This window comes from Ochlerotatus camptorhynchus, unplaced genomic scaffold (assembly GCF_037179485.1).
Source record: "Ochlerotatus camptorhynchus isolate MF236.1 unplaced genomic scaffold, CSIRO-AGI_Acam_v1.1 ptg000436l, whole genome shotgun sequence".
Lineage (NCBI taxonomy): Eukaryota > Metazoa > Arthropoda > Insecta > Diptera > Culicidae > Ochlerotatus > Ochlerotatus camptorhynchus.
Genome location: NW_027040922.1, coordinates 65,820 through 208,217, shown reverse-complemented (window position 1 = coordinate 208,217; position 142,398 = coordinate 65,820). Strand labels below are relative to the sequence as shown.

Genomic DNA, 142,398 nt, shown 5'->3' with positions numbered 1-142,398 from the left:
CCTCGCTGACCGTTGTTAACAGCAGAGGAATTTGTACCTGGTCGGAAACGTGGAGCGTTTCCTACCTGACGGTTAGAACGAGATTGTAGGATCGCTTTGCGAGTCTTACATTCCCAAAAATTGGATTTGTGGTTTTCACCACAATTTGAACATTTAAATTTCTTAGGATCTTCCTTCACAGGACAGTCGTCCTTTGCGTGAGAGGAATCACCACAATTCATGCATTTAGCTGGCATGTAGCAATTTTTAGTTCCGTGACCCCATCCCTGGCACTTACGGCACTGGGTGAGGTTTTGGAAATTTCCTCCAGTCTTCCTGAAGTGTTCCCACTTCACTCGGACATGGAGCATAAGGCTAGCTTTTTCTAAGGCCTTAAGGTTGTTTAGTTCACTAGACTTGAAGTGAACTAAATAAAAATCATTAGAAATCCCGTTGCGCGAATCGCCAGGACGGGATTTCATTTTCATTTTGATTACTTGGAGTGGCACAACTCCAAGTAATTTTGCCAGTTCATCTTTGATCTGATCCAGGGATTCACCACTGGGCAGTCCTTTCATGACAACCTTGAACACACGTTCAGTTTTGGTGTCGTAAGTAAAAAATTTGTGCTTCTTCTCAGTAAGATACTTGAGAAGACATTTAAATCCGTCCAAGGTTTCAGCCAATACACGGCATTCACCCCGACGTCCAATTTGTAGTGAAAACTTAACTTTCACGAAATTCAAAAGTTCCATGCGAAGAGCATGGAAATCGGTAGTGGTTATCACAATAGGGGGAATCTTTTCCTTCTTGGCATTAAGCCGGGAAAGTTTACTAGAATTTTTCTTGGATGATGGATCATTCTCATCATCCGTGAGCAAATCAAATTGATTACTCAAATTAATTTCATCAGAAGGGTGGTCAAGAGTTTGCCCCTTTCTTTTGCGTTTAGGCGCCATGGCGGCAGTAAATTTTTATCCAAATCGACTTCCAAGCAGATTACTATAAGAATCTGAAGGATCGAAGAGGAATTTTCCAAATCGATATCCAAGAAGGATTACCTCAGGTAGGGTCCAAACAAGGATCGAAGAGGAATAAGAGTTGAACAAGGTAGAAAATTTTTACAGGTTGAGCACTGAAAAGTGCTGTTTAAATTTGTTGTAGCTTTAGGTAGTAGTAACACTTCCTTCAGCAAAAAGCAAATAGATCCGCACGGCAAGAGAGCACGATGCGGACTGCATTTCATACGTTAAAACTGTCGTATGAACAGTTATCCAGTGATTTTTTTTATGAATCGATATATTATGTATCTTGACGAAATTATCTCTAACCGATTAGTTTGTATGGATAGCTGTCATAATGACTTTTTAATAATTATTGTAGCACTGCAAAAACTATTTTTGTTCGCCACGATGGTGATGATGGATTTTTTATTTTTTATTTAATAGTAGTAGATTCATTAAAAATAAGGTAGTCTACAAAGGTTTGAGCCTCGCGCGCGTGTTACGGATATAGAGGACTGAGTTTAAAATTTGATTTAAAAAAACGTTATTTGGAAGATACCTTGAGTTAGTAGTAAGTTTTCTGGTAAATGTCGGGGGTTCGTGAGCATTCCTTTTTTTCCTTTGATTTGTTTTCCGTCGATCTTGTTTTCCGTGCTGAGCAACAATGCTACCGACACCAGGGAGGCAGCTCCCACACCTGGACTCTACCTACAGACTCATCAACTCATGAACCGAGGACCATCGGCTTTACTAACCTTCCGAAGGAAGACGTGATCAGAGATGTTATGCCTCAGAACATCCCGGCGGCGCCGACTGGGATTGAACCCAGGCCTGCTGGGGTGAAAGGTAATCACGATTACCACTACACGTGAGCATTCCTGACATTGCTGAAAATTATGATAGCATCAGATTACGGGGTTGCTAGTGTAATAGGATGCTTAGTTGATTGTTCATTAACTCTTGATCGCTTGTAATACTTATGAATATTTTAGGTGGACAAAAAGGCGAACTAAGAGGTAGGCGCCTGAGTTTTTCCACATTTATATCGCTGTGAAGCAACTGTAAACTCTAGAGGGAATTTATATCTGTAACTGTAACCAGTTCATTTTTGTTTGCTAACCTGGCTAAAGTGTCATATTTAATTATCTTAAAGATAAATCGTTCAGCTCAAACTTTTGTAGGGGTAAGAGGTGGGACCATCATCATCACTCAAAACAAAACAAGCTATTGAACAATAACAACAAACACCCTTTCCAAAGTTTATTTATTAATTAATTTTTTTTTTGTACATTCAACAGGTTAAAACAACCCCAATGAACAACTTAAATTAAGTAACATGTAAAAATAACATCGACCAGATAGGGCACACACAAAATTAAAAAAAAAAAGTTAAAATCGAAACACTCGAAGCAATTCAAGCTGAATATTGCATTAGGTCTTAAGTTACATTGATCGATTCTCAGTATGGTTGTATCATAGATGTAACTCTAAGACTAGAAGGTTCCGAAATAACGTACTCAACTTTTTGGCTCAGCTCTGGTACTTCCTTCGATCCCAAGCTAATCGATTCACCACTCGAAACATAGGAAAATTCACTAACCACTCATTTTATCTGCCAAACTTTCATATCAAATCAAAACAAACATAGTGTAGTACTAGAATTTCGACTATAATGGGGTACGTTAATCGTTTGCTTGGGACCAATAGGCTAGTCAAGTCGAGCATAGCATTCTTCATTAATCCACTGGTCGTTCGCAAAAGCGTTTGAATGAGCTTTGCTTAGAGAGAAAGTGTAAAATCTCTCGCCGTCAAGCCACAGAAATGAATAATTCTAGAAAGAGCTGGAATTAGGGCGTAACAGCCTTTGTAAACAATGACTTCTCTCGTTGATTTCTCGGAATTCAAGACACGCCTAGACAAACCAACATATCCATCAGGTAGGAGAAGTCTTCCTCTACTCGATGATGATGTCGATTTGCCAGGGAGAGCCATGACTTCCCTTGACTTATTGTGAGCTAGTTCTTCTGGATCGGTCAGCAACGCAGCAAGGAAAAATGGGAACACGTTTTTGTACAAGATAACTAAGAAAATTATAGCTAACTTCGAAAATCTTGAAAATCTTCTGGAACGCCTTGACACAGATATTCCGAAACTATTTACACTAATTGAAGCTTTGAGTTTATTGTTGGACGAATCAATGAGTAAAGCTACTTACATAAGAATAAGGAGGGACACGAAGAAAAAGAACTTAAACATTTTCCCTAGCTATGATCAAGTATTGTTGAACTTCAAATTACTCAATGTTATAAATGTTTGAAAAAGCTGTGGAGTTCCTTTTTTATCGTTAAGGTCATGAAAACGAAGAATGAATGTCATCCTGATAACAACGAGATGAAAATCACTTCAACGAAAGCTTATACAACGATGAGTGCGCTTGCTAAGCATACGATTGAGCCAGCAGATGAAGGTAAACATAGGTTACTCTCATTTCAACAGTTGACCTTTATTTTTGTTTATAGCTATCATGATTTTTTCTTACGGGATGGACGGAACCACGGGACAAAGGAGAAATGGTAGACGAGAATTCCTTGTTTACCATAACCATGACTCCTTTGAAAATGGAAAGTAAATGTGGAATGGTCTTATGGGAAAACAATGCACCACAATCGGTGCGATCAGTAAGATTACTTATGCTGGAGTATGCGAACAAGCGGAAAAACGTACTAAGAAGAATCGCTAAAGATGTGAAAGAACAAATTGACAATCTGGATACGAACCAGCCCAGGGCTGAAAGTCTCCTTAATAAAAATATAAATATGAGTTCTCGAGTAACATTTGAAATGGGCCTATGTCCTAAACGTAAACAAACCAGAAAATGAATTTTAAACTTTTTAAGCCACTATTCAATTCATATTTAAGAAAATGACGTATTTAAGGAATTTATATTGTTCACAATAACAGTAGTAACTGTATCTCAGTATACAACATCCAAAATATACGAAAAGCTTTCAAAAATATATGAAAATCGATAACCTTTTTGTGAATCTTTCAATGGGGCCCTTTTAGTTAAGCCGTTGTGCTTGTCATCAGATATGGTACGCCCTTTGCTGAGCCTTTTCGCAACATCAAATAAATTCAAAACAAATCATCGGCCCTGCATCAAGCAGTAGGGCCTAGCTTTTGTTTGAAAATTTTCAATCATCGGCCCTTCTACGTCACTACACTGAGGAAACTGTCCCTTCAATTTTCATAAACTGCATCGTATGAACACATAAAAATACGAGCTCCATCCAATTTCATAGGTATCTTATGAATTCATACTCCATCTATAGCATATATAGTTTTATACAATAAACGGTGTTTGAAAAAAAAAATAATTTCATAAACCCATCGTATGGATTGCTTTTACGCAAAATATGTCAAAAATTCATAAGACGATCGTATGAAAAGTACTAGGTCAGTGTAAATTACAACAAAAACAACAAAGATGGCAGATCCAGTTATGCGACGTAGCACAAGGCTTCGTAAATCTGTAAGTAGTAATTTATTATAGAATCAAAGCAGTAATTTATGTTTTAACATCTTTAGTTTTACATTTCCAGATTAGCTTCTGCTGCTTCTGGTTTCACATTGTACATAACTGCACCGTTGCACCAGCTGACCTGGAAGACCCATTGCATGAAAATCGAACGCCAACGGAACTAGTTTTTCGATTCCATCGAACTTTGTTCAGTATTCTCAGCTGCTTCGTCTGATGTACACCAAAATATCAAAGCATCATGATCAAAATCTAAACCAGAAAACGTTTTTAAAAAATTGTAAGTAAATGTTATAAAATACTAATTCAAATACAAGTCAATATAAACTAAGAAATTAAAAAAAATCTCGTTTAACAAAACTAAATGACGAAAAGTAAACGTAGTGTTCCATGATATCCATAATTAATTTGGATTCAAATTTATAGTTGTACACGAGAAAATCATACGATAGCAGTATGAATCAATTTGACAGTTCTTCATAGTCCGATCGTATGAAATTCAACCTAAAATCTTGTCGCAAAAAATCATACGATATTACTATGGAATTTGATGGAATAACAATCTCAGTGTAGGCTTATCAATGAATTGAAATAAATTAATCGAAAAATTTCGTTGATCGGCCGTTTCGAAAATCGAGTTATTTTTAATGATTTTTCTCGATTATGTGGAACTTTCCTACACGATTAGTGGCTATCAAGCAGTGCTAAAGAATGGTATCAAAACCCGATTTGTTTACATTTTGGACATAGGCCCATTTCAAATGTTAATCGAGAGTTCTCTAATAACGATGAAAACATTAAAACGCTGTCCAGACTGGAGAGTTATAACATGTTATTACGGTTGTCAAATAATTGCCACACAGAAACCACCATCAAGATAGCGCTATAACATGTTATAACACTGTAGTCTGAACGTACTATAACCAACAATCAATACGAAACTAACGATTTTAAATTGGCTCACTACTTTAGTAGCCTATTGGTCCCAAGCAAACGATTAACGTACCCTATTCTAGTTGAAATTCTATTACTACACTATGTTTGTTTTGATTCGCTATGAAAGTTTGACAGATAACATAAGGGGTGTGTGGATTCATGCAGAACATGCAGGGGTGAGTGAAATAGCTTGGGACTGCTTGGGACCGTTGTTCTGGTACTGAGTGAGCCAAAAATAATAATGATTTTCTTCGGGACCCAGTGGTCTTAGAGTTACCTCTATGCTATAACCATAGAGGTAACTCTAAGACCACTGGGTCCCGAAGAAAATCATTATTATTTTTGGCTCACTCAGTACCAGAACAACGGTCCCAAGCAGTCCCAAGCTATTTCACTCACCCCTGCATGTTCTGCATGAATCCACACACCCCTGATGTTATCTGTCAAACTTTCATAGCGAATCAAAACAAACATAGTGTAGTAATAGAATTTCAACTAGAATAGGGTACGTTAATCGTTTGCTTGGGACCAATAGGCTACTAAAGTGGTGAGCCAATTTAAAATCGTTAGTTTCGTATTGATTGTTGCTATAACATTGAATGAAAATTTTACGAAACGATGATTAACAGAAAGATATTGAACATACTGACAGACTCGCTGACTGATACGAAATCATCTCAATCTTGTCCTATTTGCCATACAAAATCAAGCCAGTTCAATAGGAAAAATAGGCTAGATTTTCGTAGACGTACGACTAAGTTGAAATATATACACACAATAACTGTATGATATAACTGAAAAATGTAAATAAAATCACATATTTAAATGTATGCATTAAAGTTACAGTTTACTCTGGATTTTTATTCTTAATTGGAAAATTAAAGTTTATAATATCTAATATAGATTTTTTTTGTGAATTTGAGTATTTAAAAATATTTTATGTAATTATTTAGCCCTGTAGGTGTGCTTTTTCCCCTTGTTTAACCAATTTTATCTCTAGTTCCAATCATCTTTTTCTCATCAAGTGTACAAAAAGATACAAATAATATTCTATGGGTTTTGTGGGCAGAACCATGTACTTTCAGAATATGCGTAGAAGTTTTGCTCATATTTGCTCCTTTTGGAGGAAAGTGTCCTGGAAAAATTGACTTTTTTACACAAAAACAGGAATAACTTCCGTAAAACAACATCTAGCAATCCCCACCTCATTTAGCAGATAGCAACCAACTGATGGTGTATTGTATTAACAAATCCTAGTAGCCTTTCAATTCGAATGAATAAAAATTTTCTTCACTTCCACTGTAAAACTTAACAAACCCGGACCTGTTTTTATTACCTCTGCATATTTAATAGGTTATGGGCTCAGAACAGAAAGGAAGGAGTCAAGTTTTTCTTTTAATCTGAAGAAAGAAGCAGTCATCAAGATGTCGGAGGAGAAGCTCTGGTTGTTCGACGGAAGCAATTTCGGAAATTGGTAATTTCGGATCGAAGTCTTGATGGAAGATTGCAACATGCTTGGCTGCCTAACTAAGGCCATTGACGAGGAAGAGTATACGAGGGATCTCGCGGCGAATACTGCGGAAGTACGTGCTCAGAAGAAGAAGAAGCTCGAAGAACGGTGGGCCTTGGACAGAAATTGCAAGAATCTTCTGATTCATCGGATCTCGGAGGATCAGCTGGAATACGTTAATGACAAGAAGACAACCAAAGACGTCTGGGATGCTCTGAAGAATGATTTCGAGCGAATTGAGTTTGCAGGCAAATTAATACTCAAGAAGCAATTCCAAGAGCTAAGGTTGAATGAAGGCGGCGACGTGAAGGCTTTCTTGCAACGTTTTGAGAAGATTCTGCGAGAGCTGAGGGCAGCGGAAGTCAACATGCAGGAATAAGACGTTGTGCTGGTGCTTCTCAAATCTTATGGAGCGCTCATTACGGCCATGGAGACGATACAGCCACTACAGCTGACATTGGAATACGTAAAGAAGCGGTTTCTGGATGAGCAGGTGAAGCGAGTAAATACAGATCTGCAAGCGATGCAGAACATTCGGAAGATTCGGCATTTGCTGGTAAGAAGACTGGCATTAAATGCTTTGGCTGCAGAAAGTTCGGACACAAGCGAGCTGAGTATCCGGAAAATCGTCTCACGTGCGTATTGCGGTGGCTAAATCTGGTCAAGCACTCGTCGCAGAGTATGCAGGATACGTGAAGGTGAACATGCTGTTCGACGGAAGAAAAGTACCAGCAGTAGTGAAGGATGTCCTTTATGTACCACAGTTGGAATGCAACTTGTTCTCGGTGCGATGCGTTGAAGACAACGGAATGGGAGTAAGAAAATAGAACGGAACTGTGAAAATTTTGAAGGACGATCATGTAGTTGCAACCGGTAGAAGGGCTCGTCAACTGTACAAGTTGGACATTAAACTACATGAAGTGTCTAACTCGGTTCGTTCGAAGCAGGTGCAATGGCTTCAAAGTAGGAGGTTTTCAGTTTGTGGCATCGACGATTCGGCCACTTGGGAATGGCGAGTATGAAGGCTCTCTAATTGGCCTGAACAATGTGTTTTCGAAGTGTGTCTGCAAAGGAAGCAAACAAGACAACCGTTTGACGACGTTAAAGAGCAACGTGCATCTCGTCCGTTGGAAATCATTCATTCGGACGTGTGTGGCCCGTTCACGCCGAGAACGTGGGCAAACGAGGTCGTCTCGAGTTCGATTCCAGGTTCCGGTGCAGGTTCCGGTGCAGGGTAAATTATTTGGTGGTGTGCTTATAACTAATTTCGATTAATTTGATTCACACAGCAAAATAAACTCATCAATTCTTCCAACAAAAAAAGCGTAAATAATATTTAACCCGGCTTCAAGAGAAAGCTGTGTAGTGATTATTGGACAACCGGGATAAGGTTGAATAAGCACCTTTCAAGTTCGCACATCTAAACAGCAGGATAACAGCTGTATAGAAGCGTGAATGGAAATGGAATAAGAGCTTGTTCCAACCGTCCCAACATCCATAAGTAGCTGACTAAGTTCGCCAGATTTGCTTGTGTAGAGGTTGAGTATAAACAACAATCAATACGAAACTAACGATTTTAAATTGGCTCACCACTTTAGTAGCCTATTGGTCCCAAGCAAACGATTAACGTACCCTATTCTAGTCGAAATTCTAGTACTACACAATGTTTGTTTTGATTCGCTATGAAAGTTTGACAGTTAAAATGAGGGGTTATTGGTTTTTCCTATGTTTCGAGGGGTGATTCGACAAGCTTGGGACCGAAGATAGTACCAGAGGTGAGCCAAAAAGTTGAGCACGTTTCTTCGGGACCTACTTGTCTTAGAGTTACCTCTATGGTATAAAGGTTGCCTCATATCGTATAACGTTTGAATACAGCTTGAGGCTGTATAAATGAAATTAGTAAAGCGTTTATTTGTAAAAATTGTTAGTTGGGCAGTTTGTGAGTCTAAGAGTCAACTGGATATTTTGACATTTGACTAGCGTAATATCAGAAATAAAGAATATTCTATGCAGTTCCACCACAAACGAAGTGACAGACGGAGCGGCTCGAAAACTTTGGTGACTAACCTGCTATTTAAATTTTTCAGTGTATTACATGGCAACACCACTACTACTGGATTGTACCACATGGCAACACAACTACTGGATTGTACTAGCATTTTCACCAAATGTGTCAGAATGTTTTGGTTCTATCTCTTTCACTCTACTCAAAACTGAAATGCATAAAAAAAATGACAAAATGATACACTCTTTGCACACTGTCGAAGAATCATTGTACACAAAATCCACTTTGTTCAAATCAAAACAAAAAAACTAACCCATCTGGTGGATGATGGCACAAGCTTCCAAGAAAATTCTATACCAGTGAACCACATTATTTTAATGGATTTCTTCGCCAGTAAGTCGTCTGTCACTTCGTTTGTGGTTCCACTAAACATCCAAATAAAAGTTACGATTGCAAATAGAGAAATACAGAAATACATCCCAAAGTTTTTCACAAAAAATACTGAGTACACTTAGGTATATAGGTTCGAGCCTCGGTTCGAGGAACAGCTAGCGAATTCAATATCCTTTTAATCTGCCAAATGATAAGATAAACCTGAAATTTGGTTTAATTAGAAGAATTTAAGAAATTGAAACATCGAGCATAACATTTTACAACTAATACTTTATATAATTTTCATTTTCTAAAATTATTTAATAAAAAAGACAAATGACCTCTGACAATGATTTTCGTAATCCCTGATATAAAAAATTCAAGTTTTACGAAAATGTGATTGTTTTTTTTTACATTTTTTTTAGGTTTATCTCAAGGGGCTGTCAACTTGAGTATTTTCGATTCATGTACCCGACTTAAAAAGGTGTATTTTGTATTTTTTTCGTATTTATGTATTTTTAAGTTTTGTGTATTTTTGTATTAAAGTGTATTTAATTCATTATGAAATGTATTTTTCGTAATCAAAGTATTTTTGAGGTATTTTTGAGTACATTTATTAGGGTTTTTTAGTTTCAGCGTGTACGCATTTACGTATTTTTTGTGTATTTACAATTCAGCTGATTTATGATCCCCCTCGGTTTATCTCTCATTACTACACTGATAAAATTTCAAAGATTTTTTTTATCTGAGTACTGCGGACTCACTCAAGGTGCTTGTCACTTGTAAGCCAGTGTGAACTGTCAAGAGGGAGCCAAACATTCACAAGCAGCAAATGCAGTTACTGTTCTTATCTTTCGTCAAGCATTGTAATCTCATAAAAATGATCTATACTTTTTCACAACACATTGTTAATTTTAACCTCAAAGATAAAAACCAACAGGCTCAGTGATGAATGTATAAAAACCAGCATATACTCAAAAAAATTATCACATATCTAATGGATGAAATCCATGTGAATTTCACATAGCTTTCCTGTGATCACATAGCTGCAAATCCCACCACAAAATCACAAGAATATTATGAGGAAGATGAAATTCATATGAAAAATCATATAAAATTAATTTGATTGCATAAATGTTATGTGAAATTCAGATGAATTCCATTAATTTTGATTATGGATAAAAATCATGTGCGTTTCCAATGGAAGCTACATGAAAACTATTTTCGGTTTAGTTTTTATGAGGCAGCTGAGTTTTCAATTACAGTAAAACATACTTTGGCGAAACATGTATGTAAACAAACTTTGATAGAGTCATGGGGGCTCGAGAACTCCTGGCTCAGAGCTTTTGGCGGGAATCAACCGAGAAAGAGCAAACCAAACTAAACTTGAGAAAATTTTCAAGCAGTTTTCCATTGGCTTGCAAAATAAAATTGGTCGACTCAACAGTACCCAGGTTTTTATGTGTCCCACACATGATTTTTTGCAATGTGATTAACAAATGATATCTATGTGTCGGACACATACTTAATATGTGTACACATAAAAGCCATGTGTAACCACACATACTATTCATTTGACTCATAAATTTCATGTGTGCTTCTGGGTGGATTCTGTTTATGTGTGGTCACATGAAAATCATATGGAATTTCACATGGAAATTCGTCAATAAAAATGTGTGGAATTTTATTAGTGTAGGACTTGATTTTTGTATTTTTAGACTATTAGAAAAAATAAAAATCACTCCAAAAACATCAAGATTCAGGATTTCGGGGTCTTTTAAATACATTATTCTTTAGAAAGAAAACTTAAGTCATTCTTCAAGGTTCTAAGCTATGAACAAACTATTTCTGAACATCAAATGAACTTGAAGTTTATTTACGACGATTCACAATAATATCATGCTTTAGAATTTATACAGATTTTTGTCAGCCAGAAACAGATTAAAAAGATTTTTAACGGTGAAAATACAGATTGAAAATGGGAATAATGTGGCATCACTGCGTCGTCTTTGTATTGGTGCGATGCGTGCTGTTCCCCTCATACGTCGTGTCCGACGCTTATCCGTCTGACCGTCCGTTGCTCGATAGCAAATGACGAAGAAAACTATTTGGCAAACGTTTTTATTATCGCTACTTTTTTCCTCCTTCCCTTACATTGGTGAAAAGGTGAGCAATCAACCGAACATTGAGCTCGCTCATGTGAGCATACGCAATGTGTCGTTTGTTCGATTTGCGCTCTATCATTGAGCCCGTGTTTGGGATTTTTCCGAGGCTTTTTCGTTACATGTCTAAATTTTGATAATTTTTTTAATGTGACCCCCAGTCGAGGGGGACAACTCTATCTACGATGCAAAAAAAGAGTGGGTTTTGCTGTGGCTAGCTGCGCGCACGCTGAGTAAATAGAAAGAAGATTGATGACGATTCTGAAGATTTCCTGCAAAAAGATGATGCGCGATGTAAGTAGATGCGATAAATGAAAGAAGATTTTTCGAAGATTGATTCGCTAGTGTTAGATTTGTTGAGCATCTAGACTTAAGGTTTAGATGTGACGCCCCCCTCGCCCCCAGTATAGAAATTAAAGACGTAGACCTACATCAAGGATATAGGTGCCCTGTCTATAGATTCCCATTTATTGTTATCCATTTTATTTTGTTGTGGGATAAACGCATTCAAATGCTAAAATAATTTTATAATATGTTTGTTTATTTTTAACATGAAAAGCATGTGTAAAATAAACATTTATTTTTGTGAAGAGCTTTTGAGTGTGTTTATTACTTTCTTTTAATTCCGTTATAATTGGTTATCGCTTGACAGATACGCGTATTTCGTCTAATACTTGCAGACTTCATCAGTGCCAAGTACTCAACACCAATACTTGGCATCAGGCTTGATGGAGCCTCGCTCACGAGTTTGAAATGAGCGCTCGGCAGCATTTTTCTGAGGAGTAGAATAGAGTTCTCTACCACCGTTAGTATTAGTGAGCAGTTTCACTAATCCAAGCGTTTTACTGGTTGAAAATAAAAAACAAACCGCTGTCAAGTCGTACATTTTGACAGCTGATTTCGTGGTGGAAAATAATAAACAAATCGATTTTACACGGCTACACTAGCAACGTTGTATTAGTGAAATCTTGCGGCAAGAAGTCAATGCCTACTGCCAAATCATTCCACTAAGCTTCAGAGCTTGTGAGCGAAGGAGGATAAAATGAGAGTGAGATTTTCTGCCATTCACGTTTCTGTTTTCTATCACACGCTCTTACTTTCACTTTAGGTGAACTCTGAGCGTCTTGCGTCGAACAAAAAAGTCAATCGGAGACTCGAAAAGCGCACCTCACGTCAAATCATCCTCTCGCTGAAGTTCACTCTCCCTCTCTCTCGAGGAGTTTTTGTTTACTTCACGCGGTAACCGCAAAATACCCAATAATAGGTCGTATGAATAAAAGCGTTTACTTTACTTTTCCCGTAAGAAAAGCACGGGAAAGTAAAGTAAACTCTTTTTATTCATACTACAAAGTAAGCATTTTCGAGGGAGACTGGAACTACTCATTAAAGCCTAGTATACAGATCGAAGCGAAACGAAAATTGAAGCACGCGAAAAATCATGAAATTTCGCTAGCGAAAAAGGTTGTGAAAAAATGTTTGTGGAACATTTTCCAGTTTCCTTTTTTCGCAGTTTACAGTTCATGTGAAACGAAATCGATCAGTTTACACCTCCGGTGAAGTGAAAATCTGACAGATACGCTCTCCCTAGCGCTCTCCCGAAACGTCAACTTTTCGCTTAGCTGCTGCTCTTTTCGCGAGCGCTGCATGCGCGAAAAAAAAATAAACGTAAGCGAAAAAGATGCGATCCACAAAATTAGATTTCGCTGGATCACATCTGTTTACAGTTCAAAGCGAAGCGAAATATTTGCCAATTGCGTTTTTCACGCAGGTGAAAAATGTAGTATTTTGTATGAGATTTTCGCTTCGCTTCGATCTCTATACAGGCCTTAAATGAGTAAAAATATTACCCATTTATGAGTATTTGTTATTCAAAAATGAATACTTACTACTTGTTTTTTTAGTTGTAATTACTCATAAATGGGTAAAATTTTACTCATTTAATGGGTAGTCTCAGTTTCCCTCGAAAATGCTTACTTTGTAGTCATTATTGGGTATTTTGCGGTAACCGTGTTCTTCAATATTCCAGCCGCCATAAGGCATTTTACGAGACGTTTCGAGTCAGCTGTTTTTTTTTTCTGTTTACCTATTTTGACGTTTACCAGCGGGCCGATTTGTTGACATACCACGACCAAAATCAAAACAAAAACATCAGACGTAAACAATAACAATGCCTCGAGCGCGTTCGTGTGGCCCACCAGGAACTGTCATCAAGACGTCACGTAAAATAGCTTATTCGCTCGAGGTGAGGGCTGGCTAAACTCGCAGGACAAGAGTGTTTTAAAACCTCCAGTGAGTTTGAGGAGTTTCAGCAAGCCTGCTTGGCACTGATGAAGTCTGCAAGTAGTAGACGACAAACGCGTATCAGTCAAAAGATACGTAATTATAACGGAACTAAAAGGAAATAATCAACACACTCAAAAGCTCTTCTTAAAGCGATTCCGTTAAGAGGTTCGACAAAATTTAATGATTAATCACTGTAACTGGCAAGCAAGCCCATTAGGTCGTATGAATAAAAGCGTTTACTTTACTTTCCCCGTAAGAAAAGCACGGGAAAGTAAAGTAAACTCTTTTTATTCATACGGCCCATTAATGGGTGAAAAAGTACCCTTTGCGAATTAAAGTATGTAAACTCATAAAATAGGTAAAACGTCTTTACCCAATAATGGGTAAAGAGATTGTACGTCAAATCATCGGGTACTTTTCACCCATTTTCAGAAATGAAAAGATTTAGAAAATGGGTAAAAAGTATACATTTTCAATAATTGAGCTATTTAGAGATCAATATTAATTTCATTTTTCGCATATTTCATTGAAATGGTGGAAAAATTACCATTAATAACTTGTTTTTTATTTATTTCGATAATAATGGGACCATATCGAGTGCTGACAAATAAATAAAGAGGTAACAATACATAATTATTGCCGCTTCCCGGGAGGTTCAACCATCAGCCACTTACATCCGCAGAGTCTTCTTGTGCTCCTAGAAGGATCATACCGCTTACCTACTTGGCATACACTGTCCCTGCTGTGCATTGTGTTTCTTTTGCTTCGGAAGTATCTTCTTGTCATCCCTTCCTGGAACACTTTGTTTACGGCCACTTCCTTGTGGATCTGAAATTAAGCAAATGAAAATCATTAAATTTCATCTGAATTTCATAATGTACACCACCTAGATATATTTCAAATAAATACTTACATTTCAATACTCATTTTATTAGGCATAGATGGCATAAAAAATCCATTTTTAAGGCCTCGTATTCACTATTGATAAAGATAATTTTCACCCAATAATGGGTAAAATAATACTCATTTTTCTTCCCCGAAGAGGTCAAAAAAATGAGTACAAAAGAACCCATTTTGAAAAATATTCAATTACTCATTATTTGACAGCTTCATATACTTACTAATAATGGGTACTTTTATACCCATTAATGGGTACTTGCAAGTTACAGTGAAATCAATTTTATTTTTGTTCACATACACGGAAAGAAAATTGTTTGCATTGAACCAAAAAAAAACTAGTTGTATTTATTTAAACAAACAATTCCGGTTGAAATTATATTGCATTTTGTTGTTTCAATAATACTTATTCATATAAATTCAAAATAGGATTCTTTTGACGTAGGACTACGTCTTTGATTTCTATATGGGGGTACACTTTGTGAAAACTGAAAATGGAACATGTAACAAATTAAGAAAGATTTTGAACGTTAATAATTCAACTGCCCCTAGTCCAATTTCAATAGTTTTATCACCAATCGATCAGAAATATGGCTACGCATCGATAATAATGCTTCCGAATGTTGATTTTCAATAAGAAACTATTGAAAAACTGGTAAATGTTCAGCATTGTCCAAAAGCGTCGAATTAACTAACAAATCCACCAATTACCTACATGCATATGCTGCTTCCCCAGCACAGTCGTCAGAGAGTAGTAAGTAGACGAAACAAGTCGAAGTGACATTCGCCTCCGATCCTCGGGCGCGTGCGAATAGGAAGGATGGAATTGCGTAATATTTTGCACACTCATCGCCATACTCAGAACCACACGCTCCCAACGACCACACAAAATGCTCTCCAGAGTTGTAATCTTGTAACCAAACTTGGAAACAGGGGATACACTCAAAAAATATATCACATAGGGATTAAAAATTTGCATATTCTGCATAAAAAATACATAAAAATTCCCTCCCTTTTAACATATTCTGCAAGAAAATACTATTTAACAAAATTTTTTAGGAAAAACTGAACGATCAATGAGAAAAAATAGCCTTGACTTAATGGTGAAAACTATTTTTGTAGCTCTTTAAAAATTCTACTCTAACTCTTTTCTTAAATGCACTTGGTGGCCCCGAAAAGGGCCGTTTTGTTACTTGGTTGTTGGTGATAATCCATGGCCATGACTGTCTGCGCTTGGCGTGTTCAGTGACGGCATCCGGCAACGGCAAGACGGTTCGATTGGAACATTTAAAATGTTGGCTTCAGTCTTCGCGTCTCTTATTAAACATCCGTCTCTGGCTCGACCCATGTACCGTACCGTGTATGGTGAGCAGTGCCAGTCCGCGATGATTTGCTAGCCCGACCAGCCTGTATGTTTGTTTTCAAAATCTCGAAATCAACCCCGCGTCAGAAAGCGAACGCATGAACGTACATTTTTGAGAGCATGTTTTTTAACTCGTACACAGAATAGTTTTGCTCCGTTACTGATTGCATAGAATCCACAGAACAAACTTAGCCGATCTAAATCTGAATTTTAAAAGTACTCAAATAACTCTCTTATGGAATCTTTGTAGTGGCCCTGAAAAGGGCCGGTTTTGTAGATTTTCGACGGGGGAATTAAGCGCGTTCACCACGGATACGATGTTTGTGACACGCTTGGCGTGGATGACACACAGGTTGGTATCTTCGAACAGACCGACCAGATAAGCCTCGCTAGCTTCTTGTAGAGCCATAACAGCTTAGCTCTGGAAGCGCAGATCGGTCTTGAAGTCATGGGCAATTTCACGCACCAGACGCTAGAAAGGCAACTTGCGGATCAGCAGTTCGGTCGATTTCTGATAACGACGGATCTCACGCAGGGCGCGATGCCTGGCCGGTAGCGATGAGGCTTCTTTTTACTCCTCCGGTGGCTGGAGCGCTTTCGTTGCCTATGAGACTGGAGCGCCTTCGTTGCCTACTGCTTGCGAAGAGCCTTTCCTCCAGTGGACTTGCGGCGGTCTGCTGTGTGCGAACCATTTTCCATGTGTACGATGTGAAGTCGATGAAAGCAAACTGTAGAATAAAAAATAAAAACGACTTCCATTCTGTTTTATAACATGCGTTTGCTGTTTTCAACCAATCAGAAACGATGAAAGAACAAGAACACAACAACTAACAATAAGAATTTAACCCTCGAGTAGGTTTAAAAAAGCCGAAATTTGAAATTTTGGTTCACTTTCGTTTCAACCTTCACCGACGACACATCTACCATCACCATCATATACAATGACTGGACGCGGCAAGGGAGGAAAAGGACTCGGCAAAGGAGGAGCCAAGCGTCATCGAAAAGTGCTGCGTGATAACATTCAAGGCATCACTAAACCTGCAATCCGCCGTCTGGCTCGTCGTGGTGGAGTCAAGCGAATTTCCGGGCTTATCTACGAGGAAACCAGAGGCGTGTTGAAGGTGTTTTTGGAGAACGTTATTCGAGACGCTGTTACTTACACAGAACACGCTAAGAGGAAGACCGTCACCGCAATGGATGTCGTTTACGCTCTGAAGCGACAGGGACGCACTCTGTACGGTTTCGGAGGATAAATTAGCATCATCGGCTCAGACAAAAAAACGGCCCTTTTCAGGGCAACCAAATGAATTATAAAGGTGTTTTTGATTAACTTTCTTGTCGGGATTTGAAAGGTGGTAGGGATGTGATCGAATGATGATTTTTTCAGTTTAAGGTTGTTAGATTTAACCTACACAGAGAAAAAAAGTACCCTAAATTACAGTTCTTTTTACTTAATTTTGGGTAATTTTGAGTTTTGCATCCTACTCTCACTTTTTGTTCACGAAATTAAAAAAAAAAGCGAAAAGAGGTCAGGTTTCGACCAATAGTAGATAGATTTTAATTCTAAACAAGCCAAACGATTGGAAATTTATCTACCAATCTGCTAAAATGAACACTTAGTTAATTTTCAATAGGTCACTATTGAAAAATACCAAATGTCCAACTGTTGCAATGGTGATCAAAATTATCACCGAATGACTGAAAACAGTGCAGACTTAAAAATCGAATTCGATGCGGTCCCACTGAACGGTGCTCATTCAATCACCGTAAGTGGTGGTGTCCAGTCCAGCAGCAGCAGCAGCAGGAGTGCTTTCAACAACAACAACAACGAAAGGTTGCCTGCAAGCAGCGAGCTGCAGAGCTCCAATCATAGAGAAGGAGGAAGAAGTCCCACACCTAGGCTAGGATCGGAATCAGTAGCTCGTCGTGCTCAGCTCAGCAATACTCAACCATCACTACAAAACGGTCCTTTTCAGGACCACCATAAATTTGTTAAGAATATTTTTTGGACATTTGTCAAGGTCATCAGTTCCCGCAAGCAGCTAGCTATCAAGGCTCAACCTGGTATCTATAGAAGGTGTGGAATTATAGGCCCGAATGTATTGGTGAGATTAATCATCGTCCGACCATTTTCCAGAGCACGCTGGTAGGAAGTGTTAAAAATCCATATAGAATTTGAGAGAAGTGGGAATTATTCGCTTTGGGTGTATATTCAGTCCCCAGAAAGCCAATTAAATCAAATTTGTGAGAAAATTAGCACTCACGAGTTCAATCTCTCGAAGTCCCTCCTTTTTTACATATTCTGCACAAACGATACTTTCCGGGGCGGGGCGCCCTATTCATATATTTCGGAAGGAAATCCTGTAAGGGGTGAATTGAATACACTTTAATTCAAAATGCACAAAACTGAAAAACTCATAAATAAAAAAAAAAATACACCTTTTAAAGTCGGGTAGATGAATCGAAAATACTCAATTTGACAGTTTTTTGGATTCTCTTCATCAACTTTCTCTTTGAAATAAATACTACAAATTTGATACGCTTACAAATAAAAAACGGTGATTGATGATGATTGATCAATTAAAAAAACTAAATGTTCACATTTGTTCCGTCCACTAGCGGTCCTACGTCAAGCTTCCGTTCGTGCCCCTAGGCACAGACCCTTCTACTTTTTGTTTTAATAAGCCATTTTTCAACTGCAACTACTGTAAAAATAACAATATTCTATGATTAAGTCAACAATAGTTAATTTTAATTTATCATTTATTTGCTGTGTCCATTCCCCGGGCCATGAATGCAAAAATAACTACTAACCATTCCCGCTCTTTTCCACTTTCCACGTAAGTATTGTTTTTAATTGTGAATTTCGGGAAATAAGTGCAAGATTTCCGAAAATCTTGAGACTTAAGGTAAGTAAGTATGCTGCAGTATGCTGCCTCAGAAATTCAATTGCAATTCTGTTTGTTGCAAAAAGAAAACAAAACATAAAAAAAAATCGCCATATTATTTTTGAATCAATAAAAATATTTTTATTTCTACTGAATTGTCAGACTTCATAAAATGAATATGATTGAATCAACAAGAAATCCAGGGGGAACGACACTTCAGGATTATCCCATTTTTACCCAAACCTCTCATAACATTTTCAACGTGCACAAAATTTCAATCCATCCTATCTATTCTTTCTAATCCCAACTTATCCCTTCTGCATGCACACAAATTGTCAAGCAAGCCGTGCAGTTTTTCGAAGTTTTCTCGCGTCACTTTTCAAATAGACCAATGTAACATATCCACCATTTTGAGAAAATCGAAGTTGAAGTTCGACAGATTATTATTTTAACTGTTTAAAAACAATACATTTTGCAATACTATTTTTAGTGTAGCCAGTGTATAATAAAGTTGAAAATTCAGAAGAAACGGTAAAATCACAATTTTACTTTGAATTTCATGCTACAACATAGAAAAAACCACATAGGACGTTTTGACAAGTAGAGTTGTACATCGGACATGTTACATTGGACGATTTTTCTCAATGACATAATCAATGAGTGTTACATTGGACGTTTTGTCTACATGATACTAGATTCCCTTTCACAGATTTCAGAGTATAGTACCTAACTTTAGATTGCCCCCGCCTTTGGAAAATGAGCACCAATCATGTTAGGCAGTCCGAATGACCGAAGTAACAATCATATACCCATCATTTCAAACTGTACATTGGACAATTTTTTACCTATGATTATCTTAAATAAATGAAAGTGAATTTGGATGGATGTTTTTGTATGACATACAATGATAGAAGAGCAACAGTTTGTATCGCTTAACTCGGTTTGTTTACATTTGTTACATTGGTCGATTTGAAAAGTGACGCGAGTTTTCAGGAAGACCGCGAAGCACTCTGCCAGTTACTGTCAGTTTTCAACAATCTCCACAACAAACACCACGTATGTCAGTTGGCCATAATCGGTCGCGGGGGTAAACACATCAAGTGCATCACGGAAAAGACGGCAATGCACATCCATTTCTCGGACTCAAACCGATCGAATTCGATGGATAAGAGCCCAGGTGTCTCTTTGTTGTAGCATGGAAGTTGCCGAACAGGCACAAAACAACTGTTGATTTCGTTCGAACAGTTGATTCTAGGCCCGGGAAAAGCATCACCAATAAAACCCCCTGCGACAAACAGGTGGAAAAGGAACTCAGGTCATTTTTTCCACTCGGCCCGCTGCTGTTGGTTCGGAGAAGAAAGAGCTAATGGCGAAGGAAAACACTCACCGGCTAATGGAGTTTCTGTTCGAGAATATTGCGAATTAAAATCCGTCAGCTGGGAGTATTAACCGGATCCTAGTGATCCATCGCCGCCACCCGTTCCTCCTACAGTACGGTTTCGACCTATTCGGTACGGAAACGTTTTCTGCACTTGAGCTGTGAGCTTTGGTTAATATTGTTGGGCGGTGACCATTGATTGCGTAACGATAAAAATAAATATGTTCGACCCCCCCTCTTGGATCAAAATGTAACACTGAAAATGATCCCCCTCTATTTATTCCGTGACGCTCTAAAAGCCACCATTTATTTTTTTGATTTCGTTATGCCTTTTTTTATTTCTAGGTAATTGTATTATTAATTTTCAAAATAAAAACAAAATATCAGCGTAGTTTAAGAATAGCAAAAATCTCAAGATATAAAAATAAAAACATATGCATCTTGCAAGCAAGATTTAGTGATGAAATTTTTTTACCTGTATTTTCAAACTTTACAATAATTACTCCTCCTCCCCTATGTAATTATTCGTAACGATATAGGTGACCCCCTCTACCCCTATAAGCGTTACGTAATTTATGGACGCTGCCTTCCAGCTAAGTTTTATCTTCTTTTTACACCTATCCTCTTCGCGTTCAGACTCGTATCCCTCTGAAACATTTTAACACCCCTCACATCACATCCATTCCCAGATCTATTCCCATCTATTTTTTTCTATCCCTGCTCTATTTTCGTCAACATGACACACTCAAAAACATCCCATCAATTATGTTTTTCCCCGGAAATCCCAAGTAATTACTAGACTGAAAAAATACATCCAATTGAGTGTCGTTCCCCCTGAAGAAATCTATTTTAAAAACAAACATAATTTTGTTGTTGACCCAGCTGCCAAATTTGACAGCTTACGTCAAAACCATGAAAGCTCTTTTGAATTCGAAAAGATTTTCTTTTTGATTTAACAATCCATGGGTTTTGAGGAACAAAAAAACTGGATTTTTGAAACAATAATGATTTCTTTTTGCAGCGTTTTTACGTTTAAAATATTATTTTCTGCGTGTATAGTTGCCAAATCAAACAAAAATATTCACGTTTATTTTCAACACAAATATTTTTAAAATAAACGTAATTTTTTTTTTTTGCTTTTCTTTTACAGCGACGTCAATGACTTCTAACATGGAATATGTTTGAAATCAACTTAGTTTATGTTTGTGGCCAGAACAAACTGAGTTTACGTTTAAATTTACCTCAAATATGTCTGATTCGACGATATTTTTTTCTGCGTGTGTTTTGCAAGGGGGGAGGTGGCTGTCAAATACGAACAATCGTCGCCTACCTCGCATAACTGGTGGCAAACATAAACAACCCATAAGAAACCTACAGGGTTTGTTTACGTTTGGAACCAGTTTCATTCAAGTATGATCAGTAGGCTGATTTGACAGCACGTCTCCTCCCCCCCCCCCCCAGGTTTTTTGTTAATGGTACAGGATGAATTTTTATTTAATCGTGTGTTACTTGCCGTTGAGATGAGTACATTCGACTCAATTTTGAGTTGACCAGAATAAGCGTGTAGTAAAAAGCTGTCAATTGACGTCATAACTTTTTTCTTCGGGATGTCTTGATGTAGAACGAAAACAAAACTCTGTTGAACGAAACGTGATAGATTTATTCAAAAAGTTTTATTAAATCCTGTGTCAAGGTAACCTATACTGCCCGTAGTGACCATTCATGAAAATGCTAAGTAGACATTATATTTTATAGGATGTTCCTGAAGAAAATTCTGCAAATCGGCCGTATACCGGTGGTTAATTATGTAACAAAGAACCAAATTCAAACAAGCACCGCTTGCTTCGAAATCCGGAAGCTGGCCCGGCTCCGTGTGGTAGACAACAGTGAAATCGGTAAACGGGCCATGGCTGAAGGAAAGCCTCCCAAGTGCATTCATGTATACAACAAACAGATGGTAGCCAAAGTCGGAGATAAGGTGCTGGTGGCAATCAAAGGACAGAAGAAAAAGGCCATCCTCGTTGGATGCCGACAGAAACAACAACCCAAGATTCCTAAGTTCGACAGCAATAACATAGTGCTGATTGATGACAATGGTACACCTCTAGGAACAAGGATTCACGTTCCTATTCCGACAATTCTGAGAACCATCCTAAAGGAGAAAACGCAAGCAAAAGGAGCGGACTATACAAAACTGCTCGGAATTGCCAGTAGATTTGTTTAGAAGTGGATGAAATGAACATAAATAAGTTAGAGTGATAAGAAACGCTTTTTATTTCAAACACGCCGTTGTTTTCCATAATCGATCCCTTCGACCATTAAAGGATTGTTAGATTTGTCGTCTGATTTTCGCTTCTTCGGTACGAAACTCTTCTTTCGTCGGGTTGTGATGCCTGTCACGTGCTTCAACGAATCTGGAACGATGTATTCCGGTACATCGCCGAGATGTTCCTGTATTTTCACCGTATGAAGTGTGCGATCGTGTCGCAAGGCCTGTAAATCGCGGGGGTTTTCCTCAAAAAAGCTCTGCAAGACAATTTTACAATGCGATTAGGTAGGTTCAAAAACGAAAACCACTAGGTTAATCGATTTACCTTAAGCTTCTCCGAGTTGAACATTTCCGTTTTTATTTCCTTTATTCTGGCTTCACGAATCGAAAATTTAGTGACAGCTCTCCAAGCATCTCTAGCTCTGTAGCGGAAGGGTTCAACTTCGTCCATTTTAAATTGGTAGCTCCTAGAATGAAAACATTGTTAACTATTTGTTACATTCAACGGATGGAATCTAACAGTACTTTAGAACTTTATCACCCTCCTGGTGGCCTGGATTCAAATGATCCTCCACGGCGTCCATTATTTCCTTTTCTTCGACAGAAACCAAAGACAAAACGCTTCCGGTGTTATTACCACGAGCAGTTCTTCCCGCCCTGTGTATATAAACATTGACATCCTTCGGGAAGTCAAAGTTGATCACGTTGGACACAAACTGAAAGTCGATTCCCCGAGACACGCCGGCCTCTGACTCAACTTGTTTGGCTATTTGCTTCATCATTTTCTTCTTGTCTCCCTTTTTCTCGTTAACCGATGGATCCAGCACGTGCAGTTCATCCGACGCGATGATAATGTCGTAAAGACCCTGAGGTAAAAAAAAAACAAATTGGGCTGATTCAAATATTTGATAAAGTGAAAGTTCACAAACCTGATTGAACTGATTCACAGTGTGACATCTTATTTTTGCTGGCAGCTCTGAATTCAATATGCAAGACCTTATGCTGAACTGCTCCAGGAAAAGTTTCAGCCTAAAAATAAGAAATAGTGTTTTAGAATGACGGCAATATAATGCTTAGCTTTCAAATGGATTCAAACAAACGTCAGAGAGAAGATTAGTCTGTTATCCTGCTCCAGCCAAGGAATGTCCAAGGACATTCAATGCCGTATCAAAGATTGTTGGTTATTTTTCATCCTTCGATATTGGATCTAATGGTCGTAATAAATTCTAGCGAACTCACCTGTAACATCGATCAATAGAGTTGACGAAGATTATGCTCTTTCCTTTGACGAGCTGCAGCTTGAATAGTGTATACAGAACTGCCGCTTTTTCAACCTCTTCAGCCAATATGTGATAATGAGCAAGCTGCGATGCGGGAGCCATCTCAGGTTCCTCAAGCTTCAAAATCACCGGATTGTGCAGGATAATTTTCTTCAGCTCAAGTACGTCCTTTTCTAGCGTTGCTGAGGCCAAGATTGATTGATGCACGCTAGGAAAGAAATCCAGTACTGCTTTTAAATCGTTTTCAAACCCAAAAGAAAACATCAGATCCGCTTCGTCCACCACCAGAGTCTGTAAGCTATCTTTTACGGTAATATTTCCTTCCTGAAGTTGAGCAACCAGTTTCGCCGGAGTTGATACCACTATATCTGGACGTTCCGCAAGCATGTGCTTCAAGGCCACCTTATCGACTTTGGTTGACAAATCTACGCATCGCACTAAACGGCCGCACTTAATCGTAAGGTCTTCAATGACCTTTGCTATCTGATGACAGAGATCTTTACTAGGGGCCAAAATAACCACCGACGTCTGCTGTTCCTTCGCATCTTGTTTATGTTTGAGGATTTTCTGTATGATTGGTATTGAGAATGCGGCCGTTTTACCTGAGCCCGTACGGGCACGCACCATAACGTCTTTCCCTTCCAATAGCAACGGAATAGCTTTCTCCTGGATCAATGTTGGACAGAGCCAGCCCAGCTTTGCGATTCCCTAAAACAGCACAGGTAAACAATCTGTTGAGGTTAGGTTGAACATCGAATGCGTAGTATTTTTTCATCGTTCCTTCTACCTACCTTCAGTATTCTGTCATCGAGTTCCATATGATGGAAATTCAAGGACTTTTTTTCATCGGAATCAGTCATTTTGGTGAATTAGTGTTTTTTTTTTTTGAAAATCGCAACTCAAAATTTTATTATTTTATTCACATGCTACCGATGGTACGCATGAGAGAAACGAAACTCGAATGAAACAAAAAAGAACGAGCAACCGCAGGAGTCAAAAATATTTTATGTTGACACGTACACTCAAAAATTGAACAAACGAAATGTTTCACCAATTCATATGTCAACTCGCTGAACGGTAAACGCAGCTGAATATGACCACCGACAAACCGACATGAAACTTTGAAATGTTCCGTAAAAATCTGCACTCAAAAAATATTACTAATCGAAAATAGAATAAAATTTAATCTTTATTTTATTTAGCTTTGTTTATTCATAGCTTTGATTAAAAAGTAATCCATTCCAGGTTTTGTTTTTATGCATGAGTATGAATAACATGTCATGGTTCATGATTATGCATAACAATTCGTTTCTCTGTTTAACTCTTGTCATGAATCGACATAAACCGCCTCAAAAAAGTATTTTTATCTGAACTTCAGTAAGTGTTTATAAATCATTATTTAAATGTAACACCATTATTTTAGATGCTGATGTTTGAACTGTGGTCTATTCCGTTCGGTGATCGAGTATTCTGAGGTTCTTCCTATATGTAGTCAAAACTTCTGGTCATTTCAACGCCAGATCAACATAAACAACACTCGGTCGTTGGGCTACTTCCGGTTCTGAGTTGATCTATACGGATGGAAAGTGCCTTGGCAAATCAATAAGATGACAACGTGATCGAAAAATTGTACATCATTTAAAACAAGGTGCTTCCATGCGAGAAGAAGGTGTACTGTATCTGGGAGAGATTGGTTCGTCGTACAACAACCTGAACCGGATCCGAGGGGCAATTCACTGCTCTCGAAAATGAATCGAAAATACGTCAATGAAAAAATACATAAAAATTCATCATAATTCGTCATTACTCAAAAAAAAAATGCAAAAAATACAAAATTCGGAGAAAAAAATACACAAACATTCGACGAATAAAAAAAAATACACGATAATTCGTCATTTGCACGAAAAATTCGAAATATGTACAATCAAAATGCTGAATTCGGTCAAATCGCGTAAATTTATTATTTTATATTTTAATCCGAGCTAGAATCACAAAGCAGTGTATTAATGAGTAGGATTTCACCAATTTTCAAGAAAAGTGCCTTAAATCGTTTATTAAATAAAAAAACATTAATGAGTAGTTGTGACCCAAAAATAATTAACGAATGCGTAACAGCCTTGGTAACAGATGCTTATTAATGTGTAATGAGCGGGGTAAGGGGCTGTTCATGAACAACGGGGGGGCGATTTGGCAATTATCCACGGCCCATACACATTTTTAAAAATTTTGTATGGAAAATTGTCTAAGTAGGGGGGGGGCGGTAGCTCAAGAATCCCAAAAATCTGTCTACGTAGGTAATGAACAGCCCCTAATGAGTTTATGAGTAATGCCTCTTTACTTTAAATTCGGTGAAATTCTACTCATCAGTGGGTGTTTTAAAGTTAGCGTGTGCTGTGCATTTGTCAAACAAAACGTCAACATTGTGAGTTTGATCCGTTTGATTCTCGGTTCGAGTGGTAAACATAAACACTGAAATTACAGAATACACTTATATTGCTGATTGCATCTGAAACTGGACCGTCCCAAAAATGCAAAAAGTGTGATAAAAGTGCACGTTTCCGTCAAATCGTTTTGATGTCTTGGGAGCACTTATTGCTTGCATCATAAGGAATAAGTGCACGGAAGACACCAAGACGATTAGACGTAAACTTGCAGTTTTATCACACTTTTTAATAAGTAAAAACGCGCTTATTAGTCCAATTTGGTGTGAAACGCGCAATAACTGATTTTCAATACATTAATGCATAAAAATACACTTTTATTTTTCTAATAGACAGAAAATAACATATATTCAAAAAGTGCAAAATAATACATTATTACGCAAAATACACGTTTATTCGATAAAAAAAATACTTCAATACGTTCATCAATACGTTGGCCTGAATTGAAAATACACAAATGAATCGCCTCGCTTTCACGGTCCCTTTCATCCAATGAATACCCCCCGTATGCAAGGTAATTTTGTGGTTTTGCTGCCCCCTCGGTAGAGATGAAATTTTGCGCTCTTTTTTTATCAAAAGAATCACAACAAAATCAGAGAAGTCGGATTTTTTAAATTATTCGTTTAACATCTAATCGATTATATCAAGAGCAAACTTTCATTACGTCGAATGTAACAAAGGTAAACAAAGTCGAGCTATCAGTGTCAATCGATTCTCCTGCTATTACACTATGTATATACCACAGACAAACAGACATAACACATTGAATATTTGTCACTGTGAAACATCGTCGCAAAAACATTACCGCCATCTGTTGAGTACACTGTGGTGGGTAGTACGCTGAACAGATGGCGGTAGTGTGTAAACGTCAAACGCAAGGGAATTGACTATGCGTGCCACAGGTGGCGGTACTACCAACTACGATACTTTTAAATTGACCATTAAATGCTTGTTCGATGAACAACTTGCGAGTGTTATGTCTGTTTGTCTGTGTATATACTATCCGAATATAGGATCAAATCCCATTTTTAGATTTATTTGCCAGTCAAATTGCTTTTTGACGTAATCACCTTCCGATCAAAATAGTTTTCGATGTTACTTAAGTCACCCAATTTCTATGGAGATGCCGTTTGACTTAAGTAACAGCGCGGAGAAACCCGTGAAAAGTGTACGTTCGTCGTTTCGCTTTCTCATTATTAAAGTGAATAAATCGAACTGTTTGTTGCTAAGATGATTTCGGTAGTCCTAAAATGATGAATGGGCTGCACGTAAGGAGACGTAATTGATAATTCTCCCGAATATCCTGGTAAATATACACTTTGAATTAAGTAACAATAGGGACCACCAAACGACGTATAATAACTTTTGACTCAAAAACCAGTATTTTTTAGCATGAAAGCTAGCGATTTGCATTTGTATGATTAAAACCCTGCTAAATATGTTAAACATTGCTATAATTATGAGATTATATGTGTTTACTTGGAAATAGGAATAACTTTTCGGTCATCAAAACAAAACTTTATTTTTCTCGCACCAAATGTTACTTACGACATAATGAAAATTTGCTCTTGATATATAGTTTTATTTTGGATTATATAGTAGTGTTGCCATGTAGTACAATCTAGTAGTAGTGGTGTTGCCATCCCTAATAAAAATAACCATAAAAGAGAGCTTAACGACGTGTTCGGGGTATCATCCAAACCATTTGTGGGATAGTTTACCCATCCGGGATACAGTTCGTTTAAGGTATTTGTTTATAGGGATGTGGTACACTGAAAGATTGCAATAGCAGGTTAGTCACCAAAGTTTTCGAGCCGCTCCGTCTGTCACTTCGTTTGTGGTATATGTGTTGTGTTCGATTACTTTCTCTTGAAATCTACGCGGATTTTCTTGTGCAGTTTTTTTACTCTCCCACAGGTTATGGGCCCAGTATGCGTTTTCGGAAAGTGCGAAGGAAATTTTTGAGAAATTTTATTCTGTCGATCCTTTTTGGCTAGGTTATTCGGCGGTCGAATCGAGTGAGCGGATTTGAAGAGCCTCACGTTCGAGAAGTTGAACAATCGAAATTGGAGCACATGGAAATTTCGCATAGAAATGTTACTCACACGCGAAGAGGTTTGGCATGTAATTGCTGAGCCGAAGCCAGAACCAGTAACCGACCAGTGGAAAAAGGCTGATCACAAAGCTAGAGCGACGGTTGGGCTTTGTATAGCCTAGTGAAAAGTCACAGACAAACAGACATTAGAAGAAAATTTTGCATGCGCACTAGCACCATAGAGGTAACTCTAAGACCACTGGGTCCCGAAGAAAATCATTATTATTTTTGGCTCACTCAGTACCAGAACAACGGTCCCAAGCAGTCCCAAGCTATTTCACTCACTCCTGCATGTTCTGCATGAATCCACACACCCCTGATGTTATCTGTCAAACTTTCATAGCGAATCAAAACAAACATAGTGTAGTAATAGAATTTCAACTAGAATAGGGTACGTTAATCGTTTGCTTGGGACCAATAGGCTACTAAAGTGGTGAGCCAATTTAAAATCGTTAGTTTCGTATTGATTGTTGCTAGCACCATCTATCATCCACATTCCCAAGCAGGGTTGCTTCCACTCACTTGCTATAAAAAAATATTTTTCGGAATTATGCAATCATTAGATGTTATAATGATATGTTGTACATGTAAGTAACAAGAAGAGGCTGTAAAGTATGTGTTTGATTTATAAATCCTGTCAATTTCGCTTTCAGAGCGTCACAATCAGCGATCTTATGATTCGTGAGCGTTCACTCAGAGTGAGCGCTCATGAGTCGTAAAATCGCTGATTGTGACGCACTGAAAGCAATATTGACAGATTTTATGTGTCAAACATATACTGCATGACCACTTCTTGTAACTTACATGTACAACATATAATTATAACATCTAATGATTACATAATTCGGAAAAACATTTTTTATAGCAAATGAGTGCAAGTAACCCTGTTCCCAAGCATTGATGTGCAACTAGAGCATTTCTCGTTCATGCCATTTTTTCACCAGTTGCTTATCCCTTGTTCTGTCAACGCGTCAGCTGTGTTGAATAAAAACAAACAGATGGAAGTCAGTGATGTCGGTTCTACTAAATTTTCCGTAGATCTATAGAATTGATTGAATTCTGCAGAAATAAGGATCCGTAGGAAAAATTCACAGAAGCTAAGACTTTTTTCTAGGGATTTGTTTTGTTTGTTTAGTGTGCTTATTCTTTTGGTGGAAACAAGTTTTTAAACGAGGTAATGCATCACTGATTAGTGCCCTTTCTACCACTGCTCATCATTTTAAAGTGTGTACAGCAAAATAAATATAATATGCAGGGTTGCTTCCACTCACTTGCTATAAAAACATATATTTCGGAATTATGCAATCATTAGATGATATAATGATATGCTGTTCTTGTAAGTAACGAGAAGAGGGTTTAAAGTATGTGTTTGACTCATAAAAGCTGCCAATGTTGCTTTCAGAGCGTCACAATAAACGATCTTATGATTCGTGAGCGTTCACTCAGAGTGAGCACTCACGAGTCGTAAAATTGCTGATTGTGACGCACTGAAAGCAATATTGACAGATTTTATTAATCAAACACATACTTCACGTCCTCATCTTGTAACTGTAACTCATGATTTCATAATTCTGAAAAACATTTTTTTATAGCAAGTGAGTGGAAGTGACCCTGATAATATGTATCAATCAATGAAATTCATGGTGAAGTATTGAAATTCAATTACTGGTAAAAAGGGTAAAAGTTGATAGAATATTACAGTCATCAACATGATTTGTTCTCGAATTCTGTGTTAATCGTACAGCGTAATATAAGGAACGGAATGACTAATGTGCAGCACTTTTGATGTAATATTCAACAACTCTCCAGTGGGATGCTCGGTGGGATGCCTGGACTACTTATCATTTTCAAGAGCTGACATCTACTAACTAGACGTGAAAAAGAACTGGCATCACTGATAAGTTCGAAATTTGGTGGCTTGCTCAATGTTTCAGTGGCGCCACCATGACAAATGCAAGCACATTCCCAACTATAACATTATTTGCGATGAATGTGATTGTGAGTGTTATGTCTGTTTGTCTGTGGAAAACTCGGCTACGATTACCTTAAATTATCGGTAAAAAGTTATCGGTATTTTTTACCGTTTAAAATTGTTACATTTTATTTATATAAGCTATTTTTTACTATAAATTAGGTAATTTTCAACGTTAATTATTGGTAATCCATGATTACCGATAATATAGGTATGGGCACTTTCTTCGATTATCGGTCATTTCTACCGATATTTAGGTATTCTTTACCGACTTTAATAAGGTATGTGCATTTTATAAGATGCGCTATAGCGTGAAGAATGTAGAATAAGGCTGTCCACGAGACAGTTGCGATCAGCTGACTTTTTTGTTTACCAAGAACTTTTGACAGATCACAGTAGAACTGGCAGTTTTCCGGGGGGAGGGGGGGAGGTGGCTGTCAAATACGAACAATCGTCGCCTACCTCGTATGACTGGTTCCAAATGTAAACACCGATTTATCGGTAGTCCTACCGATTTCGGGATACCTACACTAATAAAATTCCACACATTTTTATTGACGAATTTCTACACGGATAGAAATCTCCTTATACATTTTGGCAAATTTCCATTGCTGATTATTCATAAATTGTATAAGTCGACTAATAAGCAGACGCCTTGCAAAAAGTTAATAAAGATCATGTGTCAAATGAAATGTATAAGCGGTCACACATACCTTTTAAGCATTCTAATAGGACCTATCAAGAGCAAATTTTCATTATGTCGTAAGTAACATTCGCACCGATCCAAGACAAATAAAGTTTTGTTTTGATGACCGAAAAGTTATTCCTATTTCCAATTAAACACATATAATCTCATAGTGATAGCAGTGTTTAACATATTCAGCCGGGTTTCAATCATACAAAGGCAAATCGCTAGCTTTCATGCTAAGAAATACTGGTTTTTGAGTCAAAAGTTATTATACGTCGTTTGGTGGCCCCTATTGTTACTTAAGTCAAAGTGTATTTACCAGGATATTCGGGAGAATTATCAATTACGTCTCCTTACGTGCAGCCCATTCATCATTTTAGGACCACCGAAATCATCTTAGCAACAAACAGTTCGATTTATTCACTTTAATAATGAGAAAGCGAAACGACGAACGTACACTTTTCACGGGTTTCTCAGCGCTGTTACTTAAGTCAAACGGCATATCCATAGAAATTGGGTGACTTAAGTAACATCGAAAACTATTTTGATCGGAAGGTGATTACGTCAAAAAGCAATTTGTTTGATAAATAAATTTAAAAATGGGATTTGATCCTATATTCGGGCAGTATATAGTGTAATAGCAGGAGAATCGATTGACACTGATAGCTCGACTTTGTTTACCTTTGTTACATTCGACGTAATGAAAATTTGCTCTTGCTATGTGGTTTGTCTTATGGAATGTATAAGCACAAACGAAGTGACAGACGACTTACTGGCGAAGAAATCCATTTAAATAATGTGGTTCACTGTAATAGAATTTTCTTGGAAGCTTGTGCCATCATCCACCAGATGGGTTAGTTTTTTTGTTTGGATTTGAACATAGTTGATTTTGTGTACAATGATTCTTTGACAGTGTGCAAAGAGTGCGTATCATTTTGTCATTTTTTTATGCATTTCAGTTTTGAGTAGAGTGAAAGAGATAGAACCAAAATATTCTAGTACATTTGGTGAAAATGCTAGTTCAATCCAATAGTAGTGTTGCCATGTGGTACAATCCAGTAGTAGTGGTGTTGCCATGTGGTACACTGAAAAATTGCAATAGCAGGTTAGTCACCAAAGTTTTCGAGCCGCTCCGTCTGTCACTTCGTTTGTGGTATAAGGCTGATGCTTTGGCAAAAATGTATAAGTGAAACACATGAATTAAATAATTGATTTTCGTTTCGTGTATGTGAAATTCCACACACTGATAAAATTTCAAAGATTGTTTTTATGTGTCCCACACATGAATTTTTGCAATGTGATCAACAAATGATATCTATGTGTCGAACACATACTGAATATGTGTACACATAAAAGCCATGTGTAACCACACATACTATTCATTTGACTCATAAATTTCATGTGTGCTTCTAGGTGGATTCTGTTTATGTGTGGCCACATGAAAATCATGTGAAATTTCACATGGAAATTCGTCAATAAAAATGTGTGGAATTCTATTAGTGCATGAATTTCTTGTGATCACACATAAACAGAATCCATCCAGAAGCACACATGAAATTTATGAGTCAAATGAATAGTACACAGCCAAAAAAGTTGTTGAATATTACATCGAAACTGCTGCAACCAGGTCAATCCATCGGTTGTGTAATATCACATTGTACGATGTACATCGATTTTGCGAACAAAATTACATCCATTGATGTAATATTGTATCTGCTTTTTGCTATTACATCATTATTTCATACATCAGCTTGAATTACATTGATCGATATTACATTTTTTTTGCTGTGTGGCTTTTATGTGTACACATATTAAGTATGTGTCCGACACATAGATATCATTTGTTGATCACATTGCAAAAATTTATGTGTTGGTCACATACAAATAATCTTTGAAATTTTATCAGTGTACCGATTCACAGACAAAAGGTTGAAAACTACCGATTTTTCACTTTTATTTTTAGTAATCTTGAAAAGTGTTCAATACCTATGTTTTGTTTTCCGTGCAGTTAGAATTATAAAATATATAGATTTCGACACGTTTAAAGTTAAGAGAAGAGAAGACAATACGGTGTATAGACAATAAGCTATTTTACGTGACGTCTTGATGACAGTTCCTGGCGGGCCACTCGAACGCGCTCGAGGCATTGTTATTGTTTACGTCTGATGTTTTTGTTTTGATTTTGGTCGTGGTATGTCAACAAATCGACCCGCTGGTAAACGTCAAAATAGGTAAACAGAAAAAAAACAGCTGACTCGAAACGTCTCGTAAAATGCCTTATAGGATTATTGACAATAAAAGCAATCGTGAAGGGTCCACGTTAGGTTTAAAGCAGAAGAACTGAAGGGTATTGTTCTGAAACAGAGCTCCCCCGCTCACAAAGGTTTCAAGTTTTGGGAAAGCCTTCTTAAGGCGGCCTACTGATAACTACCGATTAAAGTTTTGAGAAGCTACCGATAATGAAAAATATAATCTGGCCACCCTGACCAGAAAGATGAACCAAAGTTTGTATCGTGCTCGCTATCATGAAAGAACCCATTATGTACTTGTGATTGATGAATTGATTAAAAAAATTCCCAGCTTAAGCCTGGTACGCAGCTGAAAAGTAATGACGTTTTTATGTGCTACCGGATAGGACACGGAATGCAAAAGAAATTACTTTTCCTCAGCATTTCTTGACCCAGTACGCAGTTCAAAAGAAATCGGTAAAGGAAAGATCGATTACATTAGTATCGTGATCGACATGAAGGTGGCGCATTCTGAATGCAATTTCACTTTCCTTGCGGAATAATGGTCTGATCCTAGGTCTGATCAATTATTCCGTTAGGTAATGTTGGCGTTTATTGCAAAACTGATGTTTTGGATGCATTTAAACAACATAAACACTAATAAGTGTTGATTTTACAATTTGACGACATCTCCCTGTAACGGATTGATACGCATTGCATCATGACCGGGTAAGTAGTAGAGTGGGATTAGTGTTCAGTACCGGGTATGAATTAGGAAACGTGATAGCACGATGTATGAGTGAACCTATGAGCGAGTGGGATAGCGAGATAGCGATACTGGTTGGTGTTGAGTGAGTAGCAACAGGCGAGTCAGTCAGTGTTCGACAGTGCCATCAAACAGACGTGGATACGAGTGCGGGTCAGTGTACAGTACGAATCGGCGTGTTACAATGGCGGCGAGGATTAAAATTGGTAAGTTTCAGTTTTGGAACAAGAAAACAAAAAAAAATATGAACAAATGTTTCATGCGTACATTTCGAGGTACATTTACGTACCAACAGTACTGGCAATTTAGTGAAAAAACAATAATTCGGGAGATAGAGTGAATCTGATTTTTTTTTCTCAAGACTAACGTGAACGCTGGAAAAAAAAATATATGGCGGCTTATTGGAAAAATTTGCAGCTGCTTAGGCCAGAATGCACAGAAGATGAGAAAACATGGCGGCGGTGTTGAACTTACTTTTATATGAAATACTCGATGTTTGTGGTTATGATACTGTTTCATGATGTTGGGGTTGTACAAAAATGTGCTATGCAAGTAAAAGAAGGCTCCGTTGAAAACAGAGAAAATACAAAATGCCTCCGCGCTGTGGAAAAAATGCTCCCAGGAAAAGTGGTCCGTGTTGCTAAATTTGAGGTTAAATTTGCTTCGTGATGCGAAATTATGCTTCGTGCTAAAAATGCTTCGCGATAGAGATTGCTTTGTGCATGGGTATTATGCTTGGTGCTGAGGAATTTTCTACGTGAACGGGGATTATGCTACGTGCTGAGGAGTTTTGCTTCGTGAAAAAGATTGCTTTGTACATGGGTGTTGATGAGTTTTGCTTTTCGTTGAGAACTTATACTTCGTGCTGAAGATAGGGCTCTGGGAGAATTAGTGAACCGATTGTTTTTGTGCATGGTAATAATGCACAAGAGAAATTGAGAAATGTTACTTCGTGTTATGGATTTATGCTTCGTGCTGCAATTAAACCGATTGCTTGTGTGTAGGAATTATGCTTTGTGGATGTAAAATGAAGCGGTTGCTTTGAGTAGAGAAAAAAATAACATTGGACAACAAAGTTGTGCCAACAATTCCAGGAGGTTAAGTTGGTATAAAATAATGAACACGATGCAAGCTCAGATGCAAGCAGAGAATGTTTCAAGGAATGAAACAGTTTAGCGTCATTGGATGTTATCGACATACGTATTAAGGTATACAATGTGTCTCTGTTTTTTATAGATGCAGCTGCAATGCCACCTTTCAAGGTGGGCACAGATCCAAGGAACGATTGGATCAAGTGGAAGCGAGCTTTGGATCGGTTTTTGCAGGCAAACAAAATAGAAGAGGATGAAGAAAAATGCAATTTATTGCTAGTTTTGGGTGGTATAGATCTTCAATCATACTACGACAAAGTCGCTAAATGGGAAGTTCATAAAACTGTGGACGATAACGAGGAAATAGTTGTCCTCAAGTACGAATCGGCTATTCTATCTCTTGATGAATATTTCGCCCCGCAATTAAGGAAACGATTCGAACGTCATTCTCTACGGTCGATGAGGCAGAATAACCAAGAGCCTTTTGAGGAGTATGTATTTCGGTTACGTGAGCAAGCAAATCGATGCTGTTTTATCGATGTCGACGATATGATCGTCGATCAAATTATCGAAGGATGCCGGTCGGCTGACTTAAGGAAGAAGCTATTGACAGAGGAGTTGACACTTTCTGAAGTAGTTAATCTGGGAAAAACGCTAGAAGAAGTCCAGAAACAAACGAGGGAATACGAGAAACCCTCAACGTCGTTTGACGATGGCTCATTGGTTCAAAAAGTTGTTGCGAGGACCTCATCTAGTACCAGATCTTGGGAAGGTTCAAGGAAATGCTATAATTGCAACAGACCGGGACATTTGGCCAAAGAAATAGACAAATGCCCGGCGAAGAATGTGGAATGCTATGGATGTCGAACGAAAGGTCATTTTAAAGTTTGCTGCCGGAAAAGGAAACACAATGAACCGGGAAACAGAAACTCAGCTGGAGCCAAACGAATTCATGCAATCATCAGTGACGAGACGGAGACAGATAAGGGTATTTTTTTCGTCAAGGCCTCGGAGGAACTGAATGAGATACTTGAGTTGAATATTGGTGGAGTGATTACGAAGATGGTCATCGACTCCGGATCGCCAGCTAACATTATCGATAGCAAGACATTCAAGAGGTTGAAAAATCAAGGAGCACAGATCCTGAATAAAAGGAAGCCTGAAAGCGACGAAATCAAATTCAAGGCGTTTGCATCTGATCAGGACATATTCTTCAGTACAGCATTCGAAACGGAGGTGAAAATTCCTGGTGAAGAGACTGGAATCTGGTCCCATATCTTGGTCGCTCCGGAAGGTCAAGTTAGCTTGTTGAGCAAGGGAACTGCATTTGCGTTGGGAATATTGAAAATCGGATATCATGTGAACCAGATTTCGGCGGAAGAGCGTACAAAGGACGCAAACGAAGGACGGGAAGCGTTTCCTAAGATACCGGATGTTCGTTTGTCAATCCAAGTTGATGAAACAATAACACCAGTCGTCCAAGCAGCTCGGAGGTTTCCCATGTCCATGGAAGCGGACGTGGAACAAACGATTCAAGAGCTGTTGGAGAAACAAATCATCGAACGGGCGGAAGCTTCCATAACATGGGTGTCACCACTCGTCCCAGTGAGGAAATCCGATGGAAGAATCAGATTGTGCGTAGATATGCGAGCTGCTAACAAGGCAGTTAAGCGGGAGAACTATCCAATGCCGAATATCGATGATGCAATGTCAAGAATAAAGAAGGTACGTAAATAAACTTTGATATTTGTTTGAGAACTATGTTAGAGTTTTTTTTATTATATGTGTTGATAGGTTGCGAAATTATCCAAAATTGACCTTGAAGCCGCTTATTACCACTTCGAGCTCAATAAGGATAGCAGGAACATCACTACATTCGTTGCAAGAAGCGGGGTTTACCGTTTCTGTCGGTTGATGTTCGGGATAAAGTCCGCTCCCGAGCTTTTCCAACGAGAAATGGAAAATTTATTTCGAGGGATTAAAGGTCTGATAGTTTACATGGATGACCTTCTTATCCATGGGGAAACTGTGGAAGAACATGATCAGTCCTTGCGAGAAGTTCTTGATCGGATTAAGAAAATGAACATGAAGATTAACATGCAAAAGTCAGTTTTCGGGGTAGTATCTGTGACGTTCTTAGGACACATTGTGGCCATCGAAGGCATTCGGCCTACGGATGACAAAATCAAAGCTATTCTTGGGCTGCAGGCACCCTCATCTGTTACTGAACTAAGATCACTTTTAGGGCTTATCAATTTTGTTGGAAAGTTCGTCCCAAATCTGTCGACAATGACTGTTAATATGAGAACTTTGCTGAATAAGGAATGCAAATTCGTTTGGACAGAAACACATTCCCGGGAACTAGAAGCTCTAAAAGGAATACTGGGTAGAGTAGAATATCTAGGATTTTTCGATCCAAAAGATGAGACTTTACTAGTTACTGACGCCAGCCCTTATGGCTTGGGCGCTATTTTGATCCAAATTAAAAACAATGTCCCGCGAACCATATCCTGCATATCGAAAAGCTTAGCTGACTTCGAGAAGAAATACTGTCAAACGGAAAAAGAATGTTACGCAATTATCTGGGCCATGGAAAAACTGTACGTGTATCTCTATGGGATGCATTTCACGCTTATAACAGATTGCAAGCCACTGGAATATCTTTTCAACAGGGTCAAGTCAAAACCATCAGCTCGGATAGAAAGATGGATTCTGCGCTTGCAAAGTTTTGATTTTACGGTTAGATATGAACCGGGAGATGGAAATCTCGCTGATTCACTCTCTCGTCTTTCTCAAGGGATAAAAGACTGTAGTACAGGTTCAGACGTTATCAGTTGGCTAGCAGATGAAATAAAACCTACTGTGTTGTCTATTGACGAGCTTGAAAAGGAAACATTGCGTGATGATGATTTACAAAAAGTCAAGGAAGCGATATATACAGGGATCTGGGACGAAATACCGAGTGAATTTAAGACAGCTACGATTAAAGATGACTTAACGCTCTATGGAGAATTGATACTGCGAGGTGACAGAATCGTTATTCCTAAATTGTTGAGAGAAAAAGTTATTCATTTGGCTCATTTGGGACATCAAGGTGGAACATCCATGAAAGCGATGCTTAGGGCCAAAGTATGGTTCCCTTTCATGGATAGACAGGTGGATACAATTCTCCGGAATTGCAAACCGTGTAAGATGACGGCGCTGCCCGATAAGCACAATCCAATGATCCGTCGACTTCCGACAATGCCCTGGCAAGATTTAGCGATCGATTTTAAGGAAGGTCTTCCCGGGGACGTGTCATTACTAGTTGTCGTATGCTACACAACAAGGTTTGTACAGATAGAACCAATGAAGCCGGCAACAACACAAAAAGTAATCGGTGCACTATTGCGAATGTTTAGTTCGTTCGGCATACCACGATCGATTACTTCAGATAATGGACCGCAATTCAAGGCGATTGAATTTCGGAATTTCTGTATAAGTTACGGGATCCATCTGAACCTCTCTACACCGTATTGGCCGGAACAAAATGGAGCTGTGGAGAGGCAGATGCGTAATATTGGAAAACGAATCAAAATTAGTTGTATTCAGGAAACAGATTGGAAGGCTGATCTCTACGAGTACTTGACGTTATACCATTCGACTCCACAAGAAACGACTGGTGTTTCCCCGGGACAGATGATGTTTGGCCGGGAGATACGGAATCGTATACCATCTATTCATCAACCACCGAGTTTGAAATGGGAATCATGCAGAGATCACGACATGGAAAAGAAGGAACAACACAAAACAAGGGCTGACGGAGCGCGGCAGGCGAAAAATCACAAATTGGAGAAGGGAGACGTGGTGTTGATGCGGAACATCAGAAACGGATCATATCAGCCAAATTTCGGATCTGAAGAATTTGAGGTTACAGACATCATGGGAGGGGAGATCACTGTAAGGTCAATGGGAACTGGCAAGACGTATAAGCGGAACAGTTCACATCTGAAGAAGTTAAGAGACGCTGTAACACCTTTGACGGAGATCGACACTACAGATTCGGAAACTGAAGTTGCCGAAGATGCGAGCGGAGATGTGATCCAAGGCGGTACCACGACCTCTACAGAAGATCCTCTGAAACCAGGTACGAAGCGGGTTTGCAGACGACCGACTAAATTTGATGATTTTGTAGTGTAAAATTCAAATAATAAACTCAAGATGGTAGATTAAATACGAAACATAACGTACAATAAAAGTTAGAAACAATAGCTAAATAAACATCACTAAAAAAAGAATACGCTTAGTAAACAACTAAAAATTAGGAAGGATGTAACGGATTGATACGCATTGCATCATGACCGGGTAAGTAGTAGAGTGGGATTAGTGTTCAGTACCGGGTATGAATTAGGAAACGTGATAGCACGATGTATGAGTGAACCTATGAGCGAGTGGGATAGCGAGATAGCGATACTGGTTGGTGTTGAGTGAGTAGCAACAGGCGAGTCAGTCAGTGTTCGACAGTGCCATCAAACAGACGTGGATACGAGTGCGGGTCAGTGTACAGTACGAATCGGCGTGTTACACTCCCTATAATCTCAAAATTTAGCAGACTATAGCTGTCAAATTTTCTTTTGGGAAAGAAGCTTAAAGCCTGGTACGCAGCTGAAAAGAAAACGGAAAAGTAATTTTTGAGTAATATTCCCAAAAGTAAATTTGACAGCTATAGGGAGGTGTCTTTTGCTAAATTTTGAGATCATAGGTAGGTGTCGTCTATTTTTAAAATCAACAATTATCAATTTTTATGTTGTTAAAACGCATCCAAAACATCATTTTTACAACAAACGTTAAAATTACCTAACGGAATAATTGGTCAGACCAATAATTCCGCAAGGAAAATGAAATTGCATTCAGAATGCGCCACCTTCATATCGATCACGATACTAATGTAATCGATCTTTCCTTTACCGATTTCTTTTGAACTGCGTACTGGGTCAAGAGATGCTAATTAAAAGAAATTTCTTTAGCATTCCGTGTCCTATCCCGTGGCACGTAAAAACGTCATTACTTTTCAGCTGCGTACCAGGCTTTATAAGGTGATCCAAGAGACGTTTTTCAGTGGAACTGACAGCTAGAAATCTAGAGTGTGTGAGTGATCTGGTGTTAATGGTGCTGAATGTAAACATAAACAAAGCAGACATTCATATGAGAATAAAATGCCTAGGGGGGGGGGGGGGACGTGCTGTCAAATCAGCCTACTGATCATTTTTGTATGGAACTGGTTCCAAACGTAAACAAACGCTGTAGGTTTCTTATGGCTTGTTTACGTTTGGAACCAGTCATGCGAGGTAGGCGACGATTGTTCGTATTTGACAGCCACCTCCCCCCTCCCCTCGGAAAACTGCCAGTTCTACCATAGAGGTAACTCTAAGACCACTGGGTCCCGAAGAAAATCATTATTATTTTTGGCTCACTCAGTACCAGAACAACGGTCCCAAGCAGTCCCAAGCTATTTCACTCACCCCTGCATGTTCTGCATGAATCCACACACCCCTGATGTTATCTGTCAAACTTTCATAGCGAATCAAAACAAACATAGTGTAGTAATAGAATTTCAACTAGAATAGGGTACGTTAATCGTTTGCTTGGGACCAATAGGCTACTAAAGTGGTGAGCCAATTTAAAATCGTTAGTTTCGTATTGATTGTTGGTTCTACTGTGATCTGTCAAAAGTTCTTGGTAAACAAAAAAGTCAGCTGATCGCAACTGTCTCGTGGACAGCCTTATTCTACATTCTTCACGCTATAGCGCATCTTATAAGATGCACATACCTTATTAAAGTCGGTAGAGAATACCTAAATATCGGTAGAAATTACCGATAATCGAAGAAAGTGCCCATACCCTAGGCATTTTATTCTCATATGAATTTCTGCTTTGTTTATGTTTACATTCAGCACCATTAACACCAGATCACTCACACACTCTAGATTTCTAGCTGTCAGTTCCACTGAAAAACGTCTCTTGGATCACCTTATAAAGCCTGGTACGCAGCTGAAAAGTAATGACGTTTTTACGTGCTACGGGATAGGACACGGAATGCTAAAGAAATTTCTTTTAATTAGCATCTCTTGACCTAGAGTCGGTGTATAATGAGTCACGCCAAGAGAAAAACAGTTGAACTCGCATCACGGTTTTCGAAAGATTTCCATTCTTTTCACTTGGCAACAGAGGACTTCTACAACAACTTCAAATGACTTCTAGCGAGAGAAAAAAAATGCGGCTGAAGTAAATCATTATATCAGTGATTTTGTCAAATTATCTTAACAAATAATAGTAGAAATTATCATTACTGATCGTTACCGAACGTATCCCATGACAATTTAATGCTCACTGCGTGTTTATGCTCATTTCTTCGATTATATTTTATATTTTATTGCAATACCTTTCGTGGACCTTTCATAGCATCGTAATGTTTGTTTACTTTGCCCGATAGGTAGCCGGTTTGACGGTTCAATAGGTAGACTTGGCTTCACTCTTGGCGTGACTCATTATACACCGACTCTATCTTGACCCAGTACGCAGTTCAAAAGAAATCGGTAAAGGAAAGATCGATTACATTAGTATCGTGATCGATATGAAGGTGGCGCATTTTGAATGCAATTTCATTTTCCTTGCGGAATAATGGTCTGACCAATTATTCCGTTAGGTAATTTTAACGTTTGTTGTAAAAATGATGTTTTGGATGCGTTTTAACAACATAAAAATTGATAATTGTTGATTTTAAAAATAGACGACCTATGATCTCAAAATTTAGCAAAAGACACCTCCCTATAGCTGTCAAATTTACTTTTGGGAATATTACTCAAAAATTACTTTTCCGTTTTCTTTTCAGCTGCGTACCAGGCTTTAAGCTTCTTTCCCAAAAGAAAATTTGACAGCTATAGTCTGCTAAATTTTGAGATTATAGCGAGATGTCGTCAAATTGTAAAATCAACACTTATTAGTGTTTATGTTGTTTAAATGCATCCAAAACATCAGTTTTGCAATAAACGCCAACATTACCTAACGGAATAATTGATCAGACCATTATTCCACAAGGAAAGTGAAATTGCATTCAGAATGCGCCACCTTCATGTCGATCACGATACTAATGTAATCGATCTTTCCTTTACCGATTTCTTTTGAACTGCGTACTGGGTCAAGAAATGCTGAGGAAAAGTAATTTCTTTTGCATTCCGTGTCCTATCCGGTAGCACATAAAAACGTCATTACTTTTCAGCTGCGTACCAGGCTTAAAGCCTGGTACGCAGCTGAAAAGAAAACGGAAAAGTAATTTTTGAGGAATATTCCCAAAAGTAAATTTGACAGCTATAGGGAGGCGTCTTTTGCTAAATTTTGAGTTCATAGGTAGGTGTCGTCTAATTTTAAAATCAACAATTATCAATTTTTATGTTGTTAAAATGCATCCAAAACATCATTTTTACAACAAACGTTAAAATTACCTAACGGAATAATTGGTCAGACCATTATTCCGCAAGGAAAATGAAATTGCATTCAGAATGCGCCACCTTCATATCGATCACGATACTAATGTAATCGATCTTTCCTTTACCGATTTCTTTTGAACTGCGTACTGGGTCAAGAAATGCTAAGGAAAAGAAATTTCTTTAGCATTCCGTGTCCTATCCCGTAGCACGTAAAAACGTCATTACTTTTCAGCTGCGTACCAGGCTTAAGCTGGGAATTTTTTTAATCAATTCATCAATCACAAGTACATAATGGGTTCTTTCATGATAGCGAGCACGATACAAACTTTGGTTCATCTTTCTGGTCAGGGTGGCCAGATTATATTTTTCATTATCGGTAGCTTCTCAAAACTTTAATCGGTAGTTATCAGTAGGCCGCCTTAAGAAGGCTTTCCCAAAACTTGAAACCTTTGTGAGCGGGGGGGCTCTATTTCAGAACAATACCCTTCAGTTCTTCTGCTTTAAACCTAAAGTGGACCCTACACGATTGCTTTTATTGTCAATAATCCTATAAGGCATTTTACGAGACGTTTCGAGTCAGCTGTTTTTTTTTTCTGTTTACCTATTTTGACGTTTACCAGCGGGTCGATTTGTTGACATACCACGACCAAAATCAAAACAAAAACATCAGACGTAAACAATAACAATGCCTCGAGCGCGTTCGAGTGGCCCGCCAGGAACTGTCATCAAGACGTCACGTAAAATAGCTTATTGTCTATACACCGTATTGTCTTCTCTTCTCTTAACTTTAAACGTGTCGAAATCTATATATTTTACAATTCTAACTGCACGGAAAACAAAACATAGGTATTGAACACTTTTCAAGATTACTAAAAATAAAAGTGAAAAATTGGTAGTTTTCAACCTTTCGTCTGTGAATCGGTACACTGATAAAATTTCAAAGATTATTTGTATGTGACCAACACATAAATTTTTGCAATGTGATCAACAAATGATATCTATGTGTCGGACACATACTTAATATGTGTACACATAAAAGCCACACAGCAAAAAAAATGTAATATCGATCAATGTAATTCAAGCTGATGTATGAAATAATGATGTAATAGCTAAAAGCAGATACAATATTACATCAATGGATGTAATTTTGTTCACAAAATCGATGTACATCGTACAATGTGATATTACACAACCGATGGATTGACCTGGTTGCAGCAGTTTCGATGTAATATTCAACAACTTTTTTTTGCTGTGTACTATTCATTTGACTCATAAATTTCATGTGTGCTTCTGGATGGATTCTGTTTATGTGTGATCACAAGAAATTCATACACTAATAGAATTCCACACATTTTTATTGACGAATTTCCATGTGAAATTTCACATGATTTTCATGTGGCCACACATAAACAGAATCCACCTAGAAGCACACATGAAATTTATGAGTCAAATGAATAGTATGCACACCAAATTTCTTAAATCTTGTTCGGTACTTTTTTTGCTGGATTCGTTCTGTAAAATATAAATTTTACCGAAAACTTTGTAAAAGTATTGATTTACCAATTTTCCGCAATCAAAACTGCTGAATTTCCGTAATTTATAGAAATCTACCGAAAACTGTAAATCAAAATTACTGATCTAAATCGTAAATTGCTACAATTCCGCAATACTGTAAACATTGTCACGAATGTGCTGTAAATATAATCTTTTACAAAAACAAACAGCAGTAATGTACCAGACTTTTGTAAAAAATACAGAACAGATTTGCAAACTTCACACTGTAAATGTTACCGCGAGGCAATTAATTTAAAACCAAAACCATAAGATAACCACATAGTTGCATCCCGTTTGCATAGCCCTAGCTGACGTTGATACCAAGGCCAAGAATATGAAATGAAAAGTAGGGCAAAAGGAGCGAGAGCTCGTTTTACATAATCTAACTGCAGTATTTACTTAGGAACGTTTCTGCGTTCAAGTAGGATAAACACGCCCACGCATGGCATGCTTGCGCATCTAGGTTACGTTTAGCTTTCCCTCTCTGTTTATCCTTAACGAAGGATATAATTATAATGTTTAAACGTTACAAATGTCTCATTCTTATTTGTAGAGCCATATCAGATCTGAGTTACAAAAAGAAATAAACTTACAAGATAACCCGAGAAATCCCAGATCTGAGAGGGCATAGTATATAAGATCCAAATAACACAAATTTACCCTTTCAAGGGCGATCGAAATCCTAGCTAATAGAATAGGCAAAATTAGGTCAAAAGTCCGGTATTGAAAGGGATATGTAAAACCCTGGACGAACCAAGTAAAAGTTTTACATAATTATAAGTTGCTAATGCAACACGTAGCTGTAAGATCACTTTGTACAATTTTGTTGAATAAAATTAAGTTTCGTAGGTTACTCCAGATTCTTCTCTTTTTTTGAATCCGAAAGAACTTTCGGCCTAGAAGTGAAAACTTCTCTCCTTAACCGGGGAAAAAAGTAGCTCCTAGAATCGAGAAACAGTGTCTGATCTGAAAGCGAAAGACTCTCCCTAACCGGAGAAGAAAGTAGCTTTTGGCGGCGACATTTCATGGTGGCTCCAGAGAGGAATCTTGGAGGACGTTTTCCGACGTTTTGAGCCCGCGAACTTCCAGTCAGTCGAAATCTGACTGCAAAGAACCGCAAAGTTGGCAGTTTAAGTGGGCCGTTGAGCCAAAGTGTCAATCTGACAAAGTGTGGCGTTAAGCCAAATAGCAGTCAGTCGAAATCTGACTGCAAAGGACCGCAAAGTTGGCGGTTTAAGTGGGCCGTTGAGCCAAAGTGTCAATCTGACAAAGTGTGGCGTTAAGCCAAATAGCAGTCAGTCGAAATCTGACTGCAAAGAACCGCAAAGTTGGCGGTTTAAGTGGGCCGTTGAGCCAAAGTGTCAATCTGACAAAGTGTGGCGTTAAGCCAAATAGCAGTCAGTCGAAATCTGACTGCAAAGGACCGCAAAGTTGGCGGTTTAAGTGGGCCGTTGAGCCAAAGTGTCAATCTGACAAAGTGTGGCGTTAAGCCAAATAGCAGTCAGTCGAAATCTGACTGCAAAGAACCGCAAAGTTGGCGGTTTAAGTGGGCCGTTGAGCCAAAGTGTCAATCTGACAAAGTGTGGCGTTAAGCCAAATAGCAGTCAGTCGAAATCTGACTGCAAAGAACCGCAAAGTTGGCGGTTTAAGTGGGCCGTTGAGCCAAAGTGTCAATCTGACAAAGTGTGGCGTTAAGCCAAATAGCAGTCAGTCGAAATCTGACTGCAAAGAACCGCAAAGTTGGCGGTTTAAGTGGGCCGTTGAGCCAAAGTGTCAATCTGACAAAGTGTGGCGTTAAGCCAAATAGCAGTCAGTCGAAATCTGACTGTAAAAGAACCGCAAGTTGGCAGTTCCAGTGGGCCTTTGTGCCAAATAGTGTGGCGTTAAGCCAAATAGCAGTCAGTCGAAATCTGACTGTAAAGAACCGCAAGTTGGCAGTTCCAGTGGGCCTTTGTGCCAAATAGTGTGGCGTTAAGCCAAATAGCAGTCAGTCGAAATCTGACTGTAAAGAACCGCAAGTTGGCAGTTCCAGTGGGCCTTTGTGCCAAATAGTGTGGCGTTAAGCCAAATAGCAGTCAGTCGAAATCTGACTGTAAAGAACCGCAAGTTGGCAGTTCCAGTGGGCCTTTGTGCCAAATAGTGTGGCGTTAAGCCAAATAGCAGTCAGTCGAAATCTGACTGTAAAGAACCGCAAGTTGGCAGTTCCAGTGGGCCTTTGTGCCAAATAGTGTGGCGTTAAGCCAAATAGCAGTCAGTCGAAATCTGACTGCAAAGAACCGCAAAGTTGGCGTTTTAAGTGGGCCGTTGAGCCAAAGTGCAAATCTGACAAAGGTCAGATAGTGCGAACATTTGGGCTCGTCAAAGCCAAGTAGGCTTATAGCCAAGTGATCTGAAAAGTTTCAGAAAATCCGGACATCGGTGGAAGTGGACATGAACGATTTGCAAAAAGAAATTGATGAATTGGTCGAGTATTTCAACGAAATCGACATTCAGGTTGCAAAATTAAAAAAAGTAAAGAAATATAAAAAGTGGCTAAATGAACCCTTTCCAAAGGGAGTGTATTGTGTAAGCAAGGCGTTTCCAGTGACCTTGTGGCGCGGTACCGATAAAGAAAAAGTGTTCCGGCAACATATTAGCAAATTCACTTTACACCACGCCACAAAGAAGTAGCTCAAGCCAGAGTAATAAAACGCCGCACTTTCCCACGGCTGAAGGCCAGAAGCAGACCACAAGCAACAAGGCTACAAGTTCATCAAATCCGGACTCCCACGGCTGAAGGCCGAAAATATCACAAAAGCTATAGGCCAACCGAAATCCTAGAAGGACGTCCAGTGGCAAGGAGCAGACCAATGGCGAGCTGTTAGGCCATTAATATCAACAAAGTTCAAATTAAAGTGTGAGTAAAATCAGAGTTGACGCTATTATATTATCAGGTAGAAATTTATAAATTAAAAAAAAAAAACAAGATGAGTGAAAAATTTGTTGTTAATAAAAACGGACACTGTCGTCTTTGTTTTGAGAAAGACGACAGTGATAACATGGTGGCCTGCGACGATTGCGATCGCTGGTTCCACCTGACCTGTGTAGGATTAGATCACATACCGAAGAAAAAAGAGCCTTGGACATGTACAAAATGTACTAAGATTAGAGTCCATTTGGCTACACAGGAAGAGCAAATACAAACTCTTCAAAACAGGAAAGAATACAAGACTAATGCAGATAGCCAAGTAGAAGCTTTCGAAGCGATCATTAAAAAAATTAATGGTATCAATGCTAGCGGACAAAACACAACGGAAAAATACATTTTAAGACAGTCATTACTGGAGTTGCCATATTTTGATGGAAACTTCAAAGCTTGGCCAAGATTTAAAAAAACATACCTCGAAACCACACAGCGGGGAAATTTTTCGGACCTTGAAAATTTACACCGTATACAGAAAAGTCTAAAAGGAGATGCATTGCGCGCGGTTAGCGCACTTCTTCTCGACTCCGATAATGTGGATTTGATAATACGAAAATTAGAGGACCAATTTGGAAGTGTAGAATTGGTTTATTCTGGATTATTGCAAGAGGTTCTTGCAACTAGAAATCCTCGTTTTGAAACCCCAAAAACAATGGTGGATTTCATCTCTGCAATTGGGAATTTGGTAATTAATATGACGTGTCTTGATCATAAGGAATATCTAAATGATCAAAGATTAATTAGAGATCTGGCGGGAAAATTACCCAATGGGCTGCATCAACAATGGTTGATGCATGTAAATGAAAATAAGACATTGTCAACTATATTAAATCCATTTATCGCTCCAACACTATGTGATTTCTATGAATGGTTAAAGCCCCAAGAAAAACTGGCTACAATGTTGATAGCTGATAAGGGGATTAAAAATGAAAAGTTTTCCAGATTGGAAAGACCCGATAGAGTGAACTACCACAGTACAGGGTATCCTAAGTGCCTTAAGTGTGGACAAAATCACCGATTAACAGGATGCAATGAATTTAGAGGATTGTCTTCCGAAGAAAGAAGACAGTTTATAATGAAGAAGAAACTTTGTTTTTCATGTTGCAATCCAAATCATATATTAAAGGATTGTAGAGTAGCACGACCATGCAATATTGACGGATGTACCAGTAAACATAATCGATTGCTACATCCAAGAACTGATAAAAAAGAAAAATTAAGGAAAAGTTCTGAAACCACTATTGCGTCTGACAAAGTAAACTGTCACGTACAAAAACACAACATGGTGTATTATCAAATTTTGCCTGTTACTTTGAACAACGGAAAAGACAGTTTAAAAACTCACGTATTTTTCGATTCAGGTTCATCGGTAAGCTTAATTCATAATAGCGTAGTTGAACGATTGAATATTTCAGGATTTAATAAGCCTATGACTATAGCTTGGACAAACGGAGAGGTCCAAGAAGAAACTAAGAGTATGACCGTTCAAGTCCATATCAAAGGTGAAAACGAGAAATCGTTTTTGCTTAAGGATTTACGTACAATTAATGAACTGGCTTTACCCATGCAATCTATTGATTCAAAACAAATACAAGAACAGTTCCCATATCTAAAGGGAATAGAACTGCAATCTTACGATAAGGCAGTCCCAACGATATTATTAGGATTACCACATGCATATCTCTTTAAGGGTATTGAAGAAAGATCGCGTGGATTTTCTGAACCTATTGCCAAGAAAACAAAGTTGGGATGGGTTATATTCGGTACCAGCCGAAATAACACCGAAAACAAAAATCATGTGTTTGTAATGAATGAGGTGAATGAAGAAGAAAAAACAATGAAGGAGATAATGGCAGATTACTTCTCTACAGAAGCCTTTGGCGTAAAGGTACCTCAGAGCGAATTAATATCAAAATTAGACGAACGCGCTCTAAAAATTATGCAAGAAACATGGAAACCAACTGATAAGGGTTACGAAATTGGCCTCTTGTGGAAAAATGATAAGGTCGAATTTCCAAATAGTTTTTCTACGGCTCTGAATCGCTTTCTGTTATTAGAAAAGAAATTAGAGAAGGATTCTTCTTTAAAATAATGGTATAGTACACAAATTGATGAGTATGTAAGGAAAGGATATCTTAAAAAGTTAAGTCCAGATGAGTATATGATTGATACTGCGAGAACCTTTTACATACCTCATTTTATAACTATCAACCAAAGTAAACAACCGCCTAAACCAAGAATGGTATTTGATGCGGCAACTAAGATTGATGGAGTTTCTTTAAATTCACAATTATTAGCAGGACCTGACATGACAGAGTCAGCTCTTGATATAAAGATGAGATTTAGAGAAGGTCCAATAGCAATAACCGGGGATATTCAGGAGGCCTTCCATCAGGTGAAAATCAGAAAAGAAGATCGAGAATCACAAAGAATGGTATCTCGAAAGCAACCTAATACAAGATTGGACATCTATGAAATGCAAGTAATGACCTTTGGAGCTACTTGCTCACCAGCTTGTATGCAATTTGTCAAGAATGAAAATGCTAAACAATTCATAAATGAAAGACCTAAAGCAGTTGAGGCTATAATTAAAAATCACTATGTAGATGATTATTTAGACAGCTTCAACGAAGTAAAAGAAGCTGTAAAAACTGTATCAGACATCATTCAGATACATGATAAAGCTAACTTCCGAATAAGGAATTTTATATCAAATTCGAAGTCCTGCTTGAAGCAATTACCAAATGATAGAATCTCTCCAATAAAGGAAGTGAAACTGGATGATAACGAAAATGTATATGAAAAGGTCCTGGGTATGTATTGGGACACGCAAAACGATAAACTTACATTTAAAATCAACATTCCCAATTTAGTAATGTTGGAACCGACAAAAAGACAAGTGTTGCCTTTTATTATGAGTGTGTATGATCCTCTTGGGTTAATCGCACATATAACAATCGAATCTAAAATAATAATGCAAGATTTATGGCGACGTGGTATAGACTGGGATGATAAAATTCCCGATGACATAAATAAGACTTGGCAAACCTGGATTAATAGATTGTCTTCCCTATCTAAGATAAAAATCCCAAGATGTTACTCTTATTTTAAAGGCGTGATACGTCGAGAACTTCATGTTTTTTGCGACGCCTCACTGAACGCTTTCGCTACTGTTATATATATGAGAACAGTAAGCAAAGACGGCATTGATGTAACGATTGTTGCTGCCAAATCAAAGGTTGCTCCCACGAAAATAATGTCAATACCTCGTTTAGAACTACAAGCTGCTGTATTAGGGACAAGATTATCTAATACAGTACAGAGAGCATTAAGACTACAAATAGACCAGGCTATATACTGGTCCGATTCAAAAACAGTCATAAGTTGGATCAAATCTGAATTAAGAAAGTTCAAACAATTCGTTCAATACCGTGTTAGTGAAATCCTCGAAAGCACCGTTGAATCACAATGGAAATATATTAGTTCAGCAGCAAACCCGGCTGATGAAGGAACTAAAGTAAGGCAATCGAAATCGTCTTGGATTGAAGGACCCGCGTTTTTGAAGCTGGACGAGAAACATTGGCCATCCGTGAATGGGGACAATCATAGTTCAGACTTAAGTCATGAAGAATTACGTCCCGTACATTCGATAAAGAGCATAAGCAAACCAAATTTAGATTGGCTGAACGTTAAATGGTGTTCGGATTGGGACCGTTTAAAGAGGTCTGTATGCATTACAATAAAATATATAGAGTGGCTTAGGTCTAAAACAAACAAAGAATTGAGATTCGATAAGACCATCAGTGCTGTTGATATGGAAAGGGCAGAAATTTTGCTGATTCTGAAAACTCAATGGGATGCATTTCCAGATGAGTTAACGGAACTCAATGTTAAACAGACGGTTGACAAATCTAGCAAAATACGAACGCTAACACCATTCCTAGATCAAAATGGTACAATAAAATCAGAAACACGATATAAGGATGCAGAGTGCGTTCCTTATGCGGCTCGATATCCTTACATACTTCCAGCAAAGCATCATGTAGTTGATTTAATATTGAAAAATCAACATGAACAGTTTAAACATAAAAAAATGAAGGCTACGATAGCAGCAGTGCAACAAAAATATCATGTTATCCAAATAGATGCTGGAATGAAGAGGAAAATAAAAAAATGTCAACATTGTAAAAATGAAAATGCGAAGATAAATACCCCTAAAATGGCACCTCTACCTGAGTTTCGATTGCAACCGTTCGTGAAACCATTCACCCATACCGGAGTAGATTACTTTGGGCCGTACAATGTGTCCATCGGACGGAGAACAGAAAAACGATGGGGAGCATTGTTTACATGTATGACAACAAGGGCAGTATATCTTGAAATAGCCCATGATCTGTCTGCAGATGCATTTTTATTATGCTTGAACTCAGTGCAGAACAGACGAGGCAGAATAAAATTCCTTTATAGCGACAACGGTACTAATTTTGTAGGAGCTGACAATGAACTAAAAAAGATTCAGCACAGACTTGCGTCAAGAGGAATTGAATGGCATTTCAACCCTCCATCATCTCCACACTTTGGTGGAGCATGGGAAAGGTTGGTTCAAGAAGTTAAAAGTCTTTTACCAAATCAAACTATGCCAGAACACACATTCCGTGCGTTATTAACAGAAATCGAAAATATAATAAATAGTAGACCTTTGACGAAAATATCTTTAGATGCCACGGATGACGAACCACTCACTCCAAACCACTTCCTAATTGGTTGTGCCGGCGGTGCCGAACCATCATTGAATGATGTGTCGAAGGCAGAGGCCACTAGACAACAATGGAAGAAAGTGCAGTCTATGGCTAAAACTTACTGGGATAGGTGGTTACACGAATACCTTCCTTCATTAGCCAAAAGATCAAAATGGTCGGAAGCTGTGAAAAATGTAAAGGAAGGAGACATCGTTATGATTGCTGAAGATGATCAAAAGGCAAAGTGGAAAAAGGGAGTTGTTTTGAAAACACATGTAGGCAAGGATGGTCAGGTAAGATCGGCTGTTGTGAAAACAGCCTCTGGAGAATACACTCGACCAGTAGTCAAATTGGCTATTATGGATGTTGAGCCGCCAGGCGAAGCTTCTTCAAATGAAGACAATAAAAAAGAACAAGTAGCATCAAAACGGGTGTTGAAACACCAAGATGTTGAAACTGCCATTAAGAAAGATTGCTTTGTGGGAATGATACGCAAAGTAAATGACGAAACCTCGCAGGGATACGAATGTGGAAAACGAAGGCGTGTCGATATTGACAAAGTAAAGCAAATAGCTGCGGAAATTGCAACACCAAAACCCAAACCAAAGAAAATCATAAGGCCTGTCACATGGGCAAATTTTATGGTGGTTTTGTACTTAGCATTTGCAATTTTCGGAAGTGTATTATCCTTTGAAGGATCCGGATTAATTGCATATGACTGCGGCAACCCAGAAGTTAATTTAACAAGTTATTCGTTATTGGATGTAGCTTCATGCATTCCACCATCGAATAACTTATCAACTGTGGAGGTACAAATACAAGTATTACAAAGAAATGTTAAAAGTGAAATAAGAGTGTTCCAATGCAAGGTTATAATTAAACGAAGCATAAAACATTGTGGAATGCATTCTCATACTTCTGATTATGAGAGAGGTTACGAATACATTGTAAAGGAGTTTTCATCTGAAGAATGTCAACTCTCACATCAATTAGGAATTGTCAGACTAACGCATGACTATCGATTACGTGAATTAAAGCGGAACGCAACTACACGTGGAGAAGTCCTCATAACAGGATCTGTGTGGGGAAGTAATTGCAAAGGCGGGACGTACAGAACGCCTGTCTATACCTGGGTCGATGCCTTGGTATATTATGAGTATGAAATAACGCTACGTGATTATGTTGCTACCGTAGATTACGAAAACGACGCTATTTACTTAAAAAATAGTTTGGCCTGCACATACTCTCAAGGAAAATGTTTAGATTCAGAGGATGGCTACATCACATGGGACATAGCACTCAACAAGAAATGTGAAGAAACCGAATTTGAAATAATTTATGAGGGCCTGGTGAACAAAACCGAAAACAAAAACACTCGAAACCAGGGCAGTAATTCTAATGTTGTTTATAGCACCGTCTCTAAAACACATCTGTTTTCAATACGAGCTAGAGAACACACAAAGGTCTGTGGCCACTTGGGTTTTATGACCGATCACCCACGAATTATCATCGTTGAGGTTTTAGGTTTTAAGTCTCCTTTCAGCAAAAAATCAGGGACAGGAAAGAATTTTGATTTGTTTACTTATTTCAATTCCAAGATAACATTGGTTGAAAATTATATTGGACAAAGCATGGTTGAACTATATAACACAGTTATGACTGAAATATGCAAAATTGATAAAACACTAATGGAGACTAAATTAACTCTAGCACGCCTTAACCCAACAGAGTTTGTAAACAGTATCATCAAAAGATCTGGCTATACTGCAGTTGTAGCTGGTGAAGTTTTACATATTCTTGAATGCAAACCCGTATATGTAACACCCAGATCTGATGACAATTGTTATCAAGAAATACCCGTAGCTTATAATAATCAAACGATGTTCATCGCCCCAGTAACACGAACATTACAAAACAGAGGCACTCAAATAGATTGTACACCCCTGTTACCAGCTAAGTTTCAAATAGGTGGAAGATGGTATACGACCGACAGTCGCATCAGGGAAACCACTGCTCCTTTAAAACTTACTACGGATATACTAAATACTTGGTCGTACACACAACTCCCAAATTTAATGCAAAGCGGAGTATACGACGCAGAAAGCGTAATAAAGATGAGAAACTTGATATATGAACAAGGAGATAGACGAGTTGCGTCTAACGTATTACACAAAATCTTGATCGGTGAGCACCCAGAGTATCAAGGATTTCGTTTTGAGGCGCTCGTCTCAGACAAGTTTGTCGAAAATATAATTGGAAAATTTTGGGAGAAGTTGATGTCATGGTCTAATATGCTTGGTAACATAACATCCACGTTTATAGGAATATACATGATCAGTCGGATAATTAAATTCGTCATTGATACAATAATGCATGGGCGCATATTGTACGATATTTACGGTTTAGGTTGGCAATTGCTAGCTTCATTTTGGGACTCCCTAACAAGCTTCCTTTCTCATCGAAATGCAATGAAGAGAACGTCCCAACGAGAAAACAATATAGAATTCATTAATCAGGATGAAGCAACCGCACATGTAGACATGGGTGAGGCTAGTGCACCAACAATATACCCAATCTTACACTCGCGGAATAACGATCATATATAAGTAAACCTAGAAGGATTTACGGGCTCCGGAATGTTACCGCGAGGCAATTAATTTAAAACCAAAACCATAAGATAACCACATAGTTGCATCCCGTTTGCATAGCCCTAGCTGACGTTGATACCAAGGCCAAGAATATGAAATGAAAAGTAGGGCAAAAGGAGCGAGAGCTCGTTTTACATAATCTAACTGCAGTATTTACTTAGGAACGTTTCTGCGTTCAAGTAGGATAAACACGCCCACGCATGGCATGCTTGCGCATCTAGGTTACGTTTAGCTTTCCCTCTCTGTTTATCCTTAACGAAGGATATAATTATAATGTTTAAACGTTACAAATGTCTCATTCTTATTTGTAGAGCCATATCAGATCTGAGTTACAAAAAGAAATAAACTTACAAGATAACCCGAGAAATCCCAGATCTGAGAGGGCATAGTATATAAGATCCAAATAACACAAATTTACCCTTTCAAGGGCGATCGAAATCCTAGCTAATAGAATAGGCAAAATTAGGTCAAAAGTCCGGTATTGAAAGGGATATGTAAAACCCTGGACGAACCAAGTAAAAGTTTTACATAATTATAAGTTGCTAATGCAACACGTAGCTGTAAGATCACTTTGTACAATTTTGTTGAATAAAATTAAGTTTCGTAGGTTACTCCAGATTCTTCTCTTTTTTTGAATCCGAAAGAACTTTCGGCCTAGAAGTGAAAACTTCTCTCCTTAACCGGGGAAAAAAGTAGCTCCTAGAATCGAGAAACAGTGTCTGATCTGAAAGCGAAAGACTCTCCCTAACCGGAGAAGAAAGTAGCTTTTGGCGGCGACAGTAAAGCTTTGCTGTCATTTTGAAGTTGAGTGTTCTTTAGCTATCCTTAGTGAATAGTAAGACGTTACTTTTTTCCTATAATCCGTCCAATTTACATCGAAAGTATAAATTATATAATGCTTCTTCATTTCTTGGACAATTGCTTTCAGACGACATGGACATTAAATGGCCAAATCTCACACACAAACCTCGTCCCCAATAGCAAAAAGCGAATTTGTGCACGGTTCGCTACTGGGTCGCTAACCACGGTCAGGTTCTTACTTTATATACGGACGGACGATGAAAATGTATGTTTATAGATAATAAATAGATGATTAGTCAAATAAATGATTAATTAATCAATAAAAATCATGTTATTAATGATTAATTCAGGCAAATTAAGTACAGCCATTCGGTAAAAATTATACCGAACGCTATATTGCAAACTTCACCGATCATTCAGCAAAATTTACAGTCCTGGTCCGTACATTTTGACAGCTCCCAAAGTGAACAAAATTTACCGAACGGATTGTAAATTAAAAAAAATACCGAATAGATTACCGAATGTTCAGCTGTTCCATATTCGGTAAAAAATTACGGTATACTGTAAAAAATCTTAGTGTGTGTGTGGTTACACATGGCTTTTATGTGTACACATATTCAGTATGTGTTCGACACATAGATATCATTTGTTGATCACATTGCAAAAATCCATGTGTGGGACACATAAAAACAATCTTTGAAATTTTATCAGTGTGTGGAATTTCACATAGAAATTGGTCAATAAAAATGTGTGGAATGTTATTAGTGTAGGTATCCCGAAATCGGTAGGACTACCGATAAATCGGTAGGTCTAGTCACCCTGTTTCTGGTGTCCCGCTTACTAATCTTAATGTACACACAGCTGAACTCCCTGTGACTGAAAATTGCAACTTTGTAAGCATTTCTAATGTCAAACATTTTCATTTTTCAGCCACCTTTCTGAAGCTGTGCAAAAGTGATAGCAGACTAACGGGAAGACGCGTGTGGTTCCGTATTTTTCATTAAATTTCACCAGTTTGAATACGCTTATTCCTGTTAATTGTGCTGCATCGCATCGGCGGTCAAAATCCGCAAAGCAATGTCGAAAAGACGTATCGAAGTGATGGATCCCTTCATCAAAAAGCGGAGGTAAGATTGATGTCCATTGATCCTCGAGTTCATAGTATAGTTTATGCCAATATGGCGGCGCAAGCAACATTATTTATGCTGGCAATGCTTCAATACCCGATTTTTTCATTGTTTTGCAGGGAGGAAAAGGGAATGTACGATTCCGGAGCGTCTACGAGTGGCAACAGCAACTTGTTGTCATCTGGTGCCGCAGCTTCCAACGGGAAAGTGAATCAACTGAATGGAGTACCTTACACGCAGAATTACTTCAACTTATACAAAAAGCGCATCACACTGCCGGTATTTGAATATCGGACAGATTTCATGCGTCTATTATCCGAGCACCAGTGCATCGTGTTGGTCGGTGAAACTGGTTCCGGAAAGACAACGCAGATCCCGCAATGGTGTGTGGACTATGCCAGGGCAAGCGGATGCAAAGGGGTCGCTTGTACACAGCCCCGTCGAGTAGCGGCTATGTCGGTCGCTCAGCGAGTTTCTGAGGAAATGGACGTCATTCTGGGACAGGAAGTTGGCTACAGCATTCGTTTTGAGGACTGTTCCTCGGCGAAAACCATTTTGAAGTGAGTAATGTGGTTTTGTTTTGGTATTACTATTTCATTTCTCACTGTGGTTCAATTTCTAGATACATGACCGACGGTATGTTGCTGCGTGAAGGAATGAGTGATCCTATGCTGGAAACATACCAGGTGATTCTTCTTGACGAAGCCCATGAACGTACACTGGCAACGGATTTGCTCATGGGTGTCCTCAAGGAAGTGATTCGTCAGCGGAACGATTTGAAGTTGGTTATTATGTCTGCTACATTGGACGCGGGTAAATTTCAACAATATTTCGACAATGCACCGCTGATGAACGTTCCGGGACGAACACACCCGGTGGAAATTTTCTATACTCCGGAACCAGAAAGGGACTACCTAGAAGCTGCTATTCGTACGGTCATACAGATTCACATGTGTGAGGACGTCGAAGGTGACATTCTAATGTTCCTCACCGGTCAGGAGGAAATTGAAGAAGCTTGCAAACGAGTTAAGCGAGAAATCGATAATCTCGGACCGGAAGTCGGTGAACTGAAGTGCATTCCTTTGTATTCTTCGTTGCCTCCCAATATGCAGCAAAAGATTTTCGAAGCGGCACCACCCAAAAAGCCCAGTGGTGCAATTGGCAGAAAAGTGGTCATTTCCACAAACATTGCTGAAACATCACTCACTATTGATGGAGTTGTTTTCGTAATTGATCCGGGTTTCTCCAAGCAAAAGGTATACAACCCTCGTATCCGTGTGGAGAGTTTGCTGGTTTCACCGATTAGTAAAGCTTCAGCTCAGCAGCGCGCCGGTCGTGCTGGTCGTACAAGGCCAGGTAAATGTTTCCGGCTGTACACCGAAAAGGCATACAAAACAGAGATGCAGGATAACACTTATCCTGAAATTTTGAGATCAAACTTAGGTAACGAAGAAACTTGTCCCAGTGTTTTTGTAGCTTTCTAATTATTCCTTTCGTAAAATCAGGAACCGTTGTTTTACAGTTGAAAAAGCTTGGTATCGACGATTTGGTTCACTTCGATTTTATGGATCCACCGGCGCCGGAGACTCTGATGCGAGCGTTGGAACTTCTCAACTACTTGGCCGCCCTGGATGATGATGGTAACCTTACGGACTTAGGAGCAGTTATGGCAGAGTTCCCGCTGGATCCACAACTGGCAAAGATGCTAATCGCGAGCTGTCAACACAATTGTTCGAACGAGATCCTTTCAATCACAGCTATGCTGTCGGGTGAGATATACCACAAATCAATAATAGAGATCCCATTCACCCGATCCCTAGATTCCCACAGTCCCCCATGACCTTGTCCAAAGAATTATGAGTTAAGTACCTACGAATTGGAGAAGGGAGTTGCTACCATTATTTTGATGGAGCAGGATTGTTTTATTCTTGTTTGTTATTTGTTGGTTTTTCGGTATGCGACTTGAATCCTTTTACCATTGGATAATTGCTTTTGATGATAGGAAAGCTTGACATTTTGTAAATCCTGATATAGTTTGTCCAAACCTCCGCAAAATTGAATTTTGGATTGATTCAAGTCATATACGAAACCAACTAAACGATTGAAGTCTTAGGTTAAACCCAATGAACATGAATATGCCCAATGCAACTATATTTGATGGGACGCGCGCGGTTTTTCTTGCGGTGTGCCTCCCAAACCCTACTTGTGTTTAGTCCCGCAGTGTTTCGTACGCCCTAACGAGTTGAAAAAGGCCGCCGACGATGCCAAGAAGCGCTTTGCCCATTTGGATGGTGATCATCTCACGCTATTAAACGTATACCACGCTTTTAAACAGAGTGAGTCCTTCTGACAAGAACCCCCCGCAATCGATACATTACTTATCTTTCGCCTTAAATTTCCCACAGACAATGAAGACCCAAGCTGGTGTTACGATAACTTTATCAACTACCGTTCGCTTAAATCAGCCGATAATGTACGCCAGCAGTTGGCTCGGATAATGGATCGGTTTAATTTGAAACGTACAAGCACGGACTTCAACACCACCAACTACTATTTCAACATTCGAAAAGCTTTGGTGGAAGGTTTCTTCATGCAAGTAAGTTAGAATTCTTTTATTGGTAGTAGTTATTTGGATGGCGCTGGCAAACACAGTGTCGGTTATACCAAAGATTAGCCTGCCGTTTATTTTACATACTTTTCTCAATCATACATCTCTCGGGACTTTTCAGCTTTACGTCATTTAGTAACGGTTTTGATGCAACCGCAATTTCTCAAGAACTCCATGCTCGACTAGGTCTACACGCTTACTCGCAACGAATCAAAATTAAGTCGAACGTACTCGTTTCAGCGGCAAGTATGGCTACTCAAAATTGGGTAAACGCATCTTTACTCACTTTTGAGTAAACGGCGTTCCTACGCAAACTGAGCAAATCCTACTCAGCGTTATTTTGATGCCGGGAGGATGTGTGATTATTATTATGATTATTATTGGCAATATTTGCAATTTGCTGCTCCGGATGCATTCTTCTGGAGCTTGGAACCATCTAAAGACGTTTCCGGAAGCAATTCATACTTCTTACCTGTGTGCATTTCCGCCGGTTTTTCGCAAAAAAAAAATACCTTTATTTGAGCATTTTCTATGGCACGGCAGGCATGTTTTTTTAAAGTCCCGGCTGTTGCTGATTGAGTGGCTTTTACTCACTTTGACGTTTCTCGTTTACTCAATTTTTGACAATTCCATACATCGGATAACAGTGAGTAGGATCGACTCACCCAGTGAGTCGCTTAAAAATAGCGTGTATGCACCGCTCTTTAGCTCAGTTAGCCGGCGTTGCTAGTTCTCTACACTTTCTCTGCAGCTCCGACGGTATTTGAGCGACTGCTCTGTATGTGTGTGTGTTTTTATGGTAATGTTTAGAAAGCTTCGACCCTGTAGGGTAGTGGGCACGGTGGTCGTTATTTTACCCAGCAAGGTCTACACTAATCACTGTAAAAAAAATGGCTGCTACTTTTTGCTATTGACTAATTGACATTTTTATGCATCACTTTTTTGAGACATTTATGTTAATAACTTTATAATAAAGCATGCTACATAAAATAATGGGTATTTATTGGATGAGTCAAACCATTTTGATAATAATCATAGTATAAAACTTATACATTTGACGTATATAGGTGAAAAAAAGAAAAAAACGCAATTTTAGAGGTTAGTTTTCCTAATTGCCCGATATCTCGCTTAATGTGAGTCATAGAGTTTCGATGTCTTCGCCAACATTTCTCAACACTTCAAATTACACAACTGCCGTAAAAACCATTCGGCTAGAATGCTCCGTTCAAAAGATAGACTCGAGCGCCACCTATGTGGCGTGAACTAATATGAAACTTTCAAAAGATGGCGCTTTCAATATTGAGCAACTTTGTAGAACATTATATCGCTGTAGAAAGCAAACCAACGGCGCTAGAGGTTTTGGCCACCCGAATGGCTTCGCTGCCCCACTGTGCGCCTGTAGCACTTGCTGTTCTCCGCAAGGGTGATGCCAATAGGGATCATTTCGGTGATAACGCATACTGCTTCCGACGAAATGGTTCTGTACGCACTCACGACTCGCATGGCCATGAGCCGGACCGTTCTACTCAGTTTTTCTTCGTTACCAGCACTGCAACCTAGGCTGGATCTCAGTATCGACGACGACACACTGGCCAGAAAACGTCTCTTGCTACTGCTGTTCTCGTCCTCCGTACTGCCACAATATTCCGTTGGCCGATGTCATATTACATCGGCTTATGGTCGCTATGGATATATCCTTTTTGCCACCAGCGACGGACTGCAGAAAGTGACGTCTATAATGGATTAACGGCCATCTCTGCGAAAAGTGCTGCTGGTGCCTTAATTGGACAGCGTAACTTTCAGCTTTGCCAGAGTTTCCAGTAGACTGTGCTCCAGTAGACTTGTGTTGGAACATCTGCTTCGCCACTCCACTGTTCAAGCATTGAAGTCTTCTCCGATGACTACCGGTCTTCGTCTGATCAGCTCTTCGGTAAGTCCATCCAGCATCTCGCAATGATGGAGGTTTATATCGGTTACCTCCATTACTGTTGGCCTGCCATCGCTTTTTTGTATGCTACGCATTTGCAGCCTCCCGTCGCTGTTGAAGTCCTGTTCTCCGCTGATGAATCGTCGCTGTTGTAGTCAGATTCCTCGACTTCCACGTTGTTAACCTTTCACCTTGGGTACCCGGGCTGATGGAAAGTTGCGTCTATCCGGTGGTTCAACTTGACCAGTTGTTGGAGGTCTTTCACGTCGACGATGGATAGCTTCGAGCGATAGTGCTGTCTCGTGTTGTCCCAGATCAATTCGAACTTCCTAAGATGGGCTCTTCGGATTCAACCCTACGACATCGAACTCGAGTACCGAAAAGGGAAGAACAACATCACCCCAGATTGCCTGTCCAGATCGATCGAGATGATCAGATTCGTCCAGCCAGATCCGTAGTACGAGGAATTAGCACCGAAGTGTTCCAGCCGACAGAACGACCAACCGGTGAACACTCGTGTTTATTTCAGTTACCATGTGGACGTCATTTGTGATTAGCTCCGGTCCCTTCCAAATTGTATCATTATTTATGTACGGTCCTTATATTTGAAATGACGTTTCACATTCATCTAGTGATGGTCGATTTTCATTCAAATAATCGATTGATCGATTAACGAATCGAAAAGTAAAATATTTGTAATCGGTCATATCATGCCGATATAAGCATTAACTTCTCCAGAGGAACATCACCGATCGTTCCAAACATGTGCTGCACTCTCATTGGTAATTAAAAAAATGGGACATCTCTAGTTTTGGTGTGATTGTTTTGATAAAAAAGTGCGCAAAATTTAATTTACTACCGAGGGGGTAGCAAAACCACAAAATTATTCATTGAATGAAGGGGACCGTGAAAGAGGACTTTAAAATAGAAAGTTTTTCTTCTGACAGTTTCATCTTAGTATTCTTCTTTGGAACGACCCTCGTTTCTCGTGGAAGCAATTTCCAATGCAATCGGAAAGAACCTCGACAAAGCCCACTTCGGTTTTGAGAAGACCCTAGCATACAATAACCGCTAGTGAGGCCGCTGTTCATTCAACCGTTACCCTTTTTTGATCCGCGCAAGCGCCGGTAACGCCAAACAGCTTGTTTTTGACGTAGACTACGTCTTACGGGAAGGTACTGGGGGTAAATCGAAAATCTAAAATTGCGACCGTCACGAAAAGGTGTAATTTTTTTAACGCTATAAGCTTTGTCATTTAAAGATGAAATTAAAATCCGAATACACCAATCGATAGGAAATACCTTTCGTAAGCTGTTGCAATAAACTTTTTTTTTCAATTTTTTCATAAAAAACTGTTTTAAAAATGGACAAATAAAAAGTGATAATTTTATCACTGTTTTCATGAAATAAACGTTCTCCCCAAACCCAGTCCTCATAATCAAGTACAATTTGGTTGCACATCGTGCAGCTTGAATCAGAAAAGTTATAAAACAGCGCTGCAAATGTGCCTCAACTCATTTTCGCTTCGGACGGCGGGTAAGTAGGTAGCAGCAGCAACAGCAGAAGCAGTATAGGAAGGCGGTTCCTGTCAAGCGCGCAGTGTTCGAGTTTTGCACCGCGTACTTTGCGCGTCGTTCCCGTCAAGATCATTGGCTGCTGGTAGCGGCGTCGCCTCGATGGCGCAAGCGCTCCTTGCTTGAATGATAACTACATATCTCGATTACTTTTCGGAAGGACATATCAGCTTTTGTAAACAACGCATTTTATCGTCGGTTTGGCATAACTAATAGCTCGCCCCACATACTAACACCGCTAACAAGTTGGGAAAATTTTCCCCTATATGATTGTACTACTACTTTCTTACCTGACTTATAACGAATATTTATACGTTGTATCCGCGGGAGCACCAAATCGAAAAAAAAAATGAAAATGAGGTGTTTTACCTCGCATAGTTCATACCCCTGAATAGTACGTATATATTTACTCTCGAATAGAACGTATATACGTTTTATTCAAAGTGACCATTTTGGAGTGTGATTTTCTTTTCAGGTTAATGCAAATTGAAAAATGTATTTTTTTTAAAATGTTGCTTTATTGGACGATCAAACTGAAAAATAACCTTAAAAATCGGTAATGATTTAGAACTTAACAAATCGGTAATGGTTAAAACTTGACAAAAAAGTTGAACGATAACATAGTAAAAACCATTTGACGGTTTCATGGATTTTACTCCTCAACAAACGCCATGAAGTGTTTTCCTGATTTGATTATGGAAAACGATTCCATTGGGTTACTTTCAGGCTCATATAGTGTTCTCTCTACTATAAATCCTTCCAAGCTACACTCAATCAACATTATCTTCACGCTGAGAAGCTCAGCAGTTGCAGCAATTTCGGCCCCAGATTTAATTTTTCCACTTAGCAACTCAGATTTGTCTGACTTGTCCGTGACCAGAAATAGCCATTGGTTTTGAACATAATCACAAACCTTGGGGATAAAATCTTTGCTCCATTGATCAAATGATCTATGTTCCTTTGTAAGCTTATGTACGCATTCGTAAAATCCGGTTTCAACCTTGAGAGGGAAAAAGTTAGGAATACAATCTGGTTCCTCACCCGACTGGTGCATCAGTTTGGAATAGCGATCAAGCCAATCATTTTGATCGAACTCATCAGACATCAATGCTTTCAACGGTGGATGCAAAACCTGTTTGTCAAGCTTACCTGAATAAATTCCACAGACTTCTTAATCAAATCTTTGTGATCCTGTTTCGCCCAGTTCCAAACCCATTTAGTGGCCATCAAATGCGATGAAACCTTGATATTGCCACGGTTCGTGCGAACTTGGTAGGATCCGAAAGAGCGGTTTTAATGTACGATTCAGAATAGGTTGTTTGAAAACTTTTGTTGATGGACACATCCAGTGGCTGAAGGAGCGGAGTCATCCCTGGTGGAACAATAACGATAAAAACGTTCTTGCGTTCGTATTTGGCTTTCATCTCCTGCGCGACGTTGATATGAGGTCCATAGCTGTCCACAATCAGCAGTGTAGGCTGTCTCAAAAGTGTGGTTTGGTGACGTTTCAGTACAATCTTCTCCATGTACTCTTTGAAAATTTGTACCGACCACAGACCAGTTTGATTCTCGGCAACCATAAAATGCTCATCGTGAAGCGGAAGCTTCTTCAGATCAGGAAACAGGCAATGTTGTGTTAGCATCTCTCCAGCAGCGTTTACAGTGAACGTAGCCGTGAACGTGAACTTCTTGTGAGTTGAAGCAGCTTTACGAAGTAGTACACTTGTGCTCCCTTTAGTTGTAATGGTGGAACTTTGCTCTGATTGGTAGTACCGGGGAACCTGTTCCATGTTCAGAATATTCTGAGGCATGACTCCCTTATCGTTGATGATGGCACAGATCTCGTCGAAAAACTTGTTCGTTTTTTCCAGGGCGTTCTCCGGAAGAACTCTTGTAGTTGTTTCACAGCGACTTACTAAATTTTGCCGCCGCTTGAATCTGTCAAGCCAGCCGTGACTAATATTAAATCCTTGAACGTTGAGATCTGTGGCCAAGTTTGATGCTAGCGCCTGTAAAATATAAATGGACAAAAATATTCATCAGAACTATTGAAATGTTGTTAACAACAAAAGTACAGAAACTTACCAAAATAAAGCGGTCTGTAACATGAATACCACTTTTGTTACACTGTTTGATCCAGGTTATTTAGGCGATCCTCGAGTACAGGGAACAAAGGTTTTTGTCCTCCACCGGGTAGACGACGGCGTCTTTTTGACGATCGCGATCTGTCGTTCACTACAGCCTCCATCTGATTTTTCCGTTTGATCCATCCTTGAAGCGTTGATGCCGAAATATCGTATTTCAGAGCGAGAGATTTAATACCCTTGCCATTGACGCCCCTCTCGTATTCTGAAAGTAGTTGCAGCTTCTTCTGAATTGTAAAACACTTTCGTTTCTTTTGGGCTTCTATTCCGATGGCCAGCTCATCCGAATGAAATCCGCAATCTGCATCCGGTTCGGCAAAATTCTCAACTTCCCCAGCATAGAGAGGGTCCAGAAATAGCTCCTCCTCCTCGTCCTCCATCTCATCGAGGTAATCTTCTACCATTTCGAAGCTGCTATCTGCTTCCGACTGTGGCTGTTCAGTCGCTTCAACGGACTCGAAAACAATTTCCGCCTCAAACATGGTGCCGCAATGGAGAATGCTTTAAAATTAAAGTATTTTCAGTAGTATTCACAATTTTTTCATGACATTCATTATGTTACCTGTATTACCACAAATATTTTTGTTTAAGTTGAATTTTTGAAGCTGCTAAGGACCGATCGTGAACTTTTTACTTCATCTCACTTCGAAGATTTCGCGGTTTTTTTTTTGTAATTCTTCGCAAAAAATTGCAGCTGTCAAATACCCGACTAAAAATTCACTTCAGCTGGTTTTTCTTCGAATAAACCGAATATACGTAGTAAACGAATAAAGAGGTATAGTATACGTTCTATAACATTAATACGTATCATCATTATGAGTCAGGTAAGACAGTAGCATGCGTGGGCGAGCTACCAGTTACGCCAAATCGACGATCAAATGCGTTGTTTGCAAAAGCTGATACGTTCCTTCGAAAAAGTAATCGAGAAATACTTCTTGGGCTGTGTACCAATTAATCATTTTGTCAAGCTTCTGCATTCATGTTCCATCAGATGTCACTGCTGTTGTTTCCGGTGACATCTATCGGAAACTACACACAATCTGTTTTCCTATAATTGTTCACAGAGGACACTGCAGTGCAAAACATGTCTGGTACCTCTATATATCCATTTAGATTAATATTCGATGTCCCTCCTTTTTTACACATTCTGCACACAAAATAGCTCACCCCTCACAGAATTTCTCGCCGATTTTTATGTATGGGGCGGGACATAAAGTATCTTTTGCGAATAATATGTAAAAAATGAGGGACTTCAAATGTTAAAGTAAATGCGTATATAGAGATACCAGACATGTTTTGTGGTGTCAGGTACTCTATTTTGTAATCTGTGAAAGGGAAATGACAAATCAAGTGTCATCAAAATACATGGCATGTTGAGAGATTGAGGTCGTGAGAGCAAATTTTCTCTCTCAAATTTGAATTTGTTGGCTCTCTGGGGACTGGTAGTAATGCAGGTAAAACTGTATTCGGAAAAATCGTTTTTTTTTTAGTTGTAGCTTGTTTAACAATATTTCCGGGAAAAAAGTGAACGACAAAGTCCCTGACTAATTTCTTTAGATTGTCGTTCACTTTTTTTTGAACTTACTGAATATGCACCGAAAGCGAATTATTCCCACTCCTCTCAATTTCTATATGGGGATTTTCATCACTTCCTACCAGCGGAACAGCGCCATCTCTGTGGAAAGTGGTCGGACGAAATGATTAATTCAAGTTGAACATTGCATTAGGTCCTAAGTAACACTGACAAGATTCTCTTCGTCGACTTTCTCCTTGAATCCACTCGGCCCAGGTATTTTCAGCACACGTATCGATAAAAGAAGTTTTTATCTAGCATCTAATACGACAAACACAACAAGAAACGATTCTGTGCTCAAGTTATTAAGGCTGTGTTCCATTTGATGAATTTTGACTTAAATTTGACAGATGGAAAATTTACAAATAAACCTGCTATTCCAGCAGACTTATTTCTGACAGACATGGAATCAATTTGACAGACGCTCGAAAATCGGCCGATGTACAACAGAGGGATTTTCGACCATCTTAATTTATTTTCGAATTGTCAAATCTAAGTGAAAATTTTACAAATGGAACACAGCCTTAGTTTTTTTTTATTTATTTAATCGGTAGATAAAATATGTACCGAGAACTTATTCGAGGGATTCATGGTTAATTGATATCATCTCGATCAACTATGAAATGTTGCAAATCCGCTTTTGTGTGTGCATTTATTTTTAGCGTTTTGAAGTTGAATCGCTGAGGATCAATCTCATTACCATAGAAAAATTTCAAGAGTAAAGATATCAGCTCTCACAAAACTTATAACAAAGAAACTGGAACTTCACGTTTGTTGCAGTCCAGTACACAAGGAGTTTCAATTTCATGAGTGATGTCACAACCGTCCAAGATTTGTGTCCTAGAAATCTTGAAGTGATAGGGAATATCAGCCATCATGACGGTCATTTTTGGACGCTTCAATGAATCACTTGAAGAAAGCCTTACTCATATCTGATTGTAATTTAGGAACCAAATGAAATAGAATATGTATTCGCATTTTTATGAGGTCCTGAAATTAACCAAGTTTTACTAAGTAGAAAATCTAAAATATGTACATAGGACTGAAATCATAGGTTCCTTCTACTGTATTTTAAATCAATATCTAGAAAAAATGCACGAGAATTTCACTACACAGCTTAACGTAGTCTACGCCAACCCTGCGGTCGTGTCTTGTACACAACCCCACCAATTTTTTTTTTAATTGATAAAACATGTTTGAAGTTTTCGGGAGCCTTGATTGACAGTGATGATTGATACATATTAAAAGAAGAAGCAAAAATATTTTATTTACGATTCGTTGAACCTTAATGGTTTAGGAAGCATCCGTAGCAATTACGTTGCTTATTTTTGATCAATTTTAAACCAATGTAGAGAAGAGAGTCGTAGCATGCATGCTATACCAAATACATGACCGGTTACAACTTCTGAAGCGGTTTCCGGTTGTATAAAAAATGGGAAATACTGTCAAATTCCCTTCATATAGGTATTTTCGGAATCGGGATGACCTGTATAGACCGGAAATCGATGTTCGACACCATCTTGAAATCCAATATGGCAGCTTTTGGTTATTTAAAATCTGGGAAATAGTGTCAAATACCCTTGAATATTCGGAATCGGGATGACGTATAGAGCCCGGAAATCGATGTCTGACGCCATCTTGTTTCCGGTTGCAGAAAACTGGAAAATACTGTTAAATACCCTTCAATATGGTTGTTTTCGGAATCGGGATGACGTATAGAGACTGGAAATCGATCCATGATGGTGGCTTCCGGATATAGCAAAACTGGGAAATACTTTCAAGTACCCTTCAATATGGGTTTTTTTTAAATCGTGGTGACGCATGGAGATCGTCACTCCGATTCCGAAAGTACCCATATTGAAGGGTATTTGACAGTATTTCCCAATTTTCTGCAACCGGAAGCCATCATCTTGGATTTCAATATGGCCCAATTCCGAAAATACCCATATTGAAGGGTATATGACAGTATTTACCAGTTTTTATATAATAAGAAGCCGCCATCTTGGATTTGGCGTCAAATAGCGATTTCCGGTCTCCATACGGATCGCAGTAGGCCGCGCTTGAAAGCTGACGTCTTTTTCTATTGCTGCGTATTTTTCGTAAGCGAATTAAACAATGTTGGCTTTTAATTTGTTAATTTGTGTGCTAAAATTTAGTTGCAAGTGTTATGTTAAGTTATCATTTAGTGATATATCGTGTTTTGCCTGTGTTTGCTGGTACAATTTGGATCTTTTAAACGGAAAAGGGACAAATGGTACAAAAAGTTTTGTAGATCTAATAATGACAATCATTGGACTCAATTAAACAATCGCGCGTAATAAGTATTCACAATCGATAAAGAAAACTCGTTGTGAATATGTTCAAAGGAAGATTGATCTGCATCAAAACAACAGCAAAGAGTTATGGAAAATTTTGAAATCTTTATTAAAACCTAGTAATTGCAAACCGCGGTCCATAACTTTTAATGGCACATTAGAACAGTCAGAACAAGTAATTGCATCTAAGTTTAATGATTATTTCGTAGACAGTGTTTCATTGATTAATCAATCTATTGAATTGGTCGATGAACCTGACGAAATAAAACAGCCAGTTAATAGTAGTTGCAGATTTGAAGTTTTTCACCCAATTACATTAGATGAACTTAGAGTTATTTGTTTTTCATTAGGAAAATCGGCTGGAGTAGATAATGTTAATGCTAGAGTTATTCAAGATTGCTTTCATGTCATTGGCCACATCTTTCTGGACCTTATTAATGAATCATTGCAGAATGGACATGTGCCACAAATTTGGAAGGAATCCTTAGTGATTCCTATTCAAAAAGTTGGTGGAACGATTAAAGCCGAAGAGTTTCGTCCCATCAACATGTTGCACACATTAGAGAAAATCTTAGAACTTGTTGTTAAAGGCCAGCTGTTGGAGTATTTGAATAGCAACTCTTTGTTGATACCAGAACAATCGGGATATCGGGAAGGTCATTCTTGTGAAACTGCATTGAATTTGGTGTTAGCAAAGTGGAAAGACAACTTGGAGCGTAAAGATACGATTGTTGCTGTTTTTTTGGATCTGAAACGCGCTTTTGAAACAATTTCTAGGCCCTTACTGTTAAGTACAATCAAGCGCTTTGGAATTACGAGTACTGCATATAAATGGTTTGAAAGCTATTTGTCTGACAGAACTCAACGGACTGTTTTTAATGATTCTGTTTCCAGTCCCGTGGGGAACAACCTTGGAGTGCCCCAGGGAAGTGTATTAGGGACCCTTTTATTTATTATGTATATTAATGACTTGCGACGTGTTTTACGGTTTTGCGACATTAACCTTTTTGCAGATGATACTGTGTTATTCATTGCAGCTAAGGATTTAGAAGTTGCCGTCTCACACTTGAATGAAGATTTGCAGTATCTAAGTAGATGGTTGAAGTGTAAGCAGTTAAAATTGAATACAAGTAAAACTAAATTTATGGTAATTTCACGGAATCGATTAAATGAGAACGTCTCTGTTGTAATTGATGATGAGAATATTGATCGCGTTCAGGAGATTAAATATCTTGGCGTGATTATTGATGACAAACTTAAGTTCAACTCTCACATTGACAATGTCATCAAGAAAATTGCCAAGAAGTATGGAATTCTATGTCGATTGAAAAACGATTTAACTATTGCCAGTAAAATACAGCTATACAAATCAATCATCTCTCCTCATGTAGACTTTTGCCCATCCATTTTATTTCTGTCGAATGCAACACAAATATCGAGATTACAGCGCTTGCAGAATAAAATAATGCGTTTGATTTTGAGATGTAATAGATTCACTTCCTCAACTTTGATGTTAGACGCCTTACAATGGTTGTCGGTGAAGCAAAGAATTGTATATTTGACTATGGTGTTCAATTTTTAAGTTGTTAACGGTTTGCTGCCTCGATATTTGTGTGATCGAATTGAAAGAGGAAGTGACTATCATAGATATAATATTAGAAACGCGGATGAAATAAGAACACCACATTTCTTGACTTGTGCTTCACAGAATTCATTATTTTTTAAAGGAATAAATGTTTTCAATTCGATGCCTAGACACATTAAACGTTCAACAACATTAGCAGAATTTAAGAGACATTGCATTTCACACGTTAAAACTGTCTTTTGAACAGTTATCCAGTGATTTTTTTTATGAATTGACAAATTATGTATCTTGACGAAGTTATTTTTAACGGATTACTTTGTATGGATAGCTGTTATAACGACTTTTTAATAATTATTGTAGCACTGCAAAAACTATTTTGTTCGCCACGATGGTGATGATGGATTTTTGATATATGATTTAATAGTAGTAGTAAAAAAAAATAGTAGTCTACAAAGGTTTGAGCCTCGCGCGCGTATTACGGATATAGAGGACTGAATTTAACATTTGATAAAAAAAAAATGCAATTTTGAAGCTTATTTGGAAGATACCTTGAGTTAGTAGTAAGTTTTCTGGCAAATGTTGGGGGTTCGTGAGCATTCCTGACATTGCTGAAAATTATGATAGCATCAGATTGCGGGGTTACTAGTGTAATAGGATGCTTTGTTGATTGTTCATTAACTCTTGATTGCTTGTAATACTTATGAATATTTTAGGTGGACAAAAAGGCGAACTAAGAGGTGGACGCCTGAGCTTTCAACATTTATATCGCTGTGAAGCAACTGTAAACTCTAGAGGGAATTTATATCTGTAACTGAAACCAGTTCGATTTTGTTTGCCAACCTGGTTAAAATGTCATATTTAATTATCTTAAAGATAAATCGTCCAGCTCAAACCTTTGTAGGGGTAAGAGGTGGGACCATCATCATCATCATCATCATCATCAAGTGGCTCGGTTGACCTTGAATCTAACCTCCAAAATATACAATGCAGCTTCAGTTCCATTGTTCGGTGTCGATTTTTATTGCCTTCCGGGAACCCCGTTCTCCGAGTTGGGATGCTACACTTTCGGTCCAAGATCGGCCCACTTGGTGAATTAGCCCAGAAACGTGTTGATAATGTGTCCGTCGCGAGTTTTGGTGGTGATTCGGTGGCCGACGTTGCCGTGAATCAGCAAGATTTCCGCTTGCAAAAGGGCTCGGTTGCTGGTCTCTCGCTGGTGTCGGAGATTGCGAGCAATATGAAAGACTGGACGGGTGGCAGTTAGTGGCCGCGAACTGTTCCTGGGGAAAGCACTAGACACAAACCTCCTTCCAGATGACCATGACAATGCAAGAAAATTTGTGTTCGTTAAAGGAAGTATTACCATAGAGGTAACTCTAAGACCAGAAGGTCCCGAAGAAACGAGCTCAACTTTTTGGCTCAGCTCTGGTACTCTCTTCGGTCCCAAGCTAATCGATTCACCCCTCGAAACATAGGAAAAACTAATAACCCCTCATGTTATCTGTCAAACTTTCATAGCGTATCAAAACAAACATTGCGTAGTACTAGAATTTCGACTAGAATGGGGAACGTTAATCGTTTGCTTGGGACCAATAGGCTAGTCAAGTAGTGAGCCAATTTAAAATCGTTAGTTTCGTATTGATTGTTGGTATTACGACAAAGGTGCATCACGAAATTAGATGCAAAGCTTAGAGAAAATCAAAATTACGGAACTCATGGATTGGAGGATCAAATTAAAATGGTGAGCCCAGTCCAAATACATTTTACAATAAAAAAAAAAACGTAAGCTAAATACGAGCCAGGTTTGAAAAGAATATTTTCGATCCTGGAAGCGTGTATGTAATACCAATATTCATTTGATAACGGTGATGCATACATGCGGGGCTTATTGTAAGTGAAAGTAACCTCGGAATGGGCGTGACTCTCCAGACATTCTGAAATGGGTGGCTGGATCTACAATAGAGCTATGACTTTCTAACTCATGGACTAAAGCTGTCTACAATGACCATAAATGCGACATTGTAGAGAGAGTTCTTCCATAATAACACTGCCGGCCAGTGGGGGTTAGATGGAATACAAACACACACACACACACACACACACACACACACACACACACACACACACACACACACACACACACACACACACACACACACACACACACACACACACACACACACACACACACACACACACACACTAACATCGATTTCCGGCCTCCATACGTCATCCCGATTCCAAAAAATATTGAAAAGTATTTGACAGTATTTCCCAGTTTTTAAATAACTGGAAACCGGCATATTAGATTTCAAGATGGTATCGGTCATCGATTTCCGTACTCTAGGCTTCATCCCAAATTCAAAAATACCCATATTGACGGGTATTTGTCAGACTCAAAATTAATTCCCGTTCCTTAGCTACCAATATTGTCAATGAAAATATGTGACAAATATGTGCACACGGTTCAGATCTAGTGAATCAAAGAAAAAATCTAGCTCACCCCGGCTATCGGTTTTCAAGCTGCGGTTCTATACATCAACTCGAAAACCGGCGGTCGGTTTTGATTTTGAACACCGCATACACGAAAACTCAACCAAACCAGGTAACACTCTTGCATAAACACAGGAGTATTTATCAAACCAGGTTTAGATGCCCATCACTGAATGAAAGACGACTGTGTTCATACGGAAATTGTCATGCGGTGAACATGATGCGAACAAAAAGTTCACTTTCCCATAGTACTTCAATATAAACTTCCAAGAGCTAGTGCAGTATGAGTTTGCATCCAAGTGAGTTCAAAATTTGGGAGGATTATCAGCACCTGATTTGAAATCGATTTAGCTTGGTGGAGGAAAACCGATATTTTGAACCACAGTCCTACTATCAAGGAAGTCACCGTTGATCTTCTTACTCTACATCAAAGACGTGAATTTGGTCATCGAAGGCCCACGAGATGATCTTCAAATCTACTTTCGTATCCGCTCGATTGATGACTATCACTTCCTACAACGTCAGCTGTAGCTTTTGCCAGCTGGTTTAATTTGAACCGAATTGTGGTTAATCCTACGAAGTGTTCAGTGACCAGCAACACATCTCGTACATTGTCGACAAGGCGTGTTCTGTGGTTTGGAACTCAAACTACAACAATGGTGCTGAGGGAGTTGAGTGTGTTTTCTTCCTTTTGCTCTACAGAAACTGCCTTGGAAAGACCCGTTTCATCTGCCCCGAGATACGTCGAAGGCTCTGTTCATTGCGGACACCTTACAGGGCAGAATAGAATGTTCTGCAATTTTGAGTAGGTGCCTATCTATCACTATTGTGATTTGAATCGGCATACAAATTGATCATATTGAGGGAGACCAGGAAGACCCTTGAGTTGGATGAGGATTAATGAGCTTAATTTGAAGCGGTGCTTTTACCTCTTCGATGCTTATTATGTCGGGTACCCATCATGGTTTCGTTCGATACAATATTCTTGCATAGAAAGCCATCACCATCTAAACCTATTCTTTCCGCTCTACATTTCAGGTAGCATATTTGGAGCAAACAAAGCACTATGTAACGATTAAGGATAATCAGATAGTGCAATTGCATCCATCAACTTGCCTAGGTCACAGGCCGAATTGGGTCATGTACAACGAATTTGTGCTGACCACTAAGAATTACATTCGAACCGTCACTGATGTAAAACGTAAGTATTCCCTACTGATTTGATTTAAACTGTGAGTGCAGCGCTTACAACTTTCCTTTCTTTTTTACTTTTCAGCGGAATGGTTACTGACAATTGCACCACAATATTACGACCTGAATAATTTCCCAGAGTGCGAGGCTAAACGTCAACTGGAGTTCATAAACACAAAACTTGAATCAAAGCAGTATCAACAAGGATTTTAGATAATAGTTTTCTGAATTACATCTGATGTACCTTTGCACTTTTTTTTTATCCGGTTCATTTGTTTAGATTCCCCACTTTCCAATAGTTGTGATTCTACAATAAAGTGAAGAGTCCGAAATAAAATTAAAAATGTCAAACCAGCGATATGGACAAAGCTAATCAGCTACGTAAGAATATGTGCTGTAAATCCACTGAATTACTACTGAAAATAAACGTACCACCTTCTATGACAAGCTGTGCTTGAAAAGGGAATTCTCTAACCAGAAAATATCACATTCTGCTTTAAAGTTTTGTTTAAATCAATTAATATTTTTATTTTTCGCCTTCTCAAGTGATCAAATCTTGTAGTTCGGCTCTAGAAAACAGATAGACGCAACTTGTTATTACATTGGAATCCTCTTTTAGTTGTACATTTATACATTATCCGAAAACAAATCCGTTGCCGATTTATCCCTTCGAGACACCTACCAGTGCCGGCCGTATACAACGCTCATGTAATTTGTATCCAATCTTGCTCACTACAACGACCGTGTTCGGCTCTACGTTTTGAACTTCCTGAAATAAACTGTTCGTTAGCCAAATCGAAGAATAGCGACATGTAAATGTACCGAACCTGCTGGAACAATGCTTCATGAAGATTAGGGTTGAATTTTTCATTCAAAGGATTGACCGTTTCCAATCCGTGACGCTTAAAAACTTGGTTAAGCTGGGCCTTAGTCATAGTGAGTCCTTCGTAAAGGTTTTTCAAGTGAGGGTTCTTATCGGTGATCTGAGTAAAATAAAAAGAAAATGTAGAATACGGATCATCTTCACAACGTTCCTATTAGTTTTGCAAAATACCTCTTCTTTGGGAACTGCTTCAGTTGCATGGCCCAATATATCGGCAACATCGAGAAGATCCTTGCAGAAACCCTGGATTCCAAATAACTTTGCATCTTCGATTTGCTTTGTTAGGCGCCGTCGTAGATTTTCCCCATCTGCCAGTGCTCGTTTATATTTATCCTAACAATATCCCACGTTAAACAATTCATTGCAGTGAATTATTAATTATTATTTTTACTTACATCAAGTTCTTTAACCTTTTCAGTGAGCGATTCCGTCTCCTTCTTTAGACTGTCGACTTCGGTTGTTAGTTTCTTCTCATTTTCCGAAAGTTCATCATCCTTTTTCGGAGCTTCTTCGTTAGCAAATCGCCGAACTTTAATCATTCCGTAGGCTGGAGTAGCGCGAATTTGCTCCATCGGCCTATCAAAGAAAATATTTTAGTTAGGTAAATTTGGAATTAAGTTCAGCAACAATTGAGGAGGTTCAATACGCGTATACATTTTAAGGTTAATAATTACATCATCTATTCAGAACAGTCCTCCGGTAGGTACTCTAGAATAGTCAACTTACCGCATAAATTTTTTCGTTATAATCGGTGTCAATTTAGAAATCTTCGAAAACACTGACATGTTTAGTGATGTCATTGTGTTATTGGCTAAATAGTCTCACAAAATGCAATTTTTGTAAAAAAAATCGAATTTTTATGATTTTAATGTTGCACTATATACAACACGCGAGTACTGTAACACACGAACAGATAAATTTGACAGCTCTCCGTAATCAAAATTCATGCGATGAAAGAGCCACAGCCAAATGAATTTATGGGAAGAAAACACTCAGAATTTTTTTCACTTAGATGTTACATGAAAACATATATAAGCTATTTTATGTGACGTCTTGATGACAGTTCCTGGTGGGCCACACGAACGCGCTCGAGGCATTGTTATTGTTTACGTCTGATGTTTTTGTTTTGATTTTGGTCGTGGTATGTCAACAAATCGGCTCGCTGGTAAACGTCAAAATAGGTAAACAGAAAAAAAACAGCTGACTCGAAACGTCTCGTAAAATGCCTTATAGATTTTTTCCATCTAGTTTTTCACGTAAATTTTACGTTTTTCATATGTGGATTGGTTTGAAAGTTCTAATTTTAAACTTCTAGTTTCGAGGGGTGCATCGATTAGCTTGGGACCGAAGAGAATACCAGAGCTGAGCCAACAAGTTGTGCACGTTTCTTCGGGACCTTCTAGTTCACAATAGATACGTTTTCAGGTTTTTTTGACAGATAATGCATGGGCTAGCTGTCAAAAAACCCGAAAACGTATCTATTGTGCGCCGGCCTTTAGAGTTACCTCTATGCTGGGGACACGCCTCACCATCCCTCTCCAAAGGGGGAGGGGATCGATGTACATCATACAACGTAATATTACACAACCGATGGATTGACCTGGTTGCAGCAGTTTGGACAACCGGTGAACACTCGTGTTTATTTCAGTTACCGTGGGGACGTAATTTGTGATTAGCCCCGGTCCCTTTCAAATTATTTATGTACGGTCCTTATATTTGAAATGACGTTTCACACGAGGTTTCACATTCATCTATAGTGATGGCCGATTTTCATTCAAATAATCGATTAATCGATTAACAAAACGAAGAGTAAAATATTTGTAATCGGTTATATCGTGCCGATATAAGCATTAACATCCGAGGTCCTCTTCTAGGAAGCAGCATATTTATTTTTGTTCACATAGCTGTCAAACCAAACAAAAACAAATACGTTTATTTTCAACCCGAATATTTTTAAAATAAACGTAATATTATTTTTATTTTAAACATTGATTTCACATGACTTCAAGCATGGAATACGTTTGGAATCAACCTAATTTATTTTTGTGGCCAGTGTGGAAATGCAATGCACATGGGTGAACCCCCCGTACAATCTCTACATATATGTTGTGTAGCTTGGCAAGGGCAACCCGTAAAAAAAAAGAACCGTAGAGGTACAATGAAATGTATTGTAACCATACAATAGAGTTTATGGTATTTACAATAAATCGTATTCTCGACAACGATTAAATAACAATAGAATGTATTGTTTCTGCAATAGAATCTATGGTAAATGGGGGAATATACAATAGATTAAGGGGGTCGTTATGTATCTTAACCATACGAAAAATCACTTTTTCCCGAACAAACTTGAACCATTTACCATTAATTGTATTGTTGTTCTATTGTTGAAAACTCTTACTATATGGGACCTATTGTACATCTATACGCCTTTTTAATGCACCACCAACGTAGAGGCGCCACGCGAGTTCGAGAAGAAACATCAACCAAACCGTTTGTTTACATCAGAATAAGTATTTTCCCCAACGCAAATAACAGCATTTTTCATTCAAAATCTTGCCAATTTCCATCGGTAATTGTCTTATTGTACGATTTTCCACAAATCTGAACTGATTTGCACCTTAACTATTCACACACAAGAAATCCGGAAGATCATAACCACTAAGGCACTTTTCTAATTTTTCATTTTTCTCAACAAAAATATTCCTAAACACCAGCAGGATCTTTTCGAAAACGTTACAGAATTGAATTTTTCAACTGTAGATTAAGTTTTGCAGCATCTCAGATGAATCAATTTATCAGGAAAAGTAAAAAAAGTGTTCCGCTTCCTATGTCTCAAAGCAAAAATTTATGCTCACAACACTCTTTTTGACGTTCTCCTATTCACCACCAGTGGTTGAATCGATCGTTTAGTTTCTATTAAAAAGGCCTATTGTAATAACAATATGTTAAAACTTCGTGTACTATATACACACAATAAGATCGATTGTTGACAATAGATTTACGTGTAACTGTATTTTATTTTATGGTAATTGTATGGTTATTTTTTTCGGGAAGGGTGTAGAGAATATTATAACCACTCTGTTCATTACCGCACTCAGATGCGTGCATTTTGTATTCTTTTATTTTACAAGTGAAATAAAACGTGTTCTTTCTTCTTTTGTACTCGGTAAATTGTGCCGCGTGTTTTAATCCTGCTTGTGCCGAATTTCCTGTTGTACGCTTGATCTGCTGCTCCCTACACTGATAAATTGAACTATTCCCATTTTGCTTGAAATTTAATCAATTTGACATTAAGCTCAGTTTAATCATATCGACTGATTAAAAATTAATCCTCTTTTTCTAAAAAATAAGCATCTGATATTATCCCAGTTTAATCATGGTTGATTAGATTGTAGATTATCTTTTTTTGAATACATTTTAATCATTTTTGATTCTATTTTAATAATTTTTGATTGAATTTTAATCTTTTTTGATTATATAACAGTATTGAAAAAGAATAAAATTTAATACTGAAAAAATTATTTCGATTTTAATCATGCATGACTACTGCCGAAGTAATCATGGCTCGGACTCAATAAGGTGAAGCGGGAATCTGCATACTTTTTAAGCTTTTTTGATTTAATTTATCTTTGAGTGTACGCCTCCGTCAGCCAGAACACAGCGAAAAAAAAAATTAATATCGATCAATGTAATTCAAGCTGATGTATGAAATAATGATGTAATAGCAGAAAGAAGATACAATATTACCAAGAATATTATCAACAATCAATACGAAACTAACGATTTTAAATTGGCTCACCACTTTAGTAGCCTATTGGTCCCAAGCAAACGATTAACGTACCCTATTCTAGTTGAAATTCTATTACTACACTATGTTTGTTTTGATTCGCTATGAAAGTTTGACAGATAACATCAGGGGTGTGTGGATTCATGCGGAACATGCAGGGGTGAGTGAAATAGCTTGGGACTGCTTGGGACCGTTGTTCTGGTACTGAGTGAGCCAAAAATAATAATGATTTTCCACGGGACCCAGTGGTCTTAGAGTTACCTCTATGATATTACATCAATGGATGTAGTTTTGTTCGCAAAATCGATGCACATCGTACAACGTTATATTACACAGCCGATTGATTGACCTGGTTGCAGCAGTTTGGATGTAATATTCAACAACTTTTTTTTTTGTGTACAATATTACATCAATGGATGTAATTTTGTTCGGAAAATCGATGTACATCGTACAACCACAAACGAAGTGACAGACGGAGCGGCTCAAAATTTGATTTGACGCACTTACGTTTGAAATTTTCGAGTGTACCTCACGGCAACACTATCTACTCATATGTACTAGCTTAAAGTATATAGTTGATGCTATTGGCCTTGACGGCGAATCTATAGCTCTTTACTCCTATGGTAAAATCAGTAAGCAAACGTCAGACTGTGCGTGAAATTTACTTTCAAAAACAAAGAGGTTCGCAAGTGGTGCTGGTGCTGAAGAGTATGAACTGCTGTTGGATGATCAGATTGATTTCGTCCAGGCACTCCGACTGGATGGAACTAAAGAAAAGGACCGGAAAGCACCGGTATCTGAGGCGGAAAGGAAGAAGATGGACATTGAGGAAACGAAGAAATCACTTCCAGTTTTTCCATTCAAGGAGGATCTCATAGCCGCTATAAAAGAACACCAGATTCTTATTATCGAAGGAAAAACGGGTTCGGGAAAAACGACACAGGTTCCACAGTATCTCTATGAAGCTGGGTTTACAAAGGACGGCAAGAAGATTGGATGTACTCAGCCTCGTCGCGTGGCAGCGATGTCCGTGGCGGCACGTGTTGCACAGGAAATGGGCGTCAAGTTGGGCAACGAAGTTGGTTATAGTATTCGTTTCGAGGATTGCACATCCGAGCGGACTGTCATTAAATACATGACAGATGGTACGTTGCACAGGGAGTTTCTTTCGGAACCGGACCTAGCTTCGTATAGTGTGATGATTATCGATGAAGCTCACGAGCGTACGTTGCACACGGACATTCTGTTTGGATTGGTGAAGGACATTGCGCGGTTTCGGTTGGATTTGAAACTACTGATTTCCAGTGCCACGTTGGATGCGGAAAAGTTTTCGGATTTCTTCGATGATGCGAACATATTCCGTATTCCTGGCCGTCGTTTTCCGGTACGTAGTTAGATTTGACTTACTTTGTGTTTTGCTGTAAAATCTAACTTTTTCTCTTCTAGGTTGATGTCTTCTACACCAAAGCACCGGAAGCAGATTATATCGATGCATGTGTGGTGTCGGTTCTACACAGCAAAAAAAGTTGTTGAATATTACATCGAAACTGCTGCAACCAGGTCAATCAATCGGTTGTGTAATATCACATTGTACGATGTACATCGATTTTGCGAACAAAATTACATCCATTGATGTAATATTGTATCTGCTTTTTGCTATTACATCATTATTTCATACATCAGCTTGAATTACGTTGATTGATATTACATTTTTTTTTGCTGTGTACAGATTCATGCCACTCAGCCTCTTGGAGACATTCTTGTATTTTTAACTGGTAAGTGGGTCTATTTCTATGCGATGTTAAAAAATTACATTTTTTTTTCGTTCCAGGACAAGAGGAAATCGAAGCCTGCCAGGAGATGCTCCAGGATCGCGTCAAGCGGTTGGGTTCCAAACTCAAGGAACTAATCATCCTTCCCATTTATGCCAATCTGCCGTCGGACATGCAGGCGAAAATTTTCGATCCAACACCACCGAACGCCCGGAAAGTCGTACCAACAATCAATACGAAACTAACGATTTTAAATTGGCTCACCACTTTAGTAGCCTATTGGTCCCAAGCAAACGATTAACGTACCCTATTTTAGTTGAAATTCTATTACTACACTATGTTTGTTTTGATTCGCTATGAAAGTTTGACAGATAACATCAGGGGTGTGTGGATTCATGCAGAACATGCAGGGGTGAGTGAAATAGCTTGGGACTGCTTGGGACCGTTGTTCTGGTACTGAGTGAGCCAAAAATAATAATGATTTTCTTCGGGACCCAGTGGTCTTAGAGTTACCTCTATGGTCGTACTGGCCACCAACATCGCCGAGACATCACTAACCATCGATAACATAATGTACGTGATCGATCCGGGCTTTGCAAAGCAAAATAATTTTAACTCCAGAACCGGAATGGAGACCCTGATGGTCGTGCCCATTTCGAAAGCGTCTGCCAATCAACGTGCAGGTCGAGCAGGGCGCGTTGCCCCTGGCAAGTGCTTTCGTCTGTACACAGCCTGGGCATACAAACACGAGCTGGAAGACAACACCGTCCCGGAAATTCAGCGCATAAACCTGGGCAATGCCGTGCTAATGCTCAAAGCTCTTGGAATCAACGATTTGCTTCATTTCGATTTCCTCGATCCTCCACCACATGAAACGTTGGTTTTGGCATTGGAGCAACTTTACGCCCTAGGGGCATTGAATCACCACGGTGAACTGACCAAACTTGGACGACGGATGGCGGAATTTCCGGTCGATCCCATGATGGCAAAAATGCTGCTTGCTAGTGAAAAGTACAAATGTTCCGAGGAGGTGGTGGCCATCGCTGCAATGCTATCGGTGAATGGAGCCATCTTCTACCGACCGAAAGATAAAATCATCCACGCAGATACGGCCCGGAAGAACTTCAACCACATGCACGGGGACCACTTGAGTTTGCTGCAGGTCTACAACCAATGGGCCGAATCGGACTACAGCACTCAGTGGTGTTACGAAAATTTCATTCAGTTCCGTTCGATGAAACGAGCTCGCGATGTCCGGGAGCAGCTGGTTGGGGGTTAATGCAGCGAGTCGAAATCGAAATGGTTTCCAGTCTGCCGGAAACGACCAACATCCGGAAGGCTATTACAGCCGGGTACTTTTATCACGTCGCTCGGCTCTCCAAGGGGGGGTCACTACAAAACGGCCAAGCACAATCAGACGGTGATGATCCATCCGAATTCGGCACTGTTCGAAGAACTGCCTCGTTGGGTGCTGTACCACGAGCTGGTGTTTACGACGAAGGAGTACATGCGGTCGGTGATTGAAATCGAAAGCAAGTGGCTGCTGGAGGCGGCACCGCATTACTACAAACCGAAGGAGCTCGAGGATTCCACCAATAAAAAGATGCCGAAAACGATCGGTCGGGCCACGCTGACCGAGGCGTAGGTTGTGATGAGACGGTTTGGGGTAATTCAAGAGCATTTTTCGCACTATGTATTCAACGGGAATTGTTGTTATTTGCGATGACATTATCCTACCTAGGGTGTCGGGTGTAAATTAGTGATCTTTAGGGACAAATAGGTGAAATATAAGGTTGCTGCAACCATGCTATATTGTATGTCAGTAGAGAGCTTCATAAGGCTAGCCCGTCTAATCCCAGTCGCGCTCCTTTCCGTTTCTTCAGGTCCGGTTAGGTGGATTAGGTATTCTCTGGCACGCCGAAGCCAACTGCAGGGCTGTTACAAGTGTCGCAAATTTTGTGCGGTTTTATAGCTTTTGAAGTGCGGATTTTGCGGAAAGCTTATCGACATTGAACACATTTTTTTAAATGATATTTTAGCTTGCCCAACCAACTATTAATAACTTTACTGCTTTACTTCTTTATTAAATAATAGAAGGTCTTTCTAAACGTAGATTTTCCTGGAGTCTTCAAATAATTAGAATCGAAACTTAGTTGAATTAACCCTAAGTGGAACTAATCCGCGCCAAAGCAAATCTGAGATGGCAGTCCACGAATACCTCAGATTTGCGAATTTAGCGTAGTCGTAACAACGCCGTCCTTGACGGGAACTAACAAAGTTTATACTATTTCAAACAATCGCTGATAGGAAGTTTTTTCGCCAAGTGAATGATGAAATACTCACAATGATTTCACTGTCTAAGATTTATTGCTGTCTCTAATAGCATATGTAGCAAAGCTATACATTATTTTTCTCTCGTCTCAATACCTACTTACTACCAAAAGTGGATGTGTTAATAACACAATCAATGAGTAACAATTAAAAAAAAAACCCTCACTGAATTCAACCATACACAGCAGAACATACAAAATCAAATCTCTCTTTAAAATATGCCCCGACCCGTCCGCTCTAATGCTGCGACCACTGGATCGACTTGATGTCGATACCTTCCTGGACCATCTCCCACAGCGGGGACATCTCTCGGAGTCGAGTCACGTGCTTGATGCACTTTTCAGCTATGTAGTCGATTTCCTCGATGGTGGTAAACCGTCCGATGCCAAAGCGAATCGAGCTGTGAGCCAGATCTTCGTCGGCACCAATCGCACACAGCACATACGACGGTTCCAGCGAAGCCGAAGTGCAAGCCGACCCACTCGAGAGGGCAACGTCTTTCAGCGCCATCAACAGCGATTCACCCTCAACGTATGCAAACGACAGATTGATACATCCGGGATAAGAATGAACTGGATCGCCATTGCGGATGACTTTCGGTAGCGATGCGAAGATTTGGTCCATCAGGCGTTTCGAGAGGAACTCCATCCATTTGTGATCGTACTCCATTTCACGGCTAGCGATTTCACAGGCTTCCCCCAATCCAACGACCAGTGGAGTCGGAACGGTTCCACTTCGAATGCAACGCTCCTGGCCACCTCCGCTCTGAATGGCTTCCACACGAACTCGAGGACGAATGCGAGTTGAATGCGAGAGGCTCCCAAACATACAAACTTTGCTCTTTCATTATCACGACGTTCTTATGCATAATCTAGTGTGACGTAACGTTGGATCATGCGTAAGAACACCGTGAGAACGAAGGAGTCGACTACATTCTTTCTGCCGCACCTATAGTACCGCACACGGTTCCCGCGCTGACTGTTCCTTACTTTCTCACTCTAATCAAAATTTCCTTCGATGAGTGAGAAAACAGCACCCCGTCAACGCGAGTGAGAACGCGAGTCGCCAGATCATTGCACACAAAACCAACTTGAATTAATTCAAATCAAAAATACTAGCGAACCTGGCGGTGAGCGGCGGAAAGTGGTCTAAAATTCTATTACAGAGAACCACGTTATTTTAATTAATTTCTTCGGAGAAAGTCGTCTGTAACTTCGTTTGTGGTACAACGTTATATCACAAACGAAGTGACAGACGGAGCGGCTCGAAAACTTTGGTGACTAACCTGCTATTGCAATTTTTCAGTGTACCACATGGCAACACCACTACTACTGGATTGTACCACATGGCAACACTACTATACGTTATAAACTGAAATGCATAAAAAAATGACAAAATGATACGCACTCTTTGCACACTGTCAAAGAATCATTGTACACAAAATCAACTTTGTTCAAATCCAAACAAAAAAACTAACCCATCTGGTGGATGATGGCACAAGCTTCCAAGAAAATTCTATTACAGTGAACCACATTATTTAAATGGATTTCTTCGCCAGTAAGTCGTCTGTCACTTCGTTTGTGGTTATATTACACAACCGATGGATTGACCTGGTTGCAGCAGTTTGGATGTAATATTCAACAACTTTTTGTTTCTGTGAACAAACTGAATTTACGTTTAAATTTACTTTACAAAAATTATTTTTGTTTCGGCGATAGTTTTTTCTGCGTGAACAAAAAGATTTTTTTTTCTCACTTTTTAAGATTATTCGGACTTGGCCGGGGATGAAATTTGAACTCGTTACCTTTATTAAGAGTGGCATGGATGTCAACCTCTACGCCAAGTCCGTGCCTGGTCCAAAAGAAAACAGACTTTTTGAAAAAGCAACAATCACGCATCCTACTTCATTCATTTACTGGCCTCAGTTGGACCTACTAAAAAATCATCTTTGATCTACCTATTTCAATGCTACCGAAGGATGTTTGAAGTTGTGGAAAACTCATGTACGCAAGACAATTTCGGCCTTGTATAGGTTCCGGACGTTCGAATTTACCGGCAACGACAAACTGAAGTTGTGGTACCATCACCGACGAAGTACCATCACGAGTTCTGCGTGCTAGCTGTTAGCTTGCAAAATCTACCGAGTATCGTCCGATGTGCGGTATAAGAGGTGAGGAGAAAGGAAACTAGTGGACTCTTTCGTTCTCGCGTCTTCTTACGCAGCAACAGACGTGACGTCACGTCTGCTGTTGCATAAGAACACCGTCAGAATGAAAGAGTCCACTAGTTTCCTTTCTCCTCACCTCTTATACCGCACATCGAGTATGGTCGGGTCCTGGCGTCCAACAACGATGTCTCCTCGGTCGTCGATGACTATGGCTTTGGTTAGAAGCACGGACTGATGAAATCTGTAGCAACAATTGCTGACGACAAGCGTGAGTCATTGATAGCTCAACATCTTTTACTTGTAAGTAAACGTTAACCTGAAGTGTTCACTCCTAAAAGAAATGCAGATAACAACGAAAACGCATAATGACATGCAGTTTGATAACAGGCTCTCCCTTTCAATTTTCGTTAGAGAAAAAGAGATAACAGGCGGTACCCCAATAGCATCAACTAGAGTCGGTGTATAATGAGTCACGCCAAGAGTGAAGCCAAGTCTACCTATTGAACTGTCAAACCGATTACCTATCGTGCAAAGTAAACAAACATTACGATGCTATGAAAGGTCTACACGAAACAAAAATCAATTATTTTATTCATGTGTTTCACTTATACATTTTTGCCAAAGCATCAGCCTTATATATTCCATAAGACAAACCACATAGGTCCTACAAGAATGTATAAAAGGTATGTGTGACCACTTATACATTTCATTTGACACATGAGCTTCATTAACTTTTTGCAAGGCGTCTGCTTATTAGTTGACTTATACATTTTATGAATAATCAGCAATAGAAATTTGCCAAAAGGTATAAGGAGATTTCTATCCGTGTACGAAAGGTATTGCAATAAAATATAAAATATAATTGAATAAATGATCATAAACACGCAGTGAGCATTAAATTGTCATGGAATACGTTTGTTAACAATCAGTAATGAGAATTGCTACTATTTTTTGTGAAGATTATTGGACAAAATCACTGATAATAATGATTTACAACAGCCGCTATTTTTTTCACGCTAGAAGTCATTTGAAGTTGATGTAGCAGTCCTCTGTTGCCAAGTGAAAAGAAAGAGAATCTTTCGAAAACCGTGATGCGAGTTAAACTGTTTTTCTCTTGGCGTGACTCATTATACACCGACTCTAGCATCAACTACTTTAAGCTAGAGTCGGTGTATAATGAGTCACGCCAAGAGTGAAGTCTACCTATTGAACTGTCAAACTGGCTACCTATCGTGCAAAGTTAACAAACATTACGATGCTATGAAAGGTCCATGAAAGGTATTGCAATAAAATATAAAATAAAATCGATGAAATAATCATAAACACGCAGTGAGCATTATATTACGTTTGGTAATGATCAGTAATGAGAATTTCCACTATTTTTTGTTAAGATAATTTGAGAAAATCATTGCAATTTTTCAGTGTACCACATGGCAACACCACTATTACTGGATTGTACCACATGGCAACACTACTATCATAGAGGTAACTCTAAGACCACTGGGTCCCGTGGAAAATCATTATTATTTTTGGCCAGAACAACGGTCCCAAGCAGTCCCAAGCTATTTCACTGACCCCTGCATGTTCCGCATGAATCCACACACCCCTGATGTTATCTGTCAAACTTTCATAGCGAATCAAAACAAACATAGTGTAGTAATAGAATTTCAACTAGAATAGGGTACGTTAATCGTTTGCTTGGGACCAATAGGCTACTAAAGTGGTGAGCCAATTTAAAATCGTTAGTTTCGTATTGATTGTTGCTACTATTGGATTGAACTAGCATTTTCAACAAATGTACTAGAATATTTTGGTTCTATCTCTTTCACTCTACTCTAAACTGAAATGCATAAAAAAATTACAAAATGATACACTCTTTGCACACTGTCAAAGATCATATTGCACACAAAATCAACTATGTTCAAATCAAAACAAAAATACTAGCCCATCTGGTGGCTGATGGCACAAGCTTCTAAGAAAATTCTATTACAGCGAACCACATTATTTTAATTGATTTCTTCGCCAGTTAGTCGTCTGTCACTTCGTTTGTGGTTCAACCATAGAGGTAACTCTAAGACTAGTAGGTTACGAAGAAACGTGCTCAACTTTTTGGCTCAGCTCTGGTACTATCTTCGGTCCCAAGCTAATCGATTCACCCCTCGAAACATAGGAAAATCCAATAACCCCTCATTCTATCTGTCAAACTTTCATAGCGAATCAAAACAAACATTGTGTAGTACTAGAATAAGGTACGTCAATCGATTTGCTTGGTACCAATAGGCTAGTCAAGTAGTGAGCCAGTTTAAAATCGTTAGTTTCGTATTGATTGTTGGTTCAACTGTTTTTCTCTTGGCGTGACTCATTATACACCGACTCTACTTTAAGCTAGTACACATCTAAGAGAAGAGGTGACAATACGGGGCCAAAATGAACCACTTTTCTGTCAAACGCGAGGTCAAACGTGAACCAGCTCGTGATTGGCTGATTTTGATGTGCGTAAGATAGAGATAGACATAGATAGATAGAGATAGAGATAAAAATTAAAGAGTAAGAAGCCAATTGTCACCTCTTCCTCTTAGGTACATATGAGTAGATAGTGTTGCCGTGAGGTACACTCGAAAATTTCAAATGTAAGTGCGTCAAATCAAATTTCGAGCTGCTCCGTCTGTCACTTCGTTTGTGGTATAATTTTGACGAAAATTTTAATCGAATGTATAAATTTTAAAAACCATAAAATGCGTAAAATTTCATCTTTATTCGTTTTATAATATGTTTGAGTGTGGGGACTTGAGATTTATACCACAAACGAAGTGACAGACGGAGCGGCTTGAAAACTTTGGTGACTAACCTGCTATTGCAATTTTTCAGTGTACCACATGGCAACACCACTAATACTGGATTGTACCACATGGCAACACTACCCTAATAAAAATAACCATAAACGAACGATAACCCAAATCATTGAACTATTCCACAAATGGTTTGGATGATACCCAGAACACGTCGTTAAGCAAATTAACCATACAATTTTTATTAGGGTACTACTGGATTGAACTAGCATTTTCACCAAATTTACTAGAATGTTTTGGTTCTATCTCTTTCACTCCACACAAAACTGAAATGCATAAACAAATGACAAAATGGTACACTCTTTGCACACTGTCAAAGAATCCTTGTACACAAAATCAACTTTGTTCAAATCAAAACAAAAAAAACTAACCCATCTGGTGGATGATGGCACAAGCTTCCAAGAAAATTCTACACGGATAGAAATTTCCTTATACCTTTTGGCAAATTTCTATTGCTGATTATTCATAAAATGTATAAGTCAACTAATAAGCAGACGCCTTGCAAAAAGTTAATGAAGATCATGTGTCAAATGAAATGTATAAGCGGTCACACATACCTTTTACGCATTCTTATAGGACCTATGTTGTTTGCGTATTGAATGTATAAGCACAAACGAAGTGACAGACGGAGTGGCTCGAAAACTTTGGTGACTAACCTGCTATTGCAATTTTTCAGTGTACCACATGGCAACACCACTACTACTGGATTGTACCACATGGCAACACTACTATTGGATTGAACTAGCATTTTCACCAAATGTACTAGAATATTTTGGTTCTATCTCTTTCACTCTACTCAAAACTGAAATGCATAAAAAAATGACAAAATGATACGCACTCTTTGCACACTGTCAAAGAATCATTGTACACAAAATCAACTTTGTTCAAATCCAAACAAAAAAACTAACCCATCTGGTGGATGATGGCACAAGCTTCCAAGAAAATTCTATTACAGTGAACCACATTATTTAAATGGATTTCTTCGCCAGTAAGTCGTCTGTCACTTCGTTTGTGGTATAAGGCTGATGGTTTGGCAAAAATGTATAAGTGAAACACATGAATAGAGTAATTGATTTTCGTTTCGTGTATTACAGTGAACCACATTATTTAAATAAATTTCTTCGCCAGTTAGTCGTCTGTCACTTCGTTTGTGGTTTATACTCTGGACAGACTATGGCTGTCTTGCAATGAGCACTCATACATTAGATTTCCAGTGAAAACTAGATGTATGAGTGCTCATTGCAAGACAGCCTATATTCCATGATATAAGCCATAGTCTGTACGGGGTATTAGCGTAACTTTTATACTATTTAGATATCAATATTTTTTGAGTGTAGGTTTAGTTTTGACTGATCTGGGTGTATTCTACCCAAATTTGTAAAGGTTTGAAATAGCGTGTGCTGTGACCTGGTGGTAAACCATGTTTTGAGTAGTTTTATTTTTCGATGCAAGCTCACGTTCATGAATGAACGGAATGAATTAATAACTGACATACATACTTCGCGTGTGAATTTTGCAGTCGTGCCCCGTGGTGTTTGCGTAGCATGGCAGTAACTTTTCGTTTTTTGTGGCATTTTAGTTAATTTTCACTGGTGAAGTTACGAAAACTGTATCCCTTGTAGGACAGAAGCCATGGATAGATATTAGTTGGCGGTAACAGTGATTAACTGATCTATTTTCGGAAAAAGAGCGAAACTTTCTTTGTTTCCGGAGTACGGAGGATTTTTGTTTTTTCTCTTTTGAATGAACTATCGAGCCGAGTGTGTTCTTCGTGTTGTTTTTGTTCATTCGACGTACACAAACTATCGGATCGGTGTTTTTTAAGGGCAGTAGAGGCTCTGAACCTCCTCTTTTCTACTAGTTTGTTAATCATTCGTGGCTGAGCTGTTCAAGTGCATAAACCTACGCAAAGCAGTGTACGCGATACTTTTGGTGTCGGAATAACATTCGATTTCGCTGAGGGGTTGTGTTAGGAAAAGCCGGATGAGTTTCAGTAGCATTAGCTTGCCGGGTCTGGGCGAGATGGAGCAGATCATCTGCAGCCTGGAACGTGGCACGTTGATCCAAAAGTTCTACCCGCGGCGGAAACCGGAAAAGAAAACGTTGATGCTCCGTAGAGAAACACGGCAGGTGAGACTAGTTGTAGTCAGCTTGCGATTGGGGGAGAAAGACGGAACATGTAATAAATTCTACGCTTCCGCTAATTTATTCATTCTCTGTCGTGAAGCGTTCGTTGGTTTCACTGATTTGTGTAAATGTTGTATTTATTTCTTCTTTTTCGTCGGTAGGTAACGTGGTCTTCGCCTTCGCAGAATAACCGGGCAAATTTCGAAGGGGCCTTGGAACTACGAGAAGTGAAGGAAGTTCGTCTTGGAAAAAGCTCAAAAGATTTCGAGAAATGGCCCGAAGAAACGAAGAAGATTGAACTCCGCAAATGTTTTGTAGTGTTTTACGGCAGCGAGTTTAAACTGCGTTCACTTTCCGTTGTCGGTATGTTTTTCTTTCTTTCTTTTTAGCCGTAATGGGTGTAAGAAGCGGATAACTTTCATATGGTTCCCCTTTATCTGTTTGATTTCAGCTCTCTCCGAAAAAGAATGTGACATGTGGATGAAAGGTCTTAAGTACATGGTCACTGACACAATCAGTGCCCCGTACTGGCTTCAGGTCGAAAGGTGGCTTCGGAAAGAGTTCTATGCTATGGAAAATCCACGAGAAACAGTGGCTCTGAAGGAAGTCAAATCATTCCTGCCAAAAGTCAACTGTAAGATAACGACAGCCAAACTAAACGAGATCTTCCATGAAGTAGACTTCAGACGACGGAACGAGCTTGGGTTTGATGATTTTACCAGGCTCTACCAGAAACTCATGACATCTTCCAACACCATACAAGACTATTTTGATGGTTCAATGCCCTACTCCAAAAACGGGCAAACTGTGACTTTGCAAGAGTTTCAAAAGTTTCTCATCGATGTTCAAAACGATCCACTCGGACACGACGATAAGACGGCTTCAAATTTCATTCGGGAATACGTACAGGATCCGATTCGAGACGTACAAGAACCTTATCTGAAGATTCAAGAGGTGGGTACAAAAAAAAACATTTTTTTTATCTTTGTTGAAAATCGATATCGTTATCAGTTAGCTGTAATACAACAGTGATAAGTTTACCATCATGCCAATTGATAGAATGTAACATCTTGAACAATATGTGATGATTTGATTAGCCGTAAATAGCGATTCAACCCGTGAACTGTGTGTTATCTCTAGTATACATATCCATATTACCACAAGGGCGTAGCCAGGTTTCGAGCTAGGGAGGGGCGAAAAAAAATTTACTATGGAAAATTTGATCGAATGTCATTTCATCGAAAGCCTTTGTGTTGCTGAGTTTAGGGGGTCAGTTGCCTCCGCCCCCTGCCCCCTCTGGCTACGCCTTTGTATTACCTTGTTACGCATAAATGGATCTGTAAAACAAGGCACATCAAGCAAAAGGGCTCTGGCTAGCTTGTTCTAAAAAAGAAGATCAACGTGCGTATCAACGTGCACACTATTAATGTGCCTCGCATGAAATCAAGCAGTGCTTCGTTAGTCGACTGCGCTTTGCTGTTGTATTGATTTACACAGCCACCTACAGTAACGTACCGGGGGTATTGGTGGATGGCGCTCGTAAAAGCTATTGCATCGGAAATGACCCAAAATATATCAAGTCACATGATAATTTAAGATTAAAATCAATTTGGTTCGAGACTAGGGTGTATTTGCTTCTGTAACAATGACTTCAATGCAGATCCAAACATCTTGCAAACAAACTATAATTACTGATAGAACAATCATTCCCCTACCTGATTGTGCTGTTAGTTTGCAAGAATGATCGTGAGAAATCGGTGGATGATGGGTAATTGGACGCCGAAATTATAATAGTTTGTTTGATCTTCAAAGTATACTCTTATCGTTCCAGTTTATGAAAAAAATGAACAGTAAAAAAAGGTAACATTCAAGGTTGCAAATACTCATTTCAATGTTTTACTTGAAAGTTACAAGAAAAGGTTACAAAGTATGTATTTGACACATATAACCTGTCAATTTTGCTTGCTACCCCAAAAGGCCTGGGTTCAATCCCACTCGGCGCCGCCGGGATTTTAGAGTTCAGTTTCGAACCTCTTCGGATACGGTTGTTGTTGTAAGTTTGCTCTCTGTTTTGTGCGTGCGTTCGCTTTCATAGTTTTTGGGTGCTTTTGCCTGGCACGCTGTCTCCCGGACGGTTATACGTATGTGATTGATGGTTTTCTCTCTTTCTGGGAAGTTTTAGAATCAAAAAACAAAACGTGAATCATCATGTTTGCAAACATCTGAAGAGATGTCGCATTCTGCGTTGTTTTTTTTTCTCTGCATGTACTCCCGGCTGGTCCAGAAATGTGTGGCATCGCGGTGAAATTTTTATGATTCCTCTACTAGAAGTGTTGAGTACCTATATCGTAAAATGTGAAAAATCAGTGTAATTCAATCGAGAAAAAAATGTGTGGTGGAAATGATGACCATTTGACTTTGGTTCCTATAAACTACTCATAATCGTATAACAGTCCCATATGGACAGAAAATCAAGCAACGATGGGGCTGATATGCGATTATGGGCAGTAAACTCACGCAAACATATATTTAAATGCATGTAGACGAGCAGTGCCTGAGATTGAAAGATTGTGATGTTTTTCCTTCTTTTTATTATATCCGTAAATTTGCTCTCGAGAGAATATGGGCGCGTACGTTTCAGTTTCGACCAGCTTTTGGCCGGTTTTTGTTGTGGTGTGCTGGTGCATTGCTTCCCAAACGATTTTTGCTTCTTTTTGTCGATGATTTTTGTTCTTGTTGTTTTTAGGAAAGTTTGAACATACTGAGAGGTAAGCACATATCATCGGTAAGAGACGTGTGTGTGAGAAAATTTGCGAAAAAATCTAAGGGCACCGGTGGGATACGAACCCACAATTCCCATTCAGTACACGGGTGCATTGCCAATTATACAACGGTGGACCTATGGTCTACGGATGTATTTGGCTAATGACATTTGAGTTTCGAATCCGTTCCCCACCCTAGTCTTTTTGCGCAAGCGTTCTCTGATACACAACAATCGTCTATTATCGACGATATGTGCTTGTACCGCAACCACTCAGTATCAGTCGATGTGAACAAAAGTTGTTTTATTCCATGCTTTCGCTTAATTTCATATCAATTTTGTGAAAAAATCAGATCCGCGGTATGGAGGACATCAAGTGAGCGTTTCATTGCAGTAGTGTAGAAGAGAAAAAGCGAGAGAGTGAACACCATCCGAAATGTTTTGTGTTGGCGGTAATGTCCATGCGGACAACATCGAAGCAATGAAAACTATATTTGTGGTAATGCAAATTATGATTTTGATGACGCATGGCTTCAAACATTTTATGTATCCAACTAAAACATATTACATACTAAATACGCACAGGGCATCATCTACTGATCATTGCCGCGGGTATATCGTGGGAGTCCCAGGTACTCGGTTCAAGCTTTAATTGTTGGCGGTGGTGGCTCTTGTTGACCTTCTACCCCCTGAGTAGTAAGTGTGAATAAGGGCGTGTATGTGATGTTTTGCTGGTACTGTTGTGGATATCTAGTGCATCCCTCGGTGCATCCTGTTCCCTTAACTTGTTTTCGGAAGATTACCCATCAGTTATATTCGTGTACGAAAGATAGGGCGGATGACTGTTCCCTGGATGAAGGACTGATCCCTGCTTACGGATGTGATTGCATCCGAATCATGTGATGGTGATAATACAAATAAAAGCGCACGATTAGTAATTTAACCTAATCGTGTGCTTTTATTTGTTTTACCGCGCATTCGAAAATAATGTATGATAATAAATAGAAAAACATGCTAAACATAAAATACGTTTAAAATAAACTTGAAAATCATACTTTGACTATATGTTTTTAGTATTACTTCTACGTGAAGTCAACGATTTACATAGTTGAAGATGCTAATTTCAAATAACAGACTGTAGTGGCCAGTTGGCCACAGCTGAAAATCCAAGAAAATCCTGCTCCTTAATGTGATGTTGCGTCTCATCGGAAGTTGCATAAGTTGTTCTGGGAACGTTTACCTGTTAAGGCAAATTATGCGTTATTTGAATTTTGATCAAATACATACACATTATACTAACTCGGAATATTTTTTATAGTTCATTGACAATTAAAAAAATATTAAAATCACGATACGAGACTGTGCAATCCTCACAAATGAAAATTTACTTCAATCTATTTTTTAGTGACAAATGGGACTGTTCTGCGGGTACTTTCAATATGGGACTATTTAGCAAGGGTATGCTGCCACCAATTAATACCAGTAGAATTATTATTCATCATTTGTTATAATGTACAAGTTGATAGAAAATATATAAAAATAATTATGCAGCGACTATGTGAGCGGTATATGGCGGCCTTACGGTATTTGCACAATCTTGATTTTATGTACTTTGACTATATGTTTAGTATTACTTCTGCGTGAAGTCAACGATTTACATAGTTGAAGATGCTAATTTCAAATAACAGACTAAAGCGGTAATTTTTATACGATAGATGGAGGAGATGAAAGTCTAGAGTTGATAGTTCCGTTAGAGTATGGCAGTGTGAAAATTGCATATAGAAAGTAGATAGCGAGCTAGGACAACTTTTAAGGAAGATACAAATCGGCTTTTTCATCTCTCTTTACCAAACTCCCCCTTTGGAGAGGGATGGTGAGGGGTGTCCCCCGACCAACTGGATGGAGAGATGAAAAAACCGATTTGTACCTTCCTTAAGGCGATCGTGCTAATCTCGGTGAAATCGTACGATGATTCCGTTTGATTGCGGGTTATATAGTTGTGTGGATATGGTGTACGCCAAGCAAACACATGAGTTCCTTGAAAACATCCGGCTCAAACTGCTGCCCTTGGTAGGATGTGATTGTCTTTGGAGTCACAAAACTAGCTATCCAACCCGCATATTACCGACGCTAAGTTAAATCGCTTCAGCCCACCGTGAAAAACAATCAATGCTCGTTACGAGGGGAGCGACTCTATCTACGATGCAGGAAAAATTGTATTTTGCTGTGGTTAGCTGCGCGCACGCTGAGTAGATAGAAAGAAGATTGATGACGATTCTAAAGATTTCCTACGAAAAGATGATGCGCAATGCAAGTAGATGCGAGAAATGAAAGAAGATTTTACGAAGATTGATTCGCTATTTGTTGAGCATCTAAAATTGAGATTTAGATGTGTCGCCCCCCTCGGCTCGTTAGCAAGTACCGATTTCCACGAGAAGGTTTAAGTGGTCCAACGAGGTATATGTGGATTTTCCGAAAGTGTGCCTTAGATATTTCGTTGCTTGATAATGGTAATACCACATGCCTTGTTATCTTTGAACGTTGACACTGCTGACATGTCTTTGACCGTTAATCTTGGGAACACGTCGGGAAGGATAAATGCCCATTTCGCTCATCGTTTGGAACTCGTCTCTTGCTGCTTGAAGTGTCTCCGGATGTATACGACGTAGCTTCGAAGCCACCAATGGTCCTCGTGTAACGATATGTTGTGTAACGTCATGCTTTACTTCCTGTTGAAAAGATGAATGAGTGTACAACGAAAGGCCGGAATCACAAAAGGCTGAATTGGCAAAAAGCTTAGAAGCACCAAAAGGCTGAAAAGTATAAAAAACTGGAATGTATTAAAAGGGTGCAATTCTGTTTTCAAACAGCAGCAATTTGGTTCAAGAGTATAACATTATTAACATTCAACAATACGTATATTAGATGCAGAGCAAATAAAATGGCTGCATGGAGATATCACTTCTTCAATTCATACCAAAAATTTCGAGGTCAGTAATTCAAACAAGGAGAAAAAAATATGAGCGTAGCGACGGGCAAGCTTCTAATAGAAAAAAGGCCTTTGCTACGTTCCTATAAAAACACGGAGAGGGCAGTCATTCTGAGTTATATGCGCAATAAATGAGCATTTTCAGAAGCTTCTTTAAAAGCTTGCCCGTCACTACGCTCCGCTAACTAAAAAAAAGGCCAGGACAGTAAATCTGAGCAGATAGACAATAATTGAGCGTTTTCAGAGGCTTTCCCGTCGCTACGCATTTTGAATTAAAAATAACACGGACAGTACAGTAAATGCAAAGAAGAATGCAAAGATGAAACAGTCGTAGAAAAATCTTTTTTTTTGTTGTCCCTGTGTTTAGTCTCCGTTATTCATGCACCCCTATGTCTGGTGTTTATAGATTTATAATTTATAATGATTCACTCCTACAGCTTTCACCCTGGTTTTGTCTGTAGATTTGATTTGTTTGAATTGGTTTTCAGCCCTTTGGTGTTGGCAGTTGCGGGCGGTCATGATCATGCTCTAAGTTTATTTTCAGCTTTTCGATGATGGAATGTCTTCAGATTTATATTATAATGATCCACCATTTTGTTTAGGCTTCAGGCAAATCCAAGTAGGGTAGATAGGGGCAATATGGTCCCCCTAAGAAAAACACATCATAACCAGGGTTACCAAAACTACAGATAAATCTGTTTTTCTACAGATTTTTCAGAGTTTTTAAAATCAAGATTCTGTAGTCACAGATAACAGATTTCTAGGATTTTAACAGATTACAAAGATTTTTAAAATATGATCTAACATTTAATAAATTAAATGAGATGTTGAATAGAAAAGCATTATTTTCACTTTAGTGTAATTTTATCATCACAAACTTTTATATCTATGCATGCTTTTTACTGTCAGAGGTATTCTTTTTTGCCAATTTATGATACATATATTTTTATCTATTTTTTGTCTCTGTCAGAAAAATTGCATAATCACTTTTCAAATGACATATTTTAAAGATTCAATTAATAAATTATGAACACAGATATCAGCAGAGATTTTCTGGACAAAACTAAGATGAAAAGATTTTTTTGAACAAAAACACAGATTTCCATTTGGCAACCCTGATCATAACACATGAAAAACATTCATAAATGTATGATAGCTGTGATCACTCCCATGCTTTGGAATAAGTTTGATAATATATGATGTTCAAAATATGGATAAAATATGATAGACTCAATAAATTATTATGTTTGAAAATTTTCACTTTTTGCTTCCATCAACAACCATACGGGGCAATATGAGCACCCTGGTAAAAGTTAGTGTTTTGACAGGTTTTCACTAGAAAATAACATTCAGGAATCATTTGAATTAGAAACATAAGTTCTTTTAGCAACAGAGTCGGGGATTCTTGGTCACTATACAATACATCTTAAAACTATAGTCAAAAGGTACAACACAATAAACACTTTATCTTCCGCTATCCAAAAAGCCTCCTCCATCAGAACTGGAGCCGCTTCCAGTAGTTTCATTGTATGGTAAATTGTTGTACGCCAACGAGGGTCAGAGCGCGTCCATTGCAACAATGGACGCAAAATGTGGTCAGCACTCACACACTCATCACGAAACGGTTGCTTTCCAAAGTCGACAACGCATCGACCGAAATAACTGCTGATGAAGAACAATGAGGAGGACCACACAATGGTTGCTGCCGAGGAAGCAGACGGATCGCGTAGCACACATCGAGAGTGGCCTGCTTTTGTCGACAGCCGAGTGAACACTCTGCTTGTTTTCTTGACTGCATATCTTATAATTTTCTAGAGATTTTGAGCTAATGTAACATTTCCATTATTATCTTAGACATGTAATTGAATTTTGATACGGTTTTGATGGAGATGCATATAAGAAGCATTTTCAACAAGTTTGTAAAAAAATTAGATTGAGTTAATAGGTATTATGCCCAAGGTTGCAAATACTCATTTCAGCTAAAACAATGTTTTTTTTTAAATTATGAAATAATTAGCTATGATCATATTTTGAATTGGTAAGATACAAGAAGAAGTTGCAAAGAATGTGTTTGACATATTAAACCTGTTTATTTCACTTCGTGAGAGTCACAATCAGCGATTTTTCACACACTCACTCACTCACTCACTCACTCGCTCAGCGATCAGCAAATCGCTGATTGTGACCTCTAGAAAGCAACATTTACAGGTTTTATGTTTCAAACGCATACTTTGTAACCTATTCTTGTAAGTTACAAGTTAAACATGTCATCATACCATCTTTTGGTTTTATTATTCCGAAAAACATTATTTTAGCTGAAATGAGTATTTGCAACCTTGATTATGCCCAAACGAACAGGGGGCCCATCTCGCCCCGTATGGTCTTCTTGCCCCCATCCTCCCTATAATGCATGATAATACTGATTCATTTAAAACCATGGTCGCATCACTTATCAAGGTGAATCCTGATCCAACGAACCCAACTTACTAACAAAATCTCCATTCCTGTCTTTTGTTGGGGTTCAGAGGTAAACACGGCTCACAAACAACAAAGGTCACTTTAATATTCCTTCCCTACTCCCACCTGATTGCAAGGGCGTGGCCGGAGCCGTTATTGATCTACAAAATATGGAGTCACTGAAACTTGTACAATGAGAATAGACGGTCACTCCCAGTCCCATTCAGTTGATTCATTGTACAATTTCATTGATTCTGATCAATCTAGAAGTAGCAACCATTGATATGTGCAGTCAGTCTAAGCTAAGCTAAACTAATCAAAACACCGAAATTCATTGATGTCCAATTTGTTCATTACTCGATTAATAACTAATCGATTATTTTGAACATGTTTTAAACGATGGATGATGATCATATTATCAGTCAACTTCTGCAAACTTCCATCACTTATGCTCAGAACTACTCGGACGGTTGGCGGCATCCTTTGAAGGAACAGCACCTTGATTAATGCATCGTCGACGTACAATCCCATGGAGCTCTCCTACATCTTGGCTGGTAGATGCGTGGGTCGAAGGTCACTCAATTAACAGGAATCAAATAATTGTTCAATCAATCGTTTGTTTACTGCTTCATATCTATTTTCGGCCGGACATATCACGGATTGATCAATTTTGGCAATGATGTGCCAACATTTTGTTTTATCTATCGTCACTTGTTTCACATGGAATTGGCATTTATTAATTAATCAATAAAATCAAACTTTACTTATTCTGTTTACACTTTAGGGTGACTAATAAACTAGCGCCACCACATATTTATTTATCTGTTCATTTATACTCAACACTGAAAAAAACTTGTCGCTGTGCCGTCCAATAGATATGCAGGTATCTACATATTTTTTTTTTAAATTTTTAACCCCTTGCTTCCCAGAAGGTTTTACGTTGCTTTGAGAAACAAAAGTGCTAAAACAAACGATGTTCCATACAGTCTGTCAAATCTACCAAACAAAGTTTTTGCTTAAAATAAATAGTATTTTAATTGTTTTTCAATAGCTACTCTGTTAAATTCTCAAGAATACATATGGAAGATAATATTTAGCACACGGCGCAGCTTAAATAAGTACTGACTAATGGATGATTGACAAACACGGGACCGAAAGGTATTGGATCACCTGTGCTCAAGCGAATGAAAAAAATTACAAGCGATCAACGAGCCAAATGATAACGCTATGTCAGCAATGGAAAGCAATAACACTGTGCAACATTTTCAAGGTCATCAAATGTAAACAAAATTTGGTCTTCAGATCTTGTAAGTACTCACCCAAACTAGCAAAACCCTATTTGGGTTATGAGAATTTAGTTCGAAATTTTGATTTATGTCATCATCAATAGTGTTGCTCACGCTTTGGTTTTGCACGGCTATATCTCGTGAACTATTTGATATTTCTCAATGCAGTTTTCTGACAAAATATTCTTCACAGCAAAATACCAAACTTTTGCGAACATGTCAAGGTCAGCATTTTACTTTTCGGGGTGTTTTTAGTGCAGAAAGATAAAAACATACATTTTTCTCACGTTTCTGACCATAACTCACAAGTCATGCATATTTATGCATGATTATCTAAAATAAACACGAGTAACTTTGTTTACATATTATGTGTTGCACTGTGTAATGATATAACATTGTTTCCTTTTTTCATGACAAACTGTCTTTGCAATATAACTCGCTCGGGCCTACCGAAGGAAATGACCAAATTGTTGGCAAGCTGCATCACGAAGTAACACCGAATATGATACATGATACATGTATGTTATGTCTTTTCACGATTCCTATCAAGCTATGTTCTCAAACGTGTATATTTCAACAAAGCAGGCAAGCAATATATCATTATCCTTCAACTCTGATCAAGCTATATTACAGAGATTGTTTATCGTGGTAGCGTTTTGTCTTTATCGTTGGTTGCTGTTTGGATTCGCTGGTGTGCTACCATAGGAAGGAGAGGGTTAAAACTTGTTACTCTACATTTCTCGATACTAACTATGTATCTATCTGAATAAGCGTTCTGTGCGTATACAATAAAAATAGTCCCTCCGTCATAATGTATGTCAACAATGGATTAACGTAAGCTATCAGTTTTGATCTCACAACAATTGAAAGTTATTCAAAACAAATATGCACGGAGATGTGATCATTCTTTCAAAAGTATCGGTTTTTTCAAGCGAAAAGGTTCTAATTTCGTAAAAATCAGCATTTTCCGGTTTTCTATATACAAAATAAAATGCCGTTACTGGATTGGATTGGAAATCTTTATTTAGGAAATTTTCAGTCTGGGGCTGGTTCATCTCCGTCCATCTCAACCATTAGGTTGCCGAAACTCCCTACTACGCCACTGCATCACTGCACATTACGATACGCAAGCATATAGTTACTCCGTTTGGCGTTTGTATTGTGGTGATGCGATATGCAAGCGTCCACTCTTATCAGCACGTGTAATTGCAATCTATCAATGCGAGAAAATCAATCCCCCATGGAAGGCATAGGCAGCTTAATTGCATTCATCACTATGCCTATGCGTTTTGCTTTATACGTACTACGTAGCTTAGCGTCGTACATTGGTATATGTTTGGTACATCAACATCAACGAATTTTTGTCCTATCGCAGTTGATTTCTGTATGCATGGTATATATATATATTTTTTGCTGTCGGGTGAAGGTCGATTAATTAGTGAAATGACATCGAGTGATTTTTCCACTTTGGTTGATTTTGTCTATCTTGTATAGTAGCTATCATACTATTCAACTTTCGGCTCTCGTCATTCGTCTGCGATGTGTTTACTCGGGTTCCTCTTTCTCATAATATTTGCCCAACACCGTTGTGATTGTTGTTGTTACGTTATTCTTTCTTATTCCATACACGTATGCTTTCATATTACTTTATGAAAAATATGTAAACAAAAGAAAACATACAACTTTTTTTCGCACTCTGCATCTTGTTTACATTATGAATGATCGATTTATTGAAGTATGTGGGTTCGATTTCGTTGATGTTCGCTTTTGATGGAACCATATGCCACGCTGATGATAATGTTACGCTTTGATAAAGCCTTTGGATGATTTTTATTTCGCCTGAATAGACCACATGAAAAAGTAAACTAATCATGTAAATGCAGAACAGTATGCGTCGCGAATATCGAAGGTGCCCCATGGCCCATAAGGATTGCATAAAACATGGGTTGTGCAGTATTGTATCAATGATTTAAAATTATATTTTAAACTGTCATTCCTGCAAGGACCATATTCTGAACGGTTAAGAACGTCCCAACGTAATCGGATCTGAATGAAAACTATTTTTTGCTATTTAAAAAAATATTTCTTCTCATAGTCGTGTAGACTGAACATTAAGTACTTGTATAGCATAAATTTGGATGCATAATTTATCATATTTTGTTGAGAGAAAACATATTTGACCATGCGTTCCATATTCTGAACGCTCGGTGTTGAATCCCACTCGGGAAAGCCTTCAGCGAAAGTATTATTTTTTCTGAGAGATTTGTATGAAAAACTTCGCAGTTGCCCTTAAATGATATATGTAGATAGGAAATTCAGCTTTTGATGGTCGAAAATCCTTACTTCAATGCGGTTGTCATTTTCCGAAAATATTGTTGACTTCCAGGACTTTCCTAGCTGAAGAATTATTAAACTTAAAACTTCAAGTACACAGTAGTCGTAACAGTAGTAGAGTAACCCTTTCTGATCATTTTAAGCGCCTTTACCAGATACAAAAAGTCGTAAACTGTGCTTCGGTTGTGTGGCCTTTTATATGTTCAGTTTATTGCCTCGAAAAACGACCCTATCTACATTTTGACCTCAATCGGACTTGATTTAGGGGTGGCGCAAAGCGGTCAAATTTCGACATTTTTCAATCTCGAAAATCTCCCTTGAAATTGCGGACATCGACATTTTTTTCTTCTTCGATGCCGAATGGCTAAGCATACATGAAACGTCGAGATGTGGTGTTATCTCGAAACATTTTTTTTTGTCAAAAATTTAATTTATGAAACTAAGTGTAGTAAAAATTCTAAGGATTTTTGTCATAAGCTGTATGCGAGATTTCGAATATTGATTAATTGGTTTCTAAAACTATTCACAATCATCTCCAAATTACTTGTATATCGATTTAAACCACCAATTGGCATCTGATACGCGATGAACCACTAGGTTGGTTCACTTATGTTTCAATAGGGAGGTCCAAAAAATCAAAATACATAAAAAGTCATCAAATTTGACCAAATATGTCTTAAATTAATTCCGATAAATTTACTTTTTTTTCAATCATAGTATAACATTTTTATTCTAATATCTACACACTTATCCGACAGACTACACTCGGCAAAACTATTAAATTGCAATACCTTCGGCTGTTTTCCATGTTTTTACCGAAATCAGTAATGTGAGGTTCTGAAGGTCAGTATTTTTCCAAAATTACTGTGTTCTGCTATTTTCATTACTGATATGTTCTGTAAATTTATATTCTCTCCTTTGGTCAATCTTTTCGGTTCTACAAATTACTGGTTCGTCGGTAATGATATCTTTTTTACTGTATGGTCATCCTTTCATTACTGAACTTTTGTTCAAATCAACTGAACGAACAAGCTGTAATTTGTGATCGCGCGTGGAAAATCTGTCAACAGCTTCGAAAGCGCACCAGTTTGTGAATACAAATTTGTAGTACGAAGTTAAAAGTATATTTTCCATAAAAATTGAGTGATTATTTCTTCAAGTTTTGGCTAAAATAGCTGGATATGGACGATTTGCTCGAACAGTGCGATTTAGGGTCGACAAAAATAAAGAAATTTGCCAACTAACCTTGACTGGAGAGCGGCTTGGTTTGTTTATAAAGATAAAAATGCTATCAGAATGAATGCATTCCATAAAACCGATTTTTTAGCAGCACATTTTTATTCCCACCATAGTCAAACGAACCAGCCCGGTGTTAGCAAGTTATTCTAACAAAAACTCATGTGTATTATTTCCCATCTACGTATATGCAGGAGTCCCTCGGACAGTTTTTCTACGGCTATTTTCTAATCAATTGGACGGATTGGACTAGTTTAAAGTTGACTTTAACCATAAACATAAATCAACTCAATTGGTTAGAGGATAGCAGGGTAATAGCAAAAGGTGCATAGAACTTTCCTCTATTCAGGAAGCTCTGGTTAAAAAAGCCGATTGAAAATTTTAGTAAACATTCCGTATTTACTGAACTTCATTAATTAAAATTTCTGAGCTACTCAGCTTATTGCATTTGTATATTTTATTAGTACTGACTTTTTTTTCTTGATTAGTTTTCCGTCGATCTTGTTTATCATACTGAGTACCAATGCTACCGAGGCCAGGGAGGCAGCTCCCACACCAACGGCTTTACTTCCCGAAGGAAGGCGTGATTAGAGATTTTATGTCTCAGAACATCCCGGCGGCGCCAACTGGGATTAAACCCAAGCCCTTTGGGTTGAGGGGCAATCACGCTTGCCATTACACCACCGGCGCCGCCATAGTACTGACTTGCCGTCACGCTAAAGCAATCGCTTCAGTAATATTTGTCAGCTTACAAGAGTCCCTGAATTACCGAATACTCTACGTATCGCCGAGGGCTCAGCTGTTCTAATCTCGCCACAGACTATATTAGTGTGAACAGTATCTTGGCAGGTATTAATGTTTTTTATAATGCCAATGGTTTTGTATTTCATGTGTCATGTGTCACATAAAAAAATATTTATTAATAGACATATTTTTCGGGAATTTTCGTGAAAAAATGATCAAACAGGTCTTCACTTTAAAGAGAGAGCAAGGCAATGAATGATTTCAGAAGAATTTACAGTAGTTGCCTGATAAAAGTTCATTTATTTCAAGTGTTCCCGCTGTTTAGGTAAATATTGATTCGCCTACTTTTCTTCATGATTTTTTTGCGTTGCGTTGCGTTTGTAACGGAGTAATTCGTAGATTGCACGTACTTGCAATTGCCATGTATCTACTTTAACGTTCTTATTCTAATTGCTTAAGGAAAACTATTTGGGAGTGAATAGCTCTCCAATCAGAGTTTAGAACAGCAAAAGCATGACAAGTGCCATTACCGACCACGTCCATCTTCTCCGTTACGGGGAAAGGAAGGGTATTTGTTCGGGAGAAAAGTTTCGTGACGGGACGGAAAGGAAACACCTCTCTGGTCGCAGGTTATTCAACGCAGTTTCAAAGCTGAAAATTTATTTCGGGGTTAGCTTGGGTCAAATCGCTTTGAAGAAAAACTTACATTTTAATGCCTTTTATATTATTTCCACACTAGCTTTCTCCAACAATCTCCTTCATGTAAATCACTGCTATCAAACAATTTAATTAAAATAGAAACATTCCACCTTTAGAAATTAAATTTCCTTTGTTAACTACAAACTACAAAATGCAGGTTTATTAATTTTAATTGAAATAAAGCAGTAGACGCACAAACTCTTTCCACTCAATTCAATAGATTTTTTCTTTATCCTTTCCTTTCACCTGACAGTCCACCCCAGCATAACAGATATGCTCGACCGCACATTCGTAAAGGGCGTAACCAGGACTCACTTTGTAGCTAAAGGCGACTGTCCAGTGGGTTCGCCAACTCCCCCCCCCCCCCCTTGTAGTTCCGGTTCGCTTGAACACTGCTATTCCGGTTCTCCAGATAATCCCCGTACGTCCAGCAACGCAAGCTTGGTTGCCGGTCGGCTGACCACTCCCCTGGAAGTGTGCACCACTGCTCTTCGAACTTGACCATCCTTTCCTGACACTACATCCATGATCCTCCCTAGCAGCCATCCGTTGCGCTTGCCTTCGTCGACCACGACCACCAAGTCACCGGGTTTCAAAGGTTTTACCGGTCGGAACCACTTGGTGCGTCGGGTACGTGTAAAGGGTGATACGGTCAAAATTTGGTCAAGGGAAAACGCGTGTAAATCGGTGAAATCGTTTATTTAAAAAATCAAATTAAATTTCTTTTTCAAGTTCAATTAGTATAAAATTCTGGAAAAATATTCAGTTAGGCTTCCGCTTTTCCAAATCCGAATTGCCGGGCCTTACGCTTGACCCCTGCCATCAGATTTTGTACAGCCACCTTGTCCACCTTCTTCGCCGCAGAAAGCCAGTTTGCCTTGAACTGCTGCTCGCCCTTAGCAGTTTTTTTGATCTTCTTTAGGTTCCGCTTGACAATAGCCCAGTATTTCTCAATTGGGCGGAGCTCTGGCGTGTTGGGAGGGTTCTTGTCCTTGGGACCCACCTGCACGTTGTTGGCGGCGTACCACTCCATGGCCTTTTTACCGTAATGGCAAGATGCCAAATCCGGCCAAAACAGTACGGAACAACCGTGTTTCTTCAGGAAAGGCAGTAGACGTTTATTCAAACACTCTTTCACGTAAATTTCTTGGTTGACAGTCCCGGAAGCTATGAAAATGCTGCTTTTCAAGCCACAGGTACAGATGGCTTGCCAAACCAGATATTTCTTTGCGAACTTTGACAGTTTCATGTGCTTGAAAACATTTGCTACCTTTCCCCTTCCTTTTGCCGTATAAAACTCCTGTCCCGGAAGCTGCTTGTAGTCGGCTTTGACGTAGGTCAAACTTCGTCAGCATCGTCGTGTACAGCCTCCGGGATCGCGCTTTGGCCGTCGTATTTTGTTTATCATCGCGATTTGGAGTCACTACCTTCTTGTAAGTCGATAGTCCGGCTCGTTTTTTGGCTCGATGCACGGTTGTAGACGATACACCCAGCTTATTTGCGGCATCTCGGAGAGAGAGGTTAGGGTTTCGCTTGAAACTACCGGCAACTCTCTTTGTCGTCTCAGCGGCTTCCGGTTTTCGATTTACCCCCGATCCAGACTTCCTGGCTGTCGACAAACGTTCCCCAAACACTTTAATTACATTTGTAACGGTTGATTTGGCAACTTTTAGCGATTTTGCCAACTTTGCGTGCGAGTAGCTCGGATTTTCGCGATGCGCGAGCAAAATTTTGATACGCTGCTCTTCTTGCTTGGACGGCATTTTGACAACTGAAGAGTGAATTCCAAAATCAAAATAGGAGCAACATTCTACACACACACACCTGCAAAATTGAAAGAAATACGTCAAGTTGATATTGACCAAATTTTGACCGTATCACCCTTTAGGCAGATATTCATGTACCCAACGGCTCCAGAAAGTATCAACTAGGTTCTGGGCAAGCTTCCAGCTGTCCCGTAGAGTTGCGTGGTCTTGCACCAGATCTCGGCTAGGTTGGTTGATGCCTTGCGTCCCGTAGACCAAGAAGTGGTTCTGCGTGTGAGCCTCTTGCTTCGAATGATCCAAGGGGATATAGGTTAGCGGTCTCGAGTTAACTATCGGGTCTGCTTCGAGTGCGATGGTTTCCAGGACCTCGTCACTGGGGTGGTGTGAATGGTCTGCGATCACCACCATTGCCACCTTCACGGACCTGACCAAGGGCTCCCACGGTCCTCCCATGTGGGGCGCTAGGGGTGGATTGAATAGCCATATCGTGCTCACATTCGTGAATGTCACACTACAGTTTTCGTTGATAGCTTTCAGCTGCTCCTTCAGCAAATTACTGGCTCCCACAAAGTTGGTTCAGTTGTATGAGCAAAACGTTGCCGGGGACCCCCGACGTGCCACAAACCTTCTTATAGCCATCACGCACGACTGAGTGGACAGACTGTGGACGATCTCCAGATGCACTGCTCTGATGGACAGGTACGTGAAGAGCGCTACCCAACGCATGACCAAGCTGCGACCTTGTTTTACGAAGAAGGGCCCGAAGTAGTCCACCCCAGTATGCGTGAATGGCCCTATGAAAGCGGTCAACCGGATTCCTGGAAGAGGCACCATGATCGGTGCCCGAGGTACCGTCTTCTGGATTCGACAATATTGGCACTGCTTGGCTACTTTTGCATTCACCGCGCGAAGTTGTGGAATCCGGAACCGCTGTCGTATCTCGTTGACTACCGTTTCGTGGTTCCCATGTAGAAAACGGACATGATAGTGTTCCACGAGTAATTCCGTCACCCGATGATCCTTAGGGAGGAAGATTGGATACCTTACGTCCTTTGTTACCATCGGTGCAGCTATTATTCGACTATTCATCCGAAGAACTCCATCGTCGTCCAGCATCGGTGTCATCGTGTACAACGCGCTCGATCCTACGATCTGCTTCGGTTCCGCGTCTGGGTTCTCTTTGTTGTAGCTGAGCCTGACATATTCATCCGGATATTCTTGCTTCTGCACCTGCTGCCACATCAGAGTGTCGGCCCTCCGCAACTCTTCTTGCGTAAGCATTCATACCCAGGAACACCTTTGTCGGTCGAACAACGTATCCGGTCGACCGCTTGAGTCTTGACCACTTGAAGAATCGTTGAAAATCTATGATAGGCGGCGGTATGACTCGATGATGTAGAAAGACTGTTCGCAAATCCTCTGCCGTCAAAAACTCCTCCGAATTTCTTTTTCGCCAATTCTCTTCCGGTTTCATCAGAAAAGCCGGTCCTTCATACCACCAGTCGTCGGGTCTGAAACTGGGTCCGTCTCTCCACTTCGTTGCTTGATCCGCTACGTTCACTTTCGATTGTACCATTCGTTCACTGTAGTCATGCTCAGAATTTCTTCTACCCGCAAGCCGACGAGGTGATAGTATCGTCGTGTCTCAGATTTCAACCACGCAAAGACGGTCGTCGAGTCTGAACAGAGGTATCGAGCAGCCACTGTTACCGTCAGCGCATTGCAAATGTTGTCCAGTAGTCGGGAGTCGATTAAGGCCGCCTGCAACTCTAGCCTCGGTATTGAGAGAGGTTTTAACGGCGCTACCTTAGTCTTCGTGGCTATCAGCGTGCATCGAGGTATCCAATTGCGCATACTCCGAAGATACGCAACGCAGGCGTACGCGTTCTCGACAAAGACGTGAATCTGCGAATCATTCGGTGTAGCTCCGGTTCCAGAGAAGAAGCATCTGGGGACTTTGACTTAATTTATATTCACCAGAAATCCGATCCATTGGCGCCAGTCTTCAAGTATAGTCTCGTCCCAGCCCGATTCAGTCCTTCAGATTCGCTGCATGAGTATCTTCCCGTGAACTGAGAAGTGTGCCACCAGTCCTAACGGATCAAACAGAGACATGATCGTCCATAGGACTTGACGTTTTGTAAGTGCATCCTGACTCTCCACAAAGTTTTGAACCTCCTCCTTCAGGCTGATCTCGAAACTGAAAATGTCTTCTGATGGTCTCCATACCATACCAAGTACTCTCTCTACCTCCGAATCCAGGATGAGGGACTTCTGCTGAATTTTACTGGTTTCTCCTATGCGCTCGAGCACTTCTGAAGAGTTCGAAGAAAAATTTCGAATCTCTATCCCAGCCTTGGAATACACATGCTTCACTTCTTCTATCAGTTCTACCGCTTCTTCTACCGTCCCCACACTGTTTAGATAGTCGTCAACGTAGTGGTTTTCGATGATGGCTCTGGCAGCGCCAGGGAATTGGTCCGCGTACTCCTCTGCATTCCTGTTTTTCAGATACTGTGTGATGCACGGTGAGCACGCTGCGCCAAATGTGGCAACATCCATCACGAAAATCTGCGGTGGCTGTCCAGGACACTCGAAATACGAACCTGTGCGCCTGTTTGTCCCTTTTCCTGATCAGGAATTGGTGGACCATTTCCTTTATGTCTCCACTGAATGCCACACGTTTCTGTCGGAAACGCAGTAGGTAGAGCCGTCAGCATGTATGGCCCTTTTAGCATTAGATCGTTTAAAGAAACGCCATTCACTCGGGCTGCAGCATCCCAAATCAGTCGTACCAGACTCGTCCGGGTTCCGTAGACTCCAGTTCAGCTGCAGTTAACCGATGAGCGTACCCCTTTTCGAGATATTCTGCGATCTGTCCCCATACCTTCCCGTCGAGGTAGCAATCTTTGGACAATTTCCTTTCGAGCGCTTCCATTCTACGTACTGCCATTAGGTAGCTGTTTGGAAGGCACTGATCATCGTTTCGCTACAGAAGTCCAGTCTCTAATCTTCCATTGACTCTTCGAGTGGTTTCCTGGAGGATCTTCAAGGCACGCTTGTCATCCTGCGATTGAGGACTGTGCTTGATGTTTGCCTCGTCTACTGTCAGGAACTGCCTGAACAGCGCGTGAAGATCTACCTCCTTTTCACATTGCTCCACGTGAGTGTTCACGTACTCCACAAGACTGCTTTCGATAGCATGTCGTCCGTAAATGCACCATGCACCATGTCGGGTATGTATGTTGAACAAAAATCAAATCATTTGTACTATTTTTTTAGTTTTGTGACCGAACTTCAGTATTTTGATTTGGGGTTACTTTGATAATGCGATAAATGTAGAAAAAAAAATTAGTGAAACTCAAACAATTTAGTTCTTTAAATATAAAACATTGAATGAGTATATAATCAGGAATCTTCATAAGCAATAAGAATACAACATTAAATTTGGGATGACTGTATCGGAAATACATTTCATAAGTGATGGTTTGAGTGCTTTTTCAAAAAGACGAAAACACGAAAATGGTTTATTAATATTTTTGTAAAATAAGTAAAACATACTATTTAAAAACTATTAACGGAAATATCCTAAGCTACAATATGGAACCAAAGTTTCTTATTAGGAAAAAGCACAGCGAGTAAATTTATTCTTCATACATATTATACTATCAAAGTTACCCGCATTATCAAAGATACCCCGTTTTACGGTACTCATGATTGCATTTTAACTTCAACGCATCAGTTCTTTGTATTGCGTGCCCCTCGAATGAGTGTACGCGCGCGGTTCACGAACAAATTAAAAGTAACTTTATTTTACCGCCAGTGTGAATCTGCCAATAATGAACGTTAAATGAACTTGGACGTCAACCATGTCACATTTAGCTCTGAATGTTTGCTCTATAAAAGACTTTCTGATCAAAAGAAAAGTAGCTTGCGTTTCAATAAACAGCAGCCAAGTGGAATGTAAATCAATTCGATTTTTTTGTATTATAATATTGCGGGGTTGTCAACAAACTACGAAGCATTACGTCAGATTGTTGAGGAAAAACGTACACTATTAGTTTTATTAGCTGAAACTCATAATGTAGAAATTGAAGCAATATATCAATATAGCATTCCGGGATATAATGTTGCTGCTTGTTTATTGCATTCTAGACACACTGCCGGTGTTGCTATTCATGTCAAAGAATCAGTTCAATTCAATATTTGTACCAACGAAGTTATTGTAGCAACTGGTTCTTGGTCATTACAGTTGTACGTGGCATGAAGATGGGTAATTATGGTGTTTTGTATCATTCACCCAGTTCTACTGACCAGCGTTTTGTTGAAGTTTCAAAGCACTGGCTCGAGATATTCATTGATTCTAGTAAATTAAATATATTAGCTGGTGATGTTAATATTTATTGACGTGATAACTATAATTCGAATCGTTTAGATGTTTTTTTCAATTTAAAACAAACGGTAGATGAATATACGCGTATTTTCAGGCACAGTAGAACTTTAATTGACCACGTTTATTCTAATTTTGATTTCATTTGTTCAGTTACGGATACTGATTTGAAAATAACCGATCATGAGACGTTAGTGATTAATGTATAGATAATATCAATAACAACGATGAATTAGTAAAATTGAAGTGCTGGAGGAAATATTTGAAACAGGCTGCTTCGAATCTTGTTGGGAGTTTCCATTCGCGGCCGATATCTTAGATGAATCTACACCTGTTCTTAATAACGCTTTGAAAACGTGTACCAATAAACTAGTTGAGCAGAAGTTTGTTTCTTTGAAGAACTTGAACAGCTGGTACAATTTTGATCTTTTGCGTCTTAAACGGAAAAGGGACAAATGGTACAAAAAAATGTGTAGATCAAATAATGACAATCATTGGAATAGGTACACAATCACGCGTAATAAGTATTCACAATCGATCAAGAAAACTCGTTGTGAATATGTTCAAAGGAAGATTGATCAGAATCAAAACAACAGCAAAGAGTTATGGAAAATTTTGAATTCTTTATTAAAACCATAACTTTTAATAGCATATTAGAACAGTCAAAACAAGTATCTAAATTTAATGATTATTTTATCGACAGTATTTCATTGATTAATCAATCAATTGAATTGGTCGAAGAACCTGACGAAATAAAACAGCCAGTTAATAGTAGTTGTAGATTTGAAGGTTTTCACCCAATCACAATAGATGAACATAGAGTTATTTGTTTTTCATTAGGGAAATCGGTTGGAGTTGACAATGTTAATGCTAGAGTTATTCATGATTGCTTTCGTGTCATTGGCCACATCTTGCTGGACCTTATTAATGAATCATTGCAAACTGGACATGTGCCACAAATTTGGAAGGAATCCTTAGTGGTTTCTATTCAAAAAATGTTGTAACGAGTAAAGCCGAAGAGCTTCGTCCCATCTACATGTTGCACATATTAGAGAAAATTTTAGAACTTGTTGTTAAAGGCCAGCTGTTGGAGTATTTAAATAGTAATAGTTTGTTGAATCCAGAACAATCGGGATTTCGGGAAGGCCATTCTTGTGAAACCGCGTTGAATTTGGTATTAGCGAAGTGGAAAAATAACTTGGAGTGTAAAGATACGATTGTTGCTGTTTTTTGGATCTTAAACGCGCTTTTGAAAAAAAATTCTAAACCCTTATTGTTAAGATCAATCAAGCGCTTTGGAATTACGAGTACTGCATATAAATGGTTTGAAAGCTATTTGTCTGACAGAACTCAACGGACTGTTTTTAATGATTCTGTTTCCAGTCCCGTGGAAAATAACCTTGGAGTGCCCCAGGGAAGTGTATTAGGGCCTCTGTTATTTATTTTGTATATCAATGACTTGCGACGTGTTTTACAATTTTGCGACATTAATCTTTTTGCAGATAATACTGTGTTATTCATTGCAGCTAAGGATTTAGATGATGCCGTTTTACACTTGAATGAAGATTTGCGTTCTCTAAGTAGATGGTTAAAGTATAAGCAGTTGATGCCCCGTAACGTGGGTAGATCACTTTTTCGTGGTACGTTACGGGATGTAAGATCTACCACCGATTCCTAGTCCTGACTTCTTCAAACTAGGGGAACAGGTTTTTTTTTCAGTAATCAAAGGAACACATCTTAGTCCTTGTTACTTTTTATGCCTTGTTGATAGTGATAAGTCCTCGGGTTGCCTGGACCGAGGATGATCTTGAAACAAGGAAAAAATGAGTTAGTTAGTCTTCACCTATGTATGTGATTCCTAATCTTCTATTCGTTGTTCCCTAGTTTGAAGTGGTTAAGACTAGGGTTCTGATGCATGGTCATTATCGGTTTCATAGCTTGTTTTTGTTGATAAGGAATCCAATTTTGACTGACAAAGGGGCGCGCCTTTGGAGGGTGTTTCAACACTCCGAAGGGTATAAATAGCGGAACCTTTCAGTTAGAATCGATTCCGTGCGATGAAGGCAAGAATGACAACTGTATCAAAACCGAATACTTCAACATTTCTTAATAGTGATGGAGTAATACGACATGCACTAAACTAAGGACACGGGATATACTACAATAGATCAAATTAATGGTCGCAGTGGTGTTATATCCCGAACAGAGGAGAAAAAAAAATAAGCAGTTGATTAAATTTATGGTAATTTCACGGAATCGATTAAATGAGAACATCTCTGTTGTAATTGATGATGAGACTATTGATCGCGTTCGGGAGATTAAATATATTGGCGTGATTATTGATGACAAACTTAAGTTCAACTCTCACATTGACAATGTCATCAAGAAAATTACCAAGAAGTATGGAATTGTATGTCGACTGAAAAATAATTTAACTATTGCTAGTAAATACAGCTATACAAATCAATCATCTCTCATCTAGACATTTGCCCTTCCATTTTATTTCTGGTCAATGAACCACAAATATCGAGATTACAGCGCGTGCAGAATAAAATAATGCGTTTGATATTGAGATGTAATAGATTCACTTCCTCAGCTTTGACGTTAGACGCCTTACAATGGTTGTCGGTGAAGTAAAGAATTGTATATTTGACTATGGTGTTCATTTTTAAAGTAGTTAACAGTTTGCTGCCTCGATATTTATGTGATTGAATTGAAAGAGGAAGTGACTTTCATAGATATAATACTAGAAACGCGGTTGAAATAAGAACACCACATTTCATGACTTCACAAAATTCATTGTATTTTAAAGGAATAAATGTTTTCAATTCGATGCCTAGACATTTCACACGTTCAGCAACACTAACAGAATTTAAAAAAAAAACACTGCATTTCACACGCTAAATCTGTCGTTTGAACAATTATCCAGTGATTTTTTTTTATGAATTGACAAATTATGTATCTTGACGAAGTTATCTATAATGGATTATTTTGTATGGATAGCTGTCATAATGACTTTTTAATAATTATTGTAGCACTGTAAAAACTATAAAAAGACCACGATGGTGGTGATGGATTTTTAATATTTGATTTAACAGTAGTAACGTGGGTAGATCACCTTTTCGTGGTACGTTACGGGATGTAAGATCTACCACCGATTCCTAGTCTTGACTACTTCAAACTAAAGGAACAGGATTTTTCAGTAATCAAAGGAACACATCTTAGTCCTTGCTACTTTTCATGCCTTGTTGATAGTGATAAGTCCTCGGGTTGCCTGGACCTGGAGTTTTTTTTCCTATGTTCGGGACCTAACTCCACTGCGACCAGTAATTTGATCTATTGTAGTATATCCCGTGTCCTTAGTTTAGTTCATGTCATATTACTCCATCACTATTGAGAAATGATGAAGTATTCGATTTTTTTTACAGTTGTCATTCTTGCATTTATCATAAGGATCCGACTCTAATTGAAAGGTCCCGCTATATATACCCTTCGGAGTGTTGGAATACCCTCCAAAGGCGCGCCACTTGGTTAGTCAAAATTGGATTCCTTAACAACAAAATTAAGGAATGACACCGATGACCATGCATCAGAACCCTAGTCTTAACCACTTCAAACTAGAGAACAACGAATAGAAGATTTACAAAACAAAGTCAAATATGGTGCCTCCACAGTATCATGAAATCAAAATCCGGAGGGCACCAAACGTCTAAACCTAAAAACTAAACCAATAGACTTTTCATAATGATAATTCTATGTTTTCAGTTCATCGATTTTCTGTTTTCACGGCAAAATGAAGTCTGGAACACCGATTGCGATACGGTTTACCAGGACATGAACCGACCTCTTGCTCACTATTGGATATCATCGTCACACAATACATATCTTACTGGTGATCAATTCTCTAGCGAGTCCTCCGTCGAAGCGTACGCCCGCGCATTGCGGATGGGCTGTCGGTGCATTGAACTGGACTGCTGGGATGGTCCTGACAACATGCCACTGATCTTCCATGGACACACGTTCACAACGAAAATTAAATTTAAAGATGTTATTAAAATAATCAAGGAACACGCGTTCGTTACGTCCGAATATCCGGTAATACTGTCAATTGAACAAAATTGCTCACTAGCTCAACAAAGAAAAATGGCCTATGCGATGCAGGAAGTGTTTGGTGATATGCTGCTTACTAACCAAGTAGAGAAAAATGAACTTCAACTTCCTTCGCCGCAACAGTTGAAAAGGAAAATAATATTAAAACACAAGAAACTACCTGAGAATGGAGGAAAACAAGAGGACGGTGCAGTACCGAACGATGGTGCACTGGTACGAGCCGATGAGACTGAGTTGGATATTAGGAATACTGTCAAAAATGGGATACTATTCCTGGAGGACCCGGTTGATAAGGTTTGGAATCCACACTTTTTTGTTCTGACTCAACACAAACTGTTTTATACGGATAGTCAAAAGTAAGTATGATGATTGAAACGATGTAACGCTGATATTTTCGTTCGTTAGCATAGCTCGTTATGCGTTTGTCTAAATATCATTGTACATAATTTCATGCAGAACGGAGCGGGAAGATGTGCGTGATGACGAATTTGAGAGTAGCTTTTCAAGACCGAAGGAGAGCGTAACGAATGATGAGTTACATTTCGGAGAGAATTGGTTTCACGGAAAACTGTCCGGTGGCCGGGAGGAAGCTGAAAGTCTCTTACGCCAATACGCTCATCTTGGTGATGGAACATTCCTCGTACGCGAGAGTGTCACATTTGTCGGCGACTATTGTTTATCGTTTTGGCGTCAAGGAAAGCCTAATCATTGCAGGTGTGCTTTAACATTGCTTTTGTTGCATCATTTCAAACATGACGTAGAAACTGCACAACTGTTGTCTATTTCAGAATTAAACTTAAGCAAGATAAAGGAGTAACGAAATATTACTTGATGGAAAACAATCTGTTTGACAGTTTATACAGTTTAATTATTCATTATCGTCAGAACCCATTGAGAAGCTCAGTAAGATAAGGTAATGTGTAATGCGCTCCGGATAACTGATTAAATTGTCTTTTTTATATATATATAGGAATTTTATATTACTTTGAAAGAACCAGTTCCACAGCCGAACAAGCATGAAAGTAAAGAATGGTACCACCAGAATACAACCCGTGAGCAATCGGAAATTATACTGCATCAGCTGTTGAACGATGGCGCATTCCTAGTCAGACCCAGTGATAAGGGACCGAATGCATTCGTAATTTCATTCAGGTATGGATCGAAAGGCATTTTTATGTTTTCTTTTTAACCTCCCTTTTTTTAGAGTACTTGATAAACTTAATTAACTTTTGGTCAACTGTGTTGAATATCTACTAATCGGACTTCCAGTTTCGGTGTACATGTCCGATAAGGACATGGCTGCTTTCTCAAAATAAGTTTTGCTATTTCTTTCAGAGCTCATAAAAAAATAAAACATTGTCGAATCAAAGTCGAAGGTCGGCTCTACGGAGTGGGCGGTATGGATTTCGAAAGTTTAATAGATCTCGTCAATTTCTACATGAAACATCCTCTCTACAAAAAGGTTAAACTAACGCACCCAATACCGAAAGATATGTTGAAACGCATCAATACGATGAATGTAGGTATTGCAGTATGCAGACATAACATATTGATCATTTTTTTATTGTGAAATATTGACGTTAAAAATCTACCAGCATCTGTTAAGCACAACAGGTGGCGAAAGTGATTAAACGCCAAATCAACTGAGGGAGGGGCTGTCCATATAACACGTGGACATTTACGGAGTATATGGACAACCCCTGATTGATTGTATCATGAAAACAACTTAACGAGTTAATTTCTGATGCTATCAAACTTTACAAATTAATCAACGGATTTTGGTCTTTTTAGGGTCCTGAAGATAACGGAGCTTACAGTTACATGGATCCTTCCTGCATTAACGAGAAGGTAATTAAGTGGAATATGGACATCTTTGTTTGGATCTGCGCTGAGGTACATTTTGATTTCTAGGTTACCGTAAAAGCACTTTATGATTACAAAGCACAACGCGATGACGAGCTCTCGTTTTGCAAACATGCCATTATAACCAGCGTAAAGAAAAGTAATGAACTTTGGTGGACTGGGGATTATGGTGGCAAAAAGCAGCACTATTTCCCTGCTAACTACGTTCAAGAGATTGGCACTTCTGATGGGAATAGCGATGATAGTGGAAGTGATTCATTAATGTTGGGAAGTTTACAAAAAGGTATTGCAAAAGCTTTCGTAGCTAACGATAATTGATCACAATTAAAAATATCCTTTCAGGATCTCTGGACGTTCACGGAGCTGTGGTCGATTTGACATACGGTCCACACCCGGAATTGGAACGGATACTACGGATTCAGAATCCGTCAATGCAGAATATTTTTGAGGTGGGAGTGCAAACCAAAGAACATGCTATGGAGTGGATGACGGCAATCAAGGAAGCTGCTCAAAATGCTAGCGTCTTGGAAGATGAACGTAGAAAAATGGAACGAAATTCTCGCGTAGCGAAGGAGATGTCCGACATGATTATCTATTGCCGAAGCGTTCCATTCAAAAATTGTGCTTGGGTGTTTTATGAGATGTCGAGCTTTCCAGAGACTAAAGCAGAAAAATACTTCTTGCAGCAAGAGACAAGACTGTTTGTTCGGTATCATCGTAACCAAATTAGTCGAGTGTATCCTAAAGGCCAACGATTGGATTCGTCAAATTACCACCCGGTGCCACTGTGGAATACTGGATCTCAGATGATTGCCCTGAACTATCAGACACCCGATAAACCAATGCAACTTAATCAAGCCAAATTCAGGGACAACGGATTATGCGGGTACATATTGAAACCGGAATTTATGTTCCGAGAGGAATTCGATCCTAATGATCCGAACACATTGATTGGTGTGGAGGAAAAGGTGATTAATATTAGAATTATTGGTGCAAGGCATCTTTGCAAAGGCGGGCGAAACATCACGAGCCCGTTGGTAGAAATCGACCTACTAGGTGCTTCATTCGACAGTGGAGTTAAACACCGTACCAGAGCAGTAGGTTAGTATTTTTTGCGAAAATCTATCGTGAAACTTAAGGTGATACAATACAGCGTCCACAAATCATCGGCAGGATAGATGACTTACACTGCCACTTCAAATTTATTTTCGAGGGAGTAAATCTCGTACATTCCGAAAATTTGCTTCAACATATTTGTTGCGTCGCAGCAAACATGTGGAAGAATTTGGTTATTGTATTTTTCTGGTAGCTGATATGTCGGTGCTAATATTTAAAAAGGGTGAAATTTTTTATGTAAACGATTTCTTCCGAATAACAACTCATTCATGCAAAGTAACGACACCATCAGGTAGATTAATGTATCCTCTACCAGCTGGCATTGTTAATATGCAGAAGTGAGTTTTTGATTACGATCGGCGGTCACTGTTTACAAAATCAGTTTTTTTAGCCGGTGCCGGTGGTGTAGTGGTAAGCGTGTCTACTTTCTCCCCCCAATGGGTCAGGGTTCAATATCAGCCGAGGACGGTGGGATTTTTCTGAGGCATAACAATCTCTGGTCACGTCTTCCTTCGGAAGGGAAGTAAAGCCGTTGGTCCCGGCCCATGTGTGTTGAGTGGGTGCGATATCCTAAGCAGGTGTGGAAGCTGCCTTCCTGCACATTCGATTGCCGTCAATGAATGACAATCGATGTCTGTCGGTGATTGGCACTAGATTGCGGAACAGAGACCGACGTTAAATAAAACAAAGAAGAAAATCAGTTTTGCCCCAGAAATTGCGACGTGGTATCAGAATAATGGCTTCCTTCCTTCTGTAGCACCTTGAGGTGAAGAAAGAGACCCCTCAAAATATATTTTACATCCAATCGTATCTATTCGAGTAGTATTCTAAAAGCTTTAGATCGTTTGGCTGAATGGATGATTATGACATATACAATATACACTACAGTAATCCTCCGTATATGCGATGGGTGGTACCGTCCACCCACCGCTATTTCTCGGCTGTCCTTCAACCAATTGAGCTGATTTTCTTTAGATAACTCGCGGCACTAATCACATACAAATAATCAGCGTAATTGGTTAAAAGGCAGCCGAGAAACAGCGGAGGGTGGACGGTACCACCCACCGCATATATGGAGAGGTTATTGTATATTGATTCTTGAAAATATCTTGGACGTCAAATTGTATATAATTAAACACTGTCTTATGTCTCTTGCAGAGATGTTCCACGGCAAATAGGAAAATCCGAAAAACTCGATCTTCTCTGATTTGGCATAAAACTTTGCATAATGTGCAAAATGTGTGTTATGTGCAAAAATTTACATTATTACAAAAATTCGGCCATTTTGGATGAGGTATTTTTACAAAATGGCGTCTGTAATTCTTCAATAAATTGTAGCACGAAAACGCGATGTTCTACGATTTTTGTCAATTTTCAAGTGACCATAGTTTAAGTTTGCATTTTTCATGAGCTTTATTAAAAAAATAAATTATAAATATTAATGGTATATTTTGAAAAATATTTCAGTTTTTATCACTTTTTTGAATTTTTACTCAAAATTACAATTAAATAAATCACCCTGTATATTTTTCCCATAATTACTTTACTTTTCTAAACAACTTTGTCTCAGACGTCATTTCGATCAGAGTGACGTTTTAGTGCTACAATTTCTTGAAAAAAGCCAAAGACCTTCTTCAAGAATTGCTTTCTCAGTTCATGCATATTGACGTTCCACTGCAATCGGAAAAAAAGAATATATATATAGGGGAAATGGATGTAATGTCGGCCTAAATGCTCCTTATTTGGGCCCATAAATAAATTCAGCAATCGACTGAATTTTCAATAGCGACCAAGAATATCCATTAGTACCGTCCCAATATATAGGTATGGAGAATTCTGAAAATCTCAAGTTAGTAAAATGATTATACACCCTGAAATACCACAACATCGACAGGAATAATGGTGGCACTGTTTTGTATAATAACGTTATTTTTCACCAACAGCTGACAATGGATTCAACCCAATTTGGAATGAAATTTGTGAATTCCGTGTCATCAATCCGTACTTTGCCATGTTACGTTTCGAGGTTCAAGACGAAGACATGTTCGGTGAGCCCAATTTCATTGGACAGGCAATTTTCCCGGTATGTTTATTGTTCTTCTAAAATTAACTAGAATTAGTAAATGCATCAGTATATTTCTACGACCAAACAGGTGAACACCCTCCGAACGGGATATCGAAGTGTCCCCCTAAGAAATAAGTACAGCGAGGAATTGGAATTGGCAACCCTTCTTGTTCACCTTAGTATTCGTACGCAAGAACAGGTAAGTGAGGCGTGATCTTAGAGTGATTCGAAGATTATGTATGCTGATTGCAATTTTCGCTCTCTCCAGAATGGAAACGATAGGAGAAATATGTTAGGCTAGACTCGTAGTCAATTATTTGACAAGTTTCCCTGTCTTTTAATATGCATATAAGGTTAAATGGTAATTCGCTGGTAATTATGGAGACTTCATACGGCAAGTATTATTTATTGAGGATATATTTCAAACGCAACGAAACCTGAACAAAACGAAAAGAGTAAAAGTGCCTAATTAGTCTAACTGAAACAGTTTTAAATTTAACATATAATGATATGTATTTTCTTTACATGATAAATGTATCAGTTCTATCATGATGTGGTTCTACACTGCATCAAAAAGAATGTTTATGTTGTATTATTATTTTTTTATGAATGTTGAAATGATATATTTGAAATTTCTATAAATGTCTGAATGATATATTTATGTGTGTTTTGGATTATAGATGTATTGAAAAATATACATATGACTTTTTTTTTCGTATAAAATATCACACTATTCCATTCAAGTTATTTTTGTAAAGGATTCTTGGAGTAGATTGGTTGACAACGAATAAGAGCAATTCCAGCCAAATCTTATACGAGCGTCTCCAATTTCGATGAAACTTTGAACGCCTCTTCGGTGTAGAAAATTATGTGTTTTCCACTGGTCAAGAGACCATTTAAACTCAAAACTTATCTTTCAAAAGGGCGGATGTGTTTTAACATATATTATTTTCTTTAAAAATCATAGTTCGAAAACCGTAGATTGTAACAAAATTTTGACTAAGAAAAAGTTTTAGAAATTCCATTTGGCTTTGAGAACAATAATATAGGGGAAATGACGCCGTCGGCATGGCAGACTATTTTCGGCAACCCAAATTGAAACACTATTTTCACTGGATTTTCTTACGAAAACACTTCGCTGAATGCATGCAAACGATTCTTTATGCTTTCAGCTTCAATTTGACTATATTTTTACCACTGAGAAAAAGCAATCTAACAGGGTTTTCTTGAAATGAAACACACGCACTACAAATTGTAGCTGATTTCGAGCTGCCGATAATAGAACAGCAGATTTACATGCAGTTCAAATGGAACGGTTGCCGAAGAAAAACTGGTTGCCGACAATACTCGCTCTCACTAGAGAAGATTGGAGCTTTGTAAAAGCGTTATAAAACAGTTTTTGACAATTCTTTCGACTGAAATTGTTAGAGCAGCTGGCAGCAAAAGATTGTAAACAAATCAATACTGCATATGTGTGCGTTCCAGAGAGAAAAAGGCTATAGAAAGAAGGTCGCTGCTTAGGTTGCCGAGAATACGTAAATTCCCCTATACGGTTAAAAAAAGTTCGTTTTATCAATAAATTACTGTATAAATAAATAAATAAATAAATAAATAAATAAATATGTGCAAATCTTCCCCAGGCAGATTTGAACACATTTATTTATTTATTTTACAATAATTTTGTATTGCTTCGAAAACGTAACTTCGATATAACGCCCTCCCCTTGGCTAGTTTTTGCACCTTGCTGTTGGTGGGCGGGCTTAATTTCATGCTAGTGGAGTGTTGGAGACGGTGGGTTTATGGTCGGCGTTGCTGGCTCATGCCGCGATAGAATGGCGCCATGGACAGGCAATGGGGATTACTAAGCTTCCCCTCTCTGATAAACCACTGCATGAGAGAACCAAAGATCTAGTCTAGCAGTGATAGTATCACACTTGTTACTCCTTTAATTGAGAGCCGCGTCGTAGTACGCTTACGTATAGGCACTGACGTTGGGTGTGATACTGGCGGGTTTTGCCGCAAATCACTCTTATTTTATTTATTTTTACGCAGATAGATTTATTTGGGTTTGCAAGGGAATTATACTATTGAAATATTTCAGAAAGTGCCCAACGGTGCTCCTTCTATTTGCGTGACAAGCTTTCATTGTTGTTTTCATTGAAGTATTACTCAGGAAACAATGTTAAACATCATTTTTGTACAATACCTGTAACTAATCTTATATGTGCTTCATTTTGATTTGGGATAAGTGTTAATGGCTCGGGATTTCCACTGTGGTGTGCTTCTATTGTGACATACCCATATGTATTTTTGTGGTGCCACATAGTGGAAACGTGAGAGCGTAATTGGAACATTTACCCTATACAATATACAATTTAAAATTAGCTTGGAAACTAACTTCAACGTGAAGCATTTTAGTCATTTGAAGGTGTCACCTGGGACGAACAAAGATATAATTAATATATGTCAAAGCCAGCAGTACTTGAAACACGTTAAATTTTAGTTTAAAATCATGGGTTATGATTGTGTAGGTTGATTAGAGATTTCAGTTATTTATTAAATAAACTTCAATTAGAGAATTCAGAAAGTTAATTAACATAAGAGATAGGACGCGGGGCTCCGCTTAGGGAGGCGACTAGCCTATGAAGCTGTATAATAAATCTTCCTATTTAGTGTATTTGTTAATTACAGACAATGTCAATAGCGAAAGTCATATCTTCAACCAGGCGCTTACGAACACGTAAAGTTTTAGGAAAGATGTGTTAAATATGTTGATAGGTTTGAAATAAGAATTAGGATTGTTGTGCTTTAGTTTTCGGTAAGGTATGATGTGTCAACAAAACCCTTTTGAGCAAAGTTTCAAACGTCAAATTAATTGAGTGATTTATTGAAAGACATTGCGTCATACATCTAACATAGTAGTAGTAGCAGTGTCGCATAATCTTATCACAATTGCTGCAAATAGTGCTGGAGGGGCCGGCAGGGCTGAATACGGATCAAAACTAACATAACTACTAACACTAAAATGATCTTTCTATTGTTTGGATCAAGTACAAGTAATACTAATCTACCTTTATGTATGTTTTACTCCCTTTTAATCCATTATCTTTATGAATGGCGAATCATATGACGTGAGACACGTACAAGCTGGAACTCAAAGAATTACTTCGAACAGGATATCAAACAAATTCAGGACCAATCCAAATGAGACCAGAAACCAACAAGGCATCGAAGCGTTATATCCTCGGAGAGGGATTTGATAAATAATCAAAAAGTGGTAAGTTAAAATCATAGTGGAGCCAAGGATCATGAGAGGTAATTGTCAATAATTCATTAATTAGTAGAAATCTCGATAATTTTTTCAAGGGAGCGTATCAGATTTTGTAGGCGGTGCGTTTGGTCGTCGATTTGGCGTAACTGGTGGCTCACCCGTGCGTGCTGGCACTAGCATCAGATAGGGGAAATTTTCCTCTACCTGCTGGTGGTGTTGATAAGCGTGTGCGAGCTGCCGGTTGCGTCTGGTCGACGATCGGATGCATTGTTTGCAGGAGCTGGTGCTTCCCTTTGAAAAAGTAATCGAGAAATAACCATATTATCCTGTAATTGATATTACTATTTTTATATGTCAATGAAATTAGTCATGACAGAGTAACAGAACGAGTTTAAAAACAATAGACACAAGTATACACAATAAACAAGACAAGTAAGGCTTAATACACAAGACAAAATGACAAAATAAGTGACGACAGAAGACAAGACTGGGACAAAAATCAACATTTAAAAAAAAAAAAAATACGCAATTATATTAAAGCTTGCGATCTGAGAGCGAAATAGAGGCAAATAAATAGGGAACACAACACCATGACCCAAATAAGTAACCAATGCATGCGGCTCACACTTAACTTGTTCTATTTCTTTCTTCCTATCATGTAAGGCTTGTACTCGAAAAAAATGCACCATTTTTATCCGTGTGTTCCTTTTTTATCCGTGGGTAAAAATTGATGAAAATCTGGGTATAACTAGTTTAGAGTGAATTGTTTACATGTGCAACATTTCATAACAATCGGTTCAGTGGTTATTGAGATGTCATCGAAACAAGAAGAAAATCGCCGGAGAATTTTGCGCGCCGTCATGCAAAATCTGACTGCGGCAACTGGGTATTACCCATACAACTGTGTCTCGGGTGGTAAAATCGTTTAAGGAGTCCCAGACGACCGAGCGGCGGCTGGAAGTGGAAGAAAATCGAAGACAGCTGACCCTGTGAAGGCCCGGAAGGTGTTGGATTATTTCTATCGTAATCCGAACCTTTCGATTCGCGACGCGGCTCTGAAGGCAAAGTTTTCCGCCTGGTTCGTTCAGCAAACCATGAAACGAGCTAGCCTTCGTGTATTCAAGGTCCGCAAGGCAGACGCAAAGCAGATACCGGGGCTGGAGTTCTACGTTGCTAAATCACGGTTTGATGTTCCGGAAGACATAAGGAAGAAGAAAGTGGACAAATTCGCCAAAAAATATTTGCTCTGGCAGGCCATGTGCCAATGCGGTGAACTGAGTAAACTGTACATCACAATGGGTACCATCAACAGCGAAATTTACCGCACCGAGTGCCTCCAGAAGCGTCTGTTGCCCTTCCTGCGGTCCCACGGAGGCGAGACATTATTTTGGCCGGACCTGGCATCATGCCATTACGCGCGATCGACGTTGGATTGGTACAGAGGCAATAACGTTGTTTTTGTACCAAAAACCGCGAACCCCCCAAATTCACCAGAGATTCGTCCGGTGGAAAGATTTTGGACCATAATGAAGGCCAAAGTTCGAAAATCGTCCAAGGTGTTTAAGAACGAGCTGGAGTTGAAGAAAGAATGGATGAAAGTGACCAAAAAGGTCGGCTCCACCATTGCACAAAATGTAATGAGGGGTCTTAAGGGAAAGGTGCGGGCTTTCAGTGATGGAAAGGAAATTGAATAAAGTAATTATGCCGAAACAAAATCCATGTGTATTAGTTCATTCCCTGAAAGTTTCAAGAAAATCCGACTTAAAATAAATTTTTGGCGAACACTTTTGTCTGGGAAATTTTTTTCGAGTGCAGGCCTTACTAATATTAACTGCCTGATGACAAATGGGAACACGACCAGAAGATCAATATGAGGAAAGTAGCGAGGAAGTTTGAACAAGCAAAGAAGCATTAAACATGCACCGGCAAGAGGAAGCAGACAGAAAGGATCATGCCGGTTGGAGACAGCCAATGTATACTGGACGAAGCTTGTATCTAGGAAAAATTCGTATGTGCAGGAAACCCAAACGAATCAAATGATCCCCAACGGAAATTGTCGTCAATGCTTACACGTTATTTCATAACTACTCAAATTTGGGTAGAATCCTCCCAGATCGGTCACAACTGAACCTACTAAAAAATGGGTCAACTATGTTGGGAGTGACAAGCTGACACATGAGCAACATTGGCATGGATCCGATCGACGTTGTTCAATTATTAACCTGTCACTCCCAACATAGTTTACTCATTTTATGATAGATGATTTTGACCGATCACGGTGGATTTTACTTAAATTTGGGTAGTTTTCAAATAGCGTGTATTGAGCATGCAACCAAATATCTGATTTTATTTCATAAGGACTAATGTCACAAACGTAAACACTGACTTATCCACGAATTTATTGAGAATGAAAACTCGCTGTTTGTGTATAGGGAAAGTCCCCATAACTGATATAATTGCTGGGTTACATGGATTGACTTTGAATTACAAGATATTTACGAAAGAAGCCATTGCTCACGTTTCCGACATTGGCCCATGAGAAGACAGTATCGAATCACGAAAATGTAATTTTGACAGATTGATGTCCAATTATACACTAAGGAAACACAAAAAAGGGGTCAACTTTTAGTCAGTAGCTTTGCATGACGTTTCACATATGTTATGTGCTCACATGCGAACGTAAAAGAATCATTGAACAAGCGTTGCCAGATGCATTACCTCTAGTAAATATAAGTTTATTAAACATGCAAATACGGGGGCTTATTACGGATGTCACTTCACGGTGAAAACTTGTCACTTGTCGTCACAGTGAAGTGATTCCCATTTGATTTGTACGGCAATCACGGCTCTTATTCCGAGTATCACTTCCTTATCACCGTGTAGTGACACCCGTAATAAGGCCCACGAAGTTTAAACCAATAACTTAGATTGGTGGATGTTTTTAATGATGAATAAATATCAAAAACTGAATAAATAAAACTAAAAGGATCTTTTTAAGAACTTAATCGTTCCAATTACAAAGATAAAAAAGATTGAATTAAACACACACAGGGGAGATGGCAACATTGCATGTAGCCTTTTATTGGCTTTCCCGCTCAGGTGTGTAAACAAAATGTCATACAGCGTGGACTGGCAGTGTGAATGTTTTTTCTTGCTACCAACGAATTTTACCAATAATTTTAGAAAGTGATGATTTAGGAATACAAGAGGAAGAATCAAAAGCAAATCGAGTGATGGTTAGTTGCCTTTTAATCAGAGAACTTGGCAATGAAACAAACAATCTCAAAAGTCATAACTGCAGGGTTGCCAAAGTCATGGTATACTGAGACCGACAGACTGACGACTACCTTAGTAATGACGGCGGCTGCTTTCCTCAAAAGCTCCTTGTTCCGGCACAGATGCGTTGTTGCACCGGAATCGAAAATCCAATCGACATCGTCCTTTGTCGACTGCACTGCGAAAAATGCAGCATAACCGCTTTGCTTCCCACGGGCTTCACCTCGGACTTACTTTTTCTCACTAGGCTTTCTCTGGAATTGTGACGCATAGTGTTCTTGTTTCTTACACCAGTAACACTTGACCATTGCCTTGTCCACCGATTTCCGCTCCGGTTTTGAATTACTGCAGTACGCCCACGCAAACCAACAACATCATCGGGTAGGAGAAATACTCCCCTTTCCGTTAGTGGTATTGGTTTGCGTGGGCGTACTTCGGTTCGCGTGTAAAGGGCCTTACCACTTTTGGTTACAAAAGCTTTTGTGCCGTTTTCAAATGTTACGCCTGAATTATGACTTCTTCATTACGTTCAGCGCCAACTTGTCGAATTCCCGTAAGCCATCTCAACAGGCCAATCTTCTTTGTGGATCCGCTGTGTTCCGTATTAGTCCGTAGATCTTGGAGTCGATGCTCAGGCATATGTAGCTAGAGCCTGCTCGGAAACCTCATCACTTGCTGCAGGATTGTTCTCCGCTTGGTCCTACACTGCGCACCATGTCTGTTGCTTGATCAGGATCATTTTGGTCGCGAAAGACCAGGAGCTGCAGTTCTCCGAACCGCGCGAAATTTTCCTTACCGGCAACGATACTGAACTGCCCGGTAAACGACCTCCATTGCCTTGGGCCCTGGAACCAGCTTGCGATCCGCTACCTTCTCCTCCATTCATTTTCTTCAGAAAATTTCTTAGCGTTTGAAAAATAAATTCACACCAAACTTCTGTTCCCTTAGCAACTGTCTAGGCCCATAACTTAGGCTGTGAACCATTTGCCGGGTTAAATTTAACTCGTGGTTAAAAGTGACATTTCGAAAGTTATTTTCTATGTTCGAAAATCCCTGTGCTGTCGATCGACCGGTTTTCGAGAAGAACTTAGCCAAGGTTGTCAAATTTAACTTCTTGTCTGTCAGAAGTAACCACGCTCGGATAGCAGGGTTAATCGATAACTTTCCATCTGTCAAATTTTAACCAAAAGTTAAAATAATCCACCAAATGGTTCAGAGCCTTAATGGGACAATTGACGAAAAACATCTGGTTGATAGTGGTGTGAAAGATGAACTAATTTATTTAATTAACATATAGTGCTGACATCAAGGGGATTATATGACGCATTTTGCGCCAAATCGAATCGAAGCTGGCAGCACCCTCTCAGATTTCAATAAAATTTTCTGAATGTGTAGACTTTGACTAAATAAGCACTTTTGCATACTCAGTTTTTTCAAAATTTATCTAGAGAAGGGCCAAACTTTTTCTGCCGATTTTTTTCAAAAAAATATTATGGAAAAATAACAACTCCAACAAAAATGTGTTGTATGGATGACTTTTAGGAAATTGACCAAATTATCGAAAAAAAAAATACTGAAAACATTTTTATTTGAGACCTACACTGAAAAAATTCGATTTTTAAAATTTAAAGTCGATTTAAAAAAAATGACCTTGTTTGATTTGGATGAAACTTTGCCTCAAGATAGTTAATTATGTTTACTACCATCCGTCCATACATCGCGAGATGGGCACTTTTCAGGAAAAAAAAAGTTTTTCTTACAAAAACTTTTTCATGTCTGAACTGATTTTTTTAACGTACCATTTTTACACAAAACTAAACCAGTGAAGCTCAAAATCATCTCAGAACCCAATGAAGCTCCATTTGTGATTCAATTTTGTCTAATCAGCAACTAATCACTTGGATTAATCGAGAATTCCATATGAAAAGGGCTTATATCATTAGAAAATAATATAATTGATTATATTGTCTACTACTGAGGCAAAATCCGATACTCCTATAGCAACTTAGAATTCTTAGCTCAAATTATCCATAAAGAATTAGCTATGAATAAAATTTAAATTGAGATCTTCTTTCGAATCAACAACGATTTGGGAAGTCAACGTATCGCATCATAATTCTATATGCCCTTCTGTTATTTATACCTAAACCATTAACATTTTATACCTACCACTTCATTCTACCTATGAGCACTATAAAACTAAGGTTGATTTCATACAAGCAGCAGTCAATCTGATAACGAAAGTTGTGAAGACAAGTTGTAGTAAAATTATTATCATGGACCAAAGTAGTAAATTAAGGCTCAAAGGATTGAAATGTTGTGCAAATATAAATAATCCGAGATGCAACCGAAATAAGTTACGGGTATCGTCAACGATGGTAGAAAAATACATTCTATGGGATATAACCACGAAATTGATGAAACGATGAGCATTTGTGAGTCATGCCGTGATATCTCATAATAGAAGTCCAGTTATGAAAAAACGCCGATCGGTTGGAAATGAAGTAAATATCCAACCGTCAACTAGTGGACAGCAGCATAGTGATGATCCAGGTCCATCAATGAGTGGCCATCAATCCGTAGATGAGCTACGTAAGAACAGTCATCCTGATGATTCTATCAACTTTTAACTGCAACCTCCTAATTGCACTTATTAATTATTTTTTCTTCTTCTTTCCTTCAGATACGGTACCATCGGTTCCATCATTGGAGTCAGTTCCATCAGCAGTTTAATAGCTTTGTGGAAACGTTGAATTTATCTCCAATTTCATCGAGGAACATGAGGAGCATGGATTATCGTTCAATAAAATCTCTAGAAATTACACAAGCAGTGCGAAAAATATATTTGGCCTAGATACAGCAGACATTACCAAAGTAGAGGCATACGAAGAAATGATTGTGCAGCTAAAGCAGAAGTTCAATTCCCCTACAGCTGACAGAAAAGATCAGATAACAGTATTATCAGTATTGCCAAAGTCTTGGTCCGTGAATAAAGTTATAGCAGAATTCAACGCACCAACGTACATGGTGAGGCAGGTGAAGATGTTAATGAGCAGGGTATAAGCACACCCAACAAAAGAAGTGGGCATGGGATCAGCGATGATACAAAAAACTAGTTAGGGATTTTTTTGATGACAATGATATTAGTAGACCTATGCCCGGAACAAATGATTTTGTTTCCGAGTTTAGCAATGGACGAAAAGAACACGTTCAAAAACGCCTGTTAATGATGTCCCTCAAAGAAGCGGACATGATTGTTGTTGATAAATATAAAGATATCAATATTGGTTTCACTGTATTTACACAATTGCGATCAAAACATTGCATTTTGCTTGATTCTGCTGGTATACATAATGTATGTATTTGTACAATTCATGAAAATGTAAAATTAATGATCAACAGTTTAAGAATTATGTCACAAGATGCAATAATAGAAAAAATGCTTTGTAATATTTCTACTAAATAACTGATTGCTTTTTCCGTGCTTGCGAAAAGTGTGCTTCCAATGAACATATTGAAGAGGAACTTACTTTGCTATTAGAATCAAATGACAAACAAGATGTTGTGTTTCAACAGTGGCTGAATACTGATCGTTGTAATTTGGAAACGATTATCAAGCCTGTTGATGAATTTGTTCCGTATCTCATTGATAAAATTAACAAACTTATAACTCATGACTTTATTTACAAACAACAGTCTTTTCTAAGAAATAAAAAAGAATCATTAAAAGAAGGCGAAATTCTAGCAATTTGTGATTTTTTCTGAAAATCATTCATTATCCAAAACGCTGCTCAAGGATATCACTGGAATAATTCTCAAGCAACAATACATCCATTTGAAGTTTATTATTAGAAAGACAATAAACTTGAAAATGTTAGCTTCATTATCATATCAGAAGTAATGACTCACGATACAGTTGCAGTTCAGTTGTTCATCTAAAAAATGATAGACTTTATTAAACAATCGATAGATTTTTCTAAAATTACTTTTATGTCAGATGGGGCAGCATCACAATATTAAAATAAAAAAAAACTTTGCTAGTCTGTGTAGATTTCAGTCAAAGCATGGATTAGAAGCAGAATGGCAGTTTTTTGCAACGTCTCATGGAAAAGGTCCCTGTGATGCCATTGGTGGCACTCTCAAGCGAATGGCAAAGAGAGCTAGTCTTGCTCGAGATTATGGAAACACCATAACAACTCCACGAGAATTATATAACTGGGCAGTTGAACAAACAGATAAAAATATCACAAAACTACGTTTCGAGTACATATCCACTGAACAGTACATCGAAATGTCAGAAGAACTCGAAGAACTATATAACAGCACAAAGACAATATCTGGCACACAGAAATTCCACAGTTTTGTGCCTATATCTGGTGACAAAGTAGCGGCAAAAAGGTATTCTAATTCAGAAGATGAACCAAAAATATTTAACTTGATTGGAAAAAGGAAAAAATAGCATGTATGAAAATAGGTTTAAAACATTGAAAATATATAAATAAATGATATATGAAAAATCTTGTCTTTTTTATCTCACATATCATAAAATTTTGCATCAGTAGTAGACAACAGAATAAGGGAATGATATTTTTTTTGACAAGGTCTACTATGTCCAAATAGTTTTATTGAACTCTGATAGGGGGCTGCCAATTCCAAATACGATTTGGCGAGCAATGCATCATGAGCCCTTTTCATATGAAATTCTCGATTAATCAAAGTGAACTTAAGTGCTGATTCGACAAAATTGAATCGCAAATTGAGTTTCATTGGATTCTGAGATGATTTTGAGCTGCACTGGTTTAGTTTTGTGTGAAAATGGCAAATCAAAAAAAAAAAATCGGTTCAGACATGAAAAAGTTTTTGTAAGAAAAACTTTTTTTTCTTTAAAAGTGCCCATCTCGCGATGTATCGACGGTTGGTAGTAAACATAATTACCTATCTTGAGGCAAAGTTTCATCCAAATCAAACATGGCCATTTTATTTAAATCGACTTTAAATTTTAAAAATCGATTTTTTTCAGTGTAGGTCTCAAATGAATTTGTTTTCCAGTATTTTTTTTTCGATAACTTGGACAATATCCTAAAAGTCATCCATACAACACATTTTTGTAGGAGTTGTCATTTTTCCATATTTTTGTTTTGAAAAAAATCGGCAGAAAAAGTTTGGCCCTTCTCAAATGTTAGTCTAGATAAATTTTGGAAAAACTAAGTATGCAAAGTGGCATATTTAGTCAAGGTCCACACATCCAGAAAGTTTCATTGAAATATGATAGAGTGCTGCCAGCTCCGAATACGATTTGGCGCGAAATGCATCTTATTCTATTTATGACATGTGTCATAAACAAACCTCCTCTTCTTGCATCTTACATATACACATTATTATTATGATATCTAATAGTTTCATTATTTCGAATAGTAACATTTTAGCTATAATGAGTATGTTCAGGCCTGATCCGTATACATTCTTTTCCGAAGCCCCTTATCTTATAGAACAATTAAAAATAAAGATTATTCAACACACTATCATGAATTGTTGGCAATATTCAGTTGGACTAACAATCATGTTCAATGAGTTTATGATAACATCGTTAAAAATTATTTCAATAATTTAGGCAGAACAACCATATAAGATGTAATTTATTGGGAGCAATATGCATCCCAAAAACCATCCCAAAAACAAATATTTAATGTTTCATTTCTTGAAATGAAAATTTATATAACTTATGATTGGAATAGATCTGTTTACAATCTACAAACGTCATAAATCGTCGAAAGCTATTCCAATGATGACTATTTTTTAAGATATATCTTATTGCTAGCAGTATTCATCCCAATAACAATTATTTGTTATTAGGTTTTCCAATAGTGCAATCTTAAATGACCGCTCAATAGTTTCTATATGTTTGTTTACACGCTAGACGTATCAACCAACGTCAAAAATCGTTAAAAGCCAATCCAATCAAATCTTTTAGTGAGCGATACTCAGAACACAGGAATTTTTTACTGGTTTTTTCTTATAGTGCAAACTTATATGATTGTCCAATAGTTTCTAGATGTCTATTTCCACCAACATTTATATCGGACAATATTCATATACATCTTATCCATCGCATCAAAGCAAAGGAATGTCATGTACTATGTATGTGAAATTACGATAGAAATCATTCCATATCGCAGCCACAGTTTATAACTGATAATCCAATGGAATCTATCAATCAACACATAGAATGAATTCTAGGACACCACAGCGAAGCAAGAAGCAAGAAGTACGGTCGACTTGTTTCGCGCTCCGTTAATTTGGAAGTTTTCTCGCTATTATCTGACGTAAATAATCAGTTTTTCTCGCTTAGTGATTTCTGGCATAATTCCGGATAAATTTATCAAAAAGTGAGTTTTTTTTTCTGAGAAGAAAGTGTGTTTTCGGCATCATCGAAAATTGTTTTTGCGATTGGCAATTCGCCAATCATTTTGCGCACCATCGGTGCGTGGTCACGCATACCTGAACACGGATCATCGTCATCGAGTGTCAGCATCTGCCTCCACATTTAAACCGCTCATCAATCATCGTGTGTTCAGCTGAGTGCCGAGCTTCATACAAGCACACACCAACGAAGACCGCCCGCACACGCGGATCGAAGATCATCAAAGCTGCGCGTCGCTCCGCTGCTGCTGTGTAAACGCTCGGTGGTAGTAGTATAGGATTATCAGATAAGTTTTTGTTCTTGTTTCTTTCTTTCTCCCATCAGTTAAATTTTAAGTTTGTGTTTCTGTGTTTGTATTTTTTTTTCTCGTGTATTGTGTCCGAGTAATTTTGATTATCGTTGCAGTGGTAGCAACAATCAATACGAAACTCACGATTTCAAATTGGCTCACTACTTGACTAGCCTATTGGTCCCAAGCAAATCGACTAACGTATCCCATTCTAGTCGAAATTCTAGTACTACGCAATGCTTGTTTTGATTCGCTATGAAAGTTTGACAGAAAAATGAGGGGTTATTGGTATTTCCTTTGTTTCGAGGGGTGAATCGATTAGCTTGGGACCGAAGATAGTACCAGAGCTGAGCCAAAAAGTTGAGCTCGTTTCTTCGGGACCTGCTGGTCTTAGAGTTACCTCTATGGTGGTAGAGCGTTTTTCGCTCCCACTAGTACGGCAAAATGGACATTTTGTCGGAAGACGAAATGGACGTTTTGTCGGAAGATGACACCTCTTTGCCATGCGATGGCAAGAAGGGTCGATAACGTACGCCTTCGCAGAAGACAGATGATGCCTTCCCTGGTTCGTCATCTCAGTCTGGTAAGGGGCTGTCCATAAACTACGTAGACAGATTTTTCTCCATTTCCAACACCCCCCTCCCCCCCCGTAGACAACCGTAGATATTTAGCAACTCCCTCCCCCCCTACCTGACTACGTGGTTTTTTCCAATACTCCTAAATACGCTGAAAAACGAAAAAATAGAATTCTTCTGAAAACAACAAATTCAAATTTTTATTTTTATACGTAGATATAACTAAAATATAACAAGAAGAAAAACTCAAGAGGAAAGTAAGAAGTAAAGAAATATAAAAAAAAAACAAAAAAACCTTAATAGTGACTCTCCATATAGTCTTCAACAAAAGGTTGCTCAAACCAAACGTTGAAATTGTCAATCACCGAGAACTCCATGTCTAAATTATTGAACAACATTTCATCAGGAGGCAACTCAAAAGAAACGTTATCCAGCCAGACAACTTCCATGACATCTGCTGGGCCTTCAACCACACAAAGCACTTCCTCCGATCGCTAATTAAATATTTTAAGTGGCCGTGCCTTGAATTGACTGCCAATCAGTTTGTGGAAGTTTTTAATGTGAGCTGCCACATTGCTCTTTGATGCAAACTATAGGCCATATACAGTGCACACACGTCATGGAAAAAGGTAAACATTAGGAAAATAATCGATACCGATTGTCCAGACCAATGAGCTAAAATCGGAATTTCAGACTCGACCCTTTCAGATTACCGTGAAACTTTGCAAATTGTTCGCTATGGGAAATCATTAACACTCCCGATAAAAAATTTGGGGGTACCCTCCAAATAACATACTATTTAACGTAAAATTTCCATTTTCTGTGTGAAATTTGAAAGATATTGAATGAAATTTACTTCGTTAGTATTTGGATCCATAAGTTTTGTAAAATAAAACTTCACCTAAAGCTACATTTTCCCAAATTCACATTGAACAATCATGACTGATTTTCTCAGAATTTGGTTGGCCAAATTTTGAAATTAAAGTGGTAGTAGCACCCTTATTGTATACCCATCAAGCACCGTTCATGATTTTTTTGAAAATATTTTAAATAATTAAAATAGTTAATTATGTCATCGCTCACAAGTTTGAAGTCACCCTAAAAAAACTGAAAACCTCGTACTTTGATAATTTATAACTCATTGTCGAAATGACGTTGTATAGAGAAATGATAAGAAAATTATCTCATCAATACATTCAAATAGCAATCTATCTATCTGAAAAATGTTTTCAACGGCATTTATCACAGTGGAGGAAAATCGAAATAAAAATCAGGAAAATCCTTCGCCAGGTTTATGAAAATTTTCTTATGATTTAATACATCCTTGAATACTTCTTATCTTTCAGTGGTAATACTAACGACCGGCCATAGGATCTCTAAGAAAACTATCATTTTCTTGTTTAATGATTTTCTTAAAATGGCCCATAATCGTCCATTAATTTTTCCGATAATTACTATAAAACGGTAAAAGATACCAGAAATTTGCACCAGTAAAAGATAAGAAGTAATGATCACCAGGGCAAGTTGAAACGATATTTTGAAACTTGAAATTTAAGGCTCTCTGGAACAGTAATATATTTAGATATACCAGATGTTTTTACACCAACAGTTTCATGAAAGAGTTTTCCAGAAGCATATTTGTTAAGCATACAATAATAGTGTGTATTATTTCATGTTACCCCATATAGTGGGGCTATTTGAAACACTTATTATACAGCAGTTTAACGATGAAAATTGTAAAAAAAAAAATCCTTAAAACACTATTATTCATGTATAAAATAACCCTTTGCGGATTTTATACATAAACTCCTGGCGGGATTAAAAGTATCTCCCAAAGTGTATGGTTTTTTTTTTCTTTGTCGGGTATTTCCATCACTGCGACCATTTTTCTGATCTATTGTGATATATTCCCCATTTTTTATCTTCAGCTACATCAAGATGCCGTATCACTATTATTAGGAGTGATCGCCAACGCTTGACTAATAGCATTATCCCAGTACGGCATTATACTTCGAATAAAGTGCACTGCTGTACTGGGAGTTGTTCCCCAAATGTCAAAGGGTTTTATCAGCCCCTTGTCGAAGAACTTACGCCTTTTATTGAAAATTGCCGGACAGTGGCATAGCAAATGTTCCGAATCTTCCTTTTCTATGCCACAGAAGCGACATACATCATCTTGAAGTTTTCCAATCAGCTTCAAGTGATAACGGCTCGGACAATGACTTGTTATAAGACCTGCATATATACTAAGATCTTTCTTAGAAAGTTCCAGGATTTTGTGGGTCACAGAAATGTTTGGATTAATGAAACGCTTCGACTGCCTAGCAATAGAAGTGTTCTTTCAGTTTTCCTCCACTTTTGAAGATTTCCACGCTTTTAGCCCCATTCTAAGAGATGCAGCCGATAAGCCACAAAAGGGCTCTGGCCCGATGAACTTATGAGAAGATCCGAGTCTTGCTAGTGCATCAGCTCTTTCATTTTCCTCAATCCCGCAATGACCAGGAACCCAATATAAGTTGACTTCATTATGACAAGACCTATTGCTGTTGTCGTTACGTTTTGGTCTTCGTTTGAATTAATAATAGAACATGGAAAATGCGTTCTCATCATCAACTCTAACGTTTCATTTTTAGAAGTAGTAAAAGAGCCATCCTCTTTTTTTTTCAAAGTGCCCAGACCAGTGCCCAGGAATGATCTTTAGCGAGAATTTTCTGCAACCTAGCAGTTGCTGGAGTATTTTCAATGTTCTCACATGTATGCCTCCAGTGTATCTTCTTCTTTGATCTCCGTATTTCCTTATTATAAGCGGTGAGGGATTTCTTATATTGTTCCCACTGTTGTGTTCGTTTAGCCCTATTGAAAAGCTTCCGGGCTTTTTTCCGAAGTTTCTGTGCTATAGTGAACGGTTGGTAGTGTAGTACATCCAGACAATAATCAAGGAATTACAATGAAATAAACATTAAACAAAATACTTTCAATTGTTGACAACTACTCGCATTATAAATGTAATTTATTAGCAATATGAACATATTTAGTGTTACTACAACAAGTTGACCCCAGTCTGTCTGTAAATGCATAATACATTTATGCATTATAATAATTTGTAACAATGAAAATCATTTTAAATGATCGGATAGAGCAACAATCAATTACTCGTCATCAATCACTACTATTTCCGGTTTGTCCTCCAACCAACTGCACTGTTTTTTTGTAATGAGATTGTGACAATCATCATCCATTTTAACTTGCTCCTGTACTCATTTCATTTTACCCTATGGGGTGCAAAAATATGGGGCAAGTTGAAATGCTTTAAATATTTCGGAAAATTAGTGTGACCGAAATTTTGTGTGAAATCACTCTAACTGGCCTTCATATGTACATCACTGGATTAAATTATACAAAACTCATCTTTTTGGAGAAGATAACTACTTCCAACTATTTGTTTTAACAGTAAAAAAATGCATATAGGTGCTTATTATACTGACTAGTTCCACGCCAAATGACGAGTCGATCAGACGCGACCTTCTCCGATTTGAATGAAACTTTTCATAATTGTTTGTTATGGTCAATCATGTACATTTGAGCTAAAATTTGGCGATTTTGAATCTCATAAAAAAAACTTCAAAATGGCGTATTCAAAACTTTTCAATGAACCATAACACGAAATCGTTACTTCCAATCAAAATGACGTCCGAGATAAAATTGTAGGAAAAAAAATGCTTTGCAGAAAAAATATAAAAGATTCATTAAATTAATGTAACTTTTGGTACGAATCCTTAAAAGTGTTAAAAACTTTAATAACAGAAAATGACCCTCTTCAATATTTTTGAACCATTTTTATTAAAAAGCATACTCAAAGTTCTATTGTATTGTGAAGTTGAACACTTAAAAATTGACAAAAATCATGGTACAAGTTTTTGTAAGTTTTTTCACAGAAAACAATTTATTAGGTCTAAGCAATCAAATTGTGTGCAACAATATACCAAAAAATCGTTTTAACAAAAAGTTAAAACATTTGACTAGAAGTTCTTGTTCTATGATATTTATCCATTTTGATAAATTCTATTTTTTGTGAAATTTTCATGTTGGACACTTAAAAATTGATAAAAATCATAAAACAACAACTTTTAATCAAATATTTTATCTTTTTGTTTAGACAATTTTTTGGTATATAGTTGAACACAATTTGATTGTTTGGGCCTAATAAATTGTTTTCTTTGGGAAAACTTGCAAAACGTTGTATAAGCAAAAAGTTTTAAAGTTTTTCCATGATTTTTGTCAATTTTTAAGTGTCCAACTTGAAAATTTCACAAAAAAATAGAACTTTGAATATGCTTTTTAATAAAAATGGTTCAAAAATATTAAAGAGGGTCATTTTTTTTATTAATGTTTTTAACACTTTTTAGATTTTTTACCAAAAACTTCGTAAATTTTTGTAACATTTATATTTTTTCTGAAAAGCATTTATTTCTTCCTACAACATTGTCTCAGATGTCATTTAGATTTGTTGTGGCGTTTTCGTGGATTTATTGAAATATTTTGAATAACTTTTTGCATGATTCAAAATGGCTTAATTTTAGCTGAAATGTGAATGATTTACCATACAAGGCAACTATTTATATAAAGTTTCATGCAAATCGGAGAAGGTCGAGTTTGAAAATCATTTTTTTTTTGCTATTTGGCCTGGAACTGCTCTGCTCAATCACAGTGATATCACACTTCCGCTAATAGTTATGCCTTCCTTTTCAACTTACCCCGGTGTACCTTATTCAAGCATAAAAAAATATAAGAAAAAATGTTTCACCCTGGCAATGGTTTTCCGGATTTTTCATGCGGGTTTTTCGTGGATTGCTGAGATGATTTACTTATGCCACGGATACACTTGTATGAGAATCTATGAGCATAAGCATTTCTGAGCACTTAGCATAAACTAGTAATCCTATCCTATATATATATGTGACCAAGATTACCAATGGATTTTTTTTCAAAAACGATTTTATTTTAAAGTCAATTTTTGAACCGCACGGCCGATTCCAAAGATCAAAATATAAAATGAAAGATAATTAAAAATGCTTCTTAGTAAAAATATGATGATAATACTCAACTTGTTTTTTTTTTTTTTTTGATTTATGTTAGCTATGTATCAATGGAGAAGTATGGTAGTCTAGTCGCTAAGGAGTATTGAGTAAAAACCCAAAACTTGATAACTTCTAAAAATATAATTCAAAACCAAAAAAAAAAAAATTGCTGATTTTTTCAAATTTTGTGTAAAAAGAGAGAATATCTATTCGTATTACTATGTCCTGTGGATTTCCTATATACATGGAACTGTTATGCGAATAGCGGTGGTATCCACAACCTATTTCCACTAATCTCCAACTCTTCCTGGGTCTCTCCTTAAATGATATTGCCAAATAATTTGAATATCCAGCTAATTAGTCAAATCTTACTTAAAGCTCACGCACATATGTTTCGTTTACGAAGCGTTGATGCAAATTTGATAGTTAGACAATAGATTGAGCTTTTATTTTGCAGGAACGTATTACAACCGGATCAAATGTGCGTGATACTTTATGCATTGTGCGCCGGCCTTCAACCGTTTGCACTAAGCGAAATGGAATCCTTTTAGATGAATTGGAACAGCATTTCACTGCTGACCTTATATTTTATTCTTACTGAATAATACTCCAGATAGTGGTCATTTGAATTTCATAGACTTAACAACTAATCAATAATTCAAAAAGGCCAATAATTCGGTCAGCTTCGCATCCTGATTTATCCAAAACTGAATTTAGGCACACCAAATTTTATGCAATTCAACTGTCTATTCCTGTGGGTTATGTTTCCTCATAATGTTCAATTATTGAGTTATTTGTGGTTTTGTTCTTGATCTCTCAATGAAAATGTTCTATTCGGAATAAATTTGTAGATGGAAGCATCACAATAGTAAGCGACTAAATACATAAAAAAAAACTGTTCTAATAAAACCACGTAGACAGGACCTTCACCCCTCCCCCCCCCCCCCGTAGACAAACGTAGACATTTTTGGAACCCCTCCCTCCCCCCTAAGTGTCTACGTAGTTTATGGACAGCCCCTAATGGACAGGGACAGATAAGCCCCCGATCGCGAGCCTACCCAGAAGACTCGACTGGCCCATGGAATGTTTACTTTCAGCCCAAAAAGAAACCTTTGAATGTAATGCAAATTACTAATGATCTGACGAAGCGGTTCTCGGCCGTGACCGAAATCTCGAAGGTGAGGTACAATAAACTTCGCGTTGTCGTCTCTAACCTAAAACAAGCTAACGAGATTGCTGCCTTCCAGCTCTTTACACTCGAGTATAGAGTGTACATCCCAGCTCGTAATGTGGAGATCGAAGGTGTGGTCACCGAAGCGAGTCTGACCCCTGAGATCTTGGAGAAGCAAGCGGTTGGCCGTTTCAAGAACCCCTTGCTTCCCACGGTTGAGATACTGGAAGTCCAGAAGCTGAACTCAGTATCTTTCAGCGAGGGTAAAAAGAGCTTTACCCCCACAGACTCGTTTCGGGTGACCTTTTTTGGTTCAGCCCTTCCTCACTACATCGAGTTGGGAAAACTTCGGCTACCTGTGCGTTTGTTTGTTCCTCGGGTCATGAACTGCCAAAACTGCAAACAGTTGGGACATACGGCCTCTCACTGTGGCAGCAAGGCACGCTGTTCCAAATGCGGGGAGAAGCACGAGGATGGCGCCTGCACAGTCACTGCACCAAAATGCGTGTACTGTAAGGGAACTCCTCATGGTCTCTCATCGTGCCCGGCGTACAAAAAACGCGGGGAGAAACTAGAACGCTCTCTTAAGGAGCGTTCCAGGCAGTCTTTTGCAGCAATGTTTAAAACAGCCACACCATCAACCAACGACAAAAATCCCTTTGCTGTTTTGTCTGATGATGAGTCCGACTCTGACTTGGCTGAGGAGGGAGTTTCTTTCAGTTTTCCGGAAGGTTCTGCACGGAAACGAAAACGCATCCGTTCGCGGAAAGTTGCAGATAAGGAACCCCAAATCAGCTTGCCCAAATCAAGGAGTGATGGAAAAAAGGAAGTTTCAACTCCTTCTGGTTTCCGCAGAACTGATTATAACCAGAATTTTCCATCTCTCCCGGGGACATCAAAAACCCCTGATGCCCCATTTTTAAGAACAGAAGCCCCTTCTTCATCCGGGTTGTTCTCATTTGATAAAATTGTGGACGATATTCTCAAGTACCTCAATATTTCTGATCCTCTCAAAATCATTGTTCTGGCAATGCTTCCTTCTGTGAAGACCCTCTTGAAGCAATTGACATTGAAGTGGCCCCTCATTGCAGCAATCATTTCCTTCGATGGATAATTTTCCAAACGAGGTCGGGGATTTGATCACTGTTCTACAGTGGAATTGTCGAAGTCTCATTCCTAAATTAGATTCTTTTAAGTTTTTAATTCACAATAATGATCGTGATGCATTTGCTGTTTGTGAAACTTGGCTCTCTTCAGATATCGATCTTCATTTTTATGATTTTAACATTATTCGACTGGATCGTGAGGATTCGCGTGGAGGAGGGGTACTTTTGGGGATCAAAAAGTGCCATTCCTTCTATAGAGTGAATCTTCCACAATTTCCAGGTATTGAAGTTGTTGCATGTCAGGCTATTATTAAAGGTAAGAGCCTTTGTATTGCTTCTGTTTATATTCCTATTAATCGCAAACAACTTTCAGATATCTGTTCGGTACTTCCTGCTCCACGGTTGATTATGGGAGATTTGAATTCCCACGGTACAGGCTGGGGGGAACTGTATGATGACAACCGTTCCACTTTGATATATGACCTCTGCGACAGCTTTAATATGACAATTCTTAACAATGGAGAAGTAACACGTTTGGCTGGCCCATCCTCGAATGGAAGTAGATTAGACCTCACACTTTGCTCTAACTCATTATCGTTGGATTGCACGTGGAATGTGATCCAAGATCCCCACGGTAGTGATCACTTACCGATCAAAGTTTCAGTTGCCAGTGGGTTCAATCCGTCGGAACCCGTTAACGTCGCGTACGATCTTACCCGTAATATCGATTGGACAAAGTTCAAGAATGTGATAGAAGATGCCCTAACGTCGGTAGAAGGGCTTCCACCGTTGGAGGAATATAACTTCCTCTCCAATCTGATCTTGGACAGCGCGCTTCAAGCTCAAACTCGGCTGGTTCCAGGAACGTCTTTCCGTAGGAAACCTCCTTCCCCTTGGTAGGACCAGCAATGCACTGAGGTTTATCGTAAAAAGTCCGACGCGTTTAAGCTTTTCCGGAAAGGTGGAACACCCGTACATTTCGAAGCGTACTCGGCTCTTGAACGCGAACTCAAGAGCCTCATCAAAGCCAAGAAACGCGGATACTGGCGGCAATTCGTGGACGGATTATCGCGCGAAACGTCGATAAATACGCTTTGGAATGCGGTGCGAAAGATGCGTAACCGGTCTTCAAACAACGAGAGCGAGGAGTACTCCGATAGTTGGATTCTCAAGTTCGCGCGAAAAGTATGTCCTGATTCTGTGCCGGAACGACGAATTCGGTAGACGAGATCAGCCAGCCTTTTTCAATGCTGGAGCTCTCACTCGCGCTCCTTTCGTGTGGCAATTCGGCTCCGGGGGCTGATAGAATCAAGTTCAACTTGTTGAAGAACCTCCCAGACGTCGCTAAGAGGCGCATGTTGAACTTGTTTGGTCAGTTCCTGGAGCTTAATATTGTTCCGGATGATTGGAGGCGGGTGAGAGTTATAGCCATTAAAAAGCCTGGAAAACCCGCGTCAGATCACAATTCGTATAGTCCCATTGCGATGTTATCGTGTATTCGAAAATTGTTGGAGAAAATGATCCTTTTTTGCCTGGACAAATGGGTTGAGTTGAACCACCTACTCTCAGATTTGGTTTCCGTAGGGGCAAGGGAACGAACGACTGTCTCGCGTTGCTTTCCACT

General features: G+C 38.7%; 8 protein-coding genes across 8 annotated transcripts; 6 read left to right on the top strand and 2 right to left on the bottom strand.

Annotated features, from left to right (window-relative positions):
- The first annotated feature begins 16,924 nt into the window (after positions 1-16,924).
- LOC135711761 (histone H4) lies at positions 16,925-17,406 on the top strand. Its single transcript, XM_065234724.1, has one exon. The coding sequence runs from the start codon at positions 16,991-16,993 to the stop codon at positions 17,300-17,302; it is 312 nt and encodes a 103-aa protein (XP_065090796.1). The 5' UTR covers positions 16,925-16,990; the 3' UTR covers positions 17,303-17,406.
- Positions 17,407-21,933: 4,527 nt separating this feature from the next.
- Positions 21,934-22,577, top strand: mRpL14 (mitochondrial ribosomal protein L14). Its single transcript, XM_065234723.1, has 2 exons — positions 21,934-22,008; positions 22,071-22,577. The coding sequence occupies exon 2, from the start codon at positions 22,072-22,074 to the stop codon at positions 22,537-22,539; it is 468 nt and encodes a 155-aa protein (XP_065090795.1). The 5' UTR covers positions 21,934-22,008; position 22,071; the 3' UTR covers positions 22,540-22,577.
- On the bottom strand, positions 22,566-24,796 carry Hlc (putative ATP-dependent RNA helicase DDX56). The gene is made up of 6 exons (XM_065234721.1): positions 24,656-24,796; positions 23,824-24,572; positions 23,514-23,613; positions 23,110-23,450; positions 22,910-23,051; positions 22,566-22,841 (listed from the first exon to the last, which is right to left on the bottom strand). Exons 1-6 carry the CDS (start codon positions 24,722-24,724, stop codon positions 22,593-22,595), a joined length of 1,650 nt encoding a protein of 549 aa, XP_065090793.1. The 5' UTR covers positions 24,725-24,796; the 3' UTR covers positions 22,566-22,592.
- Positions 24,797-56,257: 31,461 nt separating this feature from the next.
- On the top strand, positions 56,258-74,299 carry Dhx15 (DEAH-box helicase 15). Its single transcript, XM_065234719.1, has 8 exons — positions 56,258-56,442; positions 56,562-57,002; positions 57,065-57,885; positions 57,948-58,211; positions 58,656-58,778; positions 58,848-59,038; positions 73,700-73,862; positions 73,938-74,299. Exons 1-8 carry the CDS (start codon positions 56,393-56,395, stop codon positions 74,063-74,065), a joined length of 2,181 nt encoding a protein of 726 aa, XP_065090791.1. The 5' UTR covers positions 56,258-56,392; the 3' UTR covers positions 74,066-74,299.
- Positions 74,300-74,354: 55 nt separating this feature from the next.
- Positions 74,355-75,640, bottom strand: Roe1 (grpE protein homolog, mitochondrial Roe1). The gene is made up of 5 exons (XM_065234720.1): positions 75,462-75,640; positions 75,131-75,311; positions 74,907-75,068; positions 74,680-74,835; positions 74,355-74,621 (listed from the first exon to the last, which is right to left on the bottom strand). Exons 1-5 carry the CDS (start codon positions 75,533-75,535, stop codon positions 74,514-74,516), a joined length of 681 nt encoding a protein of 226 aa, XP_065090792.1. The 5' UTR covers positions 75,536-75,640; the 3' UTR covers positions 74,355-74,513.
- Positions 75,641-79,145: 3,505 nt separating this feature from the next.
- LOC135711753 (probable pre-mRNA-splicing factor ATP-dependent RNA helicase mog-4) lies at positions 79,146-80,058 on the top strand. The gene is made up of 3 exons (XM_065234716.1): positions 79,146-79,157; positions 79,205-79,909; positions 79,972-80,058. Exons 1-3 carry the CDS (start codon positions 79,146-79,148, stop codon positions 80,056-80,058), a joined length of 804 nt encoding a protein of 267 aa, XP_065090788.1.
- Positions 80,059-80,814: 756 nt separating this feature from the next.
- LOC135711762 (pre-mRNA-splicing factor ATP-dependent RNA helicase DHX16-like) lies at positions 80,815-81,576 on the top strand. Its single transcript, XM_065234725.1, has one exon. The coding sequence runs from the start codon at positions 80,815-80,817 to the stop codon at positions 81,574-81,576; it is 762 nt and encodes a 253-aa protein (XP_065090797.1).
- Positions 81,577-89,157: 7,581 nt separating this feature from the next.
- sl (small wing phospholipase C gamma 1) lies at positions 89,158-120,094 on the top strand. Its single transcript, XM_065234718.1, has 14 exons — positions 89,158-89,774; positions 89,933-90,134; positions 90,223-90,725; positions 114,199-114,899; positions 115,000-115,257; positions 115,332-115,446; positions 115,514-115,695; positions 115,879-116,062; positions 116,335-116,391; positions 116,455-116,689; positions 116,749-117,507; positions 119,466-119,605; positions 119,676-119,786; positions 119,856-120,094. Exons 1-14 carry the CDS (start codon positions 89,628-89,630, stop codon positions 119,886-119,888), a joined length of 3,627 nt encoding a protein of 1,208 aa, XP_065090790.1. The 5' UTR covers positions 89,158-89,627; the 3' UTR covers positions 119,889-120,094.
- The last annotated feature ends 22,304 nt before the right edge of the window (positions 120,095-142,398 follow it).

Bases quoted from the DNA above. Each gene is read 5' to 3' on its own strand.
- LOC135711761 (XM_065234724.1), top strand. From the start codon at position 16,991: ATGACTGGACGCGGCAAGGGAGGAAAAGGACTCGGCAAAGGAGGAGCC.
- mRpL14 (XM_065234723.1), top strand. From the start codon at position 22,072: ATGTTCCTGAAGAAAATTCTGCAAATCGGCCGTATACCGGTGGTTAAT.
- Hlc (XM_065234721.1), bottom strand. From the start codon at position 24,724: ATGACTGATTCCGATGAAAAAAAGTCCTTGAATTTCCATCATATGGAA. The intron at 24,573-24,655 runs GTAGGTAGAAGG...GTGCTGTTTTAG, and splicing joins TCGATGACAGAATACTGAAG to GGAATCGCAAAGCTGGGCTG. The intron at 23,052-23,109 runs GTACTGTTAGAT...TTTTCATTCTAG, and splicing joins GAGGGTGATAAAGTTCTAAA to GAGCTACCAATTTAAAATGG.
- Dhx15 (XM_065234719.1), top strand. From the start codon at position 56,393: ATGTCGAAAAGACGTATCGAAGTGATGGATCCCTTCATCAAAAAGCGG. The intron at 56,443-56,561 runs GTAAGATTGATG...ATTGTTTTGCAG, and splicing joins CCCTTCATCAAAAAGCGGAG to GGAGGAAAAGGGAATGTACG. The intron at 58,779-58,847 runs GTGAGTCCTTCT...AATTTCCCACAG, and splicing joins ATACCACGCTTTTAAACAGA to ACAATGAAGACCCAAGCTGG.
- Roe1 (XM_065234720.1), bottom strand. From the start codon at position 75,535: ATGACATCACTAAACATGTCAGTGTTTTCGAAGATTTCTAAATTGACA. The intron at 75,312-75,461 runs GTAAGTTGACTA...TTTCTTTGATAG, and splicing joins ATAACGAAAAAATTTATGCG to GCCGATGGAGCAAATTCGCG. The intron at 74,622-74,679 runs GTTCGGTACATT...AGTTTATTTCAG, and splicing joins ATGAAGCATTGTTCCAGCAG to GAAGTTCAAAACGTAGAGCC.
- LOC135711753 (XM_065234716.1), top strand. The intron at 79,910-79,971 runs GTACGTAGTTAG...TTTCTCTTCTAG, and splicing joins TTCCTGGCCGTCGTTTTCCG to GTTGATGTCTTCTACACCAA.
- LOC135711762 (XM_065234725.1), top strand. From the start codon at position 80,815: ATGGTCGTACTGGCCACCAACATCGCCGAGACATCACTAACCATCGAT.
- sl (XM_065234718.1), top strand. From the start codon at position 89,628: ATGAGTTTCAGTAGCATTAGCTTGCCGGGTCTGGGCGAGATGGAGCAG. The intron at 116,690-116,748 runs GTATTGCAAAAG...ATATCCTTTCAG, and splicing joins GTTGGGAAGTTTACAAAAAG to GATCTCTGGACGTTCACGGA. The intron at 119,787-119,855 runs GTAAGTGAGGCG...CGCTCTCTCCAG, and splicing joins GTATTCGTACGCAAGAACAG to AATGGAAACGATAGGAGAAA.